The 144,179-nt window shown below is 41.1% G+C and overlaps 1 protein-coding gene, 6 long non-coding RNA genes and 1 pseudogene across 7 annotated transcripts; all 8 read right to left on the minus strand.

The window, feature by feature from the left end:
• Window positions 1–769: 769 nt before the first annotated feature.
• On the minus strand, window positions 770–2,307 carry LOC123742416 (uncharacterized). Its single transcript, XR_006769548.1, has 3 exons — window positions 1,828–2,307; window positions 1,264–1,313; window positions 770–1,122 (listed from the first exon to the last, which is right to left on the minus strand). It is a non-coding gene; the product is annotated as an uncharacterized lncRNA (long non-coding RNA).
• Window positions 2,308–9,724: 7,417 nt separating this feature from the next.
• On the minus strand, window positions 9,725–11,303 carry LOC123742567 (uncharacterized). The gene is made up of 3 exons (XR_006769725.1): window positions 10,824–11,303; window positions 10,260–10,309; window positions 9,725–10,118 (listed from the first exon to the last, which is right to left on the minus strand). It is a non-coding gene; the product is annotated as an uncharacterized lncRNA (long non-coding RNA).
• Window positions 11,304–17,864: 6,561 nt separating this feature from the next.
• Window positions 17,865–19,766, minus strand: LOC106598059 (uncharacterized). The gene is made up of 3 exons (XR_001327077.2): window positions 19,600–19,766; window positions 19,036–19,085; window positions 17,865–18,894 (listed from the first exon to the last, which is right to left on the minus strand). It is a non-coding gene; the product is annotated as an uncharacterized lncRNA (long non-coding RNA).
• Window positions 19,767–26,428: 6,662 nt separating this feature from the next.
• LOC123742568 (uncharacterized) lies at window positions 26,429–29,240 on the minus strand. Its single transcript, XR_006769726.1, has 3 exons — window positions 28,379–29,240; window positions 27,815–27,864; window positions 26,429–27,673 (listed from the first exon to the last, which is right to left on the minus strand). It is a non-coding gene; the product is annotated as an uncharacterized lncRNA (long non-coding RNA).
• Window positions 29,241–35,394: 6,154 nt separating this feature from the next.
• Window positions 35,395–37,489, minus strand: LOC123742569 (uncharacterized). The gene is made up of 3 exons (XR_006769727.1): window positions 37,151–37,489; window positions 36,587–36,636; window positions 35,395–36,445 (listed from the first exon to the last, which is right to left on the minus strand). It is a non-coding gene; the product is annotated as an uncharacterized lncRNA (long non-coding RNA).
• A 7,486-nt stretch (window positions 37,490–44,975) lies between these two features.
• LOC123742570 (uncharacterized) lies at window positions 44,976–47,005 on the minus strand. Its single transcript, XR_006769728.1, has 3 exons — window positions 45,910–47,005; window positions 45,346–45,395; window positions 44,976–45,204 (listed from the first exon to the last, which is right to left on the minus strand). It is a non-coding gene; the product is annotated as an uncharacterized lncRNA (long non-coding RNA).
• A 22,406-nt stretch (window positions 47,006–69,411) lies between these two features.
• Window positions 69,412–70,728, minus strand: LOC123742417 (hydroperoxide isomerase ALOXE3-like; annotated as a pseudogene).
• A 3,727-nt stretch (window positions 70,729–74,455) lies between these two features.
• On the minus strand, window positions 74,456–100,083 carry LOC106602268 (hydroperoxide isomerase ALOXE3). The gene is made up of 15 exons (XM_014194793.2): window positions 99,888–100,083; window positions 91,312–91,456; window positions 90,930–91,140; window positions 86,216–86,297; window positions 85,530–85,652; window positions 83,508–83,611; window positions 83,233–83,402; window positions 82,956–83,099; window positions 80,982–81,185; window positions 80,637–80,723; window positions 76,836–77,005; window positions 76,156–76,277; window positions 75,825–75,925; window positions 75,519–75,689; window positions 74,456–75,370 (listed from the first exon to the last, which is right to left on the minus strand). The coding sequence occupies exons 2-15, from the start codon at window positions 91,447–91,449 to the stop codon at window positions 75,191–75,193; spliced, it is 2,007 nt and encodes a 668-aa protein (XP_014050268.2). The 5' UTR covers window positions 91,450–91,456; window positions 99,888–100,083; the 3' UTR covers window positions 74,456–75,190.
• Between the last annotated feature and the right edge of the window lie 44,096 nt (window positions 100,084–144,179).

Consider the following 144,179-nt stretch of genomic DNA (forward strand, 5'->3'; position numbering starts at 1 on the left):
GAGACAAGGATATCCCTGCCGGCCAAACCCTCCCTAACCCTGACAAAGCTGGGCCAATTGTGCGTTGCCCCATGAGCCTCCCGGTCACGGCCGGCTGCGGCTAAGCCTGGGCTCGAACCCAGAATCTCTGGTTGCACATAATACAACTTTTTGGAGAACTTGGCTGACAGTTTTTGGGATGTACTCTCTCCCCTTGTTCCAACCAGTTTAAACCCTCCTCATGTCTATGTCTGCGCCCCTGCGGAAATCGAATTAGCATAAACAAAAATCCCCATCAAAATCCATCAGTTTAAGCTAGAGAGAATTTTTTACATGGACTGCGTCTAAATTCATCACATCCGCCGATGTCACCCTTCAGCATCTAGGGTGAAAGATGGCAGAGCTAGAGCTGTGTTTGTCAGACCATGAGACATCCCAAAAATCGGTCTTCTCACAAAAACGTCTGTAGCTTCCGAAGGGTTTGGCCTGCAAACTATTATGACCCCTCTATGGAAAGATGAGACTATCACAAACATGTGTTTTGCTCTAGGAAGCCTGCAAGCGTCACAAGACTAGCTTAAAGGTAGTGTGGATTCAGTTACAAAAAATGAATGTAAGTATATATGAAGATAGTTTAGTACCTAAAATAAGGGGTTAAATACATGTAAAAACCATATATATATAAATAGTTTCCTGATCTTTCTTATATCTCTCAGATATAGGACAGACACTTCAGAACAAACTTTCTTTAGATAATCTGTTCATCCATGTATGATGTTTTCTATGGGCTAAGAGCAGTAAGGCCAAACTCAATGTTTCATCAAATATTTTTGGGGATACCTTAAGGGGTCCTTAAACAATTCCACATGTTAGCTTAGTGTATGCTAGTCATAAGAATGAAAATAATGTGAATGGATTTAGATTTTGTCACCCAAATGGACAGATGGTCAAAGGAAGGAAAGTTGTAGCAATGGGTTACTCACAGCCCCTCGGGGGTGGCCCCCAATGAATCTACTTTTTGGGAGGCAGATGCGATGGCTTGAATCCATTGTGCCACGGAGTTGTATATAGATACTGTTCATTGTGCCGGCGTACAGCATTTCTCCAGTGAACACCTCTGCTTTGTAAATAAGACTGTTGTCTCTACAAAGCAAGTTCAGAAGACAGAAATATGATAAATATATGATACATTCAATATGTAATTTATACTGATGACCAATCCTTTTGTTTAGCTATTCTGTCAGAATGAGGCCACAGGATGATCCGAAGGGATTGTTACCTTACCTACAACAACAGCACTGGAACATTGTTAATGTGGAAGGCAACCCGTCTGCCTAGGACCACAATTACAGCAGGGTTATTCAAATCCTACACTACAAGGGCCAGACTGCTACTGGTTTTCTGTTAAATCTAAATAAGTTCCTGATTAGAGGGGAACAATGAAAAATAAGAAGCAGTGGAACTGGCTTCGAGGTCCAGATTTGAATTTGAGGGTCATTGGCTGCATTTACACAGGCAGCCAAATTCTGATCGTTCAACCAATTATAAGCAAAAAAGCTGATCTGATTAAGCAAAAGACCATTTAGTGATACAAATATCAGAATTGGGCTGCCTGTCTAAACGCAGCCTTAGAGTAAAAAATATATATATTTATGAAGCTACATGGATTACACTCAGAGCCACAAATAGTAACTACAAGTATGAAAATTAGTCAACACTTATTGCATGTTATATTCAACATTCAACAGCAAAGTCAAATGAGAAAGGAACATGGGATCAATCTAGTACATGACAAATAATAAAGAACTTTATAAATATATAGCTCATATAAGATTTCAGCTTTCTTACCCCGATATGATGCAGGAAATTAGCAGTGAGAAATCAGAGTTCCACTGTACTCAGCACCTCAGACATCATGGCTCTTTTATATGGTTTATATATGTCTTGTTTGTTCAATCATGAATTAACAGAGAAGAAATGAGGAAACAAAAATCATTCACTTCTGATTCGTCATAGTTTAGTCTTTTAGCAGACGCCCTCATTGTGTTCGTTACAGCTTACACACATTCAAAGTTGGCTCATATCCCGGTTAAGGTCTTATCAGGATAAGACGTTTAAGGCCTTTCAAATCAAATCAAATTTTATTTGTCACATGCTTTGTAAACAACAGGTGTAGAGAAACAGTGAAATGCTTACTTACAGCCCTTCCCAACAATGCAGAGAGAAAAATAATAACATGAGGAATAAATACACAATGAGTAACGATAACTTGGCTATATACACGGAGTACCAGTACCGACTCACTGTGCAGGGGTACAAGGTAATTGAAGTAGATATGTACAGTACATATACCTGGGGATAAATAAGAATAGATAATAAACAGTAGCAGCAGCGTATGTGATGAGTCAAGAGTTAGTGCAAAAGGGTCAATGCAGATAGCTATTTGGTTAACTATTTAACTATCTGGACTAACTATTTAGCAGTCTTATGGCTTAGGGGTAGAAGATGTTCAGGGTCCTGTAGGTTCCAGACTTGGTGCATCGGTACCACTTGCCGTTCAGTTGCAGAGAGCACACTATGACTTTGGTGGTTGGGGTCTTTGACAATTGTTTGGGCCTTCCTCTGACACCACCTGGTATAGAGGTCCTGGATACTCACAAGTATCCCTGTATGCACGAATAACAAAATATTCCTAAATTGCCCAGAGACTGCAGAAATATTTTTTCCCGATTTTTTAATTTCTGACATTAGGTAGGCTGTTAGTAAACTTGTCTATGATTAGATACATGCAGCATCTCTTCTGTCATTACCTGGTGCTCATCTAGAACACTAAATAAAGCCTTGCTCCCCAGAATGTCATAAATGCAGAGATGTTCGATGGGTCCAAGTCAAGGTCTCCAGACTGCTCACAAGCTGGCTGGGCCACTCAAGGCAATTCAGAGACTTGTCCCGAATTTCTGACATTAGGTAGGCTGTTAGTAAACTTGTCTATGATTAGATACATGCAGCATCTCTTCTGTCATTACCTGGTGCTCATCTAGAACACTAAATAAAGCCTTGCTCACCAGAATGTCATAAATCAATAGAATTATCATTGCATCATCAACAATCTTGTTCAGTGGTTCAAAACAAATTTGCCCAGGGACCCCACCTAGGCAAACCGGAAACTCAGGGACCCCCATCCTATGTTAACAAAAAAAGTAGCATCTTGTCTTATCAGGTGAATGATAATGGCAAGTAGAAGTAATCAATATTTTTAAATTAATAGATTTGGATGAAACCAAGATTGAACTCTTTGGCCTGAATGTCAAACGTCACTTCTGGAGGTAACCTGGCACCATCCATACGGTGAAGCATGGTGGTGGCAGCATCATGCTGTGGGGATGTTTTTCAGCGGCAGGGACAAGGTGACTAGTCAGGATCGAGGGAAAGATGAATGGAGCAAAGTACAGAGAGCTCCTTGATGAAAACCTGCTCCAGAGCGCTCAGGACCTCAGACTGGGGCGAAGGTTCACCTTCCAACAGGACAACACACGAGTGGCTTCGGGACAAGTCTCTGAATTGCCTTGAGTGGCCCAGCCAGAGCCCGGACTTGGACCCGATCGAACATCTCTGGAGTGACCTGAAAATAGCTGTGCAGCTACGCTCCCCATCCAACACGACAGAGCTTGAGAGGATCTGCAGAGAAGAATGGGAGAAACTCCCCAAATACAGGTGTGCCAAGCGTGTAGCGTTAAACCCAAGAAGACGCGAGGCTGTAATCACTGCCAAAGGTGCTTCAACAAAGTACTGAGTAAAGGGTCTGAATACTTATGTAAATGTAATAAAAAATATTTTTAAGAAATTTGCAAAATAAAATAAAAAATGTTTTTGCTTTGTCATTATGGGTATTGTGTATAGGTTGATGAGGGGGAGATTTAAACAAAAATCCATTTTAGAATAAGGCTTTAACGTTACAAAATGTGGAAAAAGTCAAGGGGTCTGAATACTTTCCGAATGCACTGTATACAGTTCAATATCTTTTGCATGCTTTCTGTCTGGTTTTGGTTGTTTAAGTTGACACTGAAGCAGTTTTTCGATCCCGTACATGACCACATAGACGGCCCGCAAAACAATCTTCTATACAGAAGAAAAATCTGCAATTTCCTCTATATTAAAGAAAACGATTTTGGGAATGAAATAATTTATCTACTTCCTCATAGTTGGATGAACAGGAACAGCTAGCATGCTAACTGTTTCTGTAGACTTCCAGTCATTGCACTAATGCTAGTTAGCATTAACTCGTGAAACTACCTCTAACTTCCTTCATACTGGACGCAGAAACATAAAAATGGTAGATAAAATGTTATTATGTTGCAGCTAGCGATATTAATCAAAGAACGATTTCCCGCCCCAATTTTTTTTAAATCACAGATACCGTGCAGTACCTCCCCGGACCTGTAGTGGGCCGCAGATCCCAGTTTGAAAACCAATGAATTAAATAAATAATTTCTCCGCTCCTGTTCATGAGACAAAATGTAACATTTGGTCTATAATTTTACTGCGAGAAACAGTTCATTCTGCAGGAGTTAACATTCTAATAGGCTACTGCCAGTGTGCAGACTTCAGTTACAACTTTATTACTGTTCCCATCTGAACTTCAAATGAGATACTATGTGAAACAGCCTGCGCAGACCACGAAAAACAACAGTAAACGGGATAAGATGTTTACATGCTACAGTATCCTGTCAGTATCCAGGCATCTTATTCAGGTTTCCCAAAACCGGGATATGATCTCCTGCTATTGTGCCGTTTAGCAAAGCCCTGCACTGTGCCATAGCTGACCCTGGCTTTCAACCCCTCAAGGTGTGTGTGGGGTTCAAGCTTGCTTAACCTACAGTGTGTGATGGGGAGAGTGTGTTTTTGCAGAAACATTTTTATTTATTTTTTTAAATTGGGGGGCTGCAGTAGAACAATATGAATGGAATTACGTTTTTTATGGTGTTTCTTAATTTTGAACACCTGCCCCATCAAAGGTCTGTGCACAGCTTTCACCTGGTCAGTCTGTCATGGAGAGAGCAGGTGTCCTTAATGTTTGGTAAACTCAGTGTAAAATGTACTTTGTTGGGATAGTTCAGGGTTTATGGATTAAGGAAATGTCTTATTTCCTTTATGACTCTTGTCGGGATAGTTCAGGGGTTTCCCCTTACCATGAAATATGAACAACTTCCTTGACATACGTCTCTGGTTCAGTGGAATAAGGAAAATGTTTTATTTACTTTATGACTCATATGGTTTAACATCTTGTCGGGATAGTTCAGCGGCTTTTCCTTACTATGAAAAGTGAACAACTTCATTGACATACCTCCCTGGTTCAGTGGAATAAGGAAGACTAATGATTTAATTTAGTAACATGATTATTTCCAATTTGGGGACTAGTGTGAAAACATATAGATCCTACAATTCACGTGTTTTTATATTCTTTGTGAGAGCACACACAGGGCTCCATTGTAACGTTTTCAGTTGGTGGCACAAGCCTATGATTTGGTCACGGCAATATTGTTGCAGGGTCGGGCAACAGAAAAAATGTGTCATCTAATGATCTTATCTAAACTAGTCAAAGTGCTTCATTCTAAGTGTTGGCTGCTTGACTACTAAAATGGTATGATTGAAAAAATGTGTAAATAGCACGTCCTTGCAAGAATGCATGATTCAAGATACTTTGATGTGCAACCTTAGCCAGTGATTGTCAAACCCAAAATGCATGACAGTAGGCCTACAATTCAAAATAGGGTTCCAGAATTGTTCAATATAGTGATTAATTTCTCTACATCGTTTTGGGCACTAATATCACATAAGATAATACAGAAAGCTTGGGACCCTATTTTTGTTCAACATTAACAGTGTTCAAAACAGTGTTTTGCACGCATTCACAGTTTAAAATGTTAAACAATCACTAAGCATGTTCTATCCCGCTTGTCAGAGAGAGTTAAAGTGCACTGTAAATATGCAACAAAACAGCAAGTAGAAACTCTATGGAGTCCAGACGACAGTCTGATTAACCAGCGGGCCAGGTGTAAAAGGTTTGGCAGCCTTATCTATTCATTCAATCAATTGGAATACTAAAGAAGCAATCCACCCTTGATGAGCGATCAATAGGACAATAGAATCTTTCTGAGTCGAGAGCATGTGAGAAGTCTTGAGGGTGTGCGAAAGTGTTATCAAATGTTCCTATTAATATTAGATCAGGTAATCCAAAATGTTATTAGATCAAGTAATCAGCTGTTTTTAAGAATGTAACTAATCCTGGTTACATTTTGTAAGTAATCCGGGCAGATTAGTTACTTCATTTTTATAATTCAATTATGTAATCAGTTACTACCCAACCCTGTACACAGGTATGTTTACATCATACATACCTGTTGTTCAACAAAATTACATACCTAGTTTAACTAAATTCAAATCTTTGTAGTGTTTGCAGTAGTTAATTACTTTTTTGCCATGTAGATGTGTAGCCAACTACTGGAACGACTCAATACATTTTTCTCAACAAAGAAAATAAAAGGGAATTCATGTGTCATGTGAATGAAAGATTCTGTTCCGACAATGAAGTTGACAGGACCACTTTGAAAATGAGAGCATGGAGTTATTGGCCTAGTACATTCAAACTCAATTCTGGACCTCGAAGCCAGTTAAACACACTTCGACTGCATTTTTTCACTGTTCCCATTTAAAATTGGGGACTGGTTTAGACCTGGGACACAAGATGGGTGCTATTAATTATCAGGAAGAATAGAAAATAGTTTAATACACCTGGCCTGGTAGATAAAATGTTTAGCTCTAAAGACTAAAGTTCTGCGTCTCTTTTGAATGTTCAAAAATAACAGGGTCTCTTATTAATCACCAGGTAGTTTTGATGTAGTGAACTACATTTTCAAAGTAACAAGTTAAACCAACTACACTATATATACACAACACTATGTTGACACCCCTTCAAATTAGTGGATTCGGCTATTTCAGTCACACCCTTTGCTGACAGGTGTATAAAATCGTGCAAACAGCCATGCAATCTCCATAGACAAACATTGGCAGTAGAATGACCTTACTGAAGAGCTCAGAGACTTTCAACATGGCACTGTCATAGGATTTATTCCAGTGTCAAGTAATTGGTAGCTTGGTAAACTATATTTTCAGAGTAGCGTCCCCAGCACTGCTGGAAAGCAGGTAGTCATAACAGTATATTTGTCATAACAGTATATTTGTAATGAGTGGTCATCATATTCATCATGTTCATTACATCTTATACACGTCAAGTTCTAGTTCAAATGTATATTATCATCATCATCAAGTTGCAGAAAGAAATACTCTACTTCTAAAAAAAAACAGCTCCAATTTACAGTTACACAATTTACTACTGGTCAGTGGAACTTATCAGTGTCATCAGTATCCTGTATGCAATCTCCTGCCATTGTGACTGACCCCTAAATCTATGTCTGTGTGCTTGTGTGTATTGAAAGCAGGAATCGAAACTCTGTTATCTGAATAAAGAAAGGACAATGAGTTACTGTAAGGTGAACCTTGCACCTGTTTTGCTTTCAAGACAACTGGGAACTCTGGAAAAAAAAACAAGGTTGAATCATGATGACCTCAGTGATCTTCAGGTCGTAGCTCTAGAAAGAGACCCGAGTTCCCGACTTGGATGACCATTCAAAAATGTATTTTCCCAGTCGGAGCTAGTTTTTTCCTGAGTTCCCAGTTGTTTTGAACTCAATGAAGTCAGATTTCCCAGTTCGGAGTTGAAAGTTGTTTTGAGCACGGCAGAAATCATGCTGCATTGACAGCATCGCCAATGTTGAATGTTTATCATTTTAAGCTTGGAAAAACTAAAACAAAAACCGAGATTTGGGACCACACACCAACTCCACCGAATAGCAGGCTAGCAACTGCTTTGTAATGCTTGCAGTTAGCCACTGATTCCTTCCAAACCACACATTGTTGAATTTGTCATTTCCAACTTGATGTGTAATGTTTATGTCCAATGGCCGATGAGCACCGATGCGTTTCATCAATTTCTCTTCATTATTTCTCTTCATATGACAAGGATTAAAAAGGATTTGCCAGTAGATTGTCAACTTGATTCATAACTGCTTGCTAAGATTTTGAAAGTATGATGTTGACATGATCAGTCCAATCAAAGCTATTGTAGATAACGTGATTTGATGTAATTTTATCTGTGGCCAATGACCTTGAGCCTTCTTGGATAGGCACTTTTAATGTAACTCTATGGCAGCACCCAATAGGCTTGAATTTTTTTGCTCTACCCTTAGATTTGACAGTGGCGTAGTGTCCCCATGAATGACAGAACACTGAGCCACTCACGGCGCAACTAGAGAATATTAACAACCCCTATGCTCTGTATTTTCCGCTGGCTGCCCCACCACTACAGAAAGCACTGAGCTAGGCTGAAACACCTGCATTTTGGAGCTGCCTTACTCAAGAAGGCAAAAAAATAGAACATTTTTGTATGGAGGCTTTATTACCTCAATAATTGTGTATTTTATTTTGCATTGTTTTTGCTAACTAATAGGTGACACGTATTAATGCCAAAATAACATGCGAAACAGGAACCCCCCCCTTCAAAAAAAGCTATAATTTATTTAATTGGGGCTCAAAACATGCCCAGTGGGGCTCAAAACATGCCCTGAATGACGGATCGCCACTGGATATAATACAACATATTTTTTTTATGACTATTTTTTATTCTTTTACCCCTTTTTCTCTCCAATTTCGTGGTATCCAATTGGTAGTAGTTACTGTCTTGTCTCATCGCTGCAACTCCCGTATGGACTCTGGAGAGGCGAAGGTCGAGAGCCATGTGTCCTCCGAAACACAACCCAACCAAGCTGCACTGCTTCTTGACACAGCGCACATCCAACCCGGAAGCCAGCCGCACCAATGTGTCGGAGGAAACACCGTACACCTAGCGACCTAGTCAGCCTGCACTGCGCCCGGCCCACCACAGGAGTCGCTAGTGCGCGATGAGACAAGGATATCCCTGCCGGCCAAACCCTCCCTAACCCTGACAAAGCTGGGCCAATTGTGCGTTGCCCCATGAGCCTCCCGGTCACGGCCGGCTGCGGCTAAGCCTGGGCTCGAACCCAGAATCTCTGGTTGCACATAATACAACTTTTTGGAGAACTTGGCTGACAGTTTTTGGGATGTACTCTCTCCCCTTGTTCCAACCAGTTTAAACCCTCCTCATGTCTATGTCTGCGCCCCTGCGGAAATCGAATTAGCATAAACAAAAATCCCCATCAAAATCCATCAGTTTAAGCTAGAGAGAATTTTTTACATGGACTGCGTCTAAATTCATCACATCCGCCGATGTCACCCTTCAGCATCTAGGGTGAAAGATGGCAGAGCTAGAGCTGTGTTTGTCAGACCATGAGACATCCCAAAAATCGGTCTTCTCACAAAAACGTCTGTAGCTTCCGAAGGGTTTGGCCTGCAAACTATTATGACCCCTCTATGGAAAGATGAGACTATCACAAACATGTGTTTTGCTCTAGGAAGCCTGCAAGCGTCACAAGACTAGCTTAAAGGTAGTGTGGATTCAGTTACAAAAAATGAATGTAAGTATATATGAAGATAGTTTAGTACCTAAAATAAGGGGTTAAATACATGTAAAAACCATATATATAAATAGTTTCCTGATCTTTCTTATATCTCTCAGATATAGGACAGACACTTCAGAACAAACTTTCTTTAGATAATCTGTTCATCCATGTATGATGTTTTCTATGGGCTAAGAGCAGTAAGGCCAAACTCAATGTTTCATCAAATATTTTTGGGGATACCTTAAGGGGTCCTTAAACAATTCCACATGTTAGCTTAGTGTATGCTAGTCATAAGAATGAAAATAATGTGAATGGATTTAGATTTTGTCACCCAAATGGACAGATGGTCAAAGGAAGGAAAGTTGTAGCAATGGGTTACTCACAGCCCCTCGGGGGTGGCCCCCAATGAATCTACTTTTTGGGAGGCAGATGCGATGGCTTGAATCCATTGTGCCACGGAGTTGTATATAGATACTGTTCATTGTGCCGGCGTACAGCATTTCTCCAGTGAACACCTCTGCTTTGTAAATAAGACTGTTGTCTCTACAAAGCAAGTTCAGAAGACAGAAATATGATAAATATATGATACATTCAATATGTAATTTATACTGATGACCAATCCTTTTGTTTAGCTATTGTGTCAGAATGAGGCCACAGGATGATCCGAAGGGATTGTTACCTTACCTACAACAACAGCACTGGAACATTGTTAATGTGGAAGGCAACCCGTCTGCCTAGGACCACAATTACAGCAGGGTTATTCAAATCCTACACTACAAGGGCCAGACTGCTACTGGTTTTCTGTTACATCTAAATAAGTTCCTGATTAGAGGGGAACAATGAAAAATAAAAAGCAGTGGAACTGGCTTCGAGGTCCAGATTTGAATTTGAGGGTCATTGGCTGCATTTACACAGGCAGCCAAATTCTGATCGTTCAACCAATTATAAGCAAAAAAGCTGATCTGATTAAGCAAAAGACCATTTAGTGATACAAATATCAGAATTGGGCTGCCTGTCTAAACGCAGCCTTAGAGTAAAAAATATATATATTAATGAAGCTACATGGATTACACTCAGAGCCACAAATAGTAACTACAAGTATGAAAATTAGTCAACACTTATTGCATGTTATATTCAACATTCAACAGCAAAGTCAAATGAGAAAGGAACATGGGATCAATCTAGTACATGACAAATAATAAAGAACTTTATAAATATATAGCTCATATAAGATTTCAGCTTTCTTACCCCGATATGATGCAGGAAATTAGCAGTGAGAAATCAGAGTTCCACTGTACTCAGCACCTCAGACATCATGGCTCTTTTATATGGTTTATATATGTCTTGTTTGTTCAATCATGAATTAACAGAGAAGAAATGAGGAAACAAAAATCATTCACTTCTGATTCGTCATAGTTTAGTCTTTTAGCAGACGCCCTCATTGTGTTCGTTACAGCTTACACACATTCAAAGTTGGCTCATATCCCGGTTAAGGTCTTATCAGGATAAGACGTTTAAGGCCTTTCAAATCAAATCAAATTTTATTTGTCACATGCTTTGTAAACAACAGGTGTAGAGAAACAGTGAAATGCTTACTTACAGCCCTTCCCAACAATGCAGAGAGAAAAATAATAACATGAGGAATAAATACACAATGAGTAACGATAACTTGGCTATATACACGGAGTACCAGTACCGACTCACTGTGCAGGGGTACAAGGTAATTGAAGTAGATATGTACAGTACATATACCTGGGGATAAATAAGAATAGATAATAAACAGTAGCAGCAGCGTATGTGATGAGTCAAGAGTTAGTGCAAAAGGGTCAATGCAGATAGCTATTTGGTTAACTATTTAACTATCTGGACTAACTATTTAGCAGTCTTATGGCTTAGGGGTAGAAGATGTTCAGGGTCCTGTAGGTTCCAGACTTGGTGCATCGGTACCACTTGCCGTTCAGTTGCAGAGAGCACACTATGACTTTGGTGGTTGGGGTCTTTGACAATTGTTTGGGCCTTCCTCTGACACCACCTGGTATAGAGGTCCTGGATACTCACAAGTATCCCTGTATGCACGAATAACAGAATATTCCTAAATTGCCCAGAGACTGCAGAAATATTTTTTCCCGATTTTTTTAATTTCTGACATTAGGTAGGCTGTTAGTAAACTTGTCTATGATTAGATACATGCAGCATCTCTTCTGTCATTACCTGGTGCTCATCTAGAACACTAAATAAAGCCTTGCTCACCAGAATGTCATAAATCAATAGAATTATCATTGCATCATCAACAATCTTGTTCAGTGGTTCAAAACAAATTTGCCCAGGGACCCCACCTAGGCAAACCGGAAACTCAGGGACCCCCATCCTATGTTAACAAAAAAGTAGCATCTTGTCTTATCAGGTGAATGATAATGGCAAGTAGAAGTAATCAATATTTTTAAATTAATAGATTTGGATGAAACCAAGATTGAACTCTTTGGCCTGAATGTCAAACGTCACTTCTGGAGGTAACCTGGCACCATCCATACGGTGAAGCATGGTGGTGGCAGCATCATGCTGTGGGGATGTTTTTCAGCGGCAGGGACAAGGTGACTAGTCAGGATCGAGGGAAAGATGAATGGAGCAAAGTACAGAGAGCTCCTTGATGAAAACCTGCTCCAGAGCGCTCAGGACCTCAGACTGGGGCGAAGGTTCACCTTCCAACAGGACAACACACGAGTGGCTTCGGGACAAGTCTCTGAATTGCCTTGAGTGGCCCAGCCAGAGCCCGGACTTGGACCCGATCGAACATCTCTGGAGTGACCTGAAAATAGCTGTGCAGCTACGCTCCCCATCCAACACGACAGAGCTTGAGAGGATCTGCAGAGAAGAATGGGAGAAACTCCCCAAATACAGGTGTGCCAAGCGTGTAGCGTTAAACCCAAGAAGACGCGAGGCTGTAATCACTGCCAAAGGTGCTTCAACAAAGTACTGAGTAAAGGGTCTGAATACTTATGTAAATGTAATAAAAAATATTTTTAAGAAATTTGCAAAATAAAATAAAAAATGTTTTTGCTTTGTCATTATGGGTATTGTGTATAGGTTGATGAGGGGGAGATTTAAACAAAAATCCATTTTAGAATAAGGCTTTAACGTTACAAAATGTGGAAAAAGTCAAGGGGTCTGAATACTTTCCGAATGCACTGTATACAGTTCAATATCTTTTGCATGCTTTCTGTCTGGTTTTGGTTGTTTAAGTTGACACTGAAGCAGTTTTTCGATCCCGTACATGACCACATAGACGGCCCGCAAAACAATCTTCTATACAGAAGAAAAATCTGCAATTTCCTCTATATTAAAGAAAACGATTTTGGGAATGAAATAATTTATCTACTTCCTCATAGTTGGATGAACAGGAACAGCTAGCATGCTAACTGTTTCTGTAGACTTCCAGTCATTGCACTAATGCTAGTTAGCATTAACTCGTGAAACTACCTCTAACTTCCTTCATACTGGACGCAGAAACATAAAAATGGTAGATAAAATGTTATTATGTTGCAGCTAGCGATATTAATCAAAGAACGATTTCCCGCCCCAATTTTTTTTAAATCACAGATACCGTGCAGTACCTCCCCGGACCTGTAGTGGGCCGCAGATCCCAGTTTGAAAACCAATGAATTAAATAAATAATTTCTCCGCTCCTGTTCATGAGACAAAATGTAACATTTGGTCTATAATTTTACTGCGAGAAACAGTTCATTCTGCAGGAGTTAACATTCTAATAGGCTACTGCCAGTGTGCAGACTTCAGTTACAACTTTATTACTGTTCCCATCTGAACTTCAAATGAGATACTATGTGAAACAGCCTGCGCAGACCACGAAAAACAACAGTAAACGGGATAAGATGTTTACATGCTACAGTATCCTGTCAGTATCCAGGCATCTTATTCAGGTTTCCCAAAACCGGGATATGATCTCCTGCTATTGTGCCGTTTAGCAAAGCCCTGCACTGTGCCATAGCTGACCCTGGCTTTCAACCCCTCAAGGTGTGTGTGGGGTTCAAGCTTGCTTAACCTACAGTGTGTGATGGGGAGAGTGTGTTTTTGCAGAAACATTTTTATTTATTTTTTTAAATTGGGGGGCTGCAGTAGAACAATATGAATGGAATTACGTTTTTTATGGTGTTTCTTAATTTTGAACACCTGCCCCATCAAAGGTCTGTGCACAGCTTTCACCTGGTCAGTCTGTCATGGAGAGAGCAGGTGTCCTTAATGTTTGGTAAACTCAGTGTAAAATGTACTTTGTTGGGATAGTTCAGGGTTTATGGATTAAGGAAATGTCTTATTTCCTTTATGACTCTTGTCGGGATAGTTCAGGGGTTTCCCCTTACCATGAAATATGAACAACTTCCTTGACATACGTCTCTGGTTCAGTGGAATAAGGAAAATGTTTTATTTACTTTATGACTCATATGGTTTAACATCTTGTCGGGATAGTTCAGCGGCTTTTCCTTACTATGAAAAGTGAACAACTTCATTGACATACCTCCCTGGTTCAGTGGAATAAGGAAGACTAATGATTTAATTTAGTAACATGATTATTTCCAATTTGGGGACTAGTGTGAAAACATATAGATCCTACAATTCACGTGTTTTTATATACCTTGTGAGAGCACACACAGGGCTCCATTGTAACGTTTTCAGTTGGTGGCACAAGCCTATGATTTGGTCACGGCAATATTGTTGCAGGGTCGGGCAACAGAAAAAATGTGTCATCTAATGATCTTATCTAAACTAGTCAAAGTGCTTCATTCTAAGTGTTGGCTGCTTGACTACTAAAATGGTATGATTGAAAAAATGTGTAAATAGCACGTCCTTGCAAGAATGCATGATTCAAGATACTTTGATGTGCAACCTTAGCCAGTGATTGTCAAACCCAAAATGCATGACAGTAGGCCTACAATTCAAAATAGGGTTCCAGAATTGTTCAATATAGTGATTAATTTCTCTACATCGTTTTGGGCACTAATATCACATAAGATAATACAGAAAGCTTGGGACCCTATTTTTGTTCAACATTAACAGTGTTCAAAACAGTGTTTTGCACGCATTCACAGTTTAAAATGTTAAACAATCACTAAGCATGTTCTATCCCGCTTGTCAGAGAGAGTTAAAGTGCACTGTAAATATGCAACAAAACAGCAAGTAGAAACTCTATGGAGTCCAGACGACAGTCTGATTAACCAGCGGGCCAGGTGTAAAAGGTTTGGCAGCCTTATCTATTCATTCAATCAATTGGAATACTAAAGAAGCAATCCACCCTTGATGAGCGATCAATAGGACAATAGAATCTTTCTGAGTCGAGAGCATGTGAGAAGTCTTGAGGGTGTGCGAAAGTGTTATCAAATGTTCCTATTAATATTAGATCAGGTAATCCAAAATGTTATTAGATCAAGTAATCAGCTGTTTTTAAGAATGTAACTAATCCTGGTTACATTTTGTAAGTAATCCGGGCAGATTAGTTACTTCATTTTTATAATTCAATTATGTAATCAGTTACTACCCAACCCTGTACACAGGTATGTTTACATCATACATACCTGTTGTTCAACAAAATTACATACCTAGTTTAACTAAATTCAAATCTTTGTAGTGTTTGCAGTAGTTAATTACTTTTTTGCCATGTAGATGTGTAGCCAACTACTGGAACGACTCAATACATTTTTCTCAACAAAGAAAATAAAAGGGAATTCATGTGTCATGTGAATGAAAGATTCTGTTCCGACAATGAAGTTGACAGGACCACTTTGAAAATGAGAGCATGGAGTTATTGGCCTAGTACATTCAAACTCAATTCTGGACCTCGAAGCCAGTTAAACACACTTCGACTGCATTTTTTCACTGTTCCCATTTAAAATTGGGGACTGGTTTAGACCTGGGACACAAGATGGGTGCTATTAATTATCAGGAAGAATAGAAAATAGTTTAATACACCTGGCCTGGTAGATAAAATGTTTAGCTCTAAAGACTAAAGTTCTGCGTCTCTTTTGAATGTTCAAAAATAACAGGGTCTCTTATTAATCACCAGGTAGTTTTGATGTAGTGAACTACATTTTCAAAGTAACAAGTTAAACCAACTACACTATATATACACAACACTATGTTGACACCCCTTCAAATTAGTGGATTCGGCTATTTCAGTCACACCCTTTGCTGACAGGTGTATAAAATCGTGCAAACAGCCATGCAATCTCCATAGACAAACATTGGCAGTAGAATGACCTTACTGAAGAGCTCAGAGACTTTCAACATGGCACTGTCATAGGATTTATTCCAGTGTCAAGTAATTGGTAGCTTGGTAAACTATATTTTCAGAGTAGCGTCCCCAGCACTGCTGGAAAGCAGGTAGTCATAACAGTATATTTGTCATAACAGTATATTTGTAATGAGTGGTCATCATATTCATCATGTTCATTACATCTTATACACGTCAAGTTCTAGTTCAAATGTATATTATCATCATCATCAAGTTGCAGAAAGAAATACTCTACTTCTAAAAAAAAACAGCTCCAATTTACAGTTACACAATTTACTACTGGTCAGTGGAACTTATCAGTGTCATCAGTATCCTGTATGCAATCTCCTGCCATTGTGACTGACCCCTAAATCTATGTCTGTGTGCTTGTGTGTATTGAAAGCAGGAATCGAAACTCTGTTATCTGAATAAAGAAAGGACAATGAGTTACTGTAAGGTGAACCTTGCACCTGTTTTGCTTTCAAGACAACTGGGAACTCTGGAAAAAAAAACAAGGTTGAATCATGATGACCTCAGTGATCTTCAGGTCGTAGCTCTAGAAAGAGACCCGAGTTCCCGACTTGGATGACCATTCAAAAATGTATTTTCCCAGTCGGAGCTAGTTTTTTCCTGAGTTCCCAGTTGTTTTGAACTCAATGAAGTCAGATTTCCCAGTTCGGAGTTCAAAGTTGTTTTGAGCACGGCAGAAATCATGCTGCATTGACAGCATCGCCAATGTTGAATGTTTATCATTTTAAGCTTGGAAAAACTAAAACAAAAACCGAGATTTGGGACCACACACCAACTCCACCGAATAGCAGGCTAGCAACTGCTTTGTAATGCTTGCAGTTAGCCACTGATTCCTTCCAAACCACACATTGTTGAATTTGTGATTTCCAACTTGATGTGTAATGTTTATGTCCAATGGCCGATGAGCACCGATGCGTTTCATCAATTTCTCTTCATTATTTCTCTTCATATGACAAGGATTAAAAAGGATTTGCCAGTAGATTGTCAACTTGATTCATAACTGCTTGCTAAGATTTTGAAAGTATGATGTTGACATGATCAGTCCAATCAAAGCTATTGTAGATAACGTGATTTGATGTAATTTTATCTGTGGCCAATGACCTTGAGCCTTCTTGGATAGGCACTTTTAATGTAACTCTATGGCAGCACCCAATAGGCTTGAATTTTTTTGCTCTACCCTTAGATTTGACAGTGGCGTAGTGTCCCCATGAATGACAGAACACTGAGCCACTCACGGCGCAACTAGAGAATATTAACAACCCCTATGCTCTGTATTTTCCGCTGGCTGCCCCACCACTACAGAAAGCACTGAGCTAGGCTGAAACACCTGCATTTTGGAGCTGCCTTACTCAAGAAGGCAAAAAAATAGAACATTTTTGTATGGAGGCTTTATTACCTCAATAATTGTGTATTTTATTTTGCATTGTTTTTGCTAACTAATAGGTGACACGTATTAATGCCAAAATAACATGCGAAACAGGAACCCCTTCAAAAAAAGCAATAATTTATTTAATTGGGGCTCAAAACATGCCCAGTGGGGCTCAAAACATGCCCTGAATGACGGATCGCCACTGGGTATAATACAACATATTTTTTTTATGACTATTTTTTATTCTTTTACCCCTTTTTCTCTCCAATTTCGTGGTATCCAATTGGTAGTAGTTACTGTCTTGTCTCATCGCTGCAACTCCCGTACGGACTCTGGAGAGGCGAAGGTCGAGAGCCATGTGTCCTCCGAAACACAACCCAACCAAGCTGCACTGCTTCTTGACACAGCGCACATCCAACCCGGAAGCCAGCCGCACCAATGTGTCGGAGGAAACACCGTACACCTAGCGACCTAGTCAGCCTGCACTGCGCCCGGCCCACCACAGGAGTCGCTAGTGCGCGATGAGACAAGGATATCCCTGCCGGCCAAACCCTCCCTAACCCTGACAAAGCTGGGCCAATTGTGCGTTGCCCCATGAGCCTCCCAGTCACGGCCGGCTGCGGCTAAGCCTGGGCTCGAACCCAGAATCTCTGGTTGCACATAATACAACTTTTTGGAGAACTTGGCTGACAGTTTTTGGGATGTACTCTCTCCCCTTGTTCCAACCAGTTTAAACCCTCCTCATGTCTATGTCTGCGCCCCTGCGGAAATCGAATTAGCATAAACAAAAATCCCCATCAAAATCCATCAGTTTAAGCTAGAGAGAATTTTTTACATGGACTGCGTCTAAATTCATCACATCCGCCGATGTCACCCTTCAGCATCTAGGGTGAAAGATGGCAGAGCTAGAGCTGTGTTTGTCAGACCATGAGACATCCCAAAAATCGGTCTTCTCACAAAAACGTCTGTAGCTTCCGAAGGGTTTGGCCTGCAAACTATTATGACCCCTCTATGGAAAGATGAGACTATCACAAACATGTGTTTTGCTCTAGGAAGCCTGCAAGCGTCACAAGACTAGTTTAAAGGTAGTGTGGAACCAGTTACAAAAAATGAATGTAAGTATATATGAAGATAGTTTAGTACCTAAAATAAGGGGTTAAATACATGTAAAAACCATATATATAAATAGTTTCCTGATCTTTCTTATATCTCTCAGATATAGGACAGACACTTCAGAACAAACTTTCTTTAGATAATCTGTTCATCCATGTATGATGTTTTCTATGGGCTAAGAGCAGTAAGGCCAAACTCAATGTTTCATCAAATATTTTTGGGGATACCTTAAGGGGTCCTTAAACAATTCCACATGTTAGCTTAGTGTATGCTAGTCATAAGAATGAAAATAATGTGAATGGATTTAGATTTTGTCACCCAAATGGACAGATGGTCAAAGGAAGGAAAGTTGTAGCAATGGGTTACTCACAGCCCCTCGGGGGTGGCCCCCAATGAATCTACTTTTTGGGAGGCAGATGCGATGGCTTGAATCCATTGTGCCACGGAGTTGTATATAGATACTGTTCATTGTGCCGGCGTACAGCATTTCTCCAGTGAACACCTCTGCTTTGTAAATAAGACTGTTGTCTCTACAAAGCAAGTTCAGAAGACAGAAATATGATAAATATATGATACATTCAATATGTAATTTATACTGATGACCAATCCTTTTGTTTAGCTATTGTGTCAGAATGAGGCCACAGGATGATCCGAAGGGATTGTTACCTTACCTACAACAACAGCACTGGAACATTGTTAATGTGGAAGGCAACCCGTCTGCCTAGGACCACAATTACAGCAGGGTTATTCAAATCCTACACTACAAGGGCCAGACTGCTACTGGTTTTCTGTTACATCTAAATAAGTTCCTGATTAGAGGGGAACAATGAAAAATAAGAAGCAGTGGAACTGGCTTCGAGGTCCAGATTTGAATTTGAGGGTCATTGGCTGCATTTACACAGGCAGCCAAATTCTGATCGTTCAACCAATTATAAGCAAAAAAGCTGATCTGATTAAGCAAAAGACCATTTAGTGATACAAATATCAGAATTGGGCTGCCTGTCTAAACGCAGCCTTAGAGTAAAAAATATATATATTTATGAAGCTACATGGATTACACTCAGAGCCACAAATAGTAACTACAAGTATGAAAATTAGTCAACACTTATTGCATGTTATATTCAACATTCAACAGCAAAGTCAAATGAGAAAGGAACATGGGATCAATCTAGTACATGACAAATAATAAAGAACTTTATAAATATATAGCTCATATAAGATTTCAGCTTTCTTACCCCGATATGATGCAGGAAATTAGCAGTGAGAAATCAGAGTTCCACTGTACTCAGCACCTCAGACATCATGGCTCTTTTATATGGTTTATATATGTCTTGTTTGTTCAATCATGAATTAACAGAGAAGAAATGAGGAAACAAAAATCATTCACTTCTGATTCGTCATAGTTTAGTCTTTTAGCAGACGCCCTCATTGTGTTCGTTACAGCTTACACACATTCAAAGTTGGCTCATATCCCGGTTAAGGATATGAGCCAGGATAAGACGTTTAAGGCCTTTCAAATCAAATCAAATTTTATTTGTCACATGCTTTGTAAACAACAGGTGTAGAGAAACAGTGAAATGCTTACTTACAGCCCTTCCCAACAATGCAGAGAGAAAAATAATAACATGAGGAATAAATACACAATGAGTAACGATAACTTGGCTATATACACGGAGTACCAGTACCGACTCACTGTGCAGGGGTACAAGGTAATTGAAGTAGATATGTACAGTACATATACCTGGGGATAAATAAGAATAGATAATAAACAGTAGCAGCAGCGTATGTGATGAGTCAAGAGTTAGTGCAAAAAGGGTCAATGCAGATAGCTATTTGGTTAACTATTTAACTATCTGGACTAACTATTTAGCAGTCTTATGGCTTAGGGGTAGAAGATGTTCAGGGTCCTGTAGGTTCCAGACTTGGTGCATCGGTACCACTTGCCGTTCAGTTGCAGAGAGCACACTATGACTTTGGTGGTTGGGGTCTTTGACAATTGTTTGGGCCTTCCTCTGACACCACCTGGTATAGAGGTCCTGGATACTCACAAGTATCCCTGTATGCACGAATAACAGAATATTCCTAAATTGCCCAGAGACTGCAGAAATATTTTTTCCCGATTTTTTTAAATTTCTGACATTAGGTAGGCTGTTAGTAAACTTGTCTATGATTAGATACATGCAGCATCTCTTCTGTCATTACCTGGTGCTCATCTAGAACACTAAATAAAGCCTTGCTCACCAGAATGTCATAAATCAATAGAATTATCATTGCATCATCAACAATCTTGTTCAGTGGTTCAAAACAAATTTGCCCAGGGACCCCACCTAGGCAAACCGGAAACTCAGGGACCCCCATCCTATGTTAACAAAAAAAGTAGCATCTTGTCTTATCAGGTGAATGATAATGGCAAGTAGAAGTAATCAATATTTTTAAATTAATAGATTTGGATGAAACCAAGATTGAACTCTTTGGCCTGAATGTCAAACGTCACTTCTGGAGGTAACCTGGCACCATCCATACGGTGAAGCATGGTGGTGGCAGCATCATGCTGTGGGGATGTTTTTCAGCGGCAGGGACAAGGTGACTAGTCAGGATCGAGGGAAAGATGAATGGAGCAAAGTACAGAGAGCTCCTTGATGAAAACCTGCTCCAGAGCGCTCAGGACCTCAGACTGGGGCGAAGGTTCACCTTCCAACAGGACAACACACGAGTGGCTTCGGGACAAGTCTCTGAATTGCCTTGAGTGGCCCAGCCAGAGCCCGGACTTGGACCCGATCGAACATCTCTGGAGTGACCTGAAAATAGCTGTGCAGCTACGCTCCCCATCCAACACGACAGAGCTTGAGAGGATCTGCAGAGAAGAATGGGAGAAACTCCCCAAATACAGGTGTGCCAAGCGTGTAGCGTTAAACCCAAGAAGACGCGAGGCTGTAATCACTGCCAAAGGTGCTTCAACAAAGTACTGAGTAAAGGGTCTGAATACTTATGTAAATGTAATAAAAAATATTTTTAAGAAATTTGCAAAATAAAATAAAAAATGTTTTTGCTTTGTCATTATGGGTATTGTGTATAGGTTGATGAGGGGGAGATTTAAAAAAAATCCATTTTAGAATAAGGCTTTAACGTTACAAAATGTGGAAAAAGTCAAGGGGTCTGAATACTTTCCGAATGCACTGTATACAGTTCAATATCTTTTGCATGCTTTCTGTCTGGTTTTGGTTGTTTAAGTTGACACTGAAGCAGTTTTTCGATCCCGTACATGACCACATAGACGGCCCGCAAAACAATCTTCTATACAGAAGAAAAATCTGCAATTTCCTCTATATTAAAGAAAACGATTTTGGGAATGAAATAATTTATCTACTTCCTCATAGTTGGATGAACAGGAACAGCTAGCATGCTAACTGTTTCTGTAGACTTCCAGTCATTGCACTAATGCTAGTTAGCATTAACTCGTGAAACTACCTCTAACTTCCTTCATACTGGACGCAGAAACATAAAAATGGTAGATAAAATGTTATTATGTTGCAGCTAGCGATATTAATCAAAGAACGATTTCCCGCCCCAATTTTTTTTAAATCACAGATACCGTGCAGTACCTCCCCGGACCTGTAGTGGGCCGCAGATCCCAGTTTGAAAACCAATGAATTAAATAAATAATTTCTCCGCTCCTGTTCATGAGACAAAATGTAACATTTGGTCTATAATTTTACTGCGAGAAACAGTTCATTCTGCAGGAGTTAACATTCTAATAGGCTACTGCCAGTGTGCAGACTTCAGTTACAACTTTATTACTGTTCCCATCTGAACTTCAAATGAGATACTATGTGAAACAGCCTGCGCAGACCACGAAAAACAACAGTAAACGGGATAAGATGTTTACATGCTACAGTATCCTGTCAGTATCCAGGCATCTTATTCAGGTTTCCCAAAACCGGGATATGATCTCCTGCTATTGTGCCGTTTAGCAAAGCCCTGCACTGTGCCATAGCTGACCCTGGCTTTCAACCCCTCAAGGTGTGTGTGGGGTTCAAGCTTGCTTAACCTACAGTGTGTGATGGGGAGAGTGTGTTTTTGCAGAAACATTTTTATTTATTTTTTTAAATTGGGGGGCTGCAGTAGAACAATATGAATGGAATTACGTTTTTTATGGTGTTTCTTAATTTTGAACACCTGCCCCATCAAAGGTCTGTGCACAGCTTTCACCTGGTCAGTCTGTCATGGAGAGAGCAGGTGTCCTTAATGTTTGGTAAACTCAGTGTAAAATGTACTTTGTTGGGATAGTTCAGGGTTTATGGATTAAGGAAATGTCTTATTTCCTTTATGACTCTTGTCGGGATAGTTCAGGGGTTTCCCCTTACCATGAAATATGAACAACTTCCTTGACATACGTCTCTGGTTCAGTGGAATAAGGAAAATGTTTTATTTACTTTATGACTCATATGGTTTAACATCTTGTCGGGATAGTTCAGCGGCTTTTCCTTACTATGAAAAGTGAACAACTTCATTGACATACCTCCCTGGTTCAGTGGAATAAGGAAGACTAATGATTTAATTTAGTAACATGATTATTTCCAATTTGGGGACTAGTGTGAAAACATATAGATCCTACAATTCACGTGTTTTTATATTCTTTGTGAGAGCACACACAGGGCTCCATTGTAACGTTTTCAGTTGGTGGCACAAGCCTATGATTTGGTCACGGCAATATTGTTGCAGGGTCGGGCAACAGAAAAAATGTGTCATCTAATGATCTTATCTAAACTAGTCAAAGTGCTTCATTCTAAGTGTTGGCTGCTTGACTACTAAAATGGTATGATTGAAAAAATGTGTAAATAGCACGTCCTTGCAAGAATGCATGATTCAAGATACTTTGATGTGCAACCTTAGCCAGTGATTGTCAAACCCAAAATGCATGACAGTAGGCCTACAATTCAAAATAGGGTTCCAGAATTGTTCAATATAGTGATTAATTTCTCTACATCGTTTTGGGCACTAATATCACATAAGATAATACAGAAAGCTTGGGACCCTATTTTTGTTCAACATTAACAGTGTTCAAAACAGTGTTTTGCACGCATTCACAGTTTAAAATGTTAAACAATCACTAAGCATGTTCTATCCCGCTTGTCAGAGAGAGTTAAAGTGCACTGTAAATATGCAACAAAACAGCAAGTAGAAACTCTATGGAGTCCAGACGACAGTCTGATTAACCAGCGGGCCAGGTGTAAAAGGTTTGGCAGCCTTATCTATTCATTCAATCAATTGGAATACTAAAGAAGCAATCCACCCTTGATGAGCGATCAATAGGACAATAGAATCTTTCTGAGTCGAGAGCATGTGAGAAGTCTTGAGGGTGTGCGAAAGTGTTATCAAATGTTCCTATTAATATTAGATCAGGTAATCCAAAATGTTATTAGATCAAGTAATCAGCTGTTTTTAAGAATGTAACTAATCCTGGTTACATTTTGTAAGTAATCCGGGCAGATTAGTTACTTCATTTTTATAATTCAATTATGTAATCAGTTACTACCCAACCCTGTACACAGGTATGTTTACATCATACATACCTGTTGTTCAACAAAATTACATACCTAGTTTAACTAAATTCAAATCTTTGTAGTGTTTGCAGTAGTTAATTACTTTTTTGCCATGTAGATGTGTAGCCAACTACTGGAACGACTCAATACATTTTTCTCAACAAAGAAAATAAAAGGGAATTCATGTGTCATGTGAATGAAAGATTCTGTTCCGACAATGAAGTTGACAGGACCACTTTGAAAATGAGAGCATGGAGTTATTGGCCTAGTACATTCAAACTCAATTCTGGACCTCGAAGCCAGTTAAACACACTTCGACTGCATTTTTTCACTGTTCCCATTTAAAATTGGGGACTGGTTTAGACCTGGGACACAAGATGGGTGCTATTAATTATCAGGAAGAATAGAAAATAGTTTAATACACCTGGCCTGGTAGATAAAATGTTTAGCTCTAAAGACTAAAGTTCTGCGTCTCTTTTGAATGTTCAAAAATAACAGGGTCTCTTATTAATCACCAGGTAGTTTTGATGTAGTGAACTACATTTTCAAAGTAACAAGTTAAACCAACTACACTATATATACACAACACTATGTTGACACCCCTTCAAATTAGTGGATTCGGCTATTTCAGTCACACCCTTTGCTGACAGGTGTATAAAATCGTGCAAACAGCCATGCAATCTCCATAGACAAACATTGGCAGTAGAATGACCTTACTGAAGAGCTCAGAGACTTTCAACATGGCACTGTCATAGGATTTATTCCAGTGTCAAGTAATTGGTAGCTTGGTAAACTATATTTTCAGAGTAGCGTCCCCAGCACTGCTGGAAAGCAGGTAGTCATAACAGTATATTTGTCATAACAGTATATTTGTAATGAGTGGTCATCATATTCATCATGTTCATTACATCTTATACACGTCAAGTTCTAGTTCAAATGTATATTATCATCATCATCAAGTTGCAGAAAGAAATACTCTACTTCTAAAAAAAAACAGCTCCAATTTACAGTTACACAATTTACTACTGGTCAGTGGAACTTATCAGTGTCATCAGTATCCTGTATGCAATCTCCTGCCATTGTGACTGACCCCTAAATCTATGTCTGTGTGCTTGTGTGTATTGAAAGCAGGAATCGAAACTCTGTTATCTGAATAAAGAAAGGACAATGAGTTACTGTAAGGTGAACCTTGCACCTGTTTTGCTTTCAAGACAACTGGGAACTCTGGAAAAAAAAACAAGGTTGAATCATGATGACCTCAGTGATCTTCAGGTCGTAGCTCTAGAAAGAGACCCGAGTTCCCGACTTGGATGACCATTCAAAAATGTATTTTCCCAGTCGGAGCTAGTTTTTTCCTGAGTTCCCAGTTGTTTTGAACTCAATGAAGTCAGATTTCCCAGTTCGGAGTTCAAAGTTGTTTTGAGCACGGCAGAAATCATGCTGCATTGACAGCATCGCCAATGTTGAATGTTTATCATTTTAAGCTTGGAAAAACTAAAACAAAAACCGAGATTTGGGACCACACACCAACTCCACCGAATAGCAGGCTAGCAACTGCTTTGTAATGCTTGCAGTTAGCCACTGATTCCTTCCAAACCACACATTGTTGAATTTGTCATTTCCAACTTGATGTGTAATGTTTATGTCCAATGGCCGATGAGCACCGATGCGTTTCATCAATTTCTCTTCATTATTTCTCTTCATATGACAAGGATTAAAAAGGATTTGCCAGTAGATTGTCAACTTGATTCATAACTGCTTGCTAAGATTTTGAAAGTATGATGTTGACATGATCAGTCCAATCAAAGCTATTGTAGATAACGTGATTTGATGTAATTTTATCTGTGGCCAATGACCTTGAGCCTTCTTGGATAGGCACTTTTAATGTAACTCTATGGCAGCACCCAATAGGCTTGAATTTTTTGCTCTACCCTTAGATTTGACAGTGGCGTAGTGTCCCCATGAATGACAGAACACTGAGCCACTCACGGCGCAACTAGAGAATATTAACAACCCCTATGCTCTGTATTTTCCGCTGGCTGCCCCACCACTACAGAATGCACTGAGCTAGGCTGAAACACCTGCATTTTGGAGCTGCCTTACTCAAGAAGGCAAAAAAATAGAACATTTTTGTATGGAGGCTTTATTACCTCAATAATTGTGTATTTTATTTTGCATTGTTTTTGCTAACTAATAGGTGACACGTATTAATGCCAAAATAACATGCGAAACAGGAACCCCTTCAAAAAAAGCAATAATTTATTTAATTGGGGCTCAAAACATGCCCAGTGGGGCTCATAACATGCCCTGAATGACGGATCGCCACTGGGTATAATACAACATATTTTTTTTATGACTATTTTTTATTCTTTTACCCCTTTTTCTCTCCAATTTCGTGGTATCCAATTGGTAGTAGTTACTGTCTTGTCTCATCGCTGCAACTCCCGTACGGACTCTGGAGAGGCGAAGGTCGAGAGCCATGTGTCCTCCGAAACACAACCCAACCAAGCTGCACTGCTTCTTGACACAGCGCACATCCAACCCGGAAGCCAGCCGCACCAATGTGTCGGAGGAAACACCGTACACCTAGCGACCTAGTCAGCCTGCACTGCGCCCGGCCCACCACAGGAGTCGCTAGTGCGCGATGAGACAAGGATATCCCTGCCGGCCAAACCCTCCCTAACCCTGACAAAGCTGGGCCAATTGTGCGTTGCCCCATGAGCCTCCCGGTCACGGCCGGCTGCGGCTAAGCCTGGGCTCGAACCCAGAATCTCTGGTTGCACATAATACAACTTTTTGGAGAACTTGGCTGACAGTTTTTGGGATGTACTCTCTCCCCTTGTTCCAACCAGTTTAAACCCTCCTCATGTCTATGTCTGCGCCCCTGCGGAAATCGAATTAGCATAAACAAAAATCCCCATCAAAATCCATCAGTTTAAGCTAGAGAGAATTTTTTACATGGACTGCGTCTAAATTCATCACATCCGCCGATGTCACCCTTCAGCATCTAGGGTGAAAGATGGCAGAGCTAGAGCTGTGTTTGTCAGACCATGAGACATCCCAAAAATCGGTCTTCTCACAAAAACGTCTGTAGCTTCCGAAGGGTTTGGCCTGCAAACTATTATGACCCCTCTATGGAAAGATGAGACTATCACAAACATGTGTTTTGCTCTAGGAAGCCTGCAAGCGTCACAAGACTAGTTTAAAGGTAGTGTGGAACCAGTTACAAAAAATGAATGTAAGTATATATGAAGATAGTTTAGTACCTAAAATAAGGGGTTAAATACATGTAAAAACCATATATATAAATAGTTTCCTGATCTTTCTTATATCTCTCAGATATAGGACAGACACTTCAGAACAAACTTTCTTTAGATAATCTGTTCATCCATGTATGATGTTTTCTATGGGCTAAGAGCAGTAAGGCCAAACTCAATGTTTCATCAAATATTTTTGGGGATACCTTAAGGGGTCCTTAAACAATTCCACATGTTAGCTTAGTGTATGCTAGTCATAAGAATGAAAATAATGTGAATGGATTTAGATTTTGTCACCCAAATGGACAGATGGTCAAAGGAAGGAAAGTTGTAGCAATGGGTTACTCACAGCCCCTCGGGGGTGGCCCCCAATGAATCTACTTTTTGGGAGGCAGATGCGATGGCTTGAATCCATTGTGCCACGGAGTTGTATATAGATACTGTTCATTGTGCCGGCGTACAGCATTTCTCCAGTGAACACCTCTGCTTTGTAAATAAGACTGTTGTCTCTACAAAGCAAGTTCAGAAGACAGAAATATGATAAATATATGATACATTCAATATGTAATTTATACTGATGACCAATCCTTTTGTTTAGCTATTGTGTCAGAATGAGGCCACAGGATGATCCGAAGGGATTGTTACCTTACCTACAACAACAGCACTGGAACATTGTTAATGTGGAAGGCAACCCGTCTGCCTAGGACCACAATTACAGCAGGGTTATTCAAATCCTACACTACAAGGGCCAGACTGCTACTGGTTTTCTGTTACATCTAAATAAGTTCCTGATTAGAGGGGAACAATGAAAAATAAGAAGCAGTGGAACTGGCTTCGAGGTCCAGATTTGAATTTGAGGGTCATTGGCTGCATTTACACAGGCAGCCAAATTCTGATCGTTCAACCAATTATAAGCAAAAAAGCTGATCTGATTAAGCAAAAGACCATTTAGTGATACAAATATCAGAATTGGGCTGCCTGTCTAAACGCAGCCTTAGAGTAAAAAATATATATATTTATGAAGCTACATGGATTACACTCAGAGCCACAAATAGTAACTACAAGTATGAAAATTAGTCAACACTTATTGCATGTTATATTCAACATTCAACAGCAAAGTCAAATGAGAAAGGAACATGGGATCAATCTAGTACATGACAAATAATAAAGAACTTTATAAATATATAGCTCATATAAGATTTCAGCTTTCTTACCCCGATATGATGCAGGAAATTAGCAGTGAGAAATCAGAGTTCCACTGTACTCAGCACCTCAGACATCATGGCTCTTTTATATGGTTTATATATGTCTTGTTTGTTCAATCATGAATTAACAGAGAAGAAATGAGGAAACAAAAATCATTCACTTCTGATTCGTCATAGTTTAGTCTTTTAGCAGACGCCCTCATTGTGTTCGTTACAGCTTACACACATTCAAAGTTGGCTCATATCCCGGTTAAGGTCTTATCAGGATAAGACGTTTAAGGCCTTTCAAATCAAATCAAATTTTATTTGTCACATGCTTTGTAAACAACAGGTGTAGAGAAACAGTGAAATGCTTACTTACAGCCCTTCCCAACAATGCAGAGAGAAAAATAATAACATGAGGAATAAATACACAATGAGTAACGATAACTTGGCTATATACACGGAGTACCAGTACCGACTCACTGTGCAGGGGTACAAGGTAATTGAAGTAGATATGTACAGTACATATACCTGGGGATAAATAAGAATAGATAATAAACAGTAGCAGCAGCGTATGTGATGAGTCAAGAGTTAGTGCAAAAAGGGTCAATGCAGATAGCTATTTGGTTAACTATTTAACTATCTGGACTAACTATTTAGCAGTCTTATGGCTTAGGGGTAGAAGATGTTCAGGGTCCTGTAGGTTCCAGACTTGGTGCATCGGTACCACTTGCCGTTCAGTTGCAGAGAGCACACTATGACTTTGGTGGTTGGGGTCTTTGACAATTGTTTGGGCCTTCCTCTGACACCACCTGGTATAGAGGTCCTGGATACTCACAAGTATCCCTGTATGCACGAATAACAGAATATTCCTAAATTGCCCAGAGACTGCAGAAATATTTTTTCCCGATTTTTTAAATTTCTGACATTAGGTAGGCTGTTAGTAAACTTGTCTATGATTAGATACATGCAGCATCTCTTCTGTCATTACCTGGTGCTCATCTAGAACACTAAATAAAGCCTTGCTCACCAGAATGTCATAAATCAATAGAATTATCATTGCATCATCAACAATCTTGTTCAGTGGTTCAAAACAAATTTGCCCAGGGACCCCACCTAGGCAAACCGGAAACTCAGGGACCCCCATCCTATGTTAACAAAAAAGTAGCATCTTGTCTTATCAGGTGAATGATAATGGCAAGTAGAAGTAATCAATATTTTTAAATTAATAGATTTGGATGAAACCAAGATTGAACTCTTTGGCCTGAATGTCAAACGTCACTTCTGGAGGTAACCTGGCACCATCCATACGGTGAAGCATGGTGGTGGCAGCATCATGCTGTGGGGATGTTTTTCAGCGGCAGGGACAAGGTGAATAGTCAGGATCGAGGGAAAGATGAATGGAGCAAAGTACAGAGAGCTCCTTGATGAAAACCTGCTCCAGAGCGCTCAGGACCTCAGACTGGGGCGAAGGTTCACCTTCCAACAGGACAACACACGAGTGGCTTCGGGACAAGTCTCTGAATTGCCTTGAGTGGCCCAGCCAGAGCCCGGACTTGGACCCGATTGAACATCTCTGGAGTGACCTGAAAATAGCTGTGCAGCTACGCTCCCCATCCAACACGACAGAGCTTGAGAGGATCTGCAGAGAAGAATGGGAGAAACTCCCCAAATACAGGTGTGCCAAGCGTGTAGCGTTAAACCCAAGAAGACGCGAGGCTGTAATCACTGCCAAAGGTGCTTCAACAAAGTACTGAGTAAAGGGTCTGAATACTTATGTAAATGTAATAAAAAATATTTTTAAGAAATTTGCAAAATAAAATAAAAAATGTTTTTGCTTTGTCATTATGGGTATTGTGTATAGGTTGATGAGGGGGAGATTTAAAAAAAATCCATTTTAGAATAAGGCTTTAACGTTACAAAATGTGGAAAAAGTCAAGGGGTCTGAATACTTTCCGAATGCACTGTATACAGTTCAATATCTTTTGCATGCTTTCTGTCTGGTTTTGGTTGTTTAAGTTGACACTGAAGCAGTTTTTCGATCCCGTACATGACCACATAGACGGCCCGCAAAACAATCTTCTATACAGAAGAAAAATCTGCAATTTCCTCTATATTAAAGAAAACGATTTTGGGAATGAAATAATTTATCTACTTCCTCATAGTTGGATGAACAGGAACAGCTAGCATGCTAACTGTTTCTGTAGACTTCCAGTCATTGCACTAATGCTAGTTAGCATTAACTCGTGAAACTACCTCTAACTTCCTTCATACTGGACGCAGAAACATAAAAATGGTAGATAAAATGTTATTATGTTGCAGCTAGCGATATTAATCAAAGAACGATTTCCCGCCCCAATTTTTTTTAAATCACAGATACCGTGCAGTACCTCCCCGGACCTGTAGTGGGCCGCAGATCCCAGTTTGAAAACCAATGAATTAAATAAATAATTTCTCCGCTCCTGTTCATGAGACAAAATGTAACATTTGGTCTATAATTTTACTGCGAGAAACAGTTCATTCTGCAGGAGTTAACATTCTAATAGGCTACTGCCAGTGTGCAGACTTCAGTTACAACTTTATTACTGTTCCCATCTGAACTTCAAATGAGATACTATGTGAAACAGCCTGCGCAGACCACGAAAAACAACAGTAAACGGGATAAGATGTTTACATGCTACAGTATCCTGTCAGTATCCAGGCATCTTATTCAGGTTTCCCAAAACCGGGATATGATCTCCTGCTATTGTGCCGTTTAGCAAAGCCCTGCACTGTGCCATAGCTGACCCTGGCTTTCAACCCCTCAAGGTGTGTGTGGGGTTCAAGCTTGCTTAACCTACAGTGTGTGATGGGGAGAGTGTGTTTTTGCAGAAACATTTTTATTTATTTTTTTAAATTGGGGGCTGCAGTAGAACAATATGAATGGAATTACGTTTTTTATGGTGTTTCTTAATTTTGAACACCTGCCCCATCAAAGGTCTGTGCACAGCTTTCACCTGGTCAGTCTGTCATGGAGAGAGCAGGTGTCCTTAATGTTTGGTAAACTCAGTGTAAAATGTACTTTGTTGGGATAGTTCAGGGTTTATGGATTAAGGAAATGTCTTATTTCCTTTATGACTCTTGTCGGGATAGTTCAGGGGTTTCCCCTTACCATGAAATATGAACAACTTCCTTGACATACGTCTCTGGTTCAGTGGAATAAGGAAAATGTTTTATTTACTTTATGACTCATATGGTTTAACATCTTGTCGGGATAGTTCAGCGGCTTTTCCTTACTATGAAAAGTGAACAACTTCATTGACATACCTCCCTGGTTCAGTGGAATAAGGAAGACTAATGATTTAATTTAGTAACATGATTATTTCCAATTTGGGGACTAGTGTGAAAACATATAGATCCTACAATTCACGTGTTTTTATATACCTTGTGAGAGCACACACAGGGCTCCATTGTAACGTTTTCAGTTGGTGGCACAAGCCTATGATTTGGTCACGGCAATATTGTTGCAGGGTCGGGGAACAGAAAAAATGTGTCATCTAATGATCTTATCTAAACTAGTCAAAGTGCTTCATTCTAAGTGTTGGCTGCTTGACTACTAAAATGGTATGATTGAAAAAATGTGTAAATAGCACGTCCTTGCAAGAATGCATGATTCAAGATACTTTGATGTGCAACCTTAGCCAGTGATTGTCAAACCCAAAATGCATGACAGTAGGCCTACAATTCAAAATAGGGTTCCAGAATTGTTCAATATAGTGATTAATTTCTCTACATCGTTTTGGGCACTAATATCACATAAGATAATACAGAAAGCTTGGGACCCTATTTTTGTTCAACATTAACAGTGTTCAAAACAGTGTTTTGCACGCATTCACAGTTTAAAATGTTAAACAATCACTAAGCATGTTCTATCCCGCTTGTCAGAGAGAGTTAAAGTGCACTGTAAATATGCAACAAAACAGCAAGTAGAAACTCTATGGAGTCCAGACGACAGTCTGATTAACCAGCGGGCCAGGTGTAAAAGGTTTGGCAGCCTTATCTATTCATTCAATCAATTGGAATACTAAAGAAGCAATCCACCCTTGATGAGCGATCAATAGGACAATAGAATCTTTCTGAGTCGAGAGCATGTGAGAAGTCTTGAGGGTGTGCGAAAGTGTTATCAAATGTTCCTATTAATATTAGATCAGGTAATCCAAAATGTTATTAGATCAAGTAATCAGCTGTTTTTAAGAATGTAACTAATCCTGGTTACATTTTGTAAGTAATCCGGGCAGATTAGTTACTTCATTTTTATAATTCAATTATGTAATCAGTTACTACCCAACCCTGTACACAGGTATGTTTACATCATACATACCTGTTGTTCAACAAAATTACATACCTAGTTTAACTAAATTCAAATCTTTGTAGTGTTTGCAGTAGTTAATTACTTTTTTGCCATGTAGATGTGTAGCCAACTACTGGAACGACTCAATACATTTTTCTCAACAAAGAAAAGAAAAGGGAATTCATGTGTCATGTGAATGAAAGATTCTGTTCCGACAATGAAGTTGACAGGACCACTTTGAAAATGAGAGCATGGAGTTATTGGCCTAGTACATTCAAACTCAATTCTGGACCTCGAAGCCAGTTAAACACACTTCGACTGCATTTTTTCACTGTTCCCATTTAAAATTGGGGACTGGTTTAGACCTGGGACACAAGATGGGTGCTATTAATTATCAGGAAGAATAGAAAATAGTTTAATACACCTGGCCTGGAAGATAAAATGTTTAGCTCTAAAGACTAAAGTTCTGCGTCTCTTTTGAATGTTCAAAAATAACAGGGTCTCTTATTAATCACCAGGTAGTTTTGATGTAGTGAACTACATTTTCAAAGTAACAAGTTAAACCAACTACACTATATATACACAACACTATGTTGACACCCCTTCAAATTAGTGGATTCGGCTATTTCAGTCACACCCTTTGCTGACAGGTGTATAAAATCGTGCAAACAGCCATGCGATCTCCATAGACAAACATTGGCAGTAGAATGACCTTACTGAAGAGCTCAGAGACTTTCAACATGGCACTGTCATAGGATTTATTCCAGTGTCAAGTAATTGGTAGCTTGGTAAACTATATTTTCAGAGTAGCGTCCCCAGCACTGCTGGAAAGCAGGTAGTCATAACAGTATATTTGTCATAACAGTATATTTGTAATGAGTGGTCATCATATTCATCATGTTCATTACATCTTATACACGTCAAGTTCTAGTTCAAATGTATATTATCATCATCATCAAGTTGCAGAAAGAAATACTCTACTTCTAAAAAAAAAACAGCTCCAATTTACAGTTACACAATTTACTACTGGTCAGTGGAACTTATCAGTGTCATCAGTATCCTGTATGCAATCTCCTGCCATTGTGACTGACCCCTAAATCTATGTCTGTGTGCTTGTGTGTATTGAAAGCAGGAATCGAAACTCTGTTATCTGAATAAAGAAAGGACAATGAGTTACTGTAAGGTGAACCTTGCACCTGTTTTGCTTTCAAGACAACTGGGAACTCTGGAAAAAAAACAAGGTTGAATCATGATGACCTCAGTGATCTTCAGGTCGTAGCTCTAGAAAGAGACCCGAGTTCCCGACTTGGATGACCATTCAAAAATGTATTTTCCCAGTCGGAGCTAGTTTTTTCCTGAGTTCCCAGTTGTTTTGAACTCAATGAAGTCAGATTTCCCAGTTCGGAGTTCAAAGTTGTTTTGAGCATGGCAGAAATCATGCTGCGTTGACAGCATCGCCAATGTTGAATGTTTATCATTTTAAGCTTGGAAAAACTAAAACAAAAACCGAGATTTGGGACCACACACCAACTCCACCGAATAGCAGGCTAGCAACTGCTTTGTAATGCTTGCAGTTAGCCACTGATTCCTTCCAAACCACACATTGTTGAATTTGTCATTTCCAACTTGATGTGTAATGTTTATGTCCAATGGCCGATGAGCACCGATGCGTTTCATCAATTTCTCTTCATTATTTCTCTTCATATGACAAGGATTAAAAAGGATTTGCCAGTAGATTGTCAACTTGATTCATAACTGCTTGCTAAGATTTTGAAAGTATGATGTTGACATGATCAGTCCAATCAAAGCTATTGTAGATAACGTGATTTGATGTAATTTTATCTGTGGCCAATGACCTTGAGCCTTCTTGGATAGGCACTTTTAATGTAACTCTATGGCAGCACCCAATAGGCTTGAATTTTTTGCTCTACCCTTAGATTTGACAGTGGCGTAGTGTCCCCATGAATGACAGAACACTGAGCCACTCACGGCGCAACTAGAGAATATTAACAACCCCTATGCTCTGTATTTTCCGCTGGCTGCCCCACCACTACAGAAAGCACTGAGCTAGGCTGAAACACCTGCATTTTGGAGCTGCCTTACTCAAGAAGGCAAAAAAATAGAACATTTTTGTATGGAGGCTTTATTACCTCAATAATTGTGTATTTTATTTTGCATTGTTTTTGCTAACTAATAGGTGACACGTATTAATGCCAAAATAACATGCGAAACAGGAACCCCTTCAAAAAAAGCAATAATTTATTTAATTGGGGCTCAAAACATGCCCAGTGGGGCTCATAACATGCCCTGAATGACGGATCGCCACTGGGTATAATACAACATATTTTTTTTATGACTATTTTTTATTCTTTTACCCCTTTTTCTCTCCAATTTCGTGGTATCCAATTGGTAGTAGTTACTGTCTTGTCTCATCGCTGCAACTCCCGTACGGACTCTGGAGAGGCGAAGGTCGAGAGCCATGTGTCCTCCGAAACACAACCCAACCAAGCTGCAATGCTTCTTGACACAGCGCACATCCAACCCGGAAGCCAGCCGCACCAATGTGTCGGAGGAAACACCGTACACCTAGCGACCTAGTCAGCCTGCACTGCGCCCGGCCCACCACAGGAGTCGCTAGTGCGCGATGAGACAAGGATATCCCTGCCGGCCAAACCCTCCCTAACCCTGACAAAGCTGGGCCAATTGTGCGTTGCCCCATGAGCCTCCCGGTCACGGCCGGCTGCGGCTAAGCCTGGGCTCGAACCCAGAATCTCTGGTTGCACATAATACAACTTTTTGGAGAACTTGGCTGACAGTTTTTGGGATGTACTCTCTCCCCTTGTTCCAACCAGTTTAAACCCTCCTCATGTCTATGTCTGCGCCCCTGCGGAAATCGAATTAGCATAAACAAAAATCCCCATCAAAATCCATCAGTTTAAGCTAGAGAGAATTTTTTACATGGACTGCGTCTAAATTCATCACATCCGCCGATGTCACCCTTCAGCATCTAGGGTGAAAGATGGCAGAGCTAGAGCTGTGTTTGTCAGACCATGAGACATCCCAAAAATCGGTCTTCTCACAAAAACGTCTGTAGCTTCCGAAGGGTTTGGCCTGCAAACTATTATGACCCCTCTATGGAAAGATGAGACTATCACAAACGTGTTTTTCTCTAGGAAGCCTGCAAGCGTCACAAGACTAGTTTAAAGGTAGTGTGGAACCAGTTACAAAAAATGAATGTAAGTATATATGAAGATAGTTTAGTACCTAAAATAAGGGGTTAAATACATGTAAAAACCATATATATAAATAGTTTCCTGATCTTTCTTATATCTCTCAGATATAGGACAGACACTTCAGAACAAACTTTCTTTAGATAATCTGTTCATCCATGTATGATGTTTTCTATGGGCTAAGAGCAGTAAGGCCAAACTCAATGTTTCATCAAATATTTTTGGGGATACCTTAAGGGGTCCTTAAACAATTCCACATGTTAGCTTAGTGTATGCTAGTCATAAGAATGAAAATAATGTGAATGGATTTAGATTTTGTCACCCAAATGGACAGATGGTCAAAGGAAGGAAAGTTGTAGCAATGGGTTACTCACAGCCCCTCGGGGGTGGCCCCCAATGAATCTACTTTTTGGGAGGCAGATGCGATGGCTTGAATCCATTGTGCCACGGAGTTGTATATAGATACTGTTCATTGTGCCGGCGTACAGCATTTCTCCAGTGAACACCTCTGCTTTGTAAATAAGACTGTTGTCTCTACAAAGCAAGTTCAGAAGACAGAAATATGATAAATATATGATACATTCAATATGTAATTTATACTGATGACCAATCCTTTTGTTTAGCTATTGTGTCAGAATGAGGCCACAGGATGATCCGAAGGGATTGTTACCTTACCTACAACAACAGCACTGGAACATTGTTAATGTGGAAGGCAACCCGTCTGCCTAGGACCACAATTACAGCAGGGTTATTCAAATACTACACTACAAGGGCCAGACTGCTACTGGTTTTCTGTTACATCTAAATAAGTTCCTGATTAGAGGGGAACAATGAAAAATAAAAAGCAGTGGAACTGGCTTCGAGGTCCAGATTTGAATTTGAGGGTCATTGGCTGCATTTACACAGGCAGCCAAATTCTGATCGTTCAAACAATTATAAGCAAAAAAGCTGATCTGATTAAGCAAAAGACCATTTAGTGATACAAATATCAGAATTGGGCTGCCTGTCTAAACGCAGCCTTAGAGTAAAAAATATATATATTTATGAAGCTACATGGATTACACTCAGAGCCACAAATAGTAACTACAAGTATGAAAATTAGTCAACACTTATTGCATGTTATATTCAACATTCAACAGCAAAGTCAAATGAGAAAGGAACATGGGATCAATCTAGTACATGACAAATAATAAAGAACTTTATAAATATATAGCTCATATAAGATTTCAGCTTTCTTACCCCGATATGATGCAGGAAATTAGCAGTGAGAAATCAGAGTTCCACTGTACTCAGCACCTCAGACATCATGGCTCTTTTATATGGTTTATATATGTCTTGTTTGTTCAATCATTAATTAACAGAGAAGAAATGAGGAAACAAAAATCATTCACTTCTGATTCGTCATAGTTTAGTCTTTTAGCAGCTTCGTTACAGCTTACACACATTCAAAGTTGGCTCATATCCCGGTTAAGGTCTTATCAGGATAAGACGTTTAAGGCCTTTCAAATCAAATCAAATTTTATTTGTCACATGCTTTGTAAACAACAGGTGTAGAGAAACAGTGAAATGCTTACTTACAGCCCTTCCCAACAATGCAGAGAGAAAAATAATAACATGAGGAATAAATACACAATGAGTAACGATAACTTGGCTATATACACGGAGTACCAGTACCGACTCACTGTGCAGGGGTACAAGGTAATTGAAGTAGATATGTACAGTACATATACCTGGGGATAAATAAGAATAGATAATAAACAGTAGCAGCAGCGTATGTGATGAGTCAAGAGTTAGTGCAAAAAGGGTCAATGCAGATAGCTATTTGGTTAACTATTTAACTATCTGGACTGACTATTTAGCAGTCTTATGGCTTAGGGGTAGAAGATGTTCAGGGTCCTGTAGGTTCCAGACTTGGTGCATCGGTACCACTTGCCGTTCAGTTGCAGAGAGCACACTATGACTTTGGTGGTTGGGGTCTTTGACAATTGTTTGGGCCTTCCTCTGACACCACCTGGTATAGAGGTCCTGGATACTCACAAGTATCCCTGTATGCACGAATAACAAAATATTCCTAAATTGCCCAGAGACTGCAGAAATATTTTTTCCCGATTTTTTAATTTCTGACATTAGGTAGGCTGTTAGTAAACTTGTCTATGATTAGATACATGCAGCATCTCTTCTGTCATTACCTGGTGCTCATCTAGAACACTAAATAAAGCCTTGCTCACCAGAATGTCATAAATCAATAGAATTATCATTGCATCATCAACAATCTTGTTCAGTGGTTCAAAACAAATTTGCCCAGGGACCCCACCTAGGCAAACCGGAAACTCAGGGACCCCCATCCTATGTTAACAAAAAAGTAGCATCTTGTCTTATCAGGTGAATGATAATGGCAAGTAGAAGTAATCAATATTTTTAAATTAATAGATTTGGATGAAACCAAGATTGAACTCTTTGGCCTGAATGTCAAACGTCACTTCTGGAGGTAACCTGGCACCATCCATACGGTGAAGCATGGTGGTGGCAGCATCATGCTGTGGGGATGTTTTTCAGCGGCAGGGACAAGGTGACTAGTCAGGATCGAGGGAAAGATGAATGGAGCAAAGTACAGAGAGCTCCTTGATGAAAACCTGCTCCAGAGCGCTCAGGACCTCAGACTGGGGCGAAGGTTCACCTTCCAACAGGACAACACACGAGTGGCTTCGGGACAAGTCTCTGAATTGCCTTGAGTGGCCCAGCCAGAGCCCGGACTTGGACCCGATCGAACATCTCTGGAGTGACCTGAAAATAGCTGTGCAGCTACGCTCCCCATCCAACACGACAGAGCTTGAGAGGATCTGCAGAGAAGAATGGGAGAAACTCCCCAAATACAGGTGTGCCAAGCGTGTAGCGTTAAACCCAAGAAGACGCGAGGCTGTAATCACTGCCAAAGGTGCTTCAACAAAGTACTGAGTAAAGGGTCTGAATACTTATGTAAATGTAATAAAAAATATTTTTAAGAAATTTGCAAAATAAAATAAAAAATGTTTTTGCTTTGTCATTATGGGTATTGTGTATAGGTTGATGAGGGGGAGATTTAAAAAAAAAATCCATTTTAGAATAAGGCTTTAACGTTACAAAATGTGGAAAAAGTCAAGGGGTCTGAATACTTTCCGAATGCACTGTATACAGTTCAATATCTTTTGCATGCTTTCTGTCTGGTTTTGGTTGTTTAAGTTGACACTGAAGCAGTTTTTCGATCCCGTACATGACCACATAGACGGCCCGCAAAACAATCTTCTATACAGAAGAAAAATCTGCAATTTCCTCTATATTAAAGAAAACAATTTTGGGAATGAAATAATTTATCTACTTCCTCATAGTTGGATGAACAGGAACAGCTAGCATGCTAACTGTTTCTGTAGACTTCCAGTCATTGCACTAATGCTAGTTAGCATTAACTCGTGAAACTACCTCTAACTTCCTTCATACTGGACGCAGAAACATAAAAATGGTAGATAAAATGTTATTATGTTGCAGCTAGCGATATTAATCAAAGAACGATTTCCCGCCCAAATTTTTTTTAAATCACAGATACCGTGCAGTACCTCCCCGGACCTGTAGTGGGCCGCAGATCCCAGTTTGAAAACCAATGAATTAAATAAATAATTTCTCCGCTCCTGTTCATGAGACAAAATGTAACATTTGGTCTATAATTTTACTGCGAGAAACAGTTCATTCTGCAGGAGTTAACATTCTAATAGGCTACTGCCAGTGTGCAGACTTCAGTTACAACTTTATTACTGTTCCCATCTGAACTTCAAATGAGATACTATGTGAAACAGCCTGCGCAGACCACGAAAAACAACAGTAAACGGGATAAGATGTTTACATGCTACAGTATCCTGTCAGTATCCAGGCATCTTATTCAGGTTTCCCAAAACCGGGATATGATCTCCTGCTATTGTGCCGTTTAGCAAAGCCCTGCACTGTGCCATAGCTGACCCTGGCTTTCAACCCCTCAAGGTGTGTGTGGGGTTCAAGCTTGCTTAACCTACAGTGTGTGATGGGGAGAGTGTGTTTTTGCAGAAACATTTTTATTTATTTTTTTAAATTGGGGGGCTGCAGTAGAACAATATGAATGGAATTACGTTTTTTATGGTGTTTCTTAATTTTGAACACCTGCCCCATCAAAGGTCTGTGCACAGCTTTCACCTGGTCAGTCTGTCATGGAGAGAGCAGGTGTCCTTAATGTTTGGTAAACTCAGTGTAAAATGTACTTTGTTGGGATAGTTCAGGGTTTATGGATTAAGGAAATGTCTTATTTCCTTTATGACTCTTGTCGGGATAGTTCAGGGGTTTCCCCTTACCATGAAATATGAACAACTTCCTTGACATACGTCTCTGGTTCAGTGGAATAAGGAAAATGTTTTATTTACTTTATGACTCATATGGTTTAACATCTTGTCGGGATAGTTCAGCGGCTTTTCCTTACTATGAAAAGTGAACAACTTCATTGACATACCTCCCTGGTTCAGTGGAATAAGGAAGACTAATGATTTAATTTAGTAACATGATTATTTCCAATTTGGGGACTAGTGTGAAAACATATAGATCCTACAATTCACGTGTTTTTATATTCTTTGTGAGAGCACACACAGGGCTCCATTGTAACGTTTTCAGTTGGTGGCACAAGCCTATGATTTGGTCACGGCAATATTGTTGCAGGGTCGGGCAACAGAAAAAATGTGTCATCTAATGATCTTATCTAAACTAGTCAAAGTGCTTCATTCTAAGTGTTGGCTGCTTGACTACTAAAATGGTATGATTGAAAAAATGTGTAAATAGCACGTCCTTGCAAGAATGCATGATTCAAGATACTTTGATGTGCAACCTTAGCCAGTGATTGTCAAACCCAAAATGCATGACAGTAGGCCTACAATTCAAAATAGGGTTCCAGAATTGTTCAATATAGTGATTAATTTCTCTACATCGTTTTGGGCACTAATATCACATAAGATAATACAGAAAGCTTGGGACCCTATTTTTGTTCAACATTAACAGTGTTCAAAACAGTGTTTTGCACGCATTCACAGTTTAAAATGTTAAACAATCACTAAGCATGTTCTATCCCGCTTGTCAGAGAGAGTTAAAGTGCACTGTAAATATGCAACAAAACAGCAAGTAGAAACTCTATGGAGTCCAGACGACAGTCTGATTAACCAGCGGGCCAGGTGTAAAAGGTTTGGCAGCCTTATCTATTCATTCAATCAATTGGAATACTAAAGAAGCAATCCACCCTTGATGAGCGATCAATAGGACAATAGAATCTTTCTGAGTCGAGAGCATGTGAGAAGTCTTGAGGGTGTGCGAAAGTGTTATCAAATGTTCCTATTAATATTAGATCAGGTAATCCAAAATGTTATTAGATCAAGTAATCAGCTGTTTTTAAGAATGTAACTAATCCTGGTTACATTTTGTAAGTAATCCGGGCAGATTAGTTACTTCATTTTTATAATTCAATTATGTAATCAGTTACTACCCAACCCTGTACACAGGTATGTTTACATCATACATACCTGTTGTTCAACAAAATTACATACCTAGTTTAACTAAATTCAAATCTTTGTAGTGTTTGCAGTAGTTAATTACTTTTTTGCCATGTAGATGTGTAGCCAACTACTGGAACGACTCAATACATTTTTCTCAACAAAGAAAAGAAAAGGGAATTCATGTGTCATGTGAATGAAAGATTCTGTTCCGACAATGAAGTTGACAGGACCACTTTGAAAATGAGAGCATGGAGTTATTGGCCTAGTACATTCAAACTCAATTCTGGACCTCGAAGCCAGTTAAACACACTTCGACTGCATTTTTTCACTGTTCCCATTTAAAATTGGGGACTGGTTTAGACCTGGGACACAAGATGGGTGCTATTAATTATCAGGAAGAATAGAAAATAGTTTAATACACCTGGCCTGGTAGATAAAATGTTTAGCTCTAAAGACTAAAGTTCTGCGTCTCTTTTGAATGTTCAAAAATAACAGGGTCTCTTATTAATCACCAGGTAGTTTTGATGTAGTGAACTACATTTTCAAAGTAACAAGTTAAACCAACTACACTATATATACACAACACTATGTTGACACCCCTTCAAATTAGTGGATTCGGCTATTTCAGTCACACCCTTTGCTGACAGGTGTATAAAATCGTGCAAACAGCCATGCAATCTCCATAGACAAACATTGGCAGTAGAATGACCTTACTGAAGAGCTCAGAGACTTTCAACATGGCACTGTCATAGGATTTATTCCAGTGTCAAGTAATTGGTAGCTTGGTAAACTATATTTTCAGAGTAGCGTCCCCAGCACTGCTGGAAAGCAGGTAGTCATAACAGTATATTTGTCATAACAGTATATTTGTAATGAGTGGTCATCATATTCATCATGTTCATTACATCTTATACACGTCAAGTTCTAGTTCAAATGTATATTATCATCATCATCAAGTTGCAGAAAGAAATACTCTACTTCTAAAAAAAAAACAGCTCCAATTTACAGTTACACAATTTACTACTGGTCAGTGGAACTTATCAGTGTCATCAGTATCCTGTATGCAATCTCCTGCCATTGTGACTGACCCCTAAATCTATGTCTGTGTGCTTGTGTGTATTGAAAGCAGGAATCGAAACTCTGTTATCTGAATAAAGAAAGGACAATGAGTTACTGTAAGGTGAACCTTGCACCTGTTTTGCTTTCAAGACAACTGGGAACTCTGGAAAAAAAAACAAGGTTGAATCATGATGACCTCAGTGATCTTCAGGTCGTAGCTCTAGAAAGAGACCCGAGTTCCCGACTTGGATGACCATTCAAAACTGTATTTTCCCAGTCGGAGCTAGTTTTTTCCTGAGTTCCCAGTTGTTTTGAACTCAATGAAGTCAGATTTCCCAGTTCGGAGTTCAAAGTTGTTTTGAGCACGGCAGAAATCATGCTGCGTTGACAGCATCGCCAATGTTGAATGTTTATCATTTTAAGCTTGGAAAAACTAAAACAAAAACCGAGATTTGGGACCACACACCAACTCCACCTAATAGCAGGCTAGCAACTGCTTTGTAATGCTTGCAGTTAGCCACTGATTCCTTCCAAACCACACATTGTTGAATTTGTCATTTCCAACTTGATGTGTAATGTTTATGTCCAATGGCCGATGAGCACCGATGCGTTTCATCAATTTCTCTTCATTATTTCTCTTCATATGACAAGGATTAAAAAGGATTTGCCAGTAGATTGTCAACTTGATTCATAACTGCTTGCTAAGATTTTGAAAGTATGATGTTGACATGATCAGTCCAATCAAAGCTATTGTAGATAACGTGATTTGATGTAATTTTATCTGTGGCCAATGACCTTGAGGCCTTCTTGGATAGGCACTTTTAATGTAACTCTATGGCAGCACCCAATAGGCTTGAATTTTTTTGCTCTACCCTTAGATTTGACAGTGGCGTAGTGTCCCCATGAATGACAGAACACTGAGCCACTCACGGCGCAACTAGAGAATATTAACAACCCCTATGCTCTGTATTTTCCGCTGGCTGCCCCACCACTACAGAAAGCACTGAGCTAGGCTGAAACACCTGCATTTTGGAGCTGCCTTACTCAAGAAGGCAAAAAAATAGAACATTTTTGTATGGAGGCTTTATTACCTCAATAATTGTGTATTTTATTTTGCATTGTTTTTGCTAACTAATAGGTGACACGTATTAATGCCAAAATAACATGCGAAACAGGAACCCCCCCCTTCAAAAAAGGCAATAATTTATTTAATTGGGGCTCAAAACATGCCCAGTGGGGCTCAAAACATGCCCTGAATGACGGATCGCCACTGGGTATAATACAACATATTTTTTTATGACTATTTTTTATTCTTTTACCCCTTTTTCTCTCCAATTTCGTGGTATCCAATTGGTAGTAGTTACTGTCTTGTCTCATCGCTGCAACTCCCGTACGGACTCTGGAGAGGCGAAGGTCGAGAGCCATGTGTCCTCCGAAACACAACCCAACCAAGCTGCACTGCTTCTTGACACAGCGCACATCCAACCCGGAAGCCAGCCGCACCAATGTGTCGGAGGAAACACCGTACACCTAGCGACCTAGTCAGCCTGCACTGCGCCCGGCCCACCACAGGAGTCGCTAGTACGCGATGAGACAAGGATATCCCTGCCGGCCAAACCCTCCCTAACCCTGACAAAGCTGGGCCAATTGTGCGTTGCCCCATGAGCCTCCCGGTCACGGCCGGCTGCGGGCTCGAACCCAGAATCTCTGGTTGCACATAATACAACTTTTTGGAGAACTTGGCTGACAGTTTTTGGGATGTACTCTCTCCCCTTGTTCCAACCAGTTTAAACCCTCCTCATGTCTATGTCTGCGCCCCTGCGGAAATCGAATTAGCATAAACAAAAATCCCCATCAAAATCCATCAGTTTAAGCTAGAGAGAATTTTTTACATGGACTGCGTCTAAATTCATCACATCCGCCGATGTCACCCTTCAGCATCTAGGGTGAAAGATGGCAGAGCTAGAGCTGTGTTTGTCAGACCATGAGACATCCCAAAAATCGGTCTTCTCACAAAAACGTCTGTAGCTTCCGAAGGGTTTGGCCTGCAAACTATTATGACCCCTCTATGGAAAGATGAGACTATCACAAACATGTGTTTTGCTCTAGGAAGCCTGCAAGCGTCACAAGACTAGTTTAAAGGTAGTGTGGAACCAGTTACAAAAAATGAATGTAAGTATATATGAAGATAGTTTAGTACCTAAAATAAGGGGTTAAATACATGTAAAAACCATATATATAAATAGTTTCCTGATCTTTCTTATATCTCTCAGATATAGGACAGACACTTCAGAACAAACTTTCTTTAGATAATCTGTTCATCCATGTATGATGTTTTCTATGGGCTAAGAGCAGTAAGGCCAAACTCAATGTTTCATCAAATATTTTTGGGGATACCTTAAGGGGTCCTTTAACAATTCCACATGTTAGTTTAGTGTATGCTAGTCATAAGAATGAAAATAATGTGAATGGATTTAGATTTTGTCACCCAAATGGACAGATGGTCAAAGGAAGGAAAGTTGTAGCAATGGGTTACTCACAGCCCCTCGGGGGTGGCCCCCAATGAATCTACTTTTTGGGAGGCAGATGCGATGGCTTGAATCCATTGTGCCACGGAGTTGTATATAGATACTGTTCATTGTGCCGGCGTACAGCATTTCTCCAGTGAACACCTCTGCTTTGTAAATAAGACTGTTGTCTCTACAAAGCAAGTTCAGAAGACAGAAATATGATAAATATATGATACATTCAATATGTAATTTATACTGATGACCAATCCTTTTGTTTAGCTATTGTGTCAGAATGAGGCCACAGGATGATCCGAAGGGATTGTTACCTTACCTACAACAACAGCACTGGAACATTGTTAATGTGGAAGGCAACCCGTCTGCCTAGGACCACAATTACAGCAGGGTTATTCAAATCCTACACTACAAGGGCCAGACTGCTACTGGTTTTCTGTTACATCTAAATAAGTTCCTGATTAGAGGGGAACAATGAAAAATAAAAAGCAGTGGAACTGGCTTCGAGGTCCAGATTTGAATTTGAGGGTCATTGGCTGCATTTACACAGGCAGCCAAATTCTGATCGTTCAACCAATTATAAGCAAAAAAGCTGATCTGATTAAGCAAAAGACCATTTAGTGATACAAATATCAGAATTGGGCTGCCTGTCTAAACGCAGCCTTAGAGTAAAAAATATATATATTTATGAAGCTACATGGATTACACTCAGAGCCACAAATAGTAACTACAAGTATGAAAATTAGTCAACACTTATTGCATGTTATATTCAACATTCAACAGCAAAGTCAAATGAGAAAGGAACATGGGATCAATCTAGTACATGACAAATAATAAAGAACTTTATAAATATATAGCTCATATAAGATTTCAGCTTTCTTACCCCGATATGATGCAGGAAATTAGCAGTGAGAAATCAGAGTTCCACTGTACTCAGCACCTCAGACATCATGGCTCTTTTATATGGTTTATATATGTCTTGTTTGTTCAATCATGAATTAACAGAGAAGAAATGAGGAAACAAAAATCATTCACTTCTGATTCGTCATAGTTTAGTCTTTTAGCAGACGCCCTCATTGTGTTCGTTACAGCTTACACACATTCAAAGTTGGCTCATATCCCGGTTAAGGTCTTATCAGGATAAGACGTTTAAGGCCTTTCAAATCAAATCAAATTTTATTTGTCACATGCTTTGTAAACAACAGGTGTAGAGAAACAGTGAAATGCTTACTTACAGCCCTTCCCAACAATGCAGAGAGAAAAATAATAACATGAGGAATAAATACACAATGAGTAACGATAACTTGGCTATATACACGGAGTACCAGTACCGACTCACTGTGCAGGGGTACAAGGTAATTGAAGTAGATATGTACAGTACATATACCTGGGGATAAATAAGAATAGATAATAAACAGTAGCAGCAGCGTATGTGATGAGTCAAGAGTTAGTGCAAAAAGGGTCAATGCAGATAGCTATTTGGTTAACTATTTAACTATCTGGACTAACTATTTAGCAGTCTTATGGCTTAGGGGTAGAAGATGTTCAGGGTCCTGTAGGTTCCAGACTTGGTGCATCGGTACCACTTGCCGTTCAGTTGCAGAGAGCACACTATGACTTTGGTGGTTGGGGTCTTTGACAATTGTTTGGGCCTTCCTCTGACACCACCTGGTATAGAGGTCCTGGATACTCACAAGTATCCCTGTATGCACGAATAACAGAATATTCCTAAATTGCCCAGAGACTGCAGAAATATTTTTTCCCGATTTTTTTAATTTCTGACATTAGGTAGGCTGTTAGTAAACTTGTCTATGATTAGATACATGCAGCATCTCTTCTGTCATTACCTGGTGCTCATCTAGAACACTAAATAAAGCCTTGCTCACCAGAATGTCATAAATCAATAGAATTATCATTGCATCATCAACAATCTTGTTCAGTGGTTCAAAACAAATTTGCCCAGGGACCCCACCTAGGCAAACCGGAAACTCAGGGACCCCCATCCTATGTTAACAAAAAAGTAGCATCTTGTCTTATCAGGTGAATGATAATGGCAAGTAGAAGTAATCAATATTTTTAAATTAATAGATTTGGATGAAACCAAGATTGAACTCTTTGGCCTGAATGTCAAACGTCACTTCTGGAGGTAACCTGGCACCATCCATACGGTGAAGCATGGTGGTGGCAGCATCATGCTGTGGGGATGTTTTTCAGCGGCAGGGACAAGGTGACTAGTCAGGATCGAGGGAAAGATGAATGGAGCAAAGTACAGAGAGCTCCTTGATGAAAACCTGCTCCAGAGCGCTCAGGACCTCAGACTGGGGCGAAGGTTCACCTTCCAACAGGACAACACACGAGTGGCTTCGGGACAAGTCTCTGAATTGCCTTGAGTGGCCCAGCCAGAGCCCGGACTTGGACCCGATCGAACATCTCTGGAGTGACCTGAAAATAGCTGTGCAGCTACGCTCCCCATCCAACCCGACAGAGCTTGAGAGGATCTGCAGAGAAGAATGGGAGAAACTCCCCAAATACAGGTGTGCCAAGCGTGTAGCGTTAAACCCAAGAAGACGCGAGGCTGTAATCACTGCCAAAGGTGCTTCAACAAAGTACTGAGTAAAGGGTCTGAATACTTACGTAAATGTAATAAAAAATATTTTAAAGAAATTTGCTAAATAAAATAAAAAATGTTTTTGCTTTGTCATTATGGGTATTGTGTATAGGTTGATGAGGGGGAGATTTAAAAAAAAATCCATTTTAGAATAAGGCTTTAAAGTTACAAAATGTGGAAAAAGTCAAGGGGTCTGAATACTTTCCGAATGCACTGTATACAGTTCAATATCTTTTGCATGCTTTCTGTCTGGTTTTGGTTGTTTAAGTTGACACTGAAGCAGTTTTTCGATCCCGTACATGACCACATAGACGGCCCGCAAAACAATCTTCTATACAGAAGAAAAATCTGCAATTTCCTCTATATTAAAGAAAAACGATTTTGGGAATGAAATAATTTATCTACTTCCTCATAGTTGGATGAACAGGAACAGCTAGCATGCTAACTGTTTCTGTAGACTTCCAGTCATTGCACTAATGCTAGTTAGCATTAACTCGTGAAACTACCTCTAACTTCCTTCATACTGGACGCAGAAACATAAAAGTGGTAGATAAAATGTTATTATGTTGCAGCTAGCGATATTAATCAAAGAACGATTTCCCGCCCCAATTTTTTTTAAATCACAGATACCGTGCAGTACCTCCCCGGACCTGTAGTGGGCCGCAGATCCCAGTTTGAAAACCAATGAATTAAATAAATAATTTCTCCGCTCCTGTTCATGAGACAAAATGTAACATTTGGTCTATAATTTTACTGCGAGAAACAGTTCATTCTGCAGGAGTTAACATTCTAATAGGCTACTGTCAGTGTGCAGACTTCAGTTACAACTTTATTACTGTTCCCATCTGAACTTCAAATGAGATACTATGTGAAACAGCCTGCGCAGACCACGAAAAACAACAGTAAACGGGATAAGATGTTTACATGCTACAGTATCCTGTCAGTATCCAGGCATCTTATTCAGGTTTCCCAAAACCGGGATATGATCTCCTGCTATTGTGCCGTTTAGCAAAGCCCTGCACTGTGCCATAGCTGACCCTGGCTTTCAACCCCTCAAGGTGTGTGTGGGGTTCAAGCTTGCTTAACCTACAGTGTGTGATGGGGAGAGTGTGTTTTTGCAGAAACATTTTTATTTATTTTTTTAAATTGGGGGGCTGCAGTAGAACAATATGAATGGAATTACGTTTTTTATGGTGTTTCTTAATTTTGAACACCTGCCCCATCAAAGGTCTGTGCACAGCTTTCACCTGGTCAGTCTGTCATGGAGAGAGCAGGTGTCCTTAATGTTTGGTAAACTCAGTGTAAAATGTACTTTGTTGGGATAGTTCAGGGTTTATGGATTAAGGAAATGTCTTATTTCCTTTATGACTCTTGTCGGGATAGTTCAGGGGTTTCCCCTTACCATGAAATATGAACAACTTCCTTGACATACGTCTCTGGTTCAGTGGAATAAGGAAAATGTTTTATTTACTTTATGACTCATATGGTTTAACATCTTGTCGGGATAGTTCAGCGGCTTTTCCTTACTATGAAAAGTGAACAACTTCATTAACATACCTCCCTGGTTCAGTGGAATAAGGAAGACTAATGATTTAATTTAGTAACATGATTATTTCCAATTTGGGGACTAGTGTGAAAACATATAGATCCTACAATTCACGTGTTTTTATATTCTTTGTGAGAGCACACACAGGGCTCCATTGTAACGTTTTCAGTTGGTGGCACAAGCCTATGATTTGGTCACGGCAATATTGTTGCAGGGTCGGGCAACAGAAAAAATGTGTCATCTAATGATCTTATCTAAACTAGTCAAAGTGCTTCATTCTAAGTGTTGGCTGCTTGACTACTAAAATGGTATGATTGAAAAAATGTGTAAATAGCACGTCCTTGCAAGAATGCATGATTCAAGATACTTTGATGTGCAACCTTAGCCAGTGATTGTCAAACCCAAAATGCATGACAGTAGGCCTACAATTCAAAATAGGGTTCCAGAATTGTTCAATATAGTGATTAATTTCTCTACATCGTTTTGGGCACTAATATCACATAAGATAATACAGAAAGCTTGGGACCCTATTTTTGTTCAACATTAACAGTGTTCAAAACAGTGTTTTGCACGCATTCACAGTTTAAAATGTTAAACAATCACTAAGCATGTTCTATCCCGCTTGTCAGAGAGAGTTAAAGTGCACTGTAAATATGCAACAAAACAGCAAGTAGAAACTCTATGGAGTCCAGACGACAGTCTGATTAACCAGCGGGCCAGGTGTAAAAGGTTTGGCAGCCTTATCTATTCATTCAATCAATTGGAATACTAAAGAAGCAATCCACCCTTGATGAGCGATCAATAGGACAATAGAATCTTTCTGAGTCGAGAGCATGTGAGAAGTCTTGAGGGTGTGCGAAAGTGTTATCAAATGTTCCTATTAATATTAGATCAGGTAATCCAAAATGTTATTAGATCAAGTAATCAGCTGTTTTTAAGAATGTAACTAATCCTGGTTACATTTTGTAAGTAATCCGGGCAGATTAGTTACTTCATTTTTATAATTCAATTATGTAATCAGTTACTACCCAACCCTGTACACAGGTATGTTTACATCATACATACCTGTTGTTCAACAAAATTACATACCTAGTTTAACTAAATTCAAATCTTTGTAGTGTTTGCAGTAGTTAATTACTTTTTTGCCATGTAGATGTGTAGCCAACTACTGGAACGACTCAATACATTTTTCTCAACAAAGAAAATAAAAGGGAATTCATGTGTCATGTGAATGAAAGATTCTGTTCCGACAATGAAGTTGACAGGACCACTTTGAAAATGAGAGCATGGAGTTATTGGCCTAGTACATTCAAACTCAATTCTGGACCTCGAAGCCAGTTAAACACACTTCGACTGCATTTTTTCACTGTTCCCATTTAAAATTGGGGACTGGTTTAGACCTGGGACACAAGATGGGTGCTATTCATTATCAGGAAGAATAGAAAATAGTTGAATACACCTGGCCTGGTAGATAAAATGTTTAGCTCTAAAGACTAAAGTTCTGCGTCTCTTTTGAATGTTCAAAAATAACAGGGTCTCTTATTAATCACCAGGTAGTTTTGATGTAGTGAACTACATTTTCAAAGTAACAAGTTAAACCAACTACACTATATATACACAACACTATGTTGACACCCCTTCAAATTAGTGGATTCGGCTATTTCAGTCACACCCTTTGCTGACAGGTGTATAAAATCGTGCAAACAGCCATGCAATCTCCATAGACAAACATTGGCAGTAGAATGACCTTACTGAAGAGCTCAGAGACTTTCAACATGGCACTGTCATAGGATTTATTCCAGTGTCAAGTAATTGGTAGCTTGGTAAACTATATTTTCAGAGTAGCGTCCCCAGCACTGCTGGAAAGCAGGTAGTCATAACAGTATATTTGTCATAACAGTATATTTGTAATGAGTGGTCATCATATTCATCATGTTCATTACATCTTATACACGTCAAGTTCTAGTTCAAATGTATATTATCATCATCATCAAGTTGCAGAAAGAAATACTCTACTTCTAAAAAAAAAACAGCTCCAATTTACAGTTACACAATTTACTACTGGTCAGTGGAACTTATCAGTGTCATCAGTATCCTGTATGCAATCTCCTGCCATTGTGACTGACCCCTAAATCTATGTCTGTGTGCTTGTGTGTATTGAAAGCAGGAATCGAAACTCTGTTATCTGAATAAAGAAAGGACAGTGAGTTACTGTAAGGTGAACCTTGCACCTGTTTTGTGAATCTAAAGTAATTGCATAACTGGATTAACAGAAGTCAAGTACTCATGTCAAACAGACAGCTTTTATGAACGAACTCCAAAATAAATAATCCACAGAATAAACATTTTCTATTTGCATATGGAGGCAAGCTGTATAAATGTCACAACAAATCAAACCAGTATAATTCCATTTTAGAAAATTACTTTAAAAAGTAAGAAAGAAGCAGAACATTCCTTCTATGCCCACAGAAAATGTTCTTGATGACATCAGGTCCTTCTCTAGAACTCATTTGCTACTGTGTGCTTTGTTTGAAAGTAGTTCAATGTGTCAACCCTCATCTGCCAGAACTGCAGCTTTCTCAAGAATGAGATCCTTGTGCTTATAAAATGTAGGTTGCAACCCTTTTGTGAAGGCAATTCTTGAACTGCTCGAGAAGCATGAGTGTCTGTAAATCCTCAAGGTCCTTGACCTCTTGAGAACCACACCACCGATCAAAAATACATACTTGTTCCCTTGCGAACTCGACATGGCTTTGTGATTCTGTCTTTCGTAATTGATGGAACTGTTGTCTGTATGCCTCTGAGACCAACTTGTAAGCCCGAAGGATAGCAGCTTTAACAGTGTCATAATCTGAACTCTGGTCAAGAGACAAAGTGGCGTACACTTTCTGAGCCTTTCCCTCAAGAACACTTTGGAGGAGCAGTGACCAAATATCTCGCGGCCATTTTAGGGATGTGCCAATCTGCTCAGAGAGTAAAATATACATCCACTTCCTTTTCATTGAATGGCGGTACAAGACGCCTGTTCTGACCAAGATCAAACTCTTTTGAGGGTGTAGGATGGCCTGATTGGATTTGGAGTACTTCCAGATCTATGTCCCTTTGTCGTGCTTCCAGCTTAATCTCTTTCAAGCGAATGACATGCGCACGTTCTTCTTCTTCTAGTCTGGCTGCACGTTCTCGTTCCTTTTCTCTTTCCCTGTGCTGGAGCTCTAATTTCTGGTGTTCAATCTTAGTTGTTGCTCTAACCTCAACTTTAGTTCTAACTCCCTTAGTTGCACGTCTATGGGATGTACTCTACGACCCGTAGAACGCATTTCATTAACCTCCCTCTCCGGTAGAATTTCCGCCTCCACCAAAGAAGTATTCGATCAGCTCTTTGACTGCTTTTGGATTGCCAGATGCTACCTTTATGTCATAATGCTTTGAAATCATGGCCAGACTGTGAATTAATAAAATATTTTTGTCATCAATCCAATACAAAGCATGTTATGTTTGAGCTGGTGTTCAACAAATGCCTCTCTTTCTTTGGGTCCCTTTGGCCATAGAGAAGAACTGGGGCCGCATTTATAAACGGTGAGTATGTACAAAATGTACCCCAAAACATGTGTCCGCCCGTTTTCAAGCAAAAGTTGGAAGTTATAAAAAGTGAACTTGACTTGAGCATGTGCTATCTTTCCTTTACACCATGCGTACACACAGTTTCTAGTGGGGATATGATGACACACTTACAACAAACGAAACAGATAAAATATACAGTACCAGTCAAAAGTTGACTCACCTACTCATTCAAGGGGTTTTCTGTAATTTTACTATTTTCTACATTGTAGAGTAATAGTGAAGACATCAAAACTATGAAATTACACATATGGAATTATTTAATAACCAACAAATTCAAATATATTTTAGATTTTAGATTCTTCAAAGTAGCTAACCTTTGCCTTGATGACAGCTTTGCACACTCTTGGCATTCTCTCAACCAGCTTCACCTGGAATGCTTTTCCATCAGTCTTGAAGGAGTTCCCATATGCTGAGCACATGTTGGCTGCTTTTCCTTTACTCTGCGGTCCAACTCATCCCAAACCTTTTCAATTGGGTTGAGGTTGGGTGATTGTGGAGGCCAGGTCATCTGATGCAGCACTCCATCACACTCCTTCTTGGTCAAATCGCCCTTACACAGCCTGGAGGTGTGTTGGGTCATTGTCCTGTTGAAAAACAAATGATAGTCCCACTAAGCGCAAACCTGATGGGATGGCTGCAGAATGCTGTAGTAGCCATGCTGGTTAAGTGTGCCTTGAATTCTAAATAAATCACTGACAATGTCACCAGCAAAACACCCCCACACCATCACACCTCCTCCTCCATGCTTCACGGTGGGACCCACACATGCGGAGATCATCCGCTCACCTACTCTGCGTCTCACAAAGACATGCGGGTTGGAACCAAAAATATATTTTTTTAGACTTTTAGAATTCCATCAAAAAAATAAAACAATTGACATCGGTCTAATGTCCATTGATCGTGTTTCTTGGCCCAAGCAAGTCTCTTCTTCTTATTGGTGTCCTTTAGTAGTGGTTTCTTTGCAGGAATTTGACCATGAAGGACTGATTCAATCAGTCTCCTCTGAACAGTTGATGTTTAGATGTGTCTGTTACTTGAACTCTTTGAAGCATTTAATTGGGCTGCAATTTCTGAGGCTGGTAACAATAATGAACATAGACTTTTTTATTTCTTTTTTTCTACTTTATTATTGACTGTATGTTTTGTTTATTCCATGTGTAACTCTGAGTTGTTGTATGTGTCGAATTGCTATGCTTTATCTTGGCCAGGTCACAGTTGCAAATGAGAAGTTGTTCTCAACTAGCCTACCTGGTTAAATAAAGGTGAAATTAAAAAATATGAAAAAATGTATATCCCCTGCAGCAGAGGTAACTCTGGGTCTTCCTTTCCTGTGGCGGTTCTCATGACAGCCAGTTTCATCATAGTCCTTGATGGTTTTTGCGACTGCACTTGAAGAAACGTTCAAAGTTATTGAAATTTTCCGAATTGATTGACCTTCATGTCTTAAAGTAGTGATCGACTGTCGTTTCTCTTTGCTTATTTGATCTGTTCTTGCCATAATATGGACTTGGTCTTTTACCAAATAGGGCTATCTTCTGTATACCATCCCTACCTTGTCAGAACACAACTGATTGGTTCAAACATATTAAGAAAGAAAGCAATTCCACAAATGAACTTTTAACAAGGCACACCTGTTAATTGAAATGCATTCCAGGTGACAACTTCATGAAGCTGGTTGAGAGAATGCCAAGATGTGCAAAGTTGTCATCAATACAAAGGGTGGCTACTTTAAAGAATCTCAAATATAAAATATATTTTGATATGTTTAAGACTTTTTTGGTTACTACATGATTCCATATGTGTTATTTTATAGTGTTGATGTATTCACTATTATTCTGAAATGTAGAAAATAGTAAAAAATAAAGAAAAACCCTTGAATTTGTAGGTGTCCAAACTTTTAACCGGTACTGTTAATTATAAGATGCAATCATTTGCCGTTAATGAGAAGAGCGAGGAACATTTTTGTTTCAAAGTTCATTCCCTGTCCATTGTTGACTGCAGCATGTTGGACAGTCACTGTGAAAATCACCATGGTGATGAGATTGTGTCTTTAACCTCTAGGGGCTAGGGGGCAGTATTTTCACAGCCGGATGAAAAACGTACCCAAATTAAACAGGTTACTACTCTGGCCCAGAAAATAGAATATGCATATTATTAGTAGACTTGGATAGAAAATACTCTCATGTTTCTAAAACTGTTTGAATGGTGTCTCTAAGTATAACAGAACTCATATGGCAGGCAAAAACCTGAGAAAAAATACAAGCAGGAAATGAAAATCTTGTGGCTGTACTATTTTCAAGTCATTGCCAATAAAACACACAGTGACAAAGGATTCATTTTGCACTTCCTATGGCTTCCACTAGATGTCAACAATATTTATAAAGTTGTTTGAAGCGTCTATGATGAACAGAGACCGGATGAGAAGGAAGGGAAGTTGATGTCCCTGGGATGTCGTCACTTCATTATGGCGCGTTCATGCGCGTTCATGTGGGATGAGACCTTTTTCAAAACGTTTTTCAAGACACAGGAAAGGTCCAGTTGAAATATTACTGATGTTTCACATTAAAAATGGCCCTAAAGATTGATGCTAAACAACGTTTGACATGTTTGAACGAACGTAAATATATATTTTTTTTGACTTTTCGTTGTGACTTTTCCCTCCCGCGCCCTACATTTTGAGTAGCCTACCGAACGCGCTAACAACACGGAACAACATGGAGTTATTTGGACATAAATTATGAACTTCATCGAAAAAAACAACATTTGTTGTGGACCTGGGATTCCTGGAAGTGCCTTCTGATGAAGATTATTAAAGGTAAGGGAATATTTCTAATGTTATTTATGATTTTAGATGATTCCAACATGGCGGCTATCTGTATTGCATAGTGTATTTTTCTGAGCAGAGTACTCAGATTATTGCAAAGTGTGCTTTCCCAGTAAAGTTATTTTGAAATCTGTCAATGCGGTTGCATTCAGAGATGTTAATCTATAATTCTTTGAATAACAGTTTAATACTTTAACCACGTTTTATAATGAGTATTTTTTGTAAATTCACTGGCAGTTTTGGGGGAGACACATTTTCTCAACGACACGCGCTGATGTAAAATGCTGTTTTTGGATATAAATATGAACTTGATAGAACAAAAAATGCATGTATTGTCTAACATAATGTCCTAGGAGTGTCATCTGATGAAGATTGTCAAAGGTTAGTGCATAATTTTAGCTGGTTTTCTGCTTTTGGTGACGTCTGTCCTTGAATTGAAAATGGATGTGCGTACCTTTTTGGCTATGTACTCTCCAAACATAATCTAACTTTATGCTTTCGCCGTAAAGCCTCTTTGAAATCGGACAATGTGGTTTGATTAAGGAAATGTTTATCTTTTAACCTGTTAGGGCTAGGGGGCAGTATTGACACGGCTGGATAAAAAACGTACCAGATTTAATCTGGTTACTACTCCTGCCCAGTAACTAGAATATGCATATAATTATTACATATGGATAGAAAACACTCTAAAGTTTCTAAAACTGTTTGAATGGTGTCTGTGAGTATAACAGAACTCATATGGCAGGCCAAAACCTGAGAAGATTCCATGCAGGATGTGCCCTGTCTGACAATTTCTTGCCCTTCTTGATTATCTCTATCCATTACAGAGGATCTCTGCTGTTACGTGACACTTCCTACGGCTCCCATGGGCTCCCAGAAGGCGGCAAAAAGCTGAATCGTGGCTTTGCAGGCTCTGGTTGAAAAAAAGTAGCGGGTTTGGGTAGTGGCTGGTTACAGTACTGTGAGACTCAGGCGCGTGCCCGAGTCGACCTCATGCTTTGTTTTCTTTTGTCTGTTTACCTAAACGCAGATTCCCGGTCGGAATATTATCGCTTTTTTATGAGAAAAATGGCATAAAAATGGATTTTAAACAGCGGGTGACATGCTTCGAAGTACGGTAATGGAATATTTAGAATTTTTTTGCCATGCTCGTGACCCTTATTTACACTTCGGATAGTGTCTTGAACGCACGAACAAAACGCCGCTATTTGGATATAACTATGGATTATTTTGGACCAAATCAACATTTGTTATTGAAGTAGCAGTCCTGGGAGTGCATTCTGGCGAAGAACATCAAAGGTAATCAAACTTTTGTAATAGTAAATCGGAGTTTGGTCAGGGCTAAACTTGGTGGGTGTCTAAATAGCTAGCCGTGATGGCTGGGCTATGTACTCAGAATATTGCAAAATGTGCTTTCACCGAAAAGCTATTTTAAAATCGGACACCTCAATTGCACAAAGGAGTTCTGTATCTATAATTCTTAAAATAATTGTTATGTTTTTGTGAACGTTTATCGTGAGTAATTTAGTACATTCACCGGAGGTTTGCGGGGGGTATGCTAGTTCTGAACGTCACATGCTAATGTAAAAAGCTGTTTTTTGATATAAATATGAACTTGATTGAACAAAACATGCATGTATTGTATAACATAATGTCCTAGGTGTGTCATCTGATGAAGATCATCAAAGGTTAGTGCTGCATTTAGCTGTCTTCTGGGTTTTTGTGACATTATATGCTAGCTTGAAAAATGGGTGTCTGATTATTTCTGGCTGGGTACTCTGCTGACATAATCTAATGTTTTGCTTTCGTTGTAAAGCCTTTTTGAAATCGGACAGTGTGGTTAGATTAACGAGAGTCTTGTCTTTAAAATGGTGTAAAATAGTCATATGTTTGAGAAATTGAAGTAATAGCATTTCTAAGGTATTTGAAAATCGCGCCACGGGATTACACTGGCTGTTGCGTAGGTGGGGCGATTTCGTCCCGCCTAGCCCAGAGAGGTTATTAATGGTGTAAAATAGTTGATTGTTTGAGAAATTGAAATTATTAGATTTTTGCTGTTTTGAATTTCCCGCCTTGCTAGCAATCCCGTCAGTGGGATTCTATCCCCAAAAGGTCCCCAAGAGAAAAGTGTAACCTGTGCTGGTTTTGGCCAGGAACCCATGGAAGAAGATATCCTTAAACCAGTTCTGCAGTTCACAGTCCTTCTTGATGTCTGAGTCACAGGTGTAGTAGCGACCAATCACTTTATGAACAAACCTATGCAAAAATAACATCAGGCATTAGCCAAAAACTATATATATATACACACACACACACACACACACACACACACACACACACACACACACACACACACACACACACACTCACTACCGAGTTCTAAACTGCCTGTGGAAGCAACGTCAGCACAATAACTGTTCGCCGGGAGCTTCATGAAATGGGTTTCCATGACCGAGCAGCCACAGACACACAAGCCTAAGATCACCATGCGCAATTCCAAGCGTCGCTTGGAGTGGGGTAAATCTCCCCGCTATTGGACTCTAGAGCAGTGGAAACACATTCTCTGGAGTGAATAATCATGTTTCACCATCTGGCAGTCTGACGGACGAATCTGGGTTGGGCAGATGCAAGGAGAACACTACCTGCCCCAATGCATAGTGCAAACTGTAAAGTTCTGTGGAGGAGGAATAATGGCCTGGGATAATTTCATGGTACGGGCTAGGCCCCTTAGTTCCAGTGAAGGGAAATCTTAACGTTACAGCATACAATGACATTCTAGACAATTCTGTGCTTCCAACTTTGTCGCAACTGTTTGGGGAAGGCCCTTTCATGTTTCATCATGACAATGCCCCAGTGCACAAAGCGAGGTCCATACAGAAATCATTACATCGGAGCACAATTTCCCGGGATTTAGATTTGTTAACCCGCTCCGGACACTTTACGGAATCCCAATAATTTTCGTACATTCTGCCTAAACTTCAGTGTGAGTAGTGCTAATCTAGTGTCACCAAATCAGATTCGCAGAACTACCGTAACACTTCCATTTCACGTGTTTAAGGACCAGACATGAAAATGAGTTTAGAATATTTGAGGAAATGGATGTGAGAATGAGGATTCAGTGGGGAAATGAGAACATACTGGAGGAAGCTAAGGGCTGCAGGTGAAGGAGTCTGTAGGGTTTGGCTTGGAGTCTCAGGTTGACATCACTGCCATGCCATGGTAGTTAGGTTGCTGTGGTGAAGGAAATCCCCCAAAATAAAAATCCAAGTCAGTTGGACCCTGGATAAGAAGTGAGCTGTTGTGGACTGCAGTTGCTGAATGGTTGGCTATACACTGTGTGCACAATTATTAGGCAAGTGAGTATTCTGATTTTATCATTGTTTCTATTCACATTTTCGAACTCCAAACCATATAAACTTGAATGCTTATGGGATTTAATCATTTTCAGGTTATATGTATTTGTGTAATGAGGGAGAGTGTGGCGAAAGTGAATAACACCTTATATCAAGGTGTGCATAATTATTAGGCAGCCTCATTACCTCAGGTAAAATGGGCCAAAAAAGATATTTAACTGACACTGAAAAACCAAAAATGTAAAATGCCTTTCAGACAGATGCGACACTCTTTAAATAGCTAAACTATTGAGGTGTGACCACCGGACATTCAAATGTTTTGTTGCGAATAGTCAACTGGGGTGCAAAAAACGCATGGGGAAGAAAAGGCGCAAATTAATTGCAAAAGACTTGAGAATAATTAAACGTCAAACTACTAGGAACCCATTATCCTCCAGTGCCACCATATTCCAGAACTGCAACCTACCTGGAGTGTTCAGAAGTACAAGGTGTCAAGTGCTCAGAGACATGGCCGAGGTCAAGAAGACTGAAACAAGACCACCACTGAATAAGATTCACAAGTTGAAGCGTCAAGACTGGGCAAAGAAATACCTGAAGACAGAATTTTCAAAGGTTTTATGGACAGATGAAATGAAAGTGACTCTTGATGGACCAAATGGATGGGCCCGTGGCTGGATCAGTAATGGACACAGGGCACCACTTTGAGTCAGGTGCCAGCAAGGTGAAGGAGGGGTACTGATATGGGCTGCTATCATTGAGGATGAGGTATTTGGACCTTTTCGGGTTGAAGATGGACTGAAACTCAACTCCCAAACCTACTGCCAGTTTCTGGAAGATTCTTTCGTCAAACAGTGGTACAGAAAGAAGTCCTCAGCATTCTAGAAGGCCATGATCTTTATGCAGGACAATGCTCCATCACATGCATCCAAATACTCCACTGCTTGGCTAGCCAGCAAGGGCCTCAAAGATGCCTGAATAATGACCTGGCCCCCTTCCTCACCTGACTTAAATCCTATTGAGAACTTGTGGGCCCTTCTCAAACGTGAGATTTACAGTGATGGAAGACAATACACCTTTTTGAACAGCATTTGGGAGGCTGTGGTTGCTGCTTCAGCGAAAATTGATCGTGAACACATCAAGAAACTGACAGACTCCATGGATGGAAGGCTCATGGCAGTGGCTATATTGGTCACTGAATATTTTTGAAAGGCCAAAAATGTTATATAATTGTCATTTTGTGTTACTTATCTGTTACACAATAAACAAGTGAGTTGAGAAATTATTTTTGTAATTTAGTTGCCTAATAATTCTGCACACTAATAGTTGCCTAATAATTGTGCACACTTATATATTTCCCTGAGAAAGACAAAACTCACTTTTATTCAACATTCAGGTTTGAGGTTCAATGACATTTTGGATTGACTGTGAGCATTGTGTTTGTTCAACAATAACATTAATCCAGAGGAATACAATTTGCCTAATAATTGTGCACGCAGTGTATAGCTGAGGTAGTACAGGCATACGGACAAGATGCCCCGTGAGTGAGCCAACAGACCTCAGGAGAGCAAGCAGAAGCGACAGTGGCAAGAAAAAAAAACTCCCTTGAAGGAAGAAAACCTTGAGGAACCAGGCTCAGCTGGGGAACCAATTGTCTTTTGGCTGGTTGGGTACGATACGGTGCGTGAGTTGGATGGTGTCCGTGAAATGAGGCAAAGACTGGAGGACTGTGCCCGAGTTAATGCAGGTTCTGAGAGATGAGCATGTTGTGGGCTGTCCTGATGTTGTTGATGTCAGAACAGATGTAGGAATGATAGGCTTGAGAGGACCAGCAGCCAAGGAGTTGTATGGTGTGGTCTTAGATGCCATGTCGGGATGCCATGGAAGTGGCTCCAATGCGGAAGGAGTGTCTGGAGATTTGCTCAGCAGGATACCCAAACAGGGATAGTATTTGTCTCAGGTGGAACCATTGTCGATGGGATAAGATCGGATGGAGAGGCATGTGGAGATTGTCTGAGCTGCAGGAAGTAGGTGAATGGTTTGTAAGGGCTGATGGTAGTCGTGAACAGGTAGACTGGTCTGATTCTGCCAAACTGATCGGTTTCTCTGTGTTTGATGGTGAAATATTTCGAGAATGGTGACATCTGACACGCTGAGATGACAAGAAGGGTTGTAGATAACAGATGTAAACTCTGAACATTGCAGGAATCCCAAAAATGACAAAAGAGACATTGATTCTAGTGTGGAAGAAACTGTGATGGAGATGTAGCCAGACCACAGCATCTGGATGCAGGCAGACAGGATGTCGAAGGTGATGGGCTGGCGGCAAGGGGGCTGGTTGACTTCGGTGTGTTGGAGGCCCTTGAGAAGGGAGACTTGCGGGTGAGAGGAGGAACATGAAGACCCAGTAAACAACTTGAGAAAGAAGTTGATCCTAGCCAAGTACATCCGGATGGAGGATGTCCGCATGGAGAGGGATGAGCTGGCATGGGTGACGAAGGCAGACATGGTGACCAAGTTGTTGGAGGGAAAAGGCAGGTAATAGATTGTATGGAAAAGCTGGAAGCAGGAGGGCTGCAGGAGATGATGCAACCGCTGTAGAAATCCCTGTACACGATGGAAGGGGCAGCATCAGTGAAAAGCTGTAAGTCTTTGGGACAAGAGACAGTCATCATATAAAAAAGGTGATGCTGTTCCAATGACTGAGAAGGTGCCAAGGCCTGAGCTCTGCGAGGCAGGAGGGGTCAAAAACCAGGGTGTAAAAGGAAGGCACGGAGGAGAGAAAATGAAGGCCAGGGAGAGAAAGTGGGACACGAAGAAGCGGCCTTGAGGGATGACCCTTGATGCATTATTCAGGTGGCCAAGCAATAAAAGCAGCTGACATTTAGTGCAGTGGGGAGATTCCAATAATTGGACAGGAGAAAGGAAGTTTGTTGAGAGGCAGGGAGGACTGAAAGGAGACTGTCTCATATGATAGCGAGGAATTTGAGGCGAGTAGAGGGGCCTTCTGTCTTCTCCTCAGAGAGTGGTACACCAAGGAGAATGAAGGTGGAGACAAGGGTGGAAAGGCTCAGCGCGGCTGGGGATGAAGCAGTGCCAATAGTGAGGAAACCGTCGAGGTGATAGAGATCATAAAAGGAAGCCTGTTGACATTCAGCAAGATCCAACACAGGGCCTCAGGCTAAGGTGTTGAATATTTGATGGCTGCTCTTGCATTCAAAAGTCAGGTAGACAGAAGTAGTACCGCCCCTCCCATCAGACTCCGAAGAGATTCCAGGTGTTGGGATAGAGGGGCTGCAACTTGAAGGTGGATATTATGTCAGCTTTGGCAAGAAAGGTTCCACGGCTAGAAAGTTGAATGAGAATCATGGCATGGTTAACCGTGGCGTACTGGAAGGAGAAGTCAGAACTCGGGATGGGGCTGTTGACTGAAGATTCATGGGGGGCAGAGAGATTGATGATGATACGCTTCTTGCTTGAATACTTTCGGGTGGCAATTCCAAGGGGACTGATGTGGTAGGTGAAGAATAGCAGGGATGAGAAGGGGCCAATCATAACCCCTGCTTCACCTTCTTGGTGAGGAGGTTGGAGCATAAGTGAGGAGTACAAGAAGTAGAGAAAAAAAATAACTATTCATGCCATCAAATAAATATTGGACAAAGGAGGGGTCAGGGTGAAAGTCCAAGTCTGCAGCCCTGGTGGTGATGTTGATGGGGGTGGTGAGGTTGGCCAACATTCAGTAGAAGGAGGAGTGGGATTGAGGGCAGGAGGTATGGGCGCCACTGCAGCATGTGCAGGAGCTTGCATGACGAAGTGCTACAGCCATAGATGCTGAAGTTGTTGCAGATCATGCGAACTTCGGAGAAGATTACAGGATGACCACGGCGGTCCTTCCTCCCTCAGGACACGGCAAAGGCAGAACATTGAGTAGAAGGAAGAAGAAGGTAGGGCGGAACAGCAAGCAGAGGCAGGGAAGATGACACTTCAGAGGGGCAGACAGGGAGCATGGTGGCAGGGTGGGATGGGCAGCCACAGAGGTCGCAGGCGAGGGACACTTTTCCGGCAAAGATGCGACAGTGGAGCTCCACGTCGAGGGCGCCACAGTACATCACGATGTTCCACTGCAGGAGCCTGGAGGCATCGGCTTCCGAGAACCGGCGATGGTAGTCATAAAAGGTTGCACCACCGAAACGGACAGCCGGATCCGTGATAATGGATTGGTAGTCGTCCAACTCTTGGTGGCGGGAAGGATGTTCTGAGATGATCTCTGTAATGGAAGAAAGCCAAGTAAAATTCTGGAACAGTGAAACCCTGGAGTGGTGAGAGTCAGTGGAGCGAAGGGGAACCTATAAGAAGTCACAGTTGATGATGCGGGGTAAGTCCTGTGTGGTAGAAGGAGTGAGGAGAGCAGCAAGATTAACGTCTGCACCCTGTAAAATCTGCTGGCAGAGAGAGGAAGAGACTGGAGGCGGATTGAGGATCATGTCGTTGGGTGGAGAATGAGCCGGGGTGGCCGTAGAGACGGAGTGGTGGGCCGGAGGGTGGGGCTGGGCTGCGAAGACTGGATCAAAGAGGCAGTCTGTAACTGTCTGAGTAGGTGGGGATGTGAGAGGCCATTGAGGTCAAAGAGAAGGTGAGAGGCTGCAGTGGTGGCAGCAAGACCTGTGAGAAAGGTCGACACTGGTAGATAGAAAGAGACCTGAGGTGGGGGACGGGAGCCGGAGAGAGAGAGACACAGAGAGAGATGGAAGGCGTTTGGCGGGGGGGGGGCTGGTGAGCTCCGGCGGGCAGATCGGCCTGGAACGGTGGCGGGGCACAGAGACAATGGACCGCAGCCGTCTGGTTAGTGGTGTTGTATCCTTTATACTGGAGACGGTATAGTCTGGAACATGGTCTGAAAACACCTCAGAATCCGAGGCTGTGAGATCAATCTCCCTAGTAAATGAAGTAAAGAAGCTAACTTAAGTAAACTGTGTAGAACTACAATAAATCGAGGCAATTTCAGTGTCTTGTATGTGAAGCAAAACAGAGGATAAATATAATTATTGGCAGCCGAGCACCGATCATCATGTCATCGGCAGACAAATAATACCCTCGATATTTATTGAAAATTCGCATCATGTTCATCACCATGCGCTTCACCAAAATGCGAAGTTCACCAAAACTTCTTTCATCTGTAGACTAATAAACTCTTCATGCTTTTCCACATTGTGGTGGGAGGACAACAACATATCATTGAGTGTCTCCAAGTTTACTTCAGCATGATAGTTAATATATAAATATCTGATCATAAAAGCATTTGCACCGCAATTGTGGCATTGTCAAAAAAATGATCCACCCTTGTCTTAAGTATTTTGTTTTGTCAATGTTAGGATATTTTCATGAAAATGTGCTATTTCCGTCAGGCCTGTCGGGAGTTTTGTTATGCTTCAGCTAATTAATCCACAGAAAATGGCTGGATGCAGTGTTTTCTAACGGCGGTCAGTGTTTTAAACATCAAACGGGGTTATCAATGACAGAATTTGTGAATGACAGATGCCAGGGCTGCTCCGTGGTTGAAGCGAAAAAATTAAGGGCTATTAACAAACATTTTACGGCTAAGATATTCACAGAAATGTATCACAACAGTACAAACCTGACAGAGTTCAGCCTGACGTTTGAATCACTCTACGGAGGTTTGTAATGCTAGGTGTATGTTTTATAACGATAACCAGCTCATTACGATTTGGCTTGACTGACTCGTCAAATGTGAGAGGTATATCCAATGTTAATATCGTATAATCGTAAAGAATTCAGAAGGCCTTATTTTAGATTTACCTAGAGTGTTGTTGTTTCATCCATACAGTTTTTAAATATGTTAGCTGGTAATTTAGCAAATCCAAAATAACCTGGCTAGAATTTTGGGAGAATGTAGCAATGATAGTGACAATGAATTGTATCAGTTAGCCGTACATTCAAAAGCATGGGAATGCAGGGTGGGTGGAGGGGGTGGTCCAAATCTGTGCTTATTTTTGTGAAATGCTTAGCACTTTCCCTAGACTTTGAATGCACTGCTAGTTTGTACTCAGGGGTCTCCAACCCTTTCTAGCATGTGAAGGCACATACATCTCCTCTCCCCTGCAACTCTTCCCTGGGTCCTTAGTGTACAAGAGAAGGTAGTGCACTGTTTTTTGTTAATATACCTCATAAAATAATGGTAAATAAACAATGCTAAGGGTGGTGCTATAAAATCTGTGATTTCCCCCCCTAAAAAAAGTATGTTTATATTTTCCCATAACATGTTTTCACCATTTTATTTGGTTCAGAATCTATAATGGAAAGGGGAGACTCTCAAGATAGTGTTCTTCTCTGTTTTGCTCTATGAACACCATAAGTGTCACAGGACTCATCTGAAATCGGTAACGCTGATGTAGCGTTCAAACCGTTTAAGCCACTATGGAAAGGGGAGACTCTCACGAATGCAATGGTGTTCTCTGTTTTGCTCTACTGGACTCGTCTGAAGATAAACCATACAAACAAATGGAAGTATGGAGGTAGTTTTGTGCCAATAAAAACAAGGGGTTAAAACCTGTTAGGGCTAGGGGGCAGTATTTGCACGGCTGGATAAAAATATGTACCCGATTTAATCTGGTTACTAATCCTACCCAGTAACTAGAATATGCATATACTTATTATATATGGATAGAAAACACTCTAAAGTTTCTAAAACTGTTTGAATGGTGTCTGTGAGTATAACAGAACTCATTTGGCAGGCAAAACCCTGAGACATTTTCTGACAGGAAGTGGATACCTGATGTGTTGTATTACCTTTAAACCTATGCCATTGAAAAACACTATTGCTTCCACTAGATGTCACCAGCCTTTACAAAGTGTTTTGAGTCTTCTGGAGGGAGATCTGACCGAACAAGAGCCATGGAACGATGATGGCCCATTAGACACCTGGCGCGCGAGTTCATGTTGGGTACCCTCGTTCCAATACGTTATAAAAGAGAATGCATTCGTCCACCTTGAATATTATTCATGTTCTGGTTAAAAAAGGCCCTAATGATTTATGCTATACAACGTTTGACATGTTTGAACGAACGTAAATATATTTTTTCCCCTCGTTCATGACGAGAAGTCCGACTGGCTTAGATCATGTGCTAACAAGACGGAGATTTTTGGACATAAATGATGAGCTTTTTTGAACAAAACTACATTCGTTATGGACCTGTGATACCTGGAAGTGACATCTGATGAAGAGAATCAAAGGTAATGGATTATTTACATAGTATTTTCGATTTTAGATCTCCCCAACATGACGGCTAGTCTGTATCGCAACGCGTATTTTTCTGGGCGCAGTGCTCAGATTATTGCAAAGTGTGATTTCCCAGTAAGGTTATTTTTAAATCTGGCAAGTTAAATGCGTTCAAGAGATGTAAATCTATAATTCTTTAAATGACAATATAATATTTTACCAATGTTTTCTAATTTTAATTATTTAATTTGTGGTGCTGACTTGACTGCCGGTTATTGGAGGGAAACGATTTCCTCAACATCAATGCCATAGTAAAACGCTGTTTTTGGATATAAATATGAACTTGATAGAACTAAAAATGCATGCATTGTCTAACATAATGTCCTAGGAGTGTCATCTGATGGAGATTGTAAAAGGTTAGTGCATCATTTTAGCTGGTTTTATGGTTTTGGTGACCCTGTCTTTGAATTGACAAAACATTACACACAACTCTTGTAAATGTACTGTCCTAACATACTCTAAATTTATGCTTTCGCCGTAAAACCTTTTTGAAATCGTAAAACGTGGTTAGATTAAGGAGATGTTTATCTTTCAAATGGTGTAAAATAGTTGTATTTTTGAAACATTTTAATTTTGACATTTATTTGGATTCAAATTTGCCGCTCTTGAAATGCACCTGCTGTTGATGGAGTGCACCACGGGTGGGACGCTTGCGTCCCACCTAGCCCATAGAGGTTAAATAAACTCAGCAAAAAAAAAACTTCCCTTTTTCCGGACCCTTTCAATATTTCACAATCTTTTAGTTAAACAATGTTTCCCATCTTTTCATACAATTAATACCATCTGGAACGGTCGTTAAGACACTAACAGCTTACAGACGGTAGGCAATTAAGGTCACAGTTGTGAAAACCTAGGACAATAAAGAGGCCTTTCTACTGACTCTGAAAAACACCAAACGAAAGATGCCCAGGGTCCCTGCTCATCTGCGTGAACGTGCGTTAGGCATGCTGCAAGGAGGCATGACGACTGCAGATGTGGCCAAGGCAATAAATTGCAATGTCCATACTGTGAGTCGTCTAAGACAGCGCTACAGGGAGACAAGTCGGACAGCTGATCGTCCTCTCAGTGGCAGACCACGTGTAACAACACCTGCACAGGATCGGTACATTTGAACAGCACACCTGCGGGACAGGTACAGGATGGCAACAACAACTGCCCGAGTTACACCAGGAACACACAGTCCCTCCATCAGTGCTCAGACTGTCCGCAATAGGCTGAGCGAGGCTGGACAGGGCTTGTAGGCCTGTTGTAAGGCAGGTCCTCACCAGACATCACCGGCAACAACGTCGCCTATGGGCACAATCCCACTGTCGCTGGACCAGACAGGACTGGCAAAAAGTGCTCTTCACTGACGAGTCGCGGTTTTGTCTCACCAGGGGTGATGGTCGGATTCGCGTTTATCGACAAAGGAATGAGCTTTACACTGATGTCTGTCCTCTGGAGCGGGATCAATTTGGAGGTGGAGGGTCCGTCATGGTCTGGGGCGGTGTGTCACAGCATCATTGGACTGAGCTTGTTGTCATTGCAGGCAATCTCAACGCTGTGCATTACAGGGAAGACATCCTCCTCCCTCATGTGGTACCCTTCCTGCTGGCTCATCCTGAATGACCCTCCAGCATGACAATGCCACCAGCCATACTGCTCGTTCTGTACGTAATTTCCTGCAAGACAGGAATGTTAGTGTTCTGCCATGGCCAGTGAAGAGCCCGGATCTCAATCTAATTGAGCACCTCTGGGACCTGTTGGATTGGAGGTTGAGGGCTAGGGCCATTCCCCCCAGAAATGTCCGGGAACTTGCAGGTGCCTTGGTGGAAGAGTGGGGTAACATCTCACAGCAAGAACTGAGAAATCTGGTGCAGTCCATGAGGAGGAGATGCACTGCAGTACTTAATGCAGCTGGTGGCCAGATACTGACATTTTTTATTTTATTTTGACTCCCCTTTGTTCAGGGACACATTATTCCATTTCTGTTAGTCACATGTCTGTGGAACTTGTTCAGTTTTTCTCAGTTGTTGAATCTTGTTATGTTCATACAAATATTTACACATGTTAAGTTTGCTGAAAATAAACTCAGATGACAGTGAGAGGACGTTTCTTTTTTTTTCTGAGTTTATGTATTCACCCTAAAAATATATGGGGGGTTGGAAATGATGCAGACAATTACATTGATGGAAGCGACAATCTGCAATATTAAAGCTGATCAACCCCCCCCCCAAAAAAAAAAAACACTAAAGGAATAAAAAATATATATAAATAAATATATAATTATATATATTTTTAAATGAACAATTCACTCGAAAAGCACCCTGGGAAACCCTACAGTGGTAAAACACCCCCCCCCAAAAAAATACTGTAACACAACATGTGTAATTCCCTAACGCTGGGTAAGTGTAACAGCATCAGCTCTAATAAAGTGCTAATTTAAGTCGGAATTTGAAACACCCATGGTGTTAGGGACCCAACACTCTGGGGGTGTTAGTTCATCAACATATTGAAAAATGTTAGTTTAACACCATTTCGGTGGGTCAAATAGAATTTCTAAGAAAGTATTATATTTAACACTGTGGGTGTTCAAATTCTAATCTCATTTGCTGTGTACTGGGCCAAACCGAGCCAGGCCAAACCAGGCTGTACTGAGATGGCCTGGTTACGTTGCTGGAAACAGTTTGGTTCGGTATGATAAAGGTGACTTAAAAAAAACGTAAATGAGAGTTGTACTATAATTTCATAATCGTTTTATGCATGTATTTTTTAATTTAATACATGAGGATGTTAGACAGCGCTTCAACCTAAATGAGATGCTGTGCAGGCAAATATCACAAGAGACCGGTGTCATAAGCGTCGTAAGGATTGGACCAAGGCGCAGTGGGTAAAGTGCTCATCTTCTTAATTTATTAGAAATAACACTTAAACAAAAGAAACAAACGACGGAACAGTCCCATACGGTGCACAGACTATACAGGAAATAACCACCCACAAAACACAAGTGAAACAAACACAACTAAATATGGCCTCCAATTAGAGACAACGACAACCAACTGCCTCTAATTGGAGGTCCTACCAAAAACCCAACATAGAAATAGAAAACTAGATTTAAACATAGAAATAGAAAACATAGAACCTAAACCAAAAACACCAAAACACACAAAACAAACACCCCCTGCCATGCCCTGACCAAACTACAATGACAAATAATCCCTTTTACTGGTCAGGACGTGACAACCGGAGATTAAAAATATTTGCTTTTAATTGCAAACGAGAGTCACACCTATTTTTCTCTCATATTATTCTGATACTTGTTTAATGTTCATCAACATTTCAGTGTCACATCATTTAGCAGGAGAGCTCATTTTTCTCCAGCAGTCCCTGTAGTCCATAGTTATATGGCCCCAGAAATGAATCTGTAAGAAAGACACTGTATTTATTAACATACATTAACACATACAAATGTAATAATAACATCAACAAGTTTTCTTTGTCCGTGAGAGGGACACCATGTGGTGGTGTGTGTTGGCTTAACACAGTTAACGCTCATGATACAGCGATAACATTCTGACTGAACCCATAGTGAGATTTCCCTTTATCTGATTGAATTGGGACAGTTTAGCGAAGCTCCAAAAATGGTCATGCTCAATAAAACATTGTCTAGATTGAAGGTGTGGCATGTTTACTAGTGTATGACTCCAGAATCATTACATGGCCTGGGTCGTGTTCATCAGGGCACGCAACGTTTTTGGTTTATCTAAATGGCCACTGTGTTCTCCACCACAGAAGGTAGGTGTATGGCACTGGTAGCCCAGAGTTCCTGGCATTGATGGTCTCGCTGAAGACTTTCAGCTCTGCCTGGAATTTCTTGATCATCTTGCATATGGAGACCTTCCTCTGGGTACTGGCCAATGGCCACCTGCATATGGAGAATAATCAAAGTTAGAGAAATATTGCTAGTTACAATATCATTAACATTAAAAAGCACACGTAAATAGGATATTTTGTACCTAAATATAGTATTTTGGGCCTAGATGATATTGATAATAGTTCATGAAAGATGGCGGACTCACAAAGTCACTGGATTGCTTGCTAAGGAGCCACATAGTGGACATGCCCTGTGCTGTTGTGCCGACATCGGGGAAGGTCTTCAGCATGGTGCTCTCAGTAGACTGCCCCTTAGTGGTGGGAGGTGGCTGTTGCAGGGAGATGGGGGTGTTGGGCATCCAGCCACCATAGTCATACTGTAACATGAAGAAGAATGACTGATTATTACTGACATCCAATATGGTGGTATTCTGAAATGATGATATGATAGTGGCAAGGAATTACAGCAAAAACCTTGCAACATTTTTACAAATACAGTACCAGTCTAAAGTTTTTCTTTATTTTTACTATTTTCTACATTATGGAGGCAAAGGGTAGCTACTTTAAAGAATCTCAAATATAAAATATATTTTGATTTGTTTCACACTTTTTTATTTACTACATGATTCCATATATGTTATTTCATAGTTTTGATGTCTTCACTATTATTCTACAATGTAGAAGAAAATAGTAAAAAAAAAGAAAAAACCTTTGAATGAGTAGGTGTGTCCAAACTTTTGACTGGTACTGTATGTGAATCCATTCAATTTACTTAGTTATTAAATACTTGATATTCGCTTCTCATGACCATTCAAACGTTTACTAGACTTCGTATATGCAAATTACACCATCGGATTATGGGTCTTGTTGAGGTTATTTTCCACTCGACTACATCATCAATCTAATACTAAGCATTGGATTCAATACCAATGTTTTTCGGAGTTGGTGTTTACCTAATCCCTCTCTTTTGTCTGGCTCCCTCTGGCCTCAAGGGAAAAAATTACTGGAAACTGATCTTGCTTTGGATAGGCAAGACCTCAAAGAGTGTGGAGATAGGCCATTTTGAAATGCTTGTGCTTTCTGCTAACACAAGCATTGCTCATAGGAGGGTTTTTCATACTACTTAATGGGACCCATGTCATCCAAAGGGTTGACTCAAGTTTGCCAAAAAACACCTGGAAGACCTTGGATGAACATCAAGACTCTTGGAATAATGTTCTATGGACAGATGAGTCAAAAGTATAACTTTTTGGATGACATGGGTCCCATTATGCCTGGCGAATACCAAACACTGCGTACATAGGGTCAAGCATGGTGGTGGTAGTGTGATGGTTTGGGGATGCTTTGCTGCCTCAGGAACTGGACGACTTGCCTTAATAGAAGGAACCATGAATTCTGCTCTGTATCAGAGAATTCTACAGGAGAATGTCAGGCCATCTGTCTGTGAGCTAAAGCTGAAGAGCATCTGGGAAATGCAGCAAGACAATGATCCAAAACACACAATCAAGTCTACATGAAATACCTAAAAAGCAACACATTTGAAGTTTTGGAATGGCTTAGTCAAAGTCCAGACCTAATCCCACAATTGAGATGTTGTGGCAGGACTTGAAACGAGCAGCTCATGCTTGAAAACCCACAAATGGTCGCTGAGTTAAAACAGTTCTACATGGAAGAGTGGGCCATAATTCCTCCAAAGCAACGAGAAACACTGATCGACAACTACAGGATGTGTTTGGTTGTAGTCATTGTAGCTAAAGGTGGCACAATCAGCAATGACTTTTTCACACAGGGGCATTAGGTGTTGGTTAACTTTGTTTATGAAACAAATGAAATAAGTATGCAGTTGTGTTATTTGTTCACTCAGGTTCCCTTTATCTAATATTAGGTTTTGGTTGAAGAAGGGGCAAATACTTTTTCACGGCACTAGAGTGTTCCCAGGACTGATGGAAAACTGGACACTCAGGGGAACATTACAAAAATGTTCTCTCCCTATACTTGCTAGCTGGGTAAGCCCCCATTTACAACTTGCATAAACATGCAACATGTGATAGGAACATGTGGTGCATGGATCATGGCCACATTGGACCAAATCGGGGACGTATTCATTAGCAAAATGTTTCACAACGGAAAACGAAAAAAACACATTTCTTATTGTTCTGCTTGGATCGTATACGACCCTGGTGTTGTCTAGAAACGAAGCGACATATTTTAATACCAAATGTAGACACTTAAATGTGATCTAATAGTGATTCTACTGTCTTGATCTGATAACAGTTGTTAATATAGTAGCATGTGTATTGTGAACTGGGCCAACAGTTTTTTTTACACTACAACAACAGGACATGATGGGTGATACATTGTGTTGAAATCATCTGGGAAGCATGTTGACACAAGTTAGATGGGTTCCAGAAGAGATGAAATCAGATTTTTTTTTAAAGATTGGGCGTGGATAAGGAAAGAAGGGGAGATCTGGTTCTCAATATGACTAAAAGAGAGGGACGGGCAGTTTAGTTTATTAATGCGACCATTTAAAAAAACAAGCATACATGAAACTTGAAAAAGCCATACATGCACATGAATAAAATCATCGAGGATAACACACAAAGTGTGGGACTTATTTCCATTGTGGTCCTCTTGAGACAAGATGGCTAGACAAGATCGAACACAGGCAACTGACTATTTCTCATTTCAGTTGTGTCAAACTTCCACTAAACCATTCAGATCACAACAACCTTCAAGTGACGCTCTAGCTTAAAAATGAAACGATAACAAGTATATTTTTTTGTTTAAAACCAAAGAGCCTTGACTGTGTTGGCATGTCACAATTTTACATTTTAATGCCACTGAGTTGGTTCCAGGCATCCTTTGTGTCAAAAATATCTCCATGTCAATTTGTGTAAAATCGTTGTATCCATTCCTGGAACTTACATGAAAGCATTTCTATGTTGAAAAGGACATTCTTTTCATGAGTGTTTGAGTTCAGGTCTGTGCTCTATCTGCATAGATTGCTTTCAAGGTAAGGCTTTGCGTTACTCAGAAAATGCATCAAAATAGGTAAGACTGAATATTTTTGCAGTGTATCTCCTGAGTCGTTTTAGATGGCTACAATGTTCTCTACAGTCTCAGAGTTCAAATAGGTGTAGGGCTTCATTACAGACAGAAATAATCCTCAGTTTCATCGGCTGGTCTCAGACAATCCCGCAAGTGAAGATGCAAGATGTGGAGGTCCTTGACTGGTGGGGTTATACGTGGTCTGCGGTTCTGAGGCCAGTTGGACATACTGCCAAATTCTCTAAAACGACATTGGAGGCAGCTTATGGTAAATAAATGAACATTAAATTCTCTGGCAACAGCTCTGGTGGACATTCCTGCAGTCAATGTGCTGATTGCACGCTCCCTCAAAACTTGAGATATCTGTGGCATTGTGTTGTGTGACAAAACTGCACATTTTAGAATGGTCTTTTATTGTCCCCAGCACAAGGTGCACCTGTGTAATAGTCATGCTGTTTAATAGGCTTCTTAATATGCCACACCTGTCAGGTGGATGGATTATCTTGGTAAAGGAGAAATCACTAACAGGGATATAAACAAATTTGTGCACAAAATTTGAGAGAAAGCTTTTAGTTAAAATTGAACATTTCTGGGATCTTTTATTTCAGCTCATGAAACATGGGACCATCACTTCACATGTCGCATTTACATTTTTGTTCAGTGTATTTGCCGCCATCTTTTCGAGGTCATTGATCGAGACAGGTGGGTGTCATTCAAAGCAACTCTTGATTTCTGAGTCAGGCTCATGACATGCAGCACTTTAGGGTGGACCATCTGTGGGGTGGACACCCATGGAAGTGTAGAAGACACTAGTGCCTTCCAAGTTGAGAATTAAGTATCACCTAGTAAAGGTTAGTTGAAAAATGGTCCCCTATTCAATATCCAAAGCCATGACCCTGTTCATGGGAGGATAATCAATCACATTCCAAGTTATTTCAATAGCTGAATCATAGTGTAACATGAAGAATAATAACTGACTACTGTATTAACCACTATAGTCTTGTGGATATATACACGTTTCACCATCTGCACCTTTTCTTTTTTTTATTTCACCAGGTAGGCTAGTTGAGAACAAGTTCTCATTTACAACTGTGACCTGGCCAAGATAAAACAAAGCAGTGCAACACAAACACAGAATTACACATGGAACAAACATACAGTCTATAATATCAGTTATGTCCTTGCGCGCTACTCAGTTTAAGGCGCCGGTATGTAAGGGTCAACCAGTTGAACAAAACTGCTTGGGCCACATGGACAATGAACACTGAAAGAGACAAGGATGATGATTAACTAAGACTTTATTGCATGAAATCAAAAAGCTCTTGATCAGCCAGCAAATAGAGTTAAAGTTATAATCTCTATCTTGGCTGAATGGACAGTAGTTTCCTTTTGGCTCTCACACAATTGAGTGGGTTCAAGCTACACTGCTAATAAATCAGGAACGTCACATGCAGTTTCCTCTCAGCAGCAAGGCACTATGGGAAGTGATGTCTAAGTGTTGTCCATTTGGTAGTTTACTCTCAACACTCCCCTTTTAGAGGGAGGCAGGTAGCTGAAATAAGTTATCCTTAAGGTCACCTGTCTCTATAGGAACCACATACCACACCTCCTGCTGGTTAGCTGGAAAATGGAAGGCCAAATAATGAGTCTAGGTGAAGCAAATACAGTAGATTCCTGTTTTGCATGCAAGGTTAGGTTTTGCCAATAACAGGAACGGGCCCGAGGCACAAACTTTCAGTTATACAAGGGTGAAGAACCCAACTAAAGACTTAGATAAAAAGGATCAGCTAGTGGCATTCACAACACAGAAGTAGAAACATTTAACTTCTCATCTTGGCTGCATGTGGCTATTAAAAATAAAACGTGGACTGAACCGCAATTGACTAAACTGCCTGGGTCGTAATGATTAGGGCACACCATAAGATAAATGTTTTAAAACAGGTTTCAACAGAAAACATTTTTTAAAACGTTTTTTTTCCCCATTTGGTGCCTAATAAATACGACCCCGATTCATTTTACAGGGCCACACTGTTCTCGACATTGTTGGGATTCAGGTAGGTATATGACAGGGGCAAAGAGACATTCCTGCCTTGGATTTCAAAGTTGTATTTCTTCAGCACGTCTTGAGTTTCGTGAATCAGTTCCAGAGGGGTCTTCTCGCTGAAGTGATCCTGATAGCCATTTCCAAGAGAGACCTAAGTAGGCAAGAGTTGACGAAATTCGAAATTCATGAACCACTGATATACTAATTATGACTACTAAGGAAACAATTCGATTTGAGATTGTCATGAAATGCTTTAACGTCATATATACATTTTTAAATACAGTTTCTCGTATACTCACAAAGTCAGTGGACTGCATGCTCAGAAGGTACACCGCTGCCATGCCATGGACCGTGGTATTGATGTCAGGGAAAGTCTTCAGCATTGTGCTCTCAGTACACTGCCCCTTAGTGGTGGGAGGAGGCTGTTGCAGAGCGATGGGGAAGTTGGGCATCCAGCCCCCAAAATCAAACTGGAATAACAATGGCGAAATAGATCAAACCACTGCTTTTCCAATATAATTCAACAGAAACAAACTAAAATCACATTTTGAATAACAGCGGAGGATACTGCACACAGGTCTTTCACATGTTTCAAAGTTTATTACCTGTCCATTGTTGACTGCAGCATGTTGGACAGTCACTGTGAAGATCACCATGGTGAGAAACTTGATCAGCTCTGTCACTGAACTGAAAGACTGAGGGATTCCTGCACAGAGGAGACAGTATGCCACAATGATCCGACACCGAATTGACAAATGATCCAGAATATAGTTTGAGATTGATAAGCATAAGGGAATGGACACGTTTATTATGAGAAATAATTGAAGTCTAGTCTGTCAAATTGCACCTTTTTCCCTATATAGTACAGTAGTTTTGACAAGAGAGCTGTTGCCAGTTGTGACTCAGATTGTGTCATTTAAATGAGTAAAACGTAACCTGTGCTGGTTTTGGCCAGGAACCCATGGAAGAAGATTTCCTTGATCCAGTTCTGCAGTTCAGAGTCCTTCTGGACGTCTGAGTCACAGGTGTAGTAGTGAGCAATCATTTTCTTAACAAACCTATACAAAATATCAGGCATTAGCCAAAACACTATGACAACATGGCAAAAGAGCACAAATGCATTTTAGAAAACCAGGTACTAAGAGAAGTGTTTTTCCAGTTTTGCTTTGGTGAAGACATTGAGTTTACTAGCAATTCTAAATATTTTGGTATTTTTATTGATGAACATATTAACTTTCTATGCGGAACATCAGCCCTAGCCGACTCAGCAAGTAGAGCTCTTGGAGTTATAGGAACAACAAAAACTCAAAGATAATGGTTACGTTACGTATTCCAAACTGCATCAGACATGCGTGTGTCCTGTTCTGGACTATTCAGCAGGAGTGTGGGGTGCTAAGAGGTATTTTAAAAACAAACATGTCCATAACAGAGCAGTACGTTACTTTTTAGGTGTCCACAAGACTAGAGTTTAGTAAACGGATCAATGCAAAATGCAGTTGCATGAATTTATAAACGCACAAATCAAATCATTCTGCTTTATGATGTTTACAGAATTTCTTTGTGCAGATCTGGGCTTTTTTGCACCATGGAAATCTTTAGGCCTGTACAAGCATTACCTGTGGACGATGTCCCACAGCCTGAGTCCATCATCCCTGTAGAAGAAGTTGGGGATTGACTCCAGACCGCGTGCAGTGATGTCCTCTGGCAAACAGAGGGAGCTGTAGGTCAATGAGGCCATCGCTTTCTGCAGGAACTCCACCATCCCTGGACCTCCTACACCGGCATTCTTCAAGATGGGTTAAAGGGATAGTTAACCTTGTTTTGGAGGTCTAGTTTAGGGCAGACAGAGCAAAAATTGTAGTGTGTCTGGGGACTCGCGATGAGCATTTCTAAAATTGCAGATAAAGTAAACCCGAAGCAAACATTACAACGCAGCCCATAATCCTGGAATTTAGATTTTTACAGGCTCCCGGGCTCCACAGCATCCCAGTAATTTTTTGACATGTTCGAAAAATTCAGCATTATCTACAGTGTGAGTAGTACTAATCTAGTGTCAGCCATTAAGATAATATTAACTACCGTAAAACTTCCATTTCACAAGTTTAAAGACCAGACATGAAAATTGGTTTAGAATATTTGAGGAAATTAATGATTAAGGAGGGAAATGAGAATGGACCGGAGGAAGCTAAGGGATGCAGATGAAGGATCCGGAGAAGTTGACTGTAAGGTTTGGCTTGGAATCTCAGGTAGACATCAGTCAGGCCATGGTAGATAGGAATTGCCTTCACCACAGAAGCCTGATAAGAGAACGTCAAGTGAGTCGGACCCTGGAGGGGATGTGAGCTGCAGGTGCTGAATGGTTGGCGATATAGCGGAGGTACTACAAGATGCCCATGAGTGAGACAACAGACCCAAGGAGCAACGGTGGTAATTCCCTTCAAGTAAGGAAACCATGAGGAACCAGGCTCAGCTGGGGAGCCATTCCTCTTTTGGCTGGTTGGGTACGATATGGTCAGTGAGGTAGATGGTGTCCGTGAAATGAGGCATAGACTGGAGAACTGTGCCAGAGTTAATGCAGGTTTTGAGAGATGAGAATTTTGTGGGCTGTCCTGATGTTGATGTAAGAAGAGATGTAGGAACGATAGGCTTGAGAGGACCAGCGTTCAAGGAGTTGTACGGTGTTGTCTTAGATGCCATGGAAAAGGCTCCAATGTGGAAGGATTGTCCGGAGAATTAGTCAGCAGGATAGCCGGACAGGGATAGTATTTGTCCCAGATGGGAATGGAACCAGAATCTGTGATGAATAGTGGATCGGACCGAGAGGCATTTTTAGATTTAGCTGCAGGAAGCAGGTTCGATGGTAGACGGCAGCCAGAACAGGTAGACTGTGGTTCTGTGGTAATAGATGGTATGGAAACATCTCCAGGCTGTCCAGTAAGAGGACAATGTCATTGGTGCAACGGCAAATAGGATGGAATGGCTGGGAGATTAGGAGAAGGTTCACGGGAAAGTCGTCATGGCGTAAGGAGGGATTGGGGTTGGTAGGGGTTCTCCATATGGGGCCAAGCACCTGAATCTCTGAAATTGGAGACGGGACAGAGAATCAGCGAATGAGTTACATTGACCGGGTACATGTGCAGCTCTGAGAAGGAACTAATGGGTGACGGATGGCCAGGTTAGACATCTTAAGAAACTCATGATAGGGAGGTAGTCAGAACAGCCCTTGTTAATGATGTGTACCATGGAAGGTTGTCAGAATGGATGAGTATGGCCCTTTGACCATTTGTTCCTCCAGAGAGAAGCAGCTACGACAATTAGGTACAACTCGAAAGGGGCAGATGGGGCTGCAGGAAAGGTTTGGCAGGCCATGCGGCAGCAAACCAACAACCACTGTAGAAATCCCCGTAAGCAGAAAGATTGATGATACGCTTCTTGCCTGAATACTTTTGGGTGGCAATTCTGAGGGGACTGATGCGGTAAGTGGAGAATAGCGGGGAGGAAAAGGGGCCAATCAGAAATCCCTGCTTCACCTCCTTGACCAGGAGGGAGAAGACTGGCTCATCAAGAGCAGAACAGAGGTTGAAGCAGAAGTGAGGAGACCAGAACAATATTTCAGGCCGTCAAGCAAATAAATATCGGACAAAGGAGGGGTCAGGGTGAAAATCCAAGTCCACAGCCATGGCGGTGAAGTTGATGGGGGTGGTGAGGTTGGCTAACAGTCATTTATCAGTAGAAGGAGTGGGATTGAGGGCAGGATTTTAGAGTCCCACTACAGAATGTGTACGAGCTTGCATTACGAAGTGCTGCAGCCGTAGTTATTGAAATCGTTGCAGATTATGCGACCGGTGAAGAGCACAGGATGACCACGGTGGTCCTTCCTCCCACAGGACACGGCAAACACATAATATCGTCTAGCAGGAGGAAGAAGGTAGGGCGGAACAGCGAGCAGAGGCAAGGCAGATGACACTTCAGGGGCGGCTGAGCAGAAAGCGAGCATGGTGGGATGGGCAACCACAGAGGTATTTCCCTCATTAAAATGCAAATCAGTTTATAACATTTCTGACATGCGTTTTTCTGGATATTTTTGTTGTTATTCTGTCTCTCACTGTTCAAATAAACCTACCATTAAAATTATAGACTGATCCTTTCTTTGTCAGTGGGCAAACGTACAAAATCAGCAGGGGATCAAATACTTTTTCCCCCCACTGTATTTCCTTTAGGCCTGTCAGGAGTTTTTTTATGCGTCAGCTAATTCAGTGTTTTCTAACGGCGATCAGTGTTTTCAACATCAAACGGGTTATCGATTACAGAACATGTGAATGACAGATTCCAGGGCTGCTCCGTAGTTGAAGCAAAAAAAACAGGCTATTAATTACATGTTTATGGCTGAGAGGTTCACATAAATGTGTCACAACAATGTAAACCTGAAAGAGTTCAGCCCGACTCTACTGAGGTATGTGTTGCTAGGTGTACATCTCATAACGATAACCAGCTCATTACGATTTGGCTTGACTGACTCGTCAAATGTGAGAGGTTCCCCAATGTTAAGATTGTATAATCGTATAGTCTTCAGAAGGCCTTATTTGAGATTTACCTAGTGTTGTTTCATCCATACAGTTTTTAACCTCTACAGGCTCCGTGTCCCCACTGTACCTTGTCACACCACCCTGGATTACTGAGCTCTGCCTGCCATTGACCTGTCGCTTTGCCTGCCCCTGTTCTAGTAATAAACTTTTGTTACTTCGACACTGTCTGCATCTGGGTCTTCCCTAAAACATGATAAGCGCTTGATGGTTTTTGATTGGTACTGTATATTTTCTGAGCTTTCTTAAATATCCTAGATATAGGACAGACAGTTAAAACTTTTATTCATTATGATTTGTCAATGCGTTTCTATGGGCTATAGTAAAGGCCAAATTCAATATTTCATCAAATAATTTGTACATATTTTGTGGGATACCTAAAGTGGTCCTACAATTCTACCACGTAAGCCTACTTTGCATTTAACATTTAATTAAGAAGGTTTATGGGAAAGTATTTGTCAACCCACAATACGGTTATCACATCAACTGGCTACACACAGACGAAGTGATAGACAAACGCACGCATCACACAAACAGACGGGAGCAATATTGCTGGAAATTAACTGGCAGATATTGTTTTAGGTTTCGCTTTTTAAGGCAATAGTGGCGAACCAGCGGTGGGATAATGTTGCATTGATTAGTTGGTGTCTAATACTGAGATTTGTTGATGAATAGTTTGGCGAGCTACTCATGTGGTCTGCGAGCTACTGGTATCTCGCGATCGACCTGTAGGAGACCCCTGTACTAACTGATACAATCAGTTTCCACTAGCATTTTGACATTCCATAAGTATTAGCGTATTATAGAACATTATAAGAATGGAATAGGCAGTACCTCTGTTATCACCCCCTTCTCTGATATGAGGGCCTGTCTAGCCAGAGTGTTGATCTGCAGAGTGTAGCGGAAGTGAGAGATCAGGAGCTATGGAGAAAGATGGAACGATCGTACATGAAATTCACACCTAAAAATGCTATGTATTGTACTGTACTACAAACAACCTACTGCTTCTTTCAATTACAAAAAATACATACAATGAATACATTTATTTCCAAATACTTCAGGTTCTCTTAATCATGTTAAAAGTATTGAGTTAATAGGAAAATGAGAACTCACACAACTGTAGTGTTATAAAAGTTGAAAACAAACTCAGTGTCTGCATGCACAGCAGCAGGTATGTACCTTGTAGATGGGATGCACCATTGGTAGGTTGCGCAGTGTCGACACGGCAAATACCTCAGCCAGCAGGTGAGTCCTCAGCAGGTGAAAGTTCAGCTCGTGTTCGGCGAAGTCGGAGTTCCTCACAAAGATCTTGGCCAGGAGCCAGTCATACTCAGAGTCAGTAGGAAGGAAGATGGGGTTGTCTTCTCCAGGATCCTGCTTCAGCTGTGAAAGGAAATGCAAAACACAAATCATTACTTGTTTCATTAATTGAGAATGTGTATATTATTACTATAATTAATTTAAAGACAGAGTACCAGTCAAAAGTTTGAACACACCTACTCATTCAAGGGTTTTATTTATTTTACTATTTTCTACATTGTAGAATAGTAGTGAAGACATCGAAACTATAAAATAACACATATGGAATCATGTTATAATGGGAATTTAAATTTTTGTGCTTTTCTTATAAATAATTTCTGTGTTCTATTCATGTGCTGTTCTATAAACCAATTTCTGTGTTCATGCAATTGGCTGACTGTACAAATCCTCACTCTCAGCAGCTGCAATTTGCCCAGACCGTGTTTTGAGAACGAACTAGAGATATCCGTTTCAAGGTCTCAGCTTAGAGAGAAAGAAGCCTCGTGAGGCATTGGTCTGTCACATGTTATGAACCAGTATTGGTCTGTCACATGAATTAAACAAAATGGTAATGATTAATTCATTATGCTAAATCATGCAAATATAACTTGTCTGTGTATTGCCGTATATATATGTAAGACAACTGCTAGGTCTGCCCAGGCAGAGCTCCTGATTTACATATGTACTATGATGCATTGAGTTGGTTGGAACCTCTCCAGCTCGCTGACTAATAATGATTCATTTAATATTGATTTCGAGTGTCCCTGTGAAAGAATTTCCACAACAATGTAGTAACCAAAACAGTGTGAAACAAATCAAAATATATTTCAGATTCTTCAAAGTAGCCATTGTCTCCTCAGACAAAGGAAATCTGTCCTTTGAGGAGTCAATTTTAGATTTTTGGTGCCAACCGCCGTGTCTTTATGAGACGCAGAGTAGGTGAACGAATGATCTCCGCATGTGTGGTTCCCACTGTGAAGCATGGAGGAGGTGTGGGGGTGCTTTGCTGGTGACACTGTCAGTGATTTATTTAGAATTCAAGGCCCACTTAACCAGCATGGCTACCACAACATTCTGCAGTGATACGCCATCCCATCTGGTTTGCGCTTATTGGGACTATGACCCAAAACATGGCCCAAACACACCTCCAGGCTGTGTAAGGGCTATATGACCAAGGCGGTGAGTGATGGAGTGCTGCATCAAATGACCTGGCCTCCACAATCACCCAACCTCAACCAATTGAGATGGTTTGGGATGAGTTGGACCTCAGAGTGAAGGAAAAGCAGCCAACAAGTGCTCAGCATATGTGGGAACTTCTTCAAGACAGTTGGAAAAGCATTCCTCATGAAGCTGGTTGAGAGGATGCCAAGAGTGTGCAAAGCTGTCATTAAGGCAAAGGGTGGCTACTTTGAAGAATCTAAAATATATAGTATTTTCATTTGTATTTTGACACTTTTTTGGTTACTATATGATTCCATATGTGTAATTTCATAGTTTTGATGTCTTCTCTGTCATTCTACAATGTATAAAATAGTACAAATATAGAAAATACCCTTGAATAAGTAGGTGTCCAAACTTTTGACTGGTACTGGACATAAGTTTAATTGTGTACTGAAAACTTTGTTTTGAGTGTTGTCTGTATGGTACATAAGGTCATATGATATAACATTAACCAAATTCTTAACGCTTTAGTTTTAGGCTAACAGTATATGCTGTTAGGTAATTTCTGGGCAATATTTCTGTCCATTTAGGGGACCCCTTATGGTTCAAGAGCATCCCCAGTGGCAAATGTTCTGTTGAGCTTCTTCAATGTGGAGTTCAGAACTCTGCATTTTTCTCTCATGTGAGATGTACCTGGATTGCGATGGGCATGAGCTTATCTTCTGGAGTCATGTAGAGCAAGCAGAGCGGAGCAGCCAAGAAGTGCCGTTTCCTGTTGATCACGTTTGCAGTCACTCCATGCAGGCGCTTGTAGTCAACCAGGAAGATGTTGCCTTTCTGTTTAGGTTAGGACATGAATGAGTTAGGAAGACGTCAACACCATACCAAAGAATACACACAACTTACTCAGGAAGAAACCAAAAGAGCAATAACAGAACGATGAGTGACAACAGTCAGACATTTGACAGACCTGAAATTCCGCTTCAAGGCTTTTTCCAAAAAGGGAAGCCTTCACCATGTCTTCTGTGACGGGGAAGTTCTCTGGAAGCTTGGAGCAGCGATGGATCATCATGGGGTTGAGGCCGTTCAGAAGCTGGTACCCGAAAAACTCGTCCTTCTTCCAGTTCTTTTCGACATAGTCTAATAGATAACAAAAGTATCAAATAATAATGAGATGCTAATGGTTCCAGTAAACCATTTGAATCCATGACTTATTCAAGACAGACACCACTGACCAGACCTTACCATAAACATCAGTCTTGCGGCTATTGAAGACGTGACTGAGTTCACCTAGGCTCTTCCATTGCTCCTTGTTGGTGGACAGTCCTGCTAGATTCAACTCCACCAATCTGCCGGGTCAGAGAAGGAAATTAACTTCAACATGCAAAAGATTTCGTTGGATGGTGCAGTTGGTTAGAGAATGGTTGTAACACCACCAGAGTGTCCCCCAGGTGTCTGTGTTGGGTCCCTTACTCTTCATCCTCCCCCTTGGGTGGTTGATTCATGCACAGGCCACATATTGAATATGTGTCAATCGCGATTTGATAAATGTCTGCTCTATAGTCCTGTGTGTCCAGTTGGTAGACCATGGCTACAATGATAGTGGGTTTGATTACTGCTGGGGCCACCAATATGAAAAATGCATGCACGCACTTTAAATTGCTTTGGCTTAAAGTGTCTGCTATATGGAATATATTAATGTATTATATTTATTTTGTATATAAACATACCATATACATAACATATAAAACTTTATTTGTCACATGCGCCGAATACAACAAGTGAAACAAACCCTTAACCAACAGTGCATTTCAAGAAGAGTTAAGTAAATATTTACCAAATAAACGAAATAAAAAAAGAAGTAACACAATAACATAACAATAACGAGGCTATAAACCGGGGTTATCGGTACCGGGTGTGGCAGACCAGGGGGTTGGGTCAAAACGTTTACACAGATCAGACACGGACAGACTAGGATTAGCTCAGTTTCAAAGGTGTTTATTAAACTAATAGTTCAAAAGAGAAGTATTTGTCTCCCTATTATTGGATATTTGCAGGAACTGGAACACGTTGTCGTACATGTCGATCCAGAGCATCCAAATATGTTCAATGGGTGATATGTCTGGTGAGTATGCAGGCCATGGAGGAACTGGGACATTTTCAGCTTCCTGGAATTGTGTACAAATCCTTGCGACATGGGGCTATGAATGATCATACTGAAAAATGAGGTGATAGCGGCGGATAAATGGCACGACAATGGGACTCAGGCTCTCGTCACTGCATTCAAATTGGCATCTATAAAATGCAATTGTGTTTGTTGTTCGTAGCTTATGCCTGCTCATACCATAACCCCACCTAAAATGACGTTGGAGGCGGCTTATGGTAGAGAAATTAACATTAAATTCTCTGGCAACAGCTCTGGTGGACATTCTTGCAGTCAGCATGCCAATTGCACGCTCCCTCAAAACTTCAGACATCTGTGGCATTGTGTGTTGCACATTTTAGAGTGGCCTTTTATTGTCCTCAGCACAAGGTGCACCTGTGTAATGATCATGCTGTTTAATCAGCTTCTTGATATGTCACAACTATCAGGTGGATGGATGATCTTGGAAAAAGAGAAATGCTCACTAAGAGGGATGTAAACAAATTTCTGAACAAAATCTGAGAGAAATAAGCTTTTTTGGGCATATGGAACATTTCTGGAATCTTTTATTTCAGCTCATATCAACACAACACTTTACATGTTGTGTTGATATTTTTGGTCAGTGTATATGACCTATATAACATTTCTGCTAAATGTCTTAATGGCTTGTTAGTTATACAATTTTAGATATGATTTGAGGAGCTAAAAATATAAATAATTTAGGCAAACCTAGCCAAGGTGTCATTCTTGGCATCGTTGCCATATTCCACTCTTCACACTCCTGGCGGCCAAATTCTCCTCTTCTCAGAATCTTGCAATTACCTAAACAGGTCTAGGAGAATCACATCTCATTGAAAAGGAAATCTTTTCACAGGTATGTTGGGGACATGCCAACATAGATTATGACAGATCGAATACATTTCCTGGTGTTGCCTCATGTTTCTCAACCTGGGGTCCATGTACCCCTGGGGGTTCTTGGCCTGTACTTGGGAAGATTCATAAGAAAATATGCCTAAAGGTGAAATTCACACAAAAGGGGGTACTTCAGGTGTTCTCCACAAAGAGCTAAATGTGATTGGAGTACAGTAAGCAAAAGAAGGTTGAGAACCAGTGCTCTAACTTACGCTTTGGCTGCTGTGAACTTGAACTCCAAGTCCTTGGTGAAAGAGAAGCGGACCTCAGCAGGGAGTTCAGAAGTGCTGGCAACTTTCATTATTTGGGGTAGACCCTCGGCATATATACTCCAACTGAACGGAATAGACATGGTAAATCAAGACGGGATACACAGCCTGTCGTTCACTATTACACAATAATTTTTTCCAATCTACTTGACAAAAATTACACACAATATCAAATTGGAATTCTGAAACACATAATTGATTATTTTGTTTAACACCCAGACCTGGGTTGATTCTTTTTTTTAAGTGCAAACCCCGCCCACCTGCTACTCCAGGCAGGCTAAACTAAGTGCTCAAAGTATTTGAAAGATTTTCAATGGTATTTGAACCCAGGCCGAAACCATGCAAAAAGGGAGGTGGCTTATATAAAAATGATGTCGTTAAGCAGACACACTTATCCAAGCAATTAGGGTTAAGTGCCTTTCAAACAGATTTTTCAAAAACTCAGCTCAGGGATACAAACCAGCAACCTTTTGATTACTGGCTTAGCGCTCTTAACAGCTTGGCCACCCGCTGCTTTTATTACAATTGCACATCAATTTATCTGTGTGTAAGAGTTATGTTTTTATTTGGATGTTGTTTAAAGTTGTTACTGTATCTTTACAAATTAGTAATGTTTCCATAAAGCTCACCGGTACACCTCATGGCGACTCTGCAGCTCCTTCTTTCTCTCCTCTATGGCCTCTGGGCAGGTCTCATTGAATATTAGCTTACCTTATATACAAAAGACCAGAAATGTTGATCATTTTCATGTTTTTATGGATTGGTCAACATCTTAAGAAATTCACTGTATACACTACTGTTCAAGAGTTTGGGGTCACTTAGAAATGTCCTTGTTTTCCATGAAAACATACATGAAATTAGTTGCAAAATGAATAGGAAATATAGTCAAGATGTTGACAAGGTTATATATAATGACTTTTTTGATTGAAATAATAATTGTCCTTCAAACTTTGCTTTTGTCAAAGAATCTGCCATTTGCAGCAATTACAGCCTTGCAGACCTTTGGCATTCTAGTTGTCAATTTGTTGAGGTTATGTGAAGAGATTTCACGCCATGCTTCCTGAAGCACCTCCCACAAGTTGGATTGGCACTTAGGTACCATACGGTTAAGCTGCTCCCACAACAGCTCAACAGGGTGAGGTCCGGTGACTGTGCTGGACACTCCATTATAGACAGAATACCAGCTGACTGCTTCTTCCCTAAATAGTTATTGCATAGTTTGGAGCTGTGCTTTGGGTCATTGTCCTGTTGTAGGAGGAAATTGGCTCCAATTAAGCACCGTCCACAGGATATGGCATGGCGTTGCAAAATGGAGTGATAGCCTTCCTTCTTAAAGATCCCTTTTACACTGTATAAATCTCCCACTCGACCAACACCAAAGCACCCCCAGACAATCACATTGCCTCCATGATGCTTGACAGAAGGCGTCAAGCACTCCTCCAGCATTTTCTCTGCATCTCACGAATGTTCTTCTTTGTGATCCGAACACCTCAAACTTAGATTTGTCTGTCCATAACACCTTTTTCCAATCTTCCTCTGTCCATTATCTGTGTTCTTTTGCCCATCTTAATATTTTCTTTTTATTGGCCAGTCTGACATATGGCTTTTCTTTGCAACTCTGCCTAGAAGATCACGGAGTCGCCTCTTCACTGTTGACGTTGAGACTGGTGTTTTGCGGGTACTAATTAATGAAGCTGCCAGTTGAGGACTTGTGAGGCGTCTGTTTCTCAAACTAGACACTAATGTACTTGTCCTTTTGCTCAGTTGTGCACCGGGGCCTCCCATTCTTTCTATTCTGGTTAGAGCCAGTTTGCGCTGTTCTGTGAAGGGGGTAGTTCACAGCGTTGTACGAGATCTTCAGTTTCTTGGCAATTTCTCGCATGGAATAGCCTTCATGTTTTAGTAGAAAGTCTTTGTTTCTGGGCATTTTGAGCCTGTAATCGAACCCACAAATGCGGATGCTCCAGATACTCAACTAGTCAAACGAAGGTCAGTTTTATTGCTTCTTTAATCAGAACAACAGTTTTCAGCTGTGCTAACATAATTGCAAAAGGGTTTTCTACATCATTTGAGTCAATTGGCGGTGTACCTGTGGATGTATTTCAAGGCCTACCTTCAAACTCAGTGCCTCTTTGCTTGACATCATGGGAAAATCAAAAGAAATCAGCCAAGACCTCAGAATTTTCTTTTGACCTCCACAAGTCTGGTTCATCCTTGAGAGAAATTTCCAAACACCTGAAGGTACCACATTCATCTGTACAAACAATAGTACGCAAGTATAAACACCATGGGACCACATAGCCATCATACCGCTCAGGAAGGAGACGCTTTCTGTCTCCTAGAGATGAACATACTTTGGTGCGAAAAGTGCAAACCAATCCCAGAGCAACAGCAAAAGGACCTTGTGAAGATGCTGGGGGAAACAGGTACAAAAGTATCTATATCCACAGTAAAACGAGTCCTATGTCGACATAACTTGAAAGGCCGCTCAGCAAGGAAGAAGCCACTGCTCCAAAACCGCCATAAAAAAGCCAGACTATGGTTTGCAAATGCACATGGGAACAAAGATCGTACTTTTTGGAGAAATGTCCTCTGGTCTGATGAAACAAAAATAGAACTGTTTGGCCATAATGACTATCGTTATGTTTGGAGGAAAAAGGGGGATGCTTGCAAGCCGAAGAACACCATCCCAACCGTGAAGCACAGGGTGGCACCATAATGTTTTGGGGGTGCTTTGCTGCAGGAGGTACTTGTGCACTTCACAAAATAGATGGCATCATGAGAGAGGACAATTATGTGGATATATTGAAGCAACATCTCAAGACATCAGTCAGGAAGTTAAAGCTTGGTCGCAAATGGGTCTTCCAAATGGACAATGACCCCAAGCATACTTCCAAAGTTGTGGCAAAATGGCTTAAGGACAACCAGTCAAAATGTTGGAGTGGCTATCATAAATCCTTGACCTCAATCCCATAGAATATTCGTGGGCAGAACTGAAAAAGCATGTTCAAGCAAGGAGGCCTAGAAACCTGACTCGGTTACATCAGCTCTGTCAGAAGGAATGGGCCAAAATTCACTCAACTTATTGTGGGAAGCTTGTGGAAGTCTACCCGAAACATTTGACCCAAGTTAAACAATTTAAAGGCAATGCTACCAAATACTAATTGAGTGTACGTAAACTTCTGACCCACTGGGAATGTGTTGAAAGAAATACAAAGCTGAAATAAATCATTCTCTCTACTATTATTCTGACATTTCACATTCTTAAAATAAAGAGGTGATCCTAACTGACCTAAAACAGGGAACTTTTACTAGGATTAAATGTCAGGAATTGTGAAAAACTGAGTTTAAATGTATTTGGCTAATGTGTATGTAAACTTCCGACTTCAACTGTCTCGACTAACCTTTACATCTGCACATTGACTCAGTACCGGGACCCTTTGTACAGTGGCTTGCGAAAGTATTCACCCCCCTTGGCATTTTTCCTATTTTGTTGCCTTACAACCTGGAATTAAAATAGATTTTTGGGGGGTTGGTATCATTTGATTTACACAACATGCCTACCACTTTGAAGATGCAAAATATTTTGTTATTGTGAAAAAGAAATAAGATTAAAAAAACTGAAAACTTGAGCGTGCAGAACTATTCACCCCCCAAAGTCAATACTTTGCATAGCCACCTTTTGCAGCAATTAGCTACAAGTCTCTTGGGGTATGTCTCTATAAGCTTGGCACATCTAGCCACTGGGATTTTTGCCCATTCTTCAAGGCAAAACTGCTCCAGCGCCTTCAAGTTGGATGGGTTCTGCTGGTGTACAGCAATCTTTAAGTCATACCACAGATTATCAATTGGATTGAGGTCTGGGCTTTGACTATGCCATTCCAAGACATTTAAATGTTTTCTCTTAAACCACTCGGGTGTTGCTTTAGCAGTATGCTTTGGGTCATTGTCCTACTGGAAGGTGAACCACCTTCCCAGTCTCAAATCTCTGGAAGACTGAAACCGGTTTCCCTCAAGAATTTCCCTGTATTTAGCACCATCCATCATTCCTTCAATTCTGACCAGTTTCCCAGTCCCCGCCGATGAAAAACATCCCCACAGGACAATGCTGCCCCCACCATGCTTCACTGGGGATGAAGTTCTCGGGGTGATGAGAGGTGCTGGGTTTGCGCCAGACATAGCGTTTTCCTTGATGGCCAAAAAGCTTAATTTTAGTCTCATCTGACCACAGTACCTTCTTCCATATGTTTGGGGAGTCTCCCACATGCTTTTGGCGAACACCAAATGTGTTTGCTTATTCTTTTCTTTAAGCAATGGCTTTTTTTCTGGCCACTCTTCTGTAAAGCCCAGCTCTGTGGAGTGTACTGCTTAAAGTGGTCCCATGGACAGATGCTCCACAGCAGAGATTGCAGTTTTGCAGCTCCTTCAGGGTTATGTTTGGTCTCTTTGATTAATGCCCTCCTTGCTTGGTCTGCGAGTTTTGGTGGGCGGCCCTCTCTTGGCAGGTTTGTTGTGGTGTCATATTCTTTCCATTTTTTAATAATGGATTTAAATGGTGCTCCGTGGGATGTTTAACATTTCTGATGAAACATTTTTATAACAGAACCCTGATCTGTACTTCGCCACATCTTTGTCCCTGACCTGTTGTTTGGAGAGCTCTTCGGTCTTCATAGTGCCGCTTGCTTGGTGGTGCCCCTTGCTTAGTGGTGTTGCAGACTCTGGGGCCTTTCAGAACAGGTGTATATATACTGAGATCATGTGACACTTAAATAAAGTCCACCTGTGTGCAATTTAACTAATTATGTGACTTCTGAAGGTAATTGATTGTACCAGATCTTATTTAGGGGCTTCATCACAAAGGGGGTGAATACATATGCACACACCACTTTTCCGTTTTTTATTTATTAGAATTTTTTGAAACATGTTATTTTTTTCATTTCACCAATTTCAATTATTTTGTGTATGTCCATTACATGAAATCCGCATAAAAACCCATTTAAATTACAGGTTGTAATGCAACAAAATAGGAAAAACGCCAAAGGGGATGAATACTTTTGCAAGGCACTGTACATAGCCTTGTTATTGCTATTTTATTGTGTTACTATTGTTTATTTAGCAAATATTTACTTTTTTTAAAACTCTGCTTTGTTGGTTAAGGACTTGTAAGTAAGCATTTCACGGTAAGGTCTAGACCTGTTGTATTTGGCACGTGACAAACGTAATTCGATTTTAAACTTCAAATGACATTCAGCTAGCTGACCAATAGCTATGTGTCATAGGCACAGCAGTTCTACCCAAAACTAAACCTACACAATGATCTATACTGTATACCAACATACTGACCAGTGGCCTCTCTGAACACCAGACGCTCATAGCCTGAGATCCAGCGGTAACAGGGGAAGTTGGCCGTGTTGATCTCTGGTGTGGTCACCACAACTTTAGAACAGAACCAGACATCGTTGATGTAGGCGAGCAGGGCATACGGCTCTGTGTCCAGCACCACAAACTCCAGGTGGCCCAGGGAGGAAGGACAGGGCACATCAAGCTCAATCACCTACAGAGAGATAGATGACATGTTGGAATGATCCCAGCAAACAAACAATGTTCTCTAAACGTTGATTAAGTTGAGCCTGTTTGTTATTTTTCGAATTCCAGAATCAAGCTTTCATTTGGCATTCGCAACACCCAGATGGATTGTGGTATAATACAACTTTTGAGAACTTACCGATCCTTGGCTGGCGGTTTTAGGGATGTACACGCGTTTACTTTCTCCCTTTGTGCCGACCAGTTTAACGTAAACACTATTCAGTGTGCCGGCAAGCAGCATTTCTCCGGTAAACACTTTCACTGTGTATTTCACCATGATGATTCTGTAAGACAAATAATTGTACACATACAGCTCGACAACGTATTAGACATACAGCATTACAACTTAACGAGAACCAACATAAGACGACCAACTGCAACCAAATATTTGCCACAGTAAAGATGAAGATGTACCATACAACTTTTTCCACATTTTGTTGTGTTACAGCCTGAATTTGAAATGGATTAAATTGAGATTGTGTCACTGGCCTACACACACACACACACACACACTACCACATAATGTCAAAGTGGCATTATGTTTTAGAAATGATTACAAATTAATTCAAATTTAAAATCTGAAATGTCTTGACTCAATATTATATTCAACCCCTTTTTTAGGGCAAGCCTAAACAAGTTCAGGAGTAAAAATGTGCTTAACAAGTCACATTATAAGTGACATGGACTCACTGTGTGTGTGAAATAATAGTATTTAACATGATTTTTGAGTGACGACCTCATCTCTGTACCCCACACATACAGATAATTGTAAGGTCACTCAGTCGAGCAGTGAATTTCAAACCCAGAAATAACCACAAAGACCAGGGAGGTTTTTCAATGCCTCGCAAAGAAGTGCACCTATTGGTCGGTGGGTAAAAAAAAGCTGACATTGAATATCCCTTTGAGCATGGTGAAGTTATTAATTACACTGTGTCAATACACCCAGTCACTACACTGAAAAAAAAGCGGGATAAGGTGGGCTGTCAGATTTAAGAAAACATGTGATTTACTGTTTTGTTTCTCCTCTCAATGCGATTTCTTTGCTTGCAATCAATGCAACATGAAGCAAAATCTGATCTACAGTACTAGTTTGAATCATGTAGGGGGACTGTGAACCAATAAAGTTAATTAATGACGAGTAAAGAGGAACGATTCAAACAGCACGAGAGAAAAATCTTCCAGAAAGAACGCTGGTGCGTTAGCGGAGAAGACAGTACCTCGAGAATTTTGGTCAAGGTAAGCATGGTGATTGATTTTATTCAACGTTTGTCTGTGTGGTTGTAGTCAATTGTAAGCAGTAACGTTATTAGTGATTGCTCCATATCTCCATTTTGTGCTCTTGAGTCTGAAACATATTGGCGTGGCAGCTAAATATGTGTTTATGGACATATTCACTCATTCCTTATCCCAGTCTGCTGTTCCCACATGCTTTAAGAGGGCCACCATTGTTCCTGTTCCCAAGAAAGCGAAGGTAACTGAGCTAAATGACTATCGCCCCGTAGCACTCACTTCCGTCATAATGAAGTGCTTTGAGAGACTAGTCAAGGACCATAATCACCTCCACCCTACCTGACACCCTAGAGCCACTCCAATTTCCTTACCGCCCCAACAGGTCCACAGACGACGCAATCGCAATCACACTGCACACTGCCCTAACCCATCTGGACAAGAGGAATACCTATGTAAGAATGCTGTTCATCGACTACAGCTCAGCATTTTACACCATAGTACCTTCCAAACTCGTCATTAAGCTCAAGACCCTGGGTCTCGACCCCGCCCTGTGCAACTGGGTCCTGGACTTCCTGACGGGCCGCCCCCAGGTGGTGAGGGTAGGTAACATCTTCACCCTGCTGATCTTCAACACTGGGGCCCCACAAGGGTGCGTTCTCAGCCCTCTCCTGTACTCCCTGTTCACCCATGACTGCGTGGCCATGCACGCCTCCAACTCAATCATCAAGTTTGCAGATAACACTACTGTGGTAGGCTTGATTACCAACAACGACGAGACGGCCTACAGGGAGGAGGTGAGGGCCCTCGGAGTGTGGTGTCAGGAAAATAACCTCACCCTCAATGTCAACAAAACAAAAGGAGATGATTGTGGACTTCAGGAAACAGCAGAGGGAGCAGCCCCCAATCCACATCAACGGGACAGTAGTGGAGAAGGTGGAAAGTTAAGTTCCTCGGCGTACACATCACGGACAAACTGAAATGGTCCACCCACACAGACAGCGTGGTGAAGGCAGCGCAGCACCACCTCTTCAACCTCAGGAGGCTGAAGAAATTCGGCTTGACACCAAAAACACTCAAACTTTTACAGATGCACAATTGAGAGCATCCGACCACAACTGTAAGGCTCTCCAGAGGGTAGTGAAGTCTGCACAACGCATCACCGGGGGCAAACTACCTGCCCTCCAGGACACCTACACCACCCGATGTCACAGGAAGGCCAAAAAGATCATCAAGGACAACAACCACCCGAGCCACTGCCTGTTCACCCCGTTATCATCCAGAAGGCGAGGTCAGTACAGGTGCATCAAAGCGGGGACCGAGAGACTGAAAAACAGCTTCTATCTCAAGGCCATCAGACTGTTAAACAGCCGTCACTAACATTGAGTGGCTGCTGCCAACATACTGACTCATCTCTAGCCACTTTAATAACGAAACATTTATTACATCAATGTATCACTAGCCACTTAAACAATGCCACTTTATATAATGTTTACATACTCTACATTACTCATCTCATATGTATATACTGTACTCTATACCATCTACTGCATCTTGCCTATGCCGTTCGGCCATCGCTCATTCATATATTTTTATCTACATATTCCTATTCATTCCTTTACACTTGTAGGTAGTTGTTGTGAAATTGTTAGGTTAGATTACTTGTTCCGACCATGCAATAATATCTAACTAGAAGCACAAGCATTTCGCTACACTCGCATTAACATCTTCTAACCATGTGTATGTGACAAATAACATTTGATTTGAAAGGTAAAAGACCATGTTGCTAGCAAGCTTCTATGAACAGTAAAACAGGACTAGGTCAAGATTAACATTTTGCAAGGAGGTAAAGTTAGGCGGCGAAACACCATGATATTTACCTATTGTTCAATAACTTAGAATTTACCAAGTTTTGCTGAGGAGTGCACACCGCTTGAGCTAGCTAACTAATGCTTTGGTGCTTGTGCACGTCCTCGTCTGCAATCACTTTGCAGCAGCATTCAGTGCACCTTTTTTTTTTGTTAGATAAAAGTTAAACATTTTAAAAAGTTCATGTATTTGCATCAAAACAGACATTTAAAAAAAAAAACGTTTTTCATTACATATTTAAGATCTAATGATTATACACCTAATCCAATAAGATTGGTGCTTTCATGCAGTTTAACAGTTTTCCCATGGCTGCCTCCATGTTGTAAAACGTGGTGCAAAGGTGACATACAGACTTATTGAAATGGGATGTGGAGTTCATTTTAGCATTTTAGCAACAGTGTTACTTTATATTATGGGTGTCCATTTATCAATACATTCAACGTATGTGCATATGAGTGGATGCATGCATAAATCAATAGATAAAACATTTCATAATGAAAAAAATATATAATTTCATGAACAAAATTTATATTTACAGGTTCATGATGTTTGCCAACTACATTTGTGCTGCTTTTTTCCCCAGTGTTGTGGAAATGTAAGGGGTCTTCAGAATTGGTGTCAAGTAGGTTCCAACTTTTGCATCATTACAAGTTAAAGCACCCACATTACGGCCATACTGTCCGTTACTTATGTACATACATTGACTGTCCATGCGCATTTAAGACCTGGAATGCCTTAATTGTGCACCAAAGTAATGTCCACTCAACAGAGGTTACTAAAATTCTGACTGAGAAGTGTTCCTTCACTGTATGTGGAGGATGGAAAACCAGTTTGAAATACAAGCTGGCAATCTACCGCACCCGCCTGAGAAGACTGGGATGTCCAGAGGTGATGATAAACTCCTTGAAGCACAAACCTGCAGGGAAGTCAAGTGCAGCCTATGGTGTTAAAAAGCCACAGAGAGCAGAAGTTAACTTTTGCAGAAGAGAGCCTCGAGGACATGCGGAAAGTTCTGCTGTCCGATGTGAAGAAAAGGAAAAACAGAGAGACAGTGAAGTTCAAAAATGGAGAAGACATTTGCATACAGGAGACATGAAGTTGTCCGTGATGCACCCATGGCAGAGGACTTCATGGCAAGATGGCCTGCGCTCTTTGAAGTCATTGTGGTAAGTTAGCCATGCTTGTCTTATTGTTGGGTATGTTATCTGGGATTTGTTGGTGAAGGTAGAAGATTATTTTCCTTCAGCTTGCCACATAAGTGAGCCTTAATCAGAGTTATCACCGTTTGTGCCGACTGCCTAGTTATTTCTCTCCCTATAGAGAACCCTCTTGTTTGCTGCATGTGTGATCATCTCCAGTCTATTTTCCTTTCTGCTTTAAAAAAAAAAATCTAATTTGTTTAACTACCATTTTTCAGGTCAATGCTGAGTTTAAGAGAATCACCACAATCCCAGTCCAAATGTCTTTCTCAACGTGATATACACTCAGATAACCTGCTGAAGTTGTTCCAAAGAAGGAGGACGACAGCTGGGCAGAAGACTCATATCAAGCATGGCACCTATGGCTGATGTAAGAATTCCTTATGCTTCAAAAGACATATTCATATGTGGTTCTACACCAAAAGTTGATTTAAAAATTAGACAAATAAAAAAAAAATCCTTCTCTTTTCTTAGAATAGCAACATAGATGTCGGACGAGAGTGCATCACAAAGGAAGTGTCAGTGTATATGGGTGAAGACCCAGAAAACCTTGTTCAGGAATATGTGGTATGTTATTTATATTTGTATTATTTCACCATTATTTAACCAGGTAGGCCAGTTGAGAACAAGTTCTCATTTACAACTGCGACCTGGCCAAGATAAAGCAAAGCAGTGCGACAAAAACAACAGAGTTACACATAAACAAACGTACAGTCAATATCACAATGTTATTGTGTGTTAATAGATGGAAACACTTCATTCTTCCTTCCTTTTTCTTTCTCTTCCTTTCCTGTTCGGTGCCACCATCATATTCTATCACTAGCTATTATATTACTGTGTCATCTCCTCTGTCTTCCATCTTGTTTCAATAGCTGCGGTTAGATGCACTTTTTGAAATTCAGAATTGTATTATTCAGATTAGACTCCAGGTCTTTGTTTGTTTGCATGAATGCTGAATACAGTGATCAAATGTAATCGGAATAGAATGGAAATCTTGGTTAGAACCGCTTAATTTTAGCCTTGTAATAGGCGGTGTTCAAATATTACCAGCAGTTCTTGATTTAGTTGACTCCAGTCTTGATTGATTTCTGTCTGTATCATGCTCTTGTGCTTCATGAGCTATACTGTTTTGCAATCTAGAGTCCCTAACTGTAAACACTTCATTGATGAAGGATTCATTTTGTATGATTGACAAATGTTGCTTTTGTGTCTTGTTCAGGGCATGGATGAAGAGTCCACCAATGCAGTCATTGAGGAAACTACTGTGGGGGATCTAACATTATCGAAGACCATTGCCGCGAGTGAGGAAACAGAGGACACTGGGATTGTCCTTGAAGGCGTCAAGTTGCTGCAGGATCTGGGCAACGTAGCATTTGCTGTTCGGCCTGATGTATGCCATGAACCTCAGTTACCCTACTGAGCTCCGCCACACCTTTGAAGTCTTTCAGAAGGTTATGGAACTGAATAGGAACAAACTTTCAAACAAAGCTGTTGCATTTAAAAACAGGCTGTTTCAGTGAGCTGTTTTGTTGTGTGTTTCAGACTGTATGTTGTGTTTCAGACTGTTTGACTTATGCTGAACTTGTTCACAAACACTCAAAACAGAATGTGCATGTCCAAAGATGCCCTTATTTTTCTGCTTATGGAAAAAGTTCAGCTTCACTTTGTAATGACTTTTAGTCAATAGAATTAACATGCACAAATATGTACACATACCTACCTCATTCTTTGTCTGTTACTCCTTATGAAAAATAACTACCTCATTTTGTAACAAAATGCATTAGAGAGAGTGCCCAATCATTGTTAGGCAACTCTTTTTTTATATACAGTCATATAGCCTACAGCACTGTGATTTAGACCTGTGCAATTCATTGAACACTGAATGTCAGTGAATTTACATTTGTCATTCCAAAGAGCTGAACCGTTACAGAAAAATACAGTACCATTTTTTTAACACATGCCTTTTGCCTTTGTTGCTGGTGCAAATGGTCTCTTGCTCCTTGGTTACACATCTTTAGCATGTACTTTATATTTCCCTATTATTTTGTATGAATACAAACACTAAGGTAGAAAATGGCAGCATTTAATCTTGTGCTTACATTAATAATTATGTAGAACCTTGTCCATAATACAGAGTGATGTCATCAATAAAAGAATGTTAGTGATCAGGTTTAGGGAACATGATCAAATCCATTTGAAGCTACACATTTAATTCAAATCAAATTATCTTTACCAAATCATGTTAAATTGATTTTATCCCATTACAATGCATTTATGCAAATTATTATATTTGCTTCCCAAAAATAAAAAGTTGTGTTTAGCATTTCATTCATGTTGAACCGATGTACACATTTTAATTAAGTAAATTCAAGGCACCATTTTTTTCAGTGTACCAAGATGCAGGCATCCTTCCTAACTCATTTGCCTGAGAGGAAGGAAACCACTCAGGGATTTCACCATGGGGACAATGGTGACTTTAAAAACAGTTACCATTCATCAAAGGCTGTGATAGGAGAAAACTGAGGATGGATCAACAACACTGTAGTTATTCCACAACACTAACCTAAATGACAGAGTGAAAAGAAGGAAGCCTGTACAGAATACAAATATTCCAAAACATGCATCCTGTTTGCAACAAGGCACTAAAGTAATATTGCAAAAAAAATTGGCAAAGCCATTAACGTTTTCGCCTGAATACAAGTGTTACGTTTGGGGCAAATCCAAGACAACACATTACTCTTCAAATTTTCACTTTATCAATGGTCTTGACTAGCCTATTTGATTACATTGGGCAGGACAAAAAGAAAACAGCCTTCATTGAGAGGAGGGAAGGCAATGTTTGGTTTTTAATTAAATAAAACGAAATGGGGAAAAATCATTAGTCTTTGATGTTTCTAAATATTAAGTATACAGGCACCAAAAGTACATCTCATTCCATACACATATGGGCAATGTGCTTCACGGCTGTATAACCTGCGTTTCCGCTGTCAAAATTCATGCCATGACCAACTGCGTTTCCACTAAAACCAGCTTTGGTTGGTCTTAAATATCCCTACCAGTGCTGTCTGAAATTAGCACTTTGAACTTTTCCTGAGTTTTTCCTAGCCACTGTGCTTCTACAGCTGCATTGCTTGCTGTTTGGGGTTTTAGGCTGGGTTTCTGTACAGCACTTTGAGATATCAGCTGATGTAAGAAGGGCTATATAAATAAATTTGAATCATATTTTTAAGGACACACATCAAATATTTCCACCCCTCCCATCTGAGCGCTGATGTTAGACAGGTAAATTGCTTTCTGTCAACGTTCTTATCCCTTGCTTGCTAGCTAGCCAACTTTGGCAAACACAGTCACGTCAAACAGTGCAGCCAGAATAACAACAAAGTAGCTTCATATGCATTTGTTCAAGCTGTTTTCTAGTGATTTATTTTTTGTACATCCATAACAAATCAGCTAATGATGTGCCATTTCGCATGGCATAGAACATTTGCTCTTTCGCCAGGCCACTGTTCTAAGAGATTGCCAACTACACAGCTAACACAATCACTTCAAACTGAAGCTGGAATGACAGCAAACTAACTGCATTTTGTGTTTTTCTATTGATTTCTTTGTATATATGCATAAAACTCATGCTGATTCATGATTTCGACTGGCTGAGAAAAGCTGCCAGCCTGTCTGTCTTGTCCCGACACATTCATTACCATAGGACAGATGGGGATCGATATTTGCAACAGTGAAATTCAGAGAGACAGACAGCAAGGTTACTACGAATCTCCGCTGTTGAAAACCAAAATGTTAGTCTAAAAGAAATGGGAGATAATGTCTAGATGCTTTTTACAGTGTAGATCTAGTATATACTGATGAGACAGTGGATTGCGCAGTCAGATGGAACAGAGTAAATAGGCATTTCAACATCAGATTTAGCAGGTGACTTGTGTAATACACACCAGCTGGAACGCGGTTTTAACAAATGAGCATCCAGGATTAGACCCACACGTTGTATAAAATAAATGGTATATTTAATTGAGAGACTGATGACCAATCATTTTGTTTAGCTATTGTGTCAGAATAAGGCCACACAATGATCCAAAAGGATTGTCATCTTAGTATTTTTTGTTTTCTAAAAACATATAGATGACAATCAGTACAGTATACTTTATACAAAGATCCACAAATATTAGGTACAAGGTCAAAATTAGAGTCAACACTTATTGCAATATAAAGTTAAAAGTTTTAAAGTCGTATGTACGGGATACGCATGGTATACACGTCCAACGAAATGCTTACTCGCAGGTTCCTTTTGACAATGTGAAACGTTATATTCAACAGCAACGTCAAATTAGAAAAGGCCATGGAATCCATCTATTACATGTCAAATAATAAAGAACGTTATGAATATATAGGTTCATATAAGCTTTCTTACCCCGATAAGATGCAGTAATTCAGCAATGAGAAATCGTAGTTCCACTGTACTCAGCACCTCAGACATCGTGGCTCTTTTATATGGTTTGTTGTCTTGTAGGGACAATGAAAAGCGTTCATTGACACACCTTCCTGATTCAGTGGAAAAAGGAAATGTTTTATTTGCTTATGTTAAATGGACATTCTCTGGAAACAAGACAGAACAAAAAAAACATCCTGCTTGTGCAATGTATTCAGAGTAGTAAGACAGGACGTGCTCACAACCCAACCCCCCCCGAGAAACAAAATGTTGCCACTTTGTATGAATCTTGTCAACCAAGCCCCTTAGTGTGAATTGTATTTGCTCAAGCTTAGAAATCAGAACATTTTATTGGTCACATACACATATTTAGCGGATGTTATTGCAGGTGTAGAAACATGCTTGTGTTCCTAGCTCCAACAGTGCAGTAGTATCTAACAATTCACACAAATCTAAAAGTAAAAGAATGCAATTAAGAAATATATAAATATTAGGATGAGCAATGTCGGAATGACATTGACTAAAATACAATAGAATACAGTATATACATATGAAATGAGTAAAGCTGTATGTAAACATTATTATAGTGGCTTCTGTTACATTATTAAAGTGACCAGTAATTCCATGTCTATGTACATAGGGAGGCAACCTCTAAGGTGCAGAGTTGAGTAACCGTGTGGTAGATGGCTGGTGATGGCTGTTTAACAGTCTGATGGCCTTGAGATAGAAGCTGTTTTTCAGTCTCTCGGTCCCAGCTTTTATGCACCTGTACTGACATCGCCTACTGGATGATAGCGGCGTGAACAGGCAGTGGCTCGGGATGTCCTGATGATCTTTTTGGCCTTCCTGTGACATGGGGTGATGTAGGTGTCCTGGAGGGCAGGCAGTGTGCCCCCGGTGATGCATTGGGCAGACCACACCACCCTCTGAAGAGCCCTGCGGTTGTGGGCGGTGGAGTTGCTGTACCAGGCAGTGACACAGCCCGACAGGATGCTTTCAATTGTGCATCTGTAAAAGTTTGTGAGGGTCTTAGGGGCCAAGCCGAAGTCTTCAGCCTCCTCAGGTTGTTGCGCCTTCTTCACCACTGTCTGTGTGGGTGGACAATTTCAGATTGTCATTGATGCGTACTTTGAGGAACTTTTCACCTTTTACACTGCGGTCCCGTCGATGTGGATAGGAACTTACTCCCTCTGCTGTCTCCTGAAGTCCATGATAAGCTCCTTGGTTTTGTTGACGTTGAGGGAGAGGTTATTTTCCTGGCACCACTCCGCCAGGGCCCTCACATCCTCCCTGTAGGCTGTCTCGTCATTGTTGGTAATCAGGCCTACTACTGTTGTGTTGTCTGCAAATTTCATGATTGAGTTGGAGGCGTGAGTGGCCATGCAGTCATGGGTGAACAGGGAGTACAGGAGGAGGCTGAGCATGCACCCTTGTGGGGCCACTTTGTTGAGGATCAACATAGTGGAGGTGTTGTTTCCTACCTTCACCACCTGGGGGCGGCTCGTCAGGAAGTTCAGGACCCAGTTGCACAGGGCGGCGTTCAGACTCAGAGTGCAGTGCGATGGCGATTGCATCGTCTACGGATCTATTGGGGCGGTATGCAAATTGAAGTGGGTTTAGGGTTTCAGGTAAGGTGGAGGTGATATGATCCTTGAACCTCTTAGGGCTAGGGGGTACTATTTTCATGTCCGGCTGAAAAGCGTGCCCAAAGTAAACTGCCTGTTACTCAGGCCCAGGATTATTTTTCAACGCCGATACCGATTATTGCACTTTTACTTTCTTCTCCAACACTTTGTTTTTGCATTATTTAAACCAAATTGAACATGTTTCATTATTTATTTGAGGCTAAATTGATTTTATTGATGTATTGTATTAAGTTAAAATAAGTGTTCATTCAGTATTGTTGTAATTGTCATTATTACAAATAAATTAAATAAAATTAAATAAATAAAAAAATTCTAAAAAAAATCTAAAAAAATATATAAAAAAAAATTGGCCGATTAATCGGTATTGGCTTTTTTTGGGCCCCCCAATGATCGGTATCGGCGTTGAAAAATCACAATCGGTCGACCTCTAGTTCACACCCTCTTAAGCCTTAGCCCCACCGATCTCTTCAAGGGTTGAGCCAACCATTCTGTACTAACTTGCCAGCTACTTCCAGATGAGAGAGCGAGCACAGCTCACTGAACATTACTCGCCCTATCGCTCTGTGTTTTCGCATTCAGTTCACACACTGGACGCTCTGGCCAATAAGTAGGGTTGTCCCGAATGCTCTGACCTCACAACTACAGTCAAGCACCCAAGCTAACTAGCTAACAATTGCTAGCTACTACCAGACACATAATGAGAGAACACCACACTCTGACCATTTTACTCACCCTAGCAGAGCTGGTTAAGCTTTTTTTCATGTTATGCAGAGCATTGGTGACTGTAATGTGCTGCTGGCAACAATTTAATTACGCTTTGTTGCCGAAGTTTACTGACACCGGACATATTCAACGGGGTTGAGCGTTCAAAAATGCATCAGTTATTCTGCGCTCCGGCACACTGAGAGTCTTTTGTTAAGAAACTTAGCTAGATAGCTAGCTAGGTAAACAATGAATCCCAATGCATAACGTAACGTTAGTTAGCAAGCCAGCCAGCTAACGTTAGCTAGCTAGCTAACAGTACACTAACTTGAAATGAAAATACTTTGTCAAAATTAGAGTGGAGTCTTTTGTTACAGACATGTAGCTAGCTAGCTAAACAATGGACCATAATCACAACTCAGGACATTCCTACCCTGCATGAATATGCAGGTAGCTAACCAACCAGGTTCTATGGCTATAACTAGTCAAGCAAATGTTTCTGAGATACGAAAAATAAGATCATACACATAACATTAGCTATCAACCCAGCCAGCTAACGTTAGCTAGTTAACAGTACAAAATTAGAAACGTGTAATATCTGAAAATCTTACCAGTATACATCATGGCTGGACAGGTCTCCTGTCTGATGACATGCATAGTTGCCTTAGTTTGACGATGTAATCCAGACTGGTGTTTTTTCCATCTCCTTAGCTATCATACTCAAATTCCACTGATTTCAAAACTCGGTCCTCCAGAAAGTGGAAAGCATACACATAACGTAACAGTACACTTTAAATTTACATTAGGTTTATGCAGTTTTACGTGATATATATATTTTTTAAAGCCGCGTTCCTAAACATACTGACCAATAGACAGACACTCTTGGTGTTTCATTATCCACTTTTGGATGTTGGTGTTTTGGCGGGAAGAATCTCTTTGTAACAAAAGGGTTCTTTCCCCTCAATACCGCATGGCAAGGGTTCCTGCAAGGCATTTACGACCTTCATATAACTGGCCAACTCCCCCAGGAGAGGGGGGTCTTGAAGCCTTTAATTAGCCGGCACTTTTGATCTCCATCCAGGAGGGCAGGTCATGACGCAGATTATGCAGCCTGTTTTCCACTCAACTACATCAATCCAATACTAATTACTTTTTCGGAGTTGGTGTTTACCGAATGCCTCTCTTTTGTCTGGCTCCCTCTGGCTTCAAGGGAAAAATGTAGTGGATAGGCTTTGGATAGGCAAGATCTCAAAGAGAGTGTGGAGACGGGTCATTTTGAAATGCTTGTGCTTTGTGCTAACACAAGCATTGGTCATAGGAGGGGTGTTCATACTACTTAATGGGACCCATGTTATCCAAAAATGAAAATCAAGTTTCCCAAAAAGCACCTGGAAGCACCTGGATGATCATCAAGACTCTTGGAAGAATGTTCTATTGACATATGAGTCAAAAGTATAACTTTTTTCACGACATGGGTCCCATTATGCCTGGCGAAAACCAAACACAGCATTTCACATGAAGAACCTCATACGAACGATCAAGCATGGTGGTGGTAGTGTGATGGTTTGGGGATGCTTTGCGGATGCTTTTCTGCCTCAGGATCAGGACGACTTGACCTTAATAGAAGGAACCATGAATTCTGCTCTGTATCAGAGAATTCTACAGGAGAATGTCAGACCATCTGTCTGTGAGCTAAAGCTGAAGCGCAGCTGGGTCATGCATCAAGACAATGATCCGAAACACACAATCAAGTCTACATGAAATGCCTAAAAAGCAACAAATAATTTGAAGTTTTGGAATGGCCTAGTCAAAGTCCAGACCTAATCCCAATTCAGATGTTGTGGTAGGACTTGAAACGAGCAGTTAGTTCATGCTTGAAATCCCGCAAATGCTGCTGAGCAGTTCTGTATGTAAGTGTGGGCCAAAATTCCTCCAAAGCAACGAGAAAGACTGATCGACGACTACAGGAAGTGTTTGGTTGGAGTCATTGTAGCTAAAGGTGGCACAACCAGTTATTGAGTATAAGGGGGCAATTACTTTTTCACACAGGGGCTTTGGGTGTTGCATAACTTTGTTTATGAAATAAATAAAATAAGTTTGAGTTTATTTTATTTTTACAGGGACAGTGCACATTAATCAACGTTTCAGTAAAAGTGCCGGTTTTAGCCAGCCGGCTAATTTTCAACCGCAGTCCCTGGGCAGTTGTTGTGTTACTTGTTCACTCAGGTTCCCTTTATCTAATATTAGGTTTTGGTTGAAGATCTGATAACATTCAGCATCAAAAATATGCATAAGTTGAGAAAATTAGGGCAAACACTTTTTCACGGCACTGTAGAATGTTCCTAGGACTAACGGGAAACTGGGCATTCAAACATCAGGGGAACATTACAAAAATGTTCTCTCTCCCTATACTTGCTAGCTGGGTAAGCCCCCATTTACAACTTGCATAAACATGCAACATGTGATAGGAACATGTGGTGCATGGATCATGGCCACATTGGACCAAATCGGGGACGTATTCATTAGCAAAATGTTTCACAACGGAAAACGAAAAACACGCATTTCTTATTGGACAAATTCTGCTTGGATCGTATACGACCCTGGTGTTGTCTAGAAACATACAGGACACATTATGATCCGAAGCGACATATTTTAATACCAAATGTACCATTAATCTAATAGTGATTCTACTGTCTTGATCTGATAACAGTTGTTAATATAGTAGCATGTGTATTGTGAACTGGGCCAACAGTTTTTTTTACACTACAACAACAGGATATGATAGGTGATACATTGTGTTGAAATCATCTGGGAGGCATGTTGGCACAAGTTAGATGTGTTCCAGAGAACAGGTGAAATCAGAAAAAAAGATTGGGCGTGGATAAGGAAAGAAGGGGAGATCTGGTTCTAAATATGACTAAAAGAGAGGGACGGGCAACTGACTATTTCTCATTTCAGTTGTGTCAAACTTCCACTAAATCATTCAGATCACAACAACCTTCAAGTGAAGCTCAAGCATAAAAATTTAACAATAACAAGTATAGTTTTTTGTTTAAAACCAAAGAGCCTTGACTGGGTTGGCATGTCATCATTTTACATTTTAATGCCACTGAGTTGGTTCCAGGCATCCTTTGTGTCAAAAATATATCCATGTCAATTTGTGTAAAATCTTTGTATCCATTCCTGGAACTTACATGAAAGCATTTCTATGTTGAAAAGGACAAAAATATTATCAACGTAAAGGAACATTTGGATTTTGTTTTTTGTCACTCAACTTTTATCCTAAATCCAATTACAAGGTTCACATTTTGTGGGGTTTCACATTGAACTCTCACAACTCAATCAAATGTAACTAAACGTTGAACTGACATCTGTTTTTTGGAGCTGGTTTTTTGGAGCTGGTGTTCACCAAATGTCTCTTTCTTCCCTCTGGCCTCAGAGAAGAACTGGACATTTGGTCAAGCAAGAATATTACATTGGATAATATTTGGAAGAGCAAGATTTCAAAGGGATGCTCAAAATACTAGAGAGTGAGTGAGTGTGAAGGTAAGTTATTTGATATTAAAATACAGGACATGCGGTGGTTTAGAGCAGGAATGAGAGTGGCGTAACAAAAACATCTGGAATTTATCTAAGCTCATGATTTTCTTTGTATTGACAGGTTTTTTTTAATTGAGACGAGCTTAAAGTTCTTTGCTGACCATCATTTTCACTTGTCTGACCGCTTGCATGATGATGAGTTTCTCACACGACTGGCCTATCTGGGTGATGTTTTTATATCTGAATCTAGGATTACAGAAACGCTCCACAACTATATTCAATGTCCGGAACAAAATTGAGGCTATGATTAAGAAGTTGGAGCTCTTCTCTGTCTGCATTAACAAGGACAACACACAGGTCTTTCCATCATTGTATGATTTTTTGTGTGCAAAGGAACCCAAGCTTATGGACAATGTCAAATGTGATATAGCGAAGCACCTGAGTGAGTTGGGTGCGCAATTACGCAGGTACTTTCCTGAAACAGTTGACATCCCTTTCATGCCCTGCCTCCAGTCCACTTACCGATATCTGAACAAGAGAGCCTCATCGAAATTGCAACAAGCAGTTCTGTGAAAATCGAATTTAATCAGAAGCCACTGCCAGACTTCTGGTTTGGGCTGCACTCAGAGTATCCTGCCTTGGCAAATCCCCCTGTTAAGACACTGATGCACTTTGCAACCACGTACCTATGTGAGAGTGGATTCTCGGCCCTCACTAGCATGAAAACTAAATACAGGCTGTGTGTACACTGTGTGTGGAAAATGATTAAAGACTGAGACTCTCTCCAATACAACCCAACATTGCAGAGTTATGTGCATCCTTTCAAGCACACCCTTCTCGTTAACCTGTGGTGAGTTATTCACAATTTTCGATGAGCAAATAAGGTTTTATATGTAAGACGGTTAAATAAAGAGCAAAATTAATGATTATTATTATTTGTGCCCTGGTCCTATAAGAGATCTTTGGCACTAAGAGCCGGGTTGTGACAACTCATTCTTATGTTTAATAAGTATATGGTATAGTGTGTGTGGCAGGCTTACAATGATGGCAAAAAACAACATTTGAGAGTGCGCTGACCCTGGTGCTACAATGGGTACGCAGCTGGAGGTTGAATGTTTGAAGGGGACTATAAAAAGTTTGGGAACCACTGCTTTAGACCATGCGTACGCACAGTTTCTAGTGGGGATATGATGACACGCTTATTCATAACAAACAAGAGAGGTAAATGCAATTATAAGATGCAATCTTTTGCCATTAATGAGAAGAGCGAGGATATTTTTTTTGCGTCTTTGTATTCTAAAATAGTTAGAAATAGGCAACTATTTCCTATTTCATTTCCATGAGTTCCTCACCTTTTCTGACTGTGATGGCTACTCAAGTATAGGAAGTTAGCTCATGCTAGCTAGATAGCCAGTTAACTCATGCTAGCTAGCTCCTGAAGTTGTATTTTTCCTTGTGGTAAAACATTACTGGATATTGTTGTACTGTTAGTTATTACTGGAGTCACCATCTTAACATGATGGAGATAGGCACAGCTAGGCAGGCTTGCTAGCATTGGCATAGACCTCTTCTTATGAGATACTTAATTTGTATGCTCTAACTCTGCCATGGCTCGTTGGCCAAAGCCTATGGGGAAATGTTTTTTTTTTTTATAGGGTTTTGGATAAATTCAGAAAGAAAAGTCCAGTGGTAAACACAGGCTTAGGAGATCTTATACGTTTTGTTCTATGAGATCATCTTCAGCTGTCATCACTTTGTGAATTTTGAAGCATTTAGGTAATAAAAAACAAGCACATATAGCACTTAAAGGCTTCATAATTCATAAAGGCCATGGTAACCAGGTCAACTCTGAGCAGTTGTTTTGGGCCCTGTACAGGGCCCAGTGAGTTTGTGGGGTACCCCCCCCCAACAAAAATAATAATCAGAAAATAGATAATGACATATCATTTGAAAGCTATAAGCGATGTCTTTTCAGAAATCAAACTCAAATCTTGCTGCTGGGAATGTCATAAGAACCCCCCTCCCACTCATTAAGGCCATAAATAATGCAGTATGGACATTCTCATGGAGTATGCAATGTAGGTCATGTCACCAAAAGTACAAGATTTTAGTATGAATGGAAAGGGTACACCCTGATGGTCATTGTAAAGCAATGCATTTTCGAATCCATCCACATTACCTTATATGCATCCTCCACATGCTCCGTTTAGCTAGCTCATCGTTTACAATAGGATAAGTGAATAGGAAAACAAGTTTGAAGTTTTTTTAAATAAATATCAGTAACTTCAAAGCCCTGATTGCTAAGGTCATTTTAAGTTGTCAAGCTTGAAAACTCTGTTCAGCAATTTTGGCATAGTGACTCACTACCCAAACCAGACGCAACTAGTTTCAACTTTCCAGGAGACGTCATGTGATCTTTACCGCTATCTAGTGGGCAAACTGGGAATTAGGATTTATTTACATCAATGTATAGACAGACTTCAGCTTTGTCTTCATATCTACAGTACCAGTCAAAAGTTTGGGCACACCTACTCATTCAAGGGTTCCTCTTAATTGTAATATTTTCTACATTGTAGAAAAATAGTGTAGACAAAAACGATGAAAACACATACTGAATCATGTAGAAACCACCAAAAAGTGCTAAACGAATCAAAATAGATTTTAGATTAGAGATTCTTCAAAATAGCCACCTTTTGCCTTCATGAGAGCTTTGCACACTCTTGGCATTCTCTCAACCAGCTTCACCTGGAATGCTTTTCCAACAGTCTTGAAGGAGTTCCCACATATGCTGAGCACTTGCTGGCTGCTTTTCCTTCACTCTGCGGTCCAACTCATCCCAAACCTTCTCAATTCTGTTGAGGTAGGTGATTGTGGAGGCCAGGCACTCTATCATTCTCTTTCTTGGTCAAATAGCCCTTACACAGCCAGGAGGTGTGTTGGGTCATTGTCCTGTTGAAAAACAAATTATTGTCCCATGAAGCACAAACCAGATGGGATGGTGTATCGCTGCAGAATGCTGTTGTAGCCATGCTGGTTAAGTTTTCCTTGAATTCTAAATAAATCAGACAGTGTCACCAGCAAAGCACCCCCACACCATCAAACCTTCTGCTCCATGCTTCATGGTGGGAACCACAAATGCAGAGATCATCTGTTCATCTACTCAGCATCTCACAAAGAAACGATGGTTGGAACCAAAAATCTCAAATTTGGACTCATCAGACCAAACTACAGATTTCCAATGGTCTAATATCTATTGCTTGTGTTTCCTGGCACAAGCAAGTCTTCTTATTGGTGTCCTTTAGTTGTGGTTTCTTTGCAGATGTGTCTATTACTTGAACTCTGTGAATCATTTTTTTGGGCTGCAGTTTCTGAGGCTGGTAACTCTAATGAACATATCCTCTGCAGCAGAGGTAACTCTGGTTCTTCATTCCTGTGGCGGTCCTCATGAGAGCCAGTTTCATCATAGCGCTTGATGTTTTTTGCGACTGCACCTGAAGAAACATACAAAGTTCTTGAAATGTTCCAGATTGACTAAACGTAATGTCTTATAGTAATAATGGACTGTCATTTCTCTTTGCTTATTTGAGCTGTTCTTGCCATAACATGAACTTGGTCTTTTACCAAATAGTGCCATCTTCAACTGATTGGCTCAAACGCATGAAGAAGGTAAGAAATTCCATCCACATGAGGTCTAGCATTGTCTTGCATGAGGAGGAACCCAGGGCCAACCGCACCAGCATATGGTCTCACAAGGTGCCTCCTCCACGTCTCCTGATGTACTGGTATATATACACTGCTCAAAAAAATAAAGGGAACACTTAAACAACACAATGTAACTCCAAGTCAATCACACTTCTGTGAAATCAAACTGTCCACTTAGGAAGCAACACTGATTGACAATAAATTTCACATGCTGTTGTGTAAATGGAATAGACAACAGGTGGAAATTATAGGCAATTAGCAAGACACCCCCAATAAAGGAGTGGTTCTGCAGGTGGTGACCACAGACGACTTCTCAGTTCCTATGCTTCCTGGCTGATGTTTTGGTCACTTTTGAATGCTGGCGGTGCTTTCACTCTAGTGGTAGCATGAGACGGAGTCTACAACCCACACAAGTGGCTCAGGTAGTGCAGCTCATCCAGGATGGCACATCAATGCGAGCTGTGGCAAGAAGGTTTGCTGTGTCTGTCAGCGTAGTGTCCAGAACATGGAGGTGCTACCAGGAGACAGGCCAGTACATCAGGAGACGTGGAGGAGGCCGTAGGAGGGCAACAACCCAGCAGCAGGACCGCTACCTCCGCCTTTGTGCAAGGAGGAGCAGGAGAAGCACTGCCAGAGCCCTGCAAAATGACCTCCAGCAGGCCACAAATGTGCATGTGTCTGCTCAAACGGTCAGAAACAGACTCCATGAGGGTGGTATGAGGGCCCAACGTCCACAGGTGGGGGTTGTGCTTACAGCCCAACACCGTGCAGGATGTTTGGCATTTGCCAGAGAACACCAAGATTGGAAAATTCGCCACTGGCGCCCTGTGCTCTTCACAGATGAAAGCAGGTTCACACTGAGCACGTGACAGACATGACAGAGTCTGGAGACGCCGTGGAGAACATTCTGCTGCCTGCAACATCCTCCAGCATGACCGTTTTGGCGGTGGGTCAGTCATGGTGTGGGGTGGCATTTCTTTGGGGGGGCCGCACAGCCCTCCATGTGCTCGCCAGAGGTAGCCTGACTGCCATTAGGTACCGAGATGAGATCCTCAGACCCCTTGTGAGACCATATGCTGGTGCGGTTGGCCCTGGGTTCCTCCTAATGCAAGACAATGCTAGACCTCATGTGGCTGGAGTGTGTCAGCAGTTCCTGCAAGAGGAAGGCATTGATGCTATGGACTGGCCCGCCCGTTCCCCAGACCTGAATCCAATTGAGCACATCTGGGACATCATGTCTCGCTCCATCCACCAACGCCACGTTGCACCACAGACTGTCTAGGAGTTGGCGGATGCTTTAGTCCAGGTCTGGGAGGAGATCCCTCAGGAGATCATCCGCCACCTCATCAGGAGCATGCCCAGGCGTTGTAGGGAGGTCATACAGGCACGTGGAGTCCACACACACTACTGAGCCTCATTTTTACTTGTTTTAAGGACATTACATCAAAGTTGGATCAGCCTGTAGTGTGGTTTTCCACTTTAATTTTGAGTGTGACTCCAAATCCAGACCTCCATGGGTTGATAAATTGGATTTCCATTGATTATTTTTGTGTGATTTTGTTGTCAGCACATTCAACTATGTAAAGAAAAAAGTATTTAATAAGATTATTTCTTTCATTCAGATCTAGGATGTGTTGTTTAAGTGTTCCCTTTATGTTTTTTGATCAGTATATATATATATATATATATATATATATGCATCTTTTGGTCAAAGAAACCTTAAGAAAATGGTTGTCACAGATGTAGCCGTGTTGAATAGACCAAATCGCAGCCGGGATATGAATGCTCATTTTTTAATTACTTTAGAATAAAGCATACACGGGAAAACAATAAACATGAACGACTAGACAGTTTCACAGGCTATGTACTTACATACAGCAGTGCGAAATAAAACAACCCACAAAAACCAGGTGACAAACACTCCTAATATATGACTCCCAATCAGGAACAACGATAACCAGCTGTCCCTGATCGGGAGCCACACAGACCATCATAGAAACACTAGACAAACACATAGCCAGTACTTCTGCCACGTCCTGACCACAATACTAAACAACTACTCCCTCTGCTGGTCAGGACGTGACAATGGTAGGGGAGTGGATAATTATTATTTTTTTTAAATAACTGTCAGTATATATATATATATATATATACACACATTTATATATATATATATACATACACACACAACAATTTATATACACAACAATTTATATACAACAATGTTAATTTCTCTACCATAAGCCCCCTTCAACAGTTTTTGAGAATTTGTTAGTACGTCCAACCGGCCTCACAACAATTTCAAAGATTTTACTGACTTACAGTTCATATACGGAAAACAGTCAATTGAAATAAATCTACTAGGCATTAATCTATGGATTTCACTTGACTGGGAATACAGATATGCATCTTTTGGTCAAAGAAACCTTAAGAAAATGGTAGGGGAGGGGATAATTATTATTATTTTCTTTTAGATAACTGTCAGTATCTGCTGTGACCACCATTTGCCTCATGCAGGGCAACACATTTCCTTTCCTTCGCATAGAGTTCATCAGGCTGTTGATTGTGGCCTGTGGAATATTGTCCCACTCCCCTTCAATGGGTGTGCGAAGTTGCTGGATATTGGCGGGAACTGGAACACGCTGTTATAAACGTTGATCCAGAGCATCCCAAACATGCTCAGTGGGTGACATGTCTGGTGAGTATGCAGGCCATGGAAGAGCTGGGACATTTGAAGCTTTCAGGAATTGTGTACAGATTCTTGCATTATCATGCGGTGATGGCAGCAGATGAGTGGCACAACAATGGGCCTCAGGATCTCGCCACGGTATCTCTGTGCATTCAAATTTCCATTGTGTTCATCATAGCTTATGCCTACCCATACCAGAACCCCACCATGGGGGACTCTGTTCACAATGTTGACATCAGCAAACCACTCGCCCACACGATGCCATACACGTGGTGTACGGTTGTGAGGCCGGTTGGACGTACTAACAAATTCTCAAAAACTGTTGAAGGCGGCTTATGGTAGAGAAATTAACATTCAATTATTATCTGGCAACAACTCTGGACATTGATACAGTCAGCATGCCAATTGCACGCTCCCTCAAAACTTAAGACATCTGTGCCATTGTGACAAAACTGCACATTTTAGAGTGGCCTTTTATTGTCCCCAGCACAAGGTTCACCTGTGTAATGATCATGCTGTTTAATCAGCTTCTTGATATGCCACATCTGTCAGGTGGATGGATTATTTTGGCAAAGTAGAAATGCTCACTAACAGGAATGTAAACAAATGTGTGCACAAAATGTGAGAAAAGATTTTGTTCATACAGACAATTTTTGGGATCTTTTACTTCAGCTCATGAAACATGGGATGAACACTTTAAAATGTTGTTTATATTTTTGTTCAGTGTATATGCCGCCATCTGTTCGAGATCTGATCTCCTCTCATTGATCGATACAGGTGGGAGTCATTCAAAGCGACACTTGATTTCGGAGTCACGCTCATGACATGCATCACATTTGGGTGGACCGTATCTATGGGGTGGACACCCACCGGTCTTGACCATGGAAATGTAGAAGACACTGGTGCCTTCCAAGTTGAGAATTAAGTATTGCCTAGTAAAGTTTGGTTAAAGAATGGTCCCCTATCCTAATATCCTGTTCATGGGAGGATAAGCCATCACATTGCAGGTTATTTCCATAGTGAATCATAGTGTAACATGAAGAAGAATGACTGACAACTGAAAGGTATTAACCACTAAAGTCTGATGGATATATACACTCACGTTTCACCATCTGTACCTTTATATCCTTGTGTGCTACTCAGTATAAGGCGCCGGTATGTAAGGGTCAACCAGGTGAACAAAACTGCTTGCGCCACATGGACCATGGACACTGAAAGAGACAAGGATGAAGATTAACTAAGACTTCATTGCATGAAATGAAAAATCTCTTGATCAGCCAGCAAATAGAGTTACAAAGCAGAGGTACAAAAATATAATCTCTATCTTAGCTGTATGGACAGTAGTTTTCTTCGGGCTACCACACATTTATTGAGTGGGTTCAATTTAAAGCTACACTGCTAATAAATCAGGAACGTCACTTGCAGCTTGCTCTCAGCAACAAGGCCCTATGGGAAGTGACGTCTGTAGTTTTTGTCCATTTGGTAGTTTACTCTCAACACTCCCCTTTTAGAGGGAGGCAGGTAGCTGAAATAAGTTCTCCTTAAGGTCACCTGTCTCTATAGGAACCACATACCACACCTCCTGCTGGTTAGCTGGAAAATGGAAGGCCATGGGGAGCAGCAACAGTAGCTTCCTGTTTTGCATTCAAGATTAGGTTTTGGCATTAACCATGAACAGGAAGGGAGCCAAGGCACAAACAATTCAGTTAAACAAGGGTGATAAACCCAATTAAAACACTCAGCTTGTGGCATACAAAACAGAAGTAGAAACATGTAACTTCTCATCTTGGCTGCATGGCCAGCTGTAGTTATGTGGCTATGGTGCTATTAAAAAGAAGAAAAAGTGGACCGAACCGCAATAGAGTAAAGTGCCTGGGTCGTGATGATTAGGACACACCATAAGATTAATGTTTTGAAACATGTTTCAACAGAAAACAAGGTAGTCTCCCCATTTCAGTGAGTTTCCTTCCGTTTGGGGCCTAATAAACACAGCCCTGACTCATTACAGGGTCCCACTGTTCTCCACGCCGTTGGGATTCAGGTAGGTGTATGGCAAGGGCAAAGAGACATTCCTGCCTTGGATTTCAAAGTTGTATTTCTCCAGCACATCTTGAGTTTCATGAATCAGTTTCAGAAGGATCTTCTCACTGAAGTGATTCTGATAGCCATTTCCAAGAGCGTAGGCAAGAGTTGATGAAATTTGAAATTCATGAACCACTGATATACTAATTATGACTACTAAGGAAGCAATTAGATCGAGATTAAACATTTCATTACAAACGTCAGAATATAGTTTCTCTCGTACATTCACAAACTCAGTGGACTGCGTGCTCAGAAGGTACACCACTGCCATGCCATGGACGGTGGTATTGATGTCAGGGAAGGTCTTCAGCATGGTGCTCTCAGTACACTGCCCCTTAGTGGGTGGAGGTGGTTGTTGCAGAGCAATGGGGAAGTTGGGCATCCAGCTTTAGAGAACCGTTGTGATTTAATATTATACTTTGAGTTGCAGCGATGCAACAGTATCACACATTTTGAAATGTGTAGTCTGTCAAATTGCACCCTTTTCCCTATATAGTGCACTAGTTTTGACCAGAGAGCTGTTGACATTTGTGACGCAGATTGTGTCATTTTATTGAGAAAAGTGGAACCTGTGCTGGTTTCTGCCAGGAACCCATAGAAGAAGATATCCTTGATCCAGTTCTGCAGTTCAGAGTCCTTCTGGACGTCTGAGTCACAGGTGTAGTAGGGACCAATCACATTGTGAACAAACCTATACAAAACAACATCAGGCATTACCCAAAACACAATGACAACATGGCAAAAGAGCACAGACACTATGTGCAAAAGACACTGTAAAAGTCAATATAATCTGACAGCATGGGGGGTATTCTAGCGATTAGTAAACTGGGCAATGCAAAATGTAGTTGCATGAATGTACAATCCTTAATACACAAATCATGATGCTTTATGAGGTTTACAGAATTTCTTTGTGCAGATCTGGGCTTTTTGGCACCATGGAAATCTTTTGGCCTGTACAAACATTACCTGTGGACGATGTCCCAAAACCTGAGTCCATCATCCCTGTAGAAGAAGTTGGGGATTGACTCCAGACCGCGTGCAGTGATGTCCTCCGGCATACAGAGGGAGCTGTAGGTCAATGAGGCCACCGCTTTCTTCAGGAACTCCATCATCCCTGGACCTCCTATACTGGCATTCTTCAAGATGGGTTAAAGGGATAGTTCACCTTTTTTTTAACTTTAGGGCAGATACTGGACATTTTTTGCTCTGTCTGTGGACTCCCGATGAGCATTTCTGAAATCGCAGCTAAAGTAAACTCAGGGGCGAACATTACATCGCAGCCCACTTTCCTGGAATTTAGATTTTTACAGGCTCCCGGGCACTCTACAGCATACCTAAAAAAAAATGCGGAGATGTTAGAAAAATTCTGCCTCAACTTTAGTGAGAGTAGTGCTAATCTAGTGTCAGTCAATCAGATACTCAAAACTACCATACAACTTCCATTTCACAAGTTTAAGGACCAGACAGGAAAATTAATTTTGAATATTTATTGATGAAATGGATGTGAGAATGAGGATTAAGGAGGGAAATGAGAATTGATCAGAGGAGATAAGGACAGCAGATGAAGGGTTGTCTGTAGGGTTTGGCTTTGCGTCTCAGGTAGACAGTCAGGCTAGGATGCTGTGGTGAAGACAAATCTCCAATAAGAGAACTTCAAGTTAGATGGACCCTGGAGAGGAAGTGAGCTGTTCTGGACTGCAGGTGCTGAATGGTTGGCGATATATTTGAGGTAGTACAGACATACGAACAAGATGCCTATGAGTGAGCCAACAGACCCCAGGAGAGCAAGCAGAAGCGACGGTGGTAAGGAAAAAAATCTCTTCAAGGAAGGCAACCTTGAGGAACCAGGCTCAGCTGGGGAGCCAATCCTCTTTTGGCTGGTTGGGTACGATATGGTGCGTGAGGTAGATGGTGTCTGAAATGAGTCATAGACTGAAGGACTATGCCAGAGTGAATGCAGTTTCTGAGAGGTGAGCATGTTGTGGGCTGTCCTGATGTTGTTGATGTCAGAACAGATGTAGGAATGATAGGCTTGAGAGGACCAGCAGCCAAGGAGTTGTACAGTGTAGTCTTCGATGCCATGGAAGTGGCGTCGATGCAGAATTATTGTCCGGAGAATTAGTCAGCAGGATAGCCGGACAGGGATAGTATTTGTCTCAGATGGGAATGGAACCATTGGCGATGGAACCAGAATCTGTGATGAATAGTGGATCGGATGGAGAGGCATGTTGAGATTGAGCTGCAGGAAGTAGAGGAGTGGTTCGTAAGGGATGATGGGAGCTGGAACAGGTACACTGGTGTGGTTCTGCCAAAGTGATCGGTTTTGCTATGTTTGATGGTGAAATCTTTGTTGAGGATGGTGACATCTGACATGCTGGGATGACAAGGGTTGTAGATAACAGATGTGAACATTGCAGGAATCCCAAAATAAACATGTATTCTAATGTGGAAGAGACTGCGATTGAGATGTAACCAGACCACAGCTTCTGGATTCAAGCAGACGATATTGAGTGTGATGGGCTGGTGACGAGGGGGGTGGTGGACTTCGGTGCATTGGAGGCCCTTGAGAAGGGAGGCTTGTGGGAGAGAGGAGGAACATGAAGACCCAGTAAGCAACTTGAGAAAGATTTTGATCCCGGCCAGGTATATCCAGATGGAGGATGTGGAGAGGGATGACAAAAGGCAGACATGGTGACCAAGTTGAATGCTAAAGGCAGGTAATAGATGATATGGAAACATCTCCAGGCTGTCCAGTAAGAGGACCATGTCATTGGTGCAACGGCTGATAGGATGGAATGGCTGGGAGATGAGGAGTGGATGGTTCATGGGAAGATCCTCATGGAGTAAGGAGGGACTGGGGTTGGTAGGGATTCTCCATACGGGGCCAAGCACCGAATCTCTGAAATTGGAAGCGGGACAGAGAGTCAGCGATTGAGTTACATTGACCTGCAACATGTGCAGCTCTGAGAAAGAACTGATGGGTGACGGACAGCCAGGTTAGATGTCTTATGAAACGCCTGATAGGGAGGCAGTCAGAACAGCCCTTGTTAATGTGTACCATGGAAAGTTATCGGAATGGTTGAGTATGGCCCTTCGACCAGTGATAAGAGAATTATCTAATAAAGGTAAATGAACAATAATCCATTATTAATTAGTAGTTATGTAGCATGGATATATATAGCCTGTAGCATAAGTAACTAAAGGGTTATGCATAAGTCTCATGAGATTGACAAGGATAGGAGAGGAATGGAGGTCTGTGGGTTTAAGTAAACATCAAGAACTGTTAAACTGTGGTTGACCTGACCTAGCTTGAACCCTCCAGGTTTCCCTAATCTCAGAGTACTGAAACTGTTGGCTGGGTAAGAATTTACGGTGTTGAGAGTTCTATTTTGACAACCAGTCATTCCCCCAGAGAGAAGCAGCTACAATTAGGTAAGACTAGAAAAGGGCGTAGGAGGGGGCTGCAGGAGAAGAAGCAAGTTTGGCAGGCCATGTGGCAGCAAACCAACAACCACTGTAGAAACCCCCTAACCTGATGGAAGGGCGAGCATCAGAACATAAATTGAAGCCTGTTGACCTTCAGCAAAATCCAAAACAGGGCCTTGGCTAAGGTTTCGAATATTCAAGGGATGCTTTGGCATCCAAAAGTCAGGAGGACAGAAGTAGTATCACCCTTCCTGGCAGACTCCAAAGAGATGCCAGGTTTCGGGATAGAGGGGCAGCACCTTCAAGGCAGAGATGGATGTCAGCCTTGGCAAGCCAGGCTCCACGGCAAGCAAGTTTAATGAGAGTGATGGCATGGTTAACTGTGTTGTACTGTAAGGAGATGTCAGGACTGGGGATGAGGTTGTTGACACTGGATACTGAAGTTTTTAGCTGTGCTAACATAATTGCAAAAGGGTTTACTAATGATCAATTAGCCTTTTAAAATGATGAACTTGGATTAGCTTACACAACGTGCCATTGGAACACAGGAGTGATGGTTGCTGATAATGGGCCTCTGTATGCTTACATAGATATCCCATTAAAAAATCTGCTGTTCACAGCTACAATAGTCATTTACAACATTAACAATGTACTTCTGATCAATTTGATGTTATTTTAATGGACAACAAAATGTGCTTTTCTTTCAAAAACAAGGACATTTCTAAGTGACCCCAAACGGTAGTGTATATTTTGAGCTTTCTTATAGATCCTAGATATAGGACAGACACTTCAAAATCTTATTCATTATGATTTACAGTATCAATGTGTTTCTATGAGCTACAGTAAAGGCTAAATTATATATTTTATTTAACCTAAAGGTGTCCTAAAATTCTAAATTCAGAAGGTTTTCGGGAAAGTATTTCTGTCACCAACGCTCTAGATAACATTACTCGCCCTAGCAGCGTTGGTTAGGCTGTTATGTTCAGTGAGCTGTTCACTCACACTTAGATGTCTGGAAGTAGCTAGCAAGTTATCTTGGGTGCTTGACTGCTGTTAGTACATTTGGATCAACCCTTACAGAGATTACTTTCTCATTGTTCCTCAACTGTAGTGTCTGAAATACCATTTTGTAGCTCTGACTCTACTTTTATCCAAAAACACAATTTCAATTTGCTCCATAAGACTGATTTGAGCCGGTCAGTGACATATACATAAAATATAACATACACTGAACAAAAATATAAAATGCAACAATTTCAAAGATTTTACTGAGCTACAGTACACATAAGGAAATTAATTAGGCCCTAATCTATACAGATATGCATGGATCAGAAAGCCAGTCAGTGTCTGGTGTGACCACCATTTGCCTCATGCAGCGCAACATTTCCTTCGCACAGAGTTGATCAGGCTGTTGATTGTGGACTGTTGTCCCACTCCTCTTCAATGGCTGTGCAAAGCTGCTGGATATTTGCAAGAACTGGAACACGCTGTCGTACGTCGATCGAGAGCATCCCAAACATGTCCAATGGGTGACATGTCATGCTGAAAAATGAGATGATGGCAGTGGATAAATGGCACGACAGTGGGCCTCAGGCTCTCATCACGGTATCTCTGTGCATTCAAATTGCCATCGATAAAATACAATTTTGATCGTTATCCGAAGCTTATGCCTGCTCATACCATAACCCCACAATGGGGCAAAATGTTGACATCAGCCACCTGCTCGCCCACATGACACCAAACACAGTCTGCCATCTGCTGGTACAGTTAAAACCAGGATTCATCCACAAAGCAAAGAGCACACTTCTCCAGCGTGCCAGAGGCCATTGAAGGTGAGCATTTGCCCTCTGAAGTCGGTTATGACGCCAAACTGCTGTCAGGACAAGACCTTGGTAAGGACGACAAGCACGCAGATGAGCTTCACTGAGACTGTTTCTGACAGTTTGTGCAGAAATTCTTAGGTTGTGCAAATCCATAGTTTCATCAGTCGTCCTTCCTGGTGGCCGTTTTCAGACGATCCCATAGGTGACGAAGCCGGATGTGGAGTTCCTCGGCTGGCGTGGTTACACTTGGTCTGCAGTTGTGAAGCCGGTTGGACATACTGCCAAATTCTCTAAAATGACATTGAAGGCTACTTATGATAGAGAAATGAACATTCAATTCTCTGGCAAAAGCTCTGGAGGACATTATTGCAGTCAGCATGCCAATTGCACACTCCCTCTACTGTTTTGTGACAAAACTGCACATTTTAGAGTGGCCTTTTATTGTCCCCAACACAAGGTGCACCTGTGTAATGATCATGCTGTTTAATCAGCTTCTTGTTATGCCACACCTGTCAGGTGGATGGATTAAACACATTTGTGCACAAAATCTGAGAGAAATAAGATTTTCGTGCATATGGAACATTTCTGGAATCTTTTTTTCAGCTCATGAAACCAACCCTTTACATGTTTATATTTTTGTTCAGTGTATATAACATATATACAATTTCTGCTAAATGGCTAAAAGGCTTGTTAGATATACAATTTTAGATATGATTTGAGCAGCTAAAATATATAATTTAGGCAAACCTAGCCTGAGGTGTCATTCTTGTCAGCATTGCCATATTCCACACTTCACAATCCTGGCGGCCAAATTCCCCTCTTCTCATGATCTTGCAATTACCTGAACAGGTCTAGGAATCACATCTCACTTAAAAGGAAATATTTTCACAGGTATGTTTGGGACATGCCAACATAGATTATGACAGATCGAATGCATTTCCTGGTGTTGCCTCATGATTCTCAACCTGGGGTCAATGTACTGGGAGAGAAATGATGTATTTACTAGATTTGTTTCATAATAATAGATAAAATATGTACTTAACAAATAGTAAGATTTCAGCCTGCATTCCATAGGCAAGATGTGGTGGGTGTAACAGAGAGCCTGGAGGAGTGGAACCAAACCCTCATTGTCTCTAATCATCCTTGCATCTGGGAGTCTTGGGAATTATTTTAGATCCCAACCAAATGTATCTTTTCCCTTCGGAATTGGCTGATGTATTTTGTGCATTACATGTTAATCTTATAATAATAGACATTCAATAAGTGTGAAGCAGAGGTTGGTATTCAAAATATAGAGTAATATTGTTAAGGTAGATATTGCCTTCTAGTAAGGAGAGAAAAATAATGTATTTTATTTTCTAAACCTTACGATGGGAGACAGTGACGAAAACGTTGATAAGGAGCGTTGATGTAAACTTAATTAGTGTTGATAATATGTGAATGGTAATATGTTTAGTGGGTTTTTTCTATAGCTCTAATAATGCAATATTTACTTCATTTGAAGAAGCTGAGGTTTCAATACAAGGTTAAATAATTGAGCCTTGAGATGGAAAAATAGATCAGCTGCAGTTGAAATCGAGCGGGCTGTAAGGGACGAAGTGGGTTAAATTTGGTGTAGAGGTATGACTAAGTTGAATGCGGAGATCATTTCTTCTTATTATTACTAAGTTCTGTAGTTTAGGTAACACCAGTGATTTAAGCAAGCAGTTAATATATTCTAAAACGATAATCTGTTTCCATTACATGGAACATGGTCAAGCAATTGAAGTGGATTGCAGGTCGTTTTGACTATAACGCTGATGAGACAGCACCAACTTGTTGAAGGTGCTAGATTTGTTACAACAGGTTTTATATTGACTAAATGAATGCATCAGGTTAAAATGATAGGATTACCAGAAAGCGGCTCTGAGATTGTTTACTTTAGAAGGTGTCTATTCCACTAAATGGAACACTGTATTATCTGATGTGTTTTGAGTAGGATTCTTTTTTCCCAGGACTGATGGAAGTCCACTACAGTATGTTAAGGCGAACTGAATGATTTTTAAAAATGAGCAATTGATTTGAGTAAGTTTAGTATGTTAATAATTCTTTGAGTGAAACAATGAATGTATTAAGGATTGATTGTTGTGCTGATTGTGACATGTGTAAAGAAGTTGTGTACTAAAGATGTTGACATTGTTTTCACCATGCCCTGGTGAATGGAGAGGGTGAACTCTGATCCTGAGAGTGAATCTGATCCTAATCTGTTACTGAAATTACATTTGATGATAATGATAACACTCAGAAACTATAGCAGGTTTATGGATTCCATAGATGTTACCTTGATGCTTGTGCTGGAACATGTTCATTAAGCACCAAAAGGAAGACATTTTACTTAAACCGGAAATCACTACCTGGATTTGTCCAACAAGACATGCTAATTTCCGTTTCTACAGATGGTGCTATAAGGATGAAAATGGCTACTTCCATCATGCTGACCCCTACCATTGTGCATGGTGCCAGCGTGATGACTGTCCTATTTGCAGTAATGAAACTTGTGATCAAAAATGGTTTGCTTAATTTCCTGTTCCAGAATGACTGTTTTGATAAGGTCAAACTCAGCAATTTATATGCACTTTGTTTAAATATATGTATAACAATAATTATGTAACGCTTGTACCCTTAAATGTTTCTAGAAGAAACTGAGTTTCTTGAGAGGGGATATGTGAGAGAAATTATGTATTTACTAGATTTGTTTAATATTAATAGTTGAATTATACACTCAACAAATAGTAAAAGACATTTCTGTTCTACTAACGCAGTGTTTTAATGGTCTCCACTTTAGCTCGCTGCAGCTAGTCTGGGAGTATGGTCACTAGAGATAGCTTGAGCTGACAACTGATTTCATCCTGCACTCCATAGGCAAGATGTGGTGGGTGTAACAGAGAGCCTGGAGGAGTGGAACCAAACCCTCATTGTGTCTAATCATCCTTGCATCTGGAGGACTAAGCCAGGTTGGGTGATAACCACAAGATGAACCCAAGGTGGCTCATGATTTTTAGTGTCAGATATAAGAACCATGATTCCTCTGCTCATTGGTCTCTCAACGAATCACCTACGGGTGAGTCATTGACCAGCCTCATTACTGCAGAGCACTCCCATTGTTCACTTGTGTGTGGTGTGACCTGCTCCTGTATTAATATGTTCTGAATAAAGTAATATCCTGATTGGTGATTGACCTTGTCTCTCCTCATTATTGATTAGATTTCCCACGACAGTACCCCTGGGGGTTCTTGGCTTATACTTGGGAAGACCCATAAGAAAATAGGCATAAAGGTGAAATTCACACGAAGGAGGTACTTCAGGTGTACTCCACACAGAGCTAAATGTGATTGGGGTACAGTAAGCAAAAAAACATTTGAGAACCAGTGATCTAACTTATGCTTTGGCTGCTGTGAACTTGAACTCCAAGTCCTTGGTGAAAGAGAAGCGGACCTCAGCAGGGAGATTAGAAGCACCGTCAACTTTCATTATTTGGGGTAGACCCTCTGCATATATACTCCAGCTGAAGGGAATAGAAATGGTAAATCAAGACGGGATACCCAGCCTGTCATTCACTATTACACACTACCATACCAGACCTGGGTTGATTATTTTAAGTGCAAACCCCGCCCACCTGCTACTCCAGGCAGGCTAAACTAAATGCTCAAAGTATTTGAAAGATTTCCAATAGTATTTGAACCCAGGCCTAAACCATTCAAGGGAGGGGGCTTATATAACAATTATATTGTTAAGCAGACACACTTATCCAAGCAATTAGGGTTAAGTGCCTTTCTCAAGTGCATATCAACAGATTTTTCAACAAGCTCAGGGATCCAAACCAGCAACCTTTCGGTTTCTGGCTTAGCGCTCTTAACCGCTAGGCCACCTGGCACTTTTATTACGATCGCACATCAATTTATTTGTGTGTAACAGTTGTTTTTATTTGGATGTTGTTTGAAGTTGTTACTGTATTTTTACAAATTAATAATGTTTCCATAAAGCTCACCAGTACACCTCATGGCGACTCTGCAGCTCCTTCTTTCTCTCCTCTACGGCCTTTTGGCAGGTCTCATTGAATATTAGCTTACCTTATATACAAAAGACCAGAAATGTTGATCATTTCATGTTTTTATGTATTGGTCAACATCTTACTTACATACATTTATTGCTGCTGCTATTCTCTGGTTATTATCAATGCACTTTACCCTTCTTCTACGTAGTACCTCAATTACCTGACTACCCTACTCCATCTCTTGTATATAGCCTCGTTATTGTTATTGTGTTACTTAGTCTAGTTTATTTAGCAAATATTTACTTCATTTTCTTTAAATCGGCATTGTTGGTTAAGGGCTTGTAAGTAAGCATTTCACAGTATTCGGCACGTGACAAATAAAATTAGATTTGATGACATTCAGCTAGCTGACCAATAGCTATGTGTCATAGCCACAGCAGTTCTACCCAAAACTAAACCTACACAATGATCTATACTGTATACCAACATACTGACCAGTGGCCTCTCTGAACACCAGACGCTCATGGCCTGAGATCCAGTGGTAACAGGGGAAGTTGGCCGTGTCTCCCTCTGGTGTGGTCACCACTACTTTAGAGCAGAACCAGTCATCGTTGATGTAGTGGAGCAGGGCACACGGCTCTGTTTCCAGCACTACAATCAATCAAATGTATTTATAAAGCCCTTCTTACATCAGCTGATGTCACAAAGTGCTGTACAGAAACCCAGCCTAAAACTCCAAACAGCAAGCAATGCAGGTGTAGAAGCACGGTGGCTAGGAAAAACTCCCTAGAAAGGCCAGAACCTAGGAAGAAACCTAGAGAGGAACCAGGCTATGAGGGGTGGCCAGTCCTCTTCTGGCTGTGCCGGTGGAGATTATAACAGAACATGGCCAAGATTTTCAAATGTTCATAGATGACCAGCATGGTCAAATAATAATAATCACAGTGGTTGTCGAGGGTGAAACAGGACAGCACCTCAGGAGTAAATGTCAGTTTGCTTTTCATAGCCGATCATTCAGAGTGTCTCTATCGCTCCTGCTGTCTCTAGAGAGTTGAAAACAGCAGGTCTGGGACAGGTAGCATGTCCAAACGTGCTACGTGCTACAAACTCCAGATTTCCCAGGTAGGAGTGATTTAGCACGGTGTGTTCTCTCACCTACAGAGAAATAGGTGAAACGTTATAATGATCCTGCAAACAAACATCCGATATATCAGCTTAGACTCTGTTTCTTTAGTTGTTTTTCAAATATCAGAATGTAGCTTTAATTTTGCCATTTTTACAGTACATGTGGTTTAATACTTTGTTAGACTTCCACACCCAGATGGATTGTGGCATAATACAACTTACTTACTTTTTTGGGGGACTTACCGATCATTGAAAAGTGGTTTTAGGGATGTACATTTCTTTATTTTATTTTTATTTCACCTTTATTTAACCAGGTAGGCCAGTTGAGAACAAGTTCTCATTTACAACTGCGACCTGGCCAAGATAAAGCAAAGCAGTGCGACACAAACAACAACACAGAGTTAAACATGGAATAAACAAGCGTACAGTCAATAACACAATAGAAAAAAAATAAAGTCTATATACAGTGTGTGCAAATGGCGTGAGGAGGTAAGGCAATAAATAGGCCATAGTAGCGAAGTAATTACAATTGAGCAAATTAACACTGGAGTGAAAGATGAGCAGATGATGATGTGCAAGTAGAAATACTGGTATGCAAAAGAGCAGAAAATAAAATAAAAACAATATAGGGATGAGGTAGGTAGATAGGGTGGGCTATTTAGGGTGGGCTATTTACAGATGGGCTATGTACAGCTGCAGCGATTGGTTAGCTGATGTTTAAAGTTAGTGAGGGAAATATAAGTCTCCAGCTTCAGCGATTTTGCAATTCGTTCCAGTCATTGGCAGCAGAGAACTGGAAGGAAAGGCAGCCAAAGGAGGTGTTGGCTTTGGGGATGATCAGTGAGATATACCTGCTGGAGCGCGTGCTACGGATAGGTGTTGTTATCGTGACCAGTGAGCTGAGATAAGGCGGAGCTTTACCTAGCATAGACTTATAGATGACCTGGAGCCAGTGGGTCTGGCGACGAATATGTAGCGAGGGCCAGCCAACTAGAGCATACAGGTCGCAGTGGTGGGTGATATAAGGGGCTTTGGTGACAAAACGGCTGGCACTGTGATAGACTGCATCCAGTTTGCTGAGTAGAGTATTGGAAGCTATTTTGTAAATGACATCACTGAAGTCGAGGATCGGTAGAATAGTCAGTTTTACGAGAGTATGTTTGGTGACGTGAGTGAAGGAGGCTTTGTTGCAAAATAGGAAGCCGATTCTAGATTAAATTTTATATTGGAGATGTTTAATATGAGTCTGGAAGGAGAGTTTACAGTCTAGCCAGACACCTAGGTATTTGTAGTTGTCCACATATTCTAAGTGAGAACCGTCCAGAGTAGTGATGCTAGTCGGTCGGGCGGGCGGGTACAGGCAGAAAACGGTTGAAAAGCATGCATTTGGTTTTACTAGCGTTTAAGAGCAGTTGGAGGCCATGGAAGGAGTGTTGTATGGCATTGAAGCTCGTTTGGAGGTTAGTTAACCTGTTGGGGGTAGGGGGCAGTATTTACACGGCCGGATAAAAAACGTACCCGATTTAATCTGGTTATTACTACTGCCCAGAAACTAGAATATGCATATAATTATTGGCTTTGGATAGAAAACACCCTAAAGTTTCTAAAACTGTTTGAATGGTGTCTGTGAGTATAACAGAACTCATATGGCAGGCAAAAACCTGAGAAGATTCTGTACAGGAAGTGCCCTCTCTGACCATTCCTTGAGCTTCTTGACTCTGTTTATTGAAGACTGAGGATCTTTGCTGTAACGTGACACTTCCTACGGCTCCCATAGGCTCTCAGAAGGCGGGAAAAAGCTGAATGATGTAATTCCAGCCAGTGGCTGAAAAACATTAGCGCTTTTGGTAAGTGCTCTATCAGAGGACAATGGGCTGAGGCGCGTGCACGAGTCGACCCCATGTTTTATTTTCTTTCGTCTTTGAACCTAAACACGCTTTCCCGGTCGGAATATTATCGCTTTTTTACGAGAAAAATGGCATAAAAATTGATTTTAAACAGCGGTTGACATGCTCCGAAGTACGGTAATGGAATATTTAGAATTTTTTTGTCACGAAATGCGTCGTGTGCGTCACCCTTGTTTACCATTCGGATAGTGTCTTGAACGCACAAACAAAACAGAGGATATTTGGATATAACTATGGATTATTTTGAACCAAACCAACATTTGTTATTGAAGTAGAAGTCCTGGGAGTGCATTCTGACGAAGACAGCAAAGGTAATAACATTTTTCTTATAGTAAATCTAATTTTGGTGAGTGCTAAACTTGGTGGGTGTCTAAATAGCTAGCCCTGTGATGCCGGGCTATCTACTGAGAATATTGCAAAATGTGCTTTCGCCGAAAAGCTATTTTAAAATTGGACATATCGAGTGCATAGAGGAGTTCTGTATCTATAATTCTTAAAATAATTGTTATGTTTTTTGTGAACGTTTATCGTGAGTAATTTAGTAAATTCACCGGAAGTTTGCGGGGGGTATGCTAGTTCTGAACGTCACATGCTAATGTAAAAAGCTGGTTTTTGATATAAATATGAACTTGATTGAACAAAACATGCATGTATTGTATAACATAATGTCCTAGGTGTGTCATCTGATGAAGATCATCAAAGGTTAGTGCTGCATTTAGCTGTGGTTTGGGTTTATGTGACATTATATGCTAGCTTGAAAAATGGGTGTCTGATTATTTCTGGCTGTGTACTCTGCTGACATAATCTAATGTTTTGCTTTCGTTGTAAAGCCTTTTGAAATCGGACAGTGTGGTTAGATTAATGAGAGTCTTGTCTTTAAAATGGTGTAAAATAGTCATATGTTTGAGAAATTGAAGTAATAGCATTTCTAAGGTATTTGAATAACGCGCCACGGGATTCAACTGGCTGTTGAGTAGGTGGGACGATTTCGTCCCGCCGACCCTAGAGAGGTTTTAACACAGTGTCCAAAGAAGGGCCAGATGTACACAGAATGGTGTCGTCTGCATAGAGGGGGATCAGGGAATCACCCGCAGCAAGAGCGACATCGTTGATATATACAGAGAAAAGAGTCGGCTCAAGAATTGAACCCTGTGGTACCCCCATAGAGATTGCCAGAGGTCCGGACAACAAGCCCTCCGATTTGACACACTGAACTCTGTCTGAGAAGTAGTTGGTGAACCAGGAGAGGCAGTCATTTGAGAAACCAAGGCTGTTGAGTCTGCCGATAAGAATATGGTGATTGACAGAGTTGAAAGCCTTGGCCAAGTCGATGAAGACGGCTGGACAGTACTGTCTTTTATCGATGGCGGTTATGATATCGTTTAGTTCCTTGAGCGTGGCTGAGGTGCACCCGTGACCAGCTCCGAAACCGGATTGCACAGAGGAGAAGGTACGATGGGATTCGAGATGGTCAGTGATCCGTTTATTAACTTTGCTTTCGAAGACTTTACAAAGGCAGGGCAGGATGGATATAGGTCTATAACAGTTTGAGTCTAGAGTGTCACCCCCTTTGAAGAGTGGGATGACCGCGGCAGCTTTTACATGCGTTCACTTTCTCCCTTTGTGCCAACCAGTTTGACGTAGACACTGTTCAATGTGCCAGCAAGCAGCATTTCTCCAGGAAACACTTTCACTGTGTACTTCACCATGATGATTCTACAAGACAAATATTTCTACACACACAGCAAGACAACATATTAGACATAGTGCATTACAACTTGTGCCAAGATGATCAACTGCAACTAAATGTTTGCCACAATAAATGGGTTATTCCACAAAAAGTCCTTTTGATAACTTAAGTAGAAATTGTGCACCAATATTGAATTTTAAAAGCCTGTTATATTTAATGAAGTGCCCTTTAATTATAGACCACCTTTTAAAAATGAATAAAAACTTTCTAAAGTGCCAAAGTTCAGCATTTGGACATGTCCCTCTGCGTACCCTCTGACTTCTAGGAAGATTTTAACCCACTTAACCAACAAAGTTGTCACCATCATTGTAAAGCTCTACATATTACTTTACTTTGACACATTTCTGAAGATGATTATTTACTTAATGTGATTAGTGATTCATCTAAATCAAATGTCTGTTCCTCATTTTAAGGTCAACTCTGTTAAGTGAACTGAACTCTCATTTTAATATGGTGAAACTATTCCTCATTAGATATTCATTTTTAAAGAAACATTGAACATCTAGTAGTCAAATCATAGTGTGAAAGCAGGTGAGCTTGTTATATGCTTTTTGACCTTCATCTGATGTTTTGTGGTAGGAAACTGAGCGGGTCAAGCATAACACATAGACAGTCTAGACATGTTGTAAAAAACAAAAACAAACAACAAGAAACACGTGAAGCTTGCATTCAATTACCCCGCTCTGTTGCACAAAACAAGCTTCGATTACTTCTGTCATTTAGGCTATTTATGGCTAATTTAAGATGAAATTGTCAACCATGTTACTGTAGTCATTCTGTTATTTAAATGTTTTTATTAAGTTGAACATGTAGTCTTTATAAAGTTAAAATTAGGTGCATTATTATTCATTTCATTTGTTGGAACAGCCCAAATATTGGTAGTCTTTCACAAGATGAAAATGTTGCTTCATGTATCTACCATACAACATGTTTAAAATGAAAACATAAATTACAATGTATTATTGTACATCCAAGGTTGAACAAAAAAAAAATACTGTCAAGCAGCCTCCTGTGTCCTGTTCATAAGGAACCATCACATTAAAATCCACAGACAGTGCAGCAGAATTCAATTGACAAAGTATCAAGCTTTCCTTACCTTGGTGCGTAGTTTCAGATCAAGTGTGCTCTGGATAAACATCACTGGATTCTAAACTCTATATATTCATCGGCTTATGAGAGTTGCTACAGCTGACTCACAAGCAGTTCCGTAGAAATTAGAATGCACCTAGAGGAGAACATTTTCTAAACCTGACTCACACATCTGCTGAAACTGGAACTAAAGGTTACAGTTCCATAAAAATAAAGTCAATGACAGTGCATTCGGAATGTATTCAGACCCCTCCACTTTTTCCACATTTTGTTATGTTACAGCCTTATTCTAAAATGGTTTAAATAAAAATTCTCAATCTACACACAATACCCCATAATGACAAAGCGAAACAGGTTTAGACATTTTTGCAAGTATTAAAAATAAAATAACTGAAATACCTTATGTCGTGTCTTTGGCTATGCCGGATTAAGTGATATGACATGCTATTCTATAAAATCATTTCTCTGTAATTAATAGTACCTGATTAAGCTAATCAGGTAAATAATTAACTAGAAAGTCGGGGCACCACAAAAGAATGTTTATAGAGCTGTTATCTTCTGAATAAACTCTTAAAGACCTAGTCATCTTTGACCTCAATTGCCGTCAATATTTAATCGTCACTTTATTTAGTCTCATCTTCACGAACCCTGGCTAACAAGTTGAATCAGCAATACAAAATTTGGTTTAATTATTTATTTACTAAATACCTAACTAATCACACAGAATTACATATACACAGAATGAATCATACATTGATGGACCTGGTGAATGGAGCCGATATAGTGGCTGGTTACACATAGAAAAGGGGGGGTGAGTGAAAGAGTGGGAAGACTGAGGAACAAAGGGAGAAGCTATGCTATCGTAAATACAGTATCTTCTGCATTCTAAATTACCGCCCATTTGAAAAAGGAGAATGCAATAAATATTTACTCTGAGCTGCGCTTCGGTAGATTGGTCGTTGATGGAAGGCTGGTTTGTCCTTTGAAGAATGTCTCTGGTGGTAAACTGGATACGTTGTAGTATCGTGGTGTGCGTTAGACTGGATACGTCGTCCGTCCTTTCCTAGCCCATGTTTACAGCGACTGCTGCTAACTCAACGGCTAGGAGGTCACTTCTGGAGTGGAATAAGAGCTCAAAGTTCATACCAAGTTGCCATACTTTTAAGCTCATGCTATATTCTGGCTGGTATAGTCGAAATTCATCCTTTCGGCGTGTTGACCGTCATCTTCACGTTGAAATTCGATGCTGATTTCGTTAGGTTATTATCTGAGCCCTTTTAACATAGGACCGTCGCCCTAACGTCCTCGGAACAGGAAGTTACATTTTCGTCAAGGGGCTTATATAGGATTGGGAGAGAGGGCTGTGTTTCATAGTTTACAACCCATGTTTGTTCACTGGGGTGGGGCCTCTGAGTGAGCAGAGTGGTGTTCTTCTGACAAACCGTTCTCTCATTAAGAAGCTAAAAATTACATTTCATCTTTTCACAAATAGTTTCATATTTAAACATTTAAATTGCGCAACAATTCCATGTGAATCTGATAACTAGAATGTGTAGATTTTCCAAGATACAGTTTATGTCGTCCTATCATCAGTAATCATGTCTCAGATGCCAACTGAACCGACATCATATTCATTAAGTCCCAACGCATATTTTCAACTGGTTGGATTACAGAAATATGGTTCCGTTTCCCATCTTTTGATGTCACCAGACTCTCTATGTTAACAAAGGGATTTTCAATAGTCACATCGGTAGAGTAGAGAGAGGAAAAAGGGGAAAGGTATTTATGGGGGTCATAAACCTCCCCCAACAGGCCAGCGTCATGACACTTATTTACATAAGTATTCAGACCCTTTACTATGAGACTTGAAATTGAGCTCAGGTTTATCCTTTTTCCAATGATAATCCTTGAGATGTCTACAACTTGATTGGAGTCCACACCTGTGGTAAATTCAATTGATTGGACATGACACACGTCTATATAAGGTCCCACATATGGCAGTGCATGTCAGAGCAAAAACCAAGCCATGAGGTCAAAATAGTTGTCCGTAGAGCTCCGAGACAGGATTGTGACGAGGAACAGATCTGGGGAAGGGTACCAACACATTTCTGCAGCTTTGAGGGTCCCCAAGAACAGTGGCCTCCATCATTAAAATCAAATTGTATTTGCACACATGCACCAAACAGGACATTACAGTGAACTTACAGTGAAGTACTTACAAGCCCTTAACCAACAATACAGTCAAGAAAAAAAAAGTGTTAAGTAAAAAATAAAAGTAACAAATAATTAAAGAGCAGCAGTTATCAGGATATGACCCAGATGCAGGCACGGGAGGCGGACAGTACAGTTCTCAGATGATTAGAAACACGGGGAAGCAAAGGTCAGGTCGAGGGCAGGCAGAGGTTCGTGTTCAGGTCAGAGACAGGCAGGTACAGGATGGCAGGCAGGCTCTGGGTCAGGGTCGGCAGAGGTTCATAATCAGGTCAGAGTCAGGCAGGTACAGGACGACAGGCAGGCTCTGGGTCAGGGTCGGCAGAGGTTCATAATCAGGTCAGAGACAGGCAGGTACAAGACGGTAGGCAGGCTCGGGGTCAGGGTCGGCAGAGGTTCATAATCAGGTCAGAGACAGTCAGGTACAGGACGGCAGGCAGGCTCTGGGTTAGGGTCGGCAGAGGTTCATAATCAGGTCAGAGACAGGCAGGTACAGGATGGTAGGCAGGCTCTGGGTCAGGGTCGGCAGAGGTTCATAATCAGGTCAGAGTCAGGCAGGTACAGGACGGTAGGCAGGCTTGGGGTTAGGGTCGGCAGAGGTTCGTAATCAGGTCAGAGTCAGGCAGGTACAGGACGGTAGGTAGGCTCTGGGTTAGGGTCGGCAGAGGTTCATAATCAGGTCAGAGACAGGCAGGTACAGGATGGTAGCAGGGGCGAAAATCTGATATCAACTTTGGAGGGGACAATTACATTAAATTTTCTCAAGAGCAATTCCTGAGGGGGACACCAAAACTAGTGCTGTAACACATAGCCTACGTTTAATATGGTAAATGTATATTGAGGAACCAAAGAAATAAGGTGTTTGCCGTACTCCTAGCTACCGGTACCCAAAACTACACAACTAATCACAACAGCAATACCATTGCCTTTAACAAATCTTAGTTCAGTCACCAGTTTAAGTTGAGAGTGGGGGTATCCATGGCATTTTCCAATTATGTTCCTATTTTACAAGTCAAAAAATTGAGAACCTTTCATAATGTTGCCAAACAAAGACTCAACAAACTTACCTGAGACTCCCTGTCTCTGCCAGTCTGTCCCTGCATATCTGTCCCCAACTCTGCTGTCTGTGTGCCATCTGTTGCCTGCTCTGCCTAATGACATCATTGTGAAACATTTCCATTAGAATTTCATTTCTTTCTTATGAACATTTTATCAACTAGTCTTTGAGATATTAGGCTACTAGGGTTCTTACTTTGCGTTTTGGTGTACTGAAAAATACTCTGATGTCCGTCTTTTTTCTGCCATTTTTCTACCTGGCTGGCTACACACACACAGTATGTAGGTTATTTACAGTAGGAGATGGGCTTCTATCATCTTATCTTCTATCATTCTATATGGGCTTCGATCTAAAAGGTAGCTAGCAAATGTGAAACGGATTGCGGTGACAAGAGTTGACAGCTGTATGAGTTCACCATTTACACAACATATGCTGCAACCTTTTGTAATTTTAATTGTTTGTTTCATATTGGCTGGCTTCTAACAATAGCTGAATTTGCAAAGCTAGCGAGCACCAATTCAGTGGTGTTTGCTATAATCTTTGCTACCCGGGTTAAATAAAGGTGAAATAAAATATATAAATAAAAGTTCCCTTGCGACAATTTAGCTTTTGCAACGAGACCATTAAATATATTTAAAACAATGGTAGAAGAGAGTGTAGTTCTGTTCAGTTTATCGCTAACCTTATCACAGGGACTTTGAAGCACTAACTTACATGCATGCTGATCTTGGAATAAATTGACGATAGCAAAGATTCCATCTTTGACGACGCCACATAAATGGAATAGGTACTAGCTAGCTTAATAGTTAATATTTGCGCGCTAGCTCTGCATATTCAGCTAGTGTGTGTGCGCAATTGACTGGATTAACCTCACGTCAGTTACGTGCATTGAGTGCCTTTCAGACAGTAGATACGACCTCTACGTTACCTAGCAAGCTAAGGAACTGGCAGTGGATCAAACCATTGTGAGGCAAAGGGTGGGGGGGTCGCAATCTTTTGAAACTTAAAAACGCGCTATTAAGTGTCTATAATCAGCACAATTGCTTTCATTGCGTATTATTCATATTATTTAAATTACATAGTTATGTTTCAGTGATATATTGGGGGGGACAAATCATATTTTTCCCAGGATGGGGGGGTCGTGTCCCCCCCGTCCCCCCTGGGATTTCCGCCCCTGGATGGTAGGTAGGCTCGGGGTCAGGGTCGGCAGAGGTTCGTAATCAAGTCAGAGTCAGGCAGGTACAGGACGGTAGGCAGGCTCTGGGTCAGGGTCGGCAGAGGTTCATAATCAGGTCAGAGACAGGCAGGTACAGGACGGTAGGTAGACTCTGGGTCAGGGTCGGCAGAGGTTCGTAATCAGGTCAGAGACAGGCAGGTACAGGACGGTAGGTAGGCTCGGGGTCAGGGTCGGCAGAGGTTCATAATCAGGTCAGAGTCAGGCAGGTACAGGACGGTAGGTAGGCTCTGGGTTAGGGTCGGCAGAGGTTCATAATCAGGTCAGAGACAGGCAGGTACAGGACGGTAGGCAGGCACTTTTTCAAGGTCACATAGCTGAAACACTTTCACTCGAAGAATAATTCACGAAATTAAACCCCAAATCTCATCACATTATGGTAACTAGAGATTTTCTTGAAAATAAGGGAGAGCCGCACACTCTAGGAGCTCAGATGCAAAAATGTAATATCCAACGTTTCGACAGCCAAGCTGTCTTCATCAGGGTATGATCACAAACACTGCGAGATGAGTCATTTATATAGTGTCAAAAGACACACAGGTGTCTGTAATCATCGACTCAGTGGGTTTTGTCCAACATGTCTCTGGACCTACTCACTGCCACAGTCATACTCTGGACCTAGTTTTGTCCCATGGAATAAATGTTGTGGATCTTAATGTGTTTCCTCATAATCCTGGACTATCGGACCACCATTTTATTACGTTTGCAATCACAACAAATAATCTGCTCAGACCCCAACCAAGGAGCATTAAAAGTCGTGCTATAAATTCTCAGACAACCCAAAGATTCCTTGATGCCCTTCCAGACTGCCTCTGCCTACCCAAGGACGTCAGAGGACAAAAATCAGTTAACCACCTAACCGAGGAACTCAATTTAACCTTGCGCAATACCCTAGATGCAGTTGCACCCCTAAAAACTAAAAACATCTGTCATAAGAAACTAGCTCCCTGGTATACAGAAAATACACGAGCTCTGAAGCAAGCTTCCAGAAAATTGGAACGGAAATGGCGCCACACCAAACTGGAAGTCTTCCGACTAGCTTGGAAAGACAGTACCGTGCAGTATCGAAGAGCCCTCACTGCTGCTCGATCATCCTATTTTTCCAACTTAATTGAGGAAAATAAGAACAATCCGAAATTTATTTTTGATACTGTCGCAAAACTAACTAAAAAGCAGCCTTCGCAAATGGAGGATGGCTTTCACTTCAGCAGTAATAAATGTATGAACTTCTTTGAGGAAAAGATCATGATCATTAGAAAGCAAATTACAGACTCCTCTTTAAATCTGGGTATCCCTCCAAAGCTCCATTGTCCTGAGTCTACACAACTCTGCCAGGACCTAGGATCAAGGGAGATACTAAAGTGTTTTAGTACTATATCTCTTGACACAATGATGAAAATAATCATGGCCTCCAAACCCTCAAGCTGCATACTGGACCCTATTCCAACTAAACTACTGAAAGAGCTGCTTCCTGTGCTTGGCCCTCCTATGTTGAACATAATAAACGGCTCTCTATCCACCGGATGTGTACCAAGCTCACTAAAAGTGGCAGTAATAAAGCCTCTCTTGAAAAAGCCGAATCTTGATCCAGAAATTATAAAAAACTATCGGCCTATATCGAATCTTCCATTCCTCTCAAAAAATTTGAAAAAGCTGTTGCACAGCAACTCACTGCCTTCCTGAAGACAAACAATGTATACGAAACGCTTCAGTCTGGTTTTAGACCCCATCATAGCACTGAGACTGCACTTGTGAAGGTGGTAAATGACCTTTTAATGACGTCAGACCGAGGCTCTGCATCTGTCCTCGTGCTCCTAGATCTTAGTGCCGCTTTTGATACCATCGATCACCACATTCTTTTGGAGAGATTGGAAACCCAAATTGGTCTACATGGACAAGTTCTGGCCTGGTTTAGATCTTATCTGTCGGAAAGATATCAGTTTGTCTCTGTGAATGGTTTGTCCTCTGACAAATCAATTGTACATTTCGGTGTTCCTCAAGGTTCCGTTTTAGGACCACTATTGTTTTCACTATATATTTTACCTCTTGGGGATGTCATTCGAAAACATAATGTTAAATTTCACTGCTATGCGGACGACACACACCTGTACATTTCAATGAAACATGGTGAAGCCCCAAAATTGCCCTCGCTAGAAGCCTGTGTTTCAGACATAAAGAAGAGGATGGCTGCAAACTTTCTACTTTTAAACTCGGACAAAACAGAGATGCTTGTTCTAGGTCCCAAGAAACAAAGAGATCTTCTGTTGAATCTGACAATTAATCTGGATGGTTGTACAGTCGTCTCAAATAAAACTGTGAAGGACCTCGGCGTTACTCTGGACCCTGATCTCTCTTTTGAAGAACATATCAAGACTGTTTCAAGGACAGCTTTTTTCCATCTACGTAACATTGCAAAAATCAGAAACTTTCTGTCCAAAAATGACGCAGAAAAATTAATCCATGCTTTTGTTACTTCTAGGCTGGACTACTGCAATGCTCTACTTTCCGGCTACCCGGATATAGCACTAAATATTCTTCAGTTAGTGCTAAATACGGCTGCTAGAATCCTGACTAGAACCAAAAAATGTGATCATATTACTCCAGTGCTAGCCTCCCTACACTGGCTTCCTGTTAAGGCAAGGGCTGATTTCAAGGTTTTACTGCTAACCTACAAAGCATTACATGGGCTTGCTCCTACCTATCTTTCTGATTTGGTCCTGCCGTACATACCTACACGTACGCTACGGTCACAAGACGCAGGCCTCCTAATTGTCCCTAGAATTTCTAAGCAAACGGCTGGAGGTAGGGCTTTCTCCTATAGAGCTCCATTTTTATGGAATGGTCTGCCTACCAATGTGAGAGACGCAGACTCAGTCTCAACCTTTAAGTCTTTACTGAAGACTTATCTCTTCAGTAGGTCCTATGATTAAGTATAGTCTGGCCCAGGAGTGTGAAGGTGAACGGAAAGGCTGGAGCAACGAACCGCCCTTGCTGTCTCTGCCTTGCCGGTTCCACTCTTTCCACTGGGATTCTCTGCCTCTAACCCTTTTACAGGGGCTGAGTCACTGGCTTACTGGTGTTCTTCCATGCCGTCCATGGGAGGGGTGCGTCACTTGAGTGGGTTGAGTCACTGACGTGGTCTTCCTGTCTGGGTTGGCGCCCCCCTTGGGTTGTGCCATGGCGGAGATCGTTGTGGGCTATACTCGGCCTTGTCTTAGGACGGTAAGTTGGTGGTTGGAGACATCCCTCTAGTGGTGTGGGGGGCTGTGCTTTGGCAAAGTGGGTGGGGTTATATCCTGCCTGTTTGGCCCTGTCCGGGGTATCATCGGATGGGGCCACAGTGTCTTCTGATCCCTCCTGTCTCAGCCTCCAGTATTTATGCTGCAGTAGTTTAAGTGTCGGGGGGCTAGGGTCAGTCTGTTACATCTGGAGTATTTCTCTTGTCTTATCCGGTGTCCTGTGTGAATTTAAATATGCTCTCTCTAATTCTCTCTTTCTCTCTTTCTGTCTTTCTCTCGGAGGACCTGAGCCCTAGGACCATGCCTCAGGACTACCTGGTATGATGACTCCTTGCTGTCCCCAGTCCACCTGGCCGTGCTGCTGCTCCAGTTTCAACTGTTCTGCCTGCGGCTATGGAACCCTGACCTGTTCACCGGACGTGCTTGTTGCACCCTCAACAACTACTATGATTATTATTATTTGACCATGCTGGTCATTTATGAACATTTTAACATTTTAACATCTTGACCATATTCTGTTATAATATCCACCCTGCACAGCCAGAAGAGGACTGGCCACCCCTCATAGCCTGGTTCCTCTCTAGGTTTCTTCCTAGGTTTTTGGCCTTTCTAGGGAGTTTTTCCTAGGGAGTTTTTCCTAGCCACCGTGCTTCTTTCACATGCTTTGCTTGCTGTTTGGGGTTTTAGGCTGGGTTTCTGTACAGCACTTTGAGATATCAGCTGATGTACGAAGGGCTATATAAAAATAAATTTGATTGATTTGATTGATTGATTGATCATGGCCAAGTGTGGCCTAATATCATGGGTTAATTCTCAAATATAACAATGGCATACAAAGAACAGCATACAAAAAAACAAATGGATAACATACGATCATAGATTCATTTTAGACTACACAAGCTTACAAACAATTACAATGGCAAAGTCACAATAATGGCTTAAGATCAAAGTCTATGTTGAGACCGAAGGGTGCAAGGGTCTTTAAGTTAAAGATCCAGGCATCCTCTCGTTTTAACAATAAATTATCAAGGTCACCCTCCAGGATCTCCATCTGAGAATGTCTGGGCCCTTTTCCAGAGATTCCATAATAGGAATATACCATGGCTTGCCTATTAAAGTTGTGCACACAACGAGGAATGAGGAGAGAGAGAGAGATTGGGAAGAGGAGACTGTTTAGACTGAGATGAACACACATGGCTTCACCTTTCTTGTGCAACTGTCAAATAGAGACTACCAGAAGTCTCTGGTCATGCGGTCCACGACAGTCAAAGAACTGCCTCGCTAGTGGGATGCTTTTTTCAGTTAGAGGCGCATGACAAGATTTGTTTTTGTTTTCTGTTGGAAATGGGAAAGTACGACATGCAGGTCAGGAAGGTCAGCATTGGGGTTAAGAGGTCGCAACTGTTTTGGTACCTGAACAGTCAGTCCTGTGTTTACTGAGGACATGCCCAGACCTATTTACTGAATAATGAGAAGACTTGAGGGGAATGCTAGTTATCATGCCGGTGGCCCACAGCAGGATTTCACCACTCTGGTGAGGGAACTCTGTTTCTGACTTTTTCAGCTACTGACAGTTAGCACCTACAGTAATCATTACACAGAGGAGTAGTTTGTTTATTCTCCTCTCTTTATCCTATGCACCCTTCATGGTATGGAGGGCTGACAAGGTGCTTGTATACTTCAGGGGAATTATTCTGACACATTCCAACAGTATGCAACATATGAGAGGATGTTTACAAGGAAAAACAGAGGAGGAATTGTGTGTCACTTCCACCCTCTTATTTACGCTGCTTGTGGAAAACAAAAAACCCATTTGACAATCCTCCTGAGAGATCTTGAGATTTCATGAAACATAGAAGATTGTATTTGTTCAGCTTGCTGTAGACCAGAAACCCTGAAATATTTAATCCCCTAAAACCTTAAAACCAAACCACGTTCAGGTGTCTTGGTTAATGCTCTCCAGTGGACCATTCTGGAGGAGAGTGCTTTCGCCCGATTGACCACGTCCTAGTCTCTTTGAATGAATGGCTCAGATTAACATTCTCATTTACGAGGTTTTCAGTGGCGATGAATGACAGAGCCTTTGGTTGGTCTGGAGAGGCAGGCCCATTGATGCCCATAGTGATTTATGAATGATGAAGTGCAGGGCCAGCCACTATCAGAGGTACAAAACACTGCTCTTAATAGAAAAGCACTTCAAATCAAACTTTGTCACATGCGCCAAATACAACAAGTGTAGACTTTACTGTGAAATTATTACTTACAAGCTCTTAACCAACAGTGCAGTTCAAGAAGAGTTAAGAAAATATTTACCAAGTTGTTATGTATGGTACGACGTGCTGTACGTCATACTGTACGTTGTTATGGTTTACGACAGTGTGCTGCTTTACGGATGAATGGGTTGTCAGGATGAGTGGCACATGTCATTAAACGACAGAGTGATGTACAATGTGAAACTGTGCAGATGTGCGTTCTTCTACAGCTAGGCTAGATATAACATTGGCGACGAAGATGGCTGAATTCAGTTTACCACCGCCAGCATCATTCCTCGCCGTGCCTGGTGAACCTCCAGTCCCGTGGAATAACTGGCTTGAAAGCTTTAACACTTATATCGAAGCTATGGACTTTTCTACAATCTCCGACAAGCGGAGGACAGCACTGCTCCGTCACTGCCTCGGTACAGAGGGACAGAGGATTTTCAGAGCGCTTGGATCGGCTCCTACATTCACTGCTGCAGTCAGCCTCCTACGGAACCACTTCGCCGGGAAAGAGCGAGTGCTCCTCCGACGCTACCGGCTACGGAAGAGACACCAACGGCCGGGTGAGTCCATTCAAAGCTACGTGGCTAATCTGAGGGATTTGGCTAGCTCTTGTAACTATGGGACACTTCAGGACGAGATCATCAGGGATCAGTTGATAGAGGGGACGTTATGTGAAAAGACAAGGGAGAAACTGCTTTTGGAATCAGATAATTTACAACTAGATGGAGCTATTAACCTCTTGGGGCTAGGTGGGACGCTAGCGTGCCACCTGTGGTGCACTCCATCAACAGCAGGTGCATTTCAAGAGCGGCAAATTTGAATCCAAATAAATGTCAAAATTCAAATTTTTCAAAAATACAACTATGTTACACCATTTGAAAGATAAACATCTCCTTAATCTAACCACGTTTTACGATTTCAAAAAGGTTTTACGGCGAAAGCATAAATTTAGAGTATGTTAGGACAGTACATTTACAAGAGTTGTGTGTAATGTTTTGTCAAGTCAAAGACAGGGTCACCAAAACCATAAAACCAGCTAAAATGATACACTAACCTTTTACAATCTCCATCAGATGACACTCCTAGGACATTATGTTAGACAATGCATGCATTTTTAGTTCTATCAAGTTCATATTTATATACAAAAACAGCGTTTTACTATGGCATTGATGTTGAGGAAATCGTTTCCCTCCAATAACCGCAGTCAAGTCAGCGTCACAAATTAAATAATTAAAATTAGAAAACATTGGTAAAATATTATATTGTCATTTAAAGAATTATAGATTTACATCTTTTGAACGCAATCAACTTGCCAGATTTAAAAATAACCTTACTGGGAAATCACACTTTGCAATAATCTGAGCACTGTGCCCAGAAAAATACGCGTTGCGATACAGACTAGACGTCATGTTGGGGAGATCTAAAATCGAAAATACTATGTAAATAATCCATTACCTTTGATTCTCTTCATCAGATGTCACTTCCAGGTATCACAGGTCCATAACGAATGTAGTTTTGTTCAAAAAAGCTCATCATTTATGTCCAAAAATCTCCGTCTCGTTAGCACATGATGTAAGCCAGCCGGACTTCTCGTCATGAACGAGGGGAAAAATATATTTCCGTTCGTTCAAACATGTCAAACGTTGTATAGCATAAATCATTAGGGCCTTTTTAACCAGAACATGAATAATATTCAAGGTGGACGAATGCATAGCCTTTTATAACGTATTGGAACGAGGGTACCCAACATGAAGTAGCGCGCCAGGTGTCTAATGGGACATCACCGTTCCATGGCTCTTGTTCGGTCAGATCTCCCTCCAGAAGACTCAAAACACTTTGTAAAGGCTGGTGACATCTAGTGGAAGCAATAGGAAGTGCCAAAATATTCCTAAACCCCTGTGTTTTTCAATGGGATAGGTTTAAAGTCAATACAACACATCAGGTATCCACTTCCTGTCAGAAAATGTCTCAGGGTTTTGCCTGCCAAATGAGTTCTGTTATACTCACAGACACCATTCAAACAGTTTTGGAAACTTTAGAGTGTTTTCTATCCATATATAATAAGTATATGCATATTCTAGTTACTGGGTAGGATTAGTAACCAGATTAAATCGGGTACATTTTTTTTATCCAGACGTGCAAATGCTGCCCCCTAGACCCAACAGGTTAAAATAGCACTCCAGGTTGAAGCGGCGTTGGAATGCTCTACTATGCTAACAGACAGATCTGCAGCATACACTCGGCCCCAAGCCATTCTCACACAGCAGCTTCAGCCCGAGCAGGCGCACTACAACGGTCTCTCGAGGGTTTTGCACTGTGGTCCCAAGTGGTCTGCGTGCGCGTGTTCTATCCATGGCGCACGAGGGGCACATGGGCATAGTGAAGGTCAAACAGCGATGTCGAGACCTTGTGTGGTGGCCAGGCATCGACCACGACATTGAAGCCCTGGTCAGGGATTGTGCGGCATGCCTCCTCAGTGGGAAAACAGGACAGTCCGCCCCACCCCCCCTGCAGGCTCTCGCATGGCCGTCCCGCCCCTGGGAGCACATCCAACTGGACATCTGTGGCGAGATCCATGGTCACGCAGTCCCTCACCATCAGCGCTTCCTGGTGGTGGTGTATGACCTCCACTCTAAGTGGCCAAAAGTGGTTCCTGTCGGAACTGTCACAGCACAGGCCATCGTGGACATCCTAGACTGCCTGTTCACAAGGTGGGGCCTGCCCCTCACCCTTACCACGGACAATGGGCCCCAGCTAATCTCTGCCGAGTTCTCCTCATATCTCAGCAACAAGGGTATCAAATACATCCGCACGGCCTACTACAACCCACAAGCTAACGGAGGGGTGGAACGCTTCAACCAAATGCTGAAGAAAGGCATCAGAGCGCACCTGGTCTAGGGGTGCACGTTCCAAACTGCTTTGAATCAAACGCTAATGCACTACAGAGCAAGCAAACACACAACAAGACAGGTCTCCCCGGCATCCCTCATGCTTGGTCGTGAGATGGAACTGCCACTGGACAGACTCAGAACACAGAGAGTTGCAGAACCGGCGACTAGGTGCACCCAAGAAAAGCAGGCAGTGACCAGGCACCCAAAAGCAATGAAACAGCGTTTTGACAAGGCACACAGGGTGAAGAAGTCGATCATCCAAGTGTCTGACTGGGTCCGAGCCCGACGGCCTCAGCGGTGCAACAAAATGGCCTCATTCTGGTCGGACCCCCTGCAGGTCAGTCGACAACTGGGGCCCGCCACATTCATGTTGAGCAATGGATCACGCTGGCACGCCAGCCGCCTCAGAAAAGTCCCTGCCCCTCAAGGAATACGAATGCACACAGAACAGACATGCAGGCCAGAGACGCCACCGGATGGACCTCCCCCACCACTACCACCCGAGCCCCAGCCTCTGTGGGCTCCCCAAGGGCCAGAGCCACAAGCGGTGGCGGTTGAAGAAAGGCCTATGCAGGCACGAACTCGCCCTGCTCATCTGGGGGTACACTTAACTCTTCTCATTCTTAGGCTCCGGTAGGTGTCTTAGTCAACCTCCAGGTTAATGGACTGAACTGGCTAGTTTGGAGAGTCCTTCCGTTTAAGGGTTAATGTTTATTTCTTACAGGTATCACTCTAGGTTCTTGCCCTATGGACATTTTATATATGGTACCAGTCCCTGGTTTTGGAAAGGGGGGGGGGATGTTATGTATGGTACGACGTGCTGTACGTCATACTGTACGTTGTTATGGTTTACGACAGTGCTGCTTTACGGATGAATGGGTTGTCAGGATGAGTGGCACATGTCATTAAACGACAGAGTGATGTACAATGTGAAACTGTGCAGATGTGCGTTCTTCTACAGCTAGGCTAGATATAACACAAGTAGACTAAAATAAAAAGTAATAATAAAAAGTAACACAATAAGAATAACCGTAACAAGGCTATATACAGGGGGCACCAGTACCGAGTCAGTGTGCGGCGGTACAGGCTAGTTGAGGTAATATGTAGGTGGGGGCGAAGTGACTTGTCATAGATAACTATCAAACAACAAGTAGAAGCAGTGTACAAAAGGGAGGGGGGTCAATGTAAATTGTCCGGTGGCGATTTTATGAATTGTTCAGTAGTCTTATGGTTTGGGGGTTGAAGCTATTGAGGAGACTTTTGGACCTAGACTTGGCACTCCAGTACCGCTAGCCGTGTGATAGCAGAGAGAACTGTCTATAACTTGGGTGATTGGAGTTTGACAATTTTATGGGTTTTCCTCTGACACCGCCTATTACATAGGTCCTGGATGGCAGGAAGCTTGGCCCCAAGCCGTTCGCACTACCCTCTGTAGCGCCTTACGGTCAGATGCTGAGCAGTTACCATACCAGGCGGTGATGCAACTGGTCAGAATGCACTCGATGGTGCAGCTGTAGAACCTTTTGAGGATCTGGGGACCCATGCCAAATCTTTTCAGTCTCCTGAGGGGGAATAGGTTTTGTCGTGCCCTCTTCACGGCTGTCTTGGTGAGCTTGGACCATGTTAGTTTGTTGGTGATGTGGACGCCAAGGAACTTGAAGCTCTCAACCTGCTCCACTACAGCCCCGTCGATGAGAATGGGGGCGTGCTCAGTTCTCCTTTTCCTGTAGTCCACAATCATCTCCTTTGTCTTGATCACGTTGAGGGAGTGGTTGTTGTCCTTGCACCACACCTATAGGCTGTCTCATTATTGTCGGTGGTCAGGCCTACCACTGTTGTCTCATCAGCAAACTTAATGATGGTGCTG

Source organism: Salmo salar, chromosome ssa04 (genome assembly GCF_905237065.1).
Source record: "Salmo salar chromosome ssa04, Ssal_v3.1, whole genome shotgun sequence".
Lineage (NCBI taxonomy): Eukaryota > Metazoa > Chordata > Actinopteri > Salmoniformes > Salmonidae > Salmo > Salmo salar.

What these genes read in the sequence shown, in the direction of transcription:
- LOC106602268 (XM_014194793.2), bottom strand. Translation starts at nt 91,449, where the DNA reads ATGGTGAAATACACAGTGAAAGTGTTTACCGGAGAAATGCTGCTTGCC. An exon ending in AGTCGCCATGAGGTGTACCG is followed by an intron (nt 85,653 to 86,215) that starts GTGAGCTTTATG and finishes TATTCCGTTCAG; the next exon opens with TTGGAGTATATATGCCGAGG. An exon ending in AGAAGGGGGTGATAACAGAG is followed by an intron (nt 77,006 to 80,636) that starts GTACTGCCTATT and finishes CCCATCTTGAAG; the next exon opens with AATGCCGGTGTAGGAGGTCC.